Source organism: Malus sylvestris, chromosome 1 (genome assembly GCF_916048215.2).
Source record: "Malus sylvestris chromosome 1, drMalSylv7.2, whole genome shotgun sequence".
Lineage (NCBI taxonomy): Eukaryota > Viridiplantae > Streptophyta > Magnoliopsida > Rosales > Rosaceae > Malus > Malus sylvestris.
Genome location: NC_062260.1, coordinates 27,010,560 through 27,150,088, shown reverse-complemented (window position 1 = coordinate 27,150,088; position 139,529 = coordinate 27,010,560). Strand labels below are relative to the sequence as shown.

General features: G+C 37.7%; 16 protein-coding genes and 1 non-coding gene across 33 annotated transcripts; 6 read left to right on the top strand and 11 right to left on the bottom strand.

Annotated features, from left to right (window-relative positions):
• Positions 1-1,291: 1,291 nt before the first annotated feature.
• LOC126615706 (leucine-rich repeat receptor protein kinase EMS1-like) lies at positions 1,292-5,477 on the bottom strand. Its single transcript, XM_050283588.1, has one exon. The coding sequence runs from the start codon at positions 5,295-5,297 to the stop codon at positions 1,395-1,397; it is 3,903 nt and encodes a 1,300-aa protein (XP_050139545.1). The 5' UTR covers positions 5,298-5,477; the 3' UTR covers positions 1,292-1,394.
• A 10,494-nt stretch (positions 5,478-15,971) lies between these two features.
• Positions 15,972-17,560, top strand: LOC126629897 (CEN-like protein 1). The gene is made up of 4 exons (XM_050300047.1): positions 15,972-16,254; positions 16,380-16,441; positions 16,553-16,593; positions 16,734-17,560. The coding sequence occupies exons 1-4, from the start codon at positions 16,054-16,056 to the stop codon at positions 16,949-16,951; spliced, it is 522 nt and encodes a 173-aa protein (XP_050156004.1). The 5' UTR covers positions 15,972-16,053; the 3' UTR covers positions 16,952-17,560.
• A 100-nt stretch (positions 17,561-17,660) lies between these two features.
• LOC126629881 (E3 ubiquitin-protein ligase XBAT33-like) lies at positions 17,661-21,314 on the bottom strand. Of its 2 annotated transcripts, none has more exons than XM_050300029.1 (10): positions 20,905-21,314; positions 20,737-20,796; positions 20,312-20,383; positions 19,965-20,149; positions 19,438-19,598; positions 19,287-19,345; positions 19,156-19,202; positions 18,939-19,082; positions 18,655-18,746; positions 17,661-18,504 (listed from the first exon to the last, which is right to left on the bottom strand). In XM_050300029.1, the coding sequence occupies exons 1-10, from the start codon at positions 21,079-21,081 to the stop codon at positions 17,963-17,965; spliced, it is 1,539 nt and encodes a 512-aa protein (XP_050155986.1). In that variant the 5' UTR covers positions 21,082-21,314; the 3' UTR covers positions 17,661-17,962. The 2 variants fall into 2 exon arrangements, with proteins under 2 accessions (XP_050155986.1, XP_050155994.1); XM_050300037.1 differs by having other exon boundaries at positions 20,312-20,379; positions 20,905-20,973.
• Positions 21,315-23,333: 2,019 nt separating this feature from the next.
• Positions 23,334-25,533, bottom strand: LOC126623245 (protein ROOT PRIMORDIUM DEFECTIVE 1-like). Its single transcript, XM_050292105.1, has one exon. The coding sequence runs from the start codon at positions 25,301-25,303 to the stop codon at positions 23,957-23,959; it is 1,347 nt and encodes a 448-aa protein (XP_050148062.1). The 5' UTR covers positions 25,304-25,533; the 3' UTR covers positions 23,334-23,956.
• A 1,097-nt stretch (positions 25,534-26,630) lies between these two features.
• LOC126623307 (homeobox-leucine zipper protein ANTHOCYANINLESS 2-like) lies at positions 26,631-32,814 on the bottom strand. 8 transcript variants are annotated; one of them, XM_050292199.1, is made up of 9 exons: positions 32,698-32,814; positions 31,418-31,635; positions 31,176-31,293; positions 30,395-31,057; positions 30,062-30,163; positions 29,764-29,976; positions 27,952-28,126; positions 27,498-27,865; positions 26,631-27,418 (listed from the first exon to the last, which is right to left on the bottom strand). In XM_050292199.1, the coding sequence occupies exons 2-9, from the start codon at positions 31,627-31,629 to the stop codon at positions 27,047-27,049; spliced, it is 2,223 nt and encodes a 740-aa protein (XP_050148156.1). In that variant the 5' UTR covers positions 31,630-31,635; positions 32,698-32,814; the 3' UTR covers positions 26,631-27,046. The 8 variants fall into 8 exon arrangements, with proteins under 8 accessions (XP_050148156.1, XP_050148114.1, XP_050148120.1 ...); XM_050292157.1 differs by lacking the exon at positions 32,698-32,814 and adding an exon at positions 31,812-32,691; XM_050292163.1 differs by lacking the exon at positions 32,698-32,814 and adding an exon at positions 31,812-32,691 and having other exon boundaries at positions 31,418-31,632.
• Positions 32,815-39,732: 6,918 nt separating this feature from the next.
• Positions 39,733-42,203, top strand: LOC126631352 (RHOMBOID-like protein 2). Its single transcript, XM_050301509.1, has 4 exons — positions 39,733-40,170; positions 41,165-41,328; positions 41,447-41,610; positions 41,683-42,203. Exons 1-4 carry the CDS (start codon positions 39,884-39,886, stop codon positions 42,049-42,051), a joined length of 984 nt encoding a protein of 327 aa, XP_050157466.1. The 5' UTR covers positions 39,733-39,883; the 3' UTR covers positions 42,052-42,203.
• Positions 42,204-45,997: 3,794 nt separating this feature from the next.
• On the bottom strand, positions 45,998-46,071 carry TRNAV-AAC (transfer RNA valine (anticodon AAC)). Its single transcript has one exon. It is a non-coding gene; the product is annotated as a tRNA-Val (tRNA).
• Positions 46,072-46,268: 197 nt separating this feature from the next.
• Positions 46,269-47,349, top strand: LOC126633535 (putative non-specific lipid-transfer protein 14). Its single transcript, XM_050304171.1, has 2 exons — positions 46,269-46,642; positions 46,857-47,349. The coding sequence occupies exons 1-2, from the start codon at positions 46,278-46,280 to the stop codon at positions 46,864-46,866; spliced, it is 375 nt and encodes a 124-aa protein (XP_050160128.1). The 5' UTR covers positions 46,269-46,277; the 3' UTR covers positions 46,867-47,349.
• Positions 47,350-48,969: 1,620 nt separating this feature from the next.
• On the bottom strand, positions 48,970-53,270 carry LOC126621397 (protein IQ-DOMAIN 24-like). 2 transcript variants are annotated; one of them, XM_050289915.1, is made up of 4 exons: positions 52,653-53,270; positions 50,391-50,579; positions 50,094-50,168; positions 48,970-49,862 (listed from the first exon to the last, which is right to left on the bottom strand). In XM_050289915.1, exons 1-4 carry the CDS (start codon positions 53,037-53,039, stop codon positions 49,107-49,109), a joined length of 1,407 nt encoding a protein of 468 aa, XP_050145872.1. In that variant the 5' UTR covers positions 53,040-53,270; the 3' UTR covers positions 48,970-49,106. The 2 variants fall into 2 exon arrangements, with proteins under 2 accessions (XP_050145872.1, XP_050145864.1); XM_050289907.1 differs by having other exon boundaries at positions 50,094-50,171; positions 52,653-53,265.
• Positions 53,271-53,948: 678 nt separating this feature from the next.
• On the bottom strand, positions 53,949-58,185 carry LOC126621380 (protein FAR1-RELATED SEQUENCE 7-like). 4 transcript variants are annotated; one of them, XM_050289894.1, is made up of 6 exons: positions 57,746-58,185; positions 57,200-57,285; positions 54,955-57,028; positions 54,659-54,796; positions 54,519-54,578; positions 53,949-54,404 (listed from the first exon to the last, which is right to left on the bottom strand). In XM_050289894.1, exons 2-6 carry the CDS (start codon positions 57,271-57,273, stop codon positions 54,348-54,350), a joined length of 2,403 nt encoding a protein of 800 aa, XP_050145851.1. In that variant the 5' UTR covers positions 57,274-57,285; positions 57,746-58,185; the 3' UTR covers positions 53,949-54,347. The 4 variants fall into 4 exon arrangements, with proteins under 4 accessions (XP_050145851.1, XP_050145830.1, XP_050145840.1 ...); XM_050289873.1 differs by having other exon boundaries at positions 54,955-57,285; XM_050289883.1 differs by having other exon boundaries at positions 54,955-57,277.
• A 10,403-nt stretch (positions 58,186-68,588) lies between these two features.
• Positions 68,589-69,242, bottom strand: LOC126630925 (protein MEN-8-like). 2 transcript variants are annotated; one of them, XM_050301080.1, is made up of 2 exons: positions 68,900-69,242; positions 68,589-68,779 (listed from the first exon to the last, which is right to left on the bottom strand). In XM_050301080.1, the coding sequence occupies exon 1, from the start codon at positions 69,219-69,221 to the stop codon at positions 68,910-68,912; it is 312 nt and encodes a 103-aa protein (XP_050157037.1). In that variant the 5' UTR covers positions 69,222-69,242; the 3' UTR covers positions 68,589-68,779; positions 68,900-68,909. The 2 variants fall into 2 exon arrangements, with proteins under 2 accessions (XP_050157037.1, XP_050157027.1); XM_050301070.1 differs by having other exon boundaries at positions 68,915-69,242.
• Positions 69,243-70,135: 893 nt separating this feature from the next.
• LOC126627638 (probable methyltransferase PMT16) lies at positions 70,136-74,725 on the bottom strand. Its single transcript, XM_050297177.1, has 6 exons — positions 73,799-74,725; positions 71,841-72,051; positions 71,334-71,631; positions 70,770-71,162; positions 70,601-70,678; positions 70,136-70,507 (listed from the first exon to the last, which is right to left on the bottom strand). Exons 1-6 carry the CDS (start codon positions 74,522-74,524, stop codon positions 70,270-70,272), a joined length of 1,944 nt encoding a protein of 647 aa, XP_050153134.1. The 5' UTR covers positions 74,525-74,725; the 3' UTR covers positions 70,136-70,269.
• A 5,157-nt stretch (positions 74,726-79,882) lies between these two features.
• Positions 79,883-81,516, top strand: LOC126615172 (E3 ubiquitin ligase BIG BROTHER-related-like). The gene is made up of 6 exons (XM_050282939.1): positions 79,883-80,011; positions 80,123-80,341; positions 80,464-80,508; positions 80,847-80,980; positions 81,271-81,379; positions 81,481-81,516. Exons 1-6 carry the CDS (start codon positions 79,883-79,885, stop codon positions 81,514-81,516), a joined length of 672 nt encoding a protein of 223 aa, XP_050138896.1.
• Positions 81,517-83,227: 1,711 nt separating this feature from the next.
• Positions 83,228-89,431, top strand: LOC126620685 (probable transcriptional regulator SLK2). Of its 3 annotated transcripts, none has more exons than XM_050288914.1 (10): positions 83,228-83,381; positions 84,025-85,287; positions 85,536-85,667; positions 85,839-85,887; positions 86,251-86,465; positions 86,553-86,621; positions 87,146-87,246; positions 87,354-87,447; positions 87,557-87,626; positions 88,227-89,431. In XM_050288914.1, the coding sequence occupies exons 2-10, from the start codon at positions 84,331-84,333 to the stop codon at positions 89,138-89,140; spliced, it is 2,601 nt and encodes an 866-aa protein (XP_050144871.1). In that variant the 5' UTR covers positions 83,228-83,381; positions 84,025-84,330; the 3' UTR covers positions 89,141-89,431. The 3 variants fall into 3 exon arrangements, with proteins under 3 accessions (XP_050144871.1, XP_050144885.1, XP_050144880.1); XM_050288928.1 differs by having other exon boundaries at positions 83,230-83,381; positions 84,524-85,287; XM_050288923.1 differs by having other exon boundaries at positions 83,233-83,381; positions 84,278-85,287.
• Positions 89,432-89,955: 524 nt separating this feature from the next.
• On the bottom strand, positions 89,956-91,912 carry LOC126592502 (F-box protein PP2-A13-like). Its single transcript, XM_050258226.1, has 3 exons — positions 91,389-91,912; positions 91,143-91,261; positions 89,956-90,552 (listed from the first exon to the last, which is right to left on the bottom strand). Exons 1-3 carry the CDS (start codon positions 91,698-91,700, stop codon positions 90,126-90,128), a joined length of 858 nt encoding a protein of 285 aa, XP_050114183.1. The 5' UTR covers positions 91,701-91,912; the 3' UTR covers positions 89,956-90,125.
• Positions 91,913-104,157: 12,245 nt separating this feature from the next.
• Positions 104,158-106,251, bottom strand: LOC126615165 (dihydrodipicolinate reductase-like protein CRR1, chloroplastic). The gene is made up of 7 exons (XM_050282927.1): positions 106,135-106,251; positions 105,791-105,913; positions 105,210-105,305; positions 104,962-105,168; positions 104,671-104,763; positions 104,422-104,580; positions 104,158-104,317 (listed from the first exon to the last, which is right to left on the bottom strand). The coding sequence occupies exons 1-7, from the start codon at positions 106,249-106,251 to the stop codon at positions 104,285-104,287; spliced, it is 828 nt and encodes a 275-aa protein (XP_050138884.1). The 3' UTR covers positions 104,158-104,284.
• An 11,886-nt stretch (positions 106,252-118,137) lies between these two features.
• On the top strand, positions 118,138-120,204 carry LOC126623824 (BAG family molecular chaperone regulator 1-like). 2 transcript variants are annotated; one of them, XM_050292811.1, is made up of 5 exons: positions 118,138-118,482; positions 118,646-118,927; positions 119,045-119,301; positions 119,392-119,538; positions 119,621-120,204. In XM_050292811.1, the coding sequence occupies exons 2-5, from the start codon at positions 118,690-118,692 to the stop codon at positions 119,993-119,995; spliced, it is 1,017 nt and encodes a 338-aa protein (XP_050148768.1). In that variant the 5' UTR covers positions 118,138-118,482; positions 118,646-118,689; the 3' UTR covers positions 119,996-120,204. The 2 variants fall into 2 exon arrangements, with proteins under 2 accessions (XP_050148768.1, XP_050148760.1); XM_050292803.1 differs by having other exon boundaries at positions 118,138-118,927.
• The last annotated feature ends 19,325 nt before the right edge of the window (positions 120,205-139,529 follow it).

Sequence of the window (139,529 nt, the reverse complement as noted above, 5' to 3'; positions counted from 1 at the left end):
AAAAAACAAATGGGTGTAAAGAGTAAGTTGGATGTAGAAATATGTTAGATGAGTTTAAATAAAATTTCCCTTAAAATATTATTCATTTTCAAATTTTTATCAACATCCTTAGATTTTAATATATGTCATTAAAATTTTCAATAATAAAATATTTTTTTATTTCTAAATATGTTCATTTATTGTTAGAAATGTTACACATGGTATATTTATATTTATGGCTAAATTGTTTATCATATACTTTCATTTTTAGTTTGTACCCATTTTCGATTTGCAACCTTTTTTTAATTTGTGCCAATTTTCTTTTCACTTTTAATTTGTACCCATATATTAATTTCTTTTTAGTGCCCATATTTTTAAAAATTGTATTTGTATTTGTACCCATATTTTTTAATTTATTTGCTAATTGTATGTATTTATTTTATGTTTTAAAATATATCAGTAGTTATTTTTTAAAATATATTAATAATTATATGGGTACATTATTTTTTTGCTATAATTTTGCGAAGAACAATATTACTCCATTATTCATTTTTTTAGTATTTTAAAAATATTATTTGAATTTGTTTAAATTTCATAATTTGTGGGACATTAAATGCATAAATACATGAGTTAAATCTCTTAAATGATGTTAAGGACATCAATCAAAATATTTAAACAAACAAGGTTTCAATCTAACAATTAGTCTGATTAGGGACCGGAATCAAAATAACCAAAAAAAAAAACAATTAACCATCACCCCATAATGGGAATTCTTTTCACCCTTCTACTATTTCATCATCAGTCACCCATGAGTGTTTAGCCTTGCTAGGTGGAATGAAAAATGTTATTCATAATATGTAGAACGCCTGATTACTTCAAACTCGTTAGATACATAAAAGGATCATGATTTGATTGAAAATGCGTAAGTAAAAGGGGCAATCTTGATTGCGAGACCTACTGGTTGAACATAGACGAAAGTTGGCGATTCGCAAAATTTTCGCCTATCCAAAATTTTATTTCTTTGTCGCCTTATTTTTCAACTTCACCATTGAATTCGTGTCTAAAATATTCAACTTTTGGTGCGTACCATAAATCAACTATAACTGGATATCGAACTTTGTACTTACAAATTTCAAAGTAACGCCACTAAACTGTAATGCTAGTTGATCGAGGCCTACAAAGTTTCGAGTTCGGGATGAAACTCGTATTTGAGTTGGAGTTGATTCGCATTGAAATATAAAATTTAGGTTTTTTAATGGAAGAGATGACTTTGTTTCAATGGTTTCTTCAAACAAACGAAAACTAAACGATGTTTATTAAGAAACCCCAGCTTTTGATTAGATTAGCAGACTAATTGTACCTTAATTAGTTTACATGATCATTGTCATCACATCCTTGACATAAAACTCTACATTTTACTCATCACTAATCTCTTTGAGAAACTTCAACACTTGAAGCATCGTAGGCCTCTGAGCTGGGTTATCAGAGAGGCACACACAGGCAATCTTCAACACTTGAACCATCCTGCGCTTCGAATCCGCGTCGAGTACTACCGGATCAAGAACATCAGCTGCCTTCGCCTTCTTCATCATCTGAAAAACCCACCCGACTAGATTCCCGCCTTCCAAGTCTTTGAAATCGGGTCCGGTTGGCTCTTTCCCTGTCACCAGTTCGAGCAGTATCACGCCAAAACTATAGACGTCTCCTTTTGTGGTAGACCGCCCGCTCTGTCCATACTCCGGTGGAATGTAGCCAAATGTTCCGGCTATATCAGTACTAATGTGAGTCTCACAGGCACTGATCAACCTTGCGAGTCCAAAGTCTGCAACTTTGGGCTCGAAGTCTTCGTTGAGCAAGATGTTGCTGGCTTTGATGTCCCTGTGGATGATGTGGGGGCTGAATCCATGGTGAAGAAAAGCAAGGCCGCGGGCTGCACCCATTGCGATTTTGAAACGTCTGTCCCAATCTAGGACTTCAAGATCCCCAGTCCGATTTCTCAGCCAAATGTCCAGGCTCCCATTTACCATATACTCGTAAACAAGGAGCTTCTCCTCGCCAAGAGAGCAGTACCCGAGTAATGGAACGAGATTCTGGTGGTTTACCTTACCCAGGGTTTCCATTTCAGCGATGAATTCTCGATGGCCCTGAGTTTTATACTCGCTTAGCTTCTTAACCGCGACTGTTTTCCCATCCGACAATGTGGCCTTGTACACAGTTCCAAAGCCTCCGTCTCCTATTATGTTTGTCTTGCAGAAGTTGTTGGTGGCTTCAAGAATGTCAACTAAAGTAAGCTTGAGCAGCGGCTGCTGAAACATGGCGACGTTGATGCTCAGAGGCTCCTTTGATCTGCTGCTGCTACTGAGAAAATAGAGATTATGTTCCATGAAACTGCTCAACCTGCTTTCTTCAGCTTCTTCGGGATCATGCCGGCTGCTTCGGGCGATCCATCTTACTACAGCATAAGCTGCAACAATAAAGACTAGAGCACTTCCAACTACAACAGCAGCAACTCCCCAGGCATTCAACAATGCTGATTTATCAAAACTCTTGGCATGGCAATCCAAATTTTTACTTCTCCCACATAATTTCTTGTTACCGGCAAGCGATTTTTCTGACAGGTTCCGGCAGATACCACTCTTAGGAATCGGCCCTTCCAACCTATTTTCTGCCAAGTTCACCTTAAACAGATTGATGAGGCTGCAAATTTTATCTGGAATCCTTCCAGAGAGCTTGTTATTTGAAACATCAAAAAACTCGAGTTGCATCAGATTCCCCAGGTCTGGAGGAATCTCTCCTCGAAACGAATTTGAATGAAGATCCAAATCCGTCAAGTATGACAGATTACCAAGAGAATGGGGCAGCTCCCCATCAAAAAGATTATTGCTCAAGTTCATCTTTTCGATCCTCCAAGCCATGGTATTCGAGAACAGCTTATCCACACCACCATTAAGCCGGTTGTCCTGAACATACAGCCCCACAAGATTCTGCATGCCTGACAGCGATGAAGGAAGCTCGCCATCAAGCTCGTTCGAGCTTAAATCCAAGTGAGTAAGCTCTTTCAAATCCCCAAAGCTCACAGGTATGGCACCAGACAACTTATTACCGGTCAAATTAAGCTTCACCAAGCTTCCCAAACGACCTAAGCTTCCCGGTATGGTGCTCGTAAGCTGGTTATTTGCCAGATTCAAGCCTTGAAGCTTCGGCGAACCGCCAAACTCTGGAGGAATTGAACCACTGAGCATGTTCCCAGACAAATCCAAAGTTGTAAGATTTCTTAAACGAGCAAGGGACCTTGGAATTTCACCGGAGATCAGGTTGTTGCTGATCAAAACATCCACCAAAACAACACAGTCGCCCAAATCTTCCGGTATTGCACCGGACAATCTATTGTAGGACAGATCAAACACTCCAACATGTTGCACAAAGCTCAAATCCGGGATGTTTACTTGTCGAAAGTACAACGATTTTTTCGAAGGAATTGAACCTGATAGATTGTTGTGAGAAAGTACCAGACATTGCAATTGGCTCAGCTGCGCAAGCTCCGCCGGGATCGACCCGCTGAGCAGGTTGTTTCCGAGCTCCAATGTAGTAAGACCGGTGCACCGGCCAAGCTCAGGCGGAATGTTCCCTTCCAGAAGATTCGAACTCAATATTAGAACAGAAAGGCTGCTGACATTTCTAATCTCTGTAGGAAGAGTGCCTGTCAGCTGATTGTTACTAAGAACAAGCCTTTCCAAGACGGCTGCCCGACCAATCTCATTCGATATCGGACCTCGCAGCTGATTGTTCGAAGCTGTGAACTCCATCAAATTTTCCGAATTCCAAAGACTTTTCGGTATCGTGCCCGTGAAGTTGTTGGAATCAAGGTCGATCACCATGAGTGGAAGCTCCGAAAGGTAGTCAGGGATTGCGCCGGCAATCTGATTATTCACCAGGTTGAGTTGCGTCAAGTTCTTGCACTTGACAAACGTGTTGTCAATTGTTCCCGAGAGAAAATTGCTATCGAGATCAATCTCCGAAAGCGAACCCGCATTGCAAAGCTCTTCCGGAATCGGCCCCGTCAACATGTTATTGCTCAAGCTAAGTAACCTCAGCATAGAGCAGTTGCCAATCTCCGGTGGAATCTTCCCGGAAAATAGATTGCTGGAAAGCAGAATCGATTCGACTTGCTTCAACTTTCCGAGCCAGGAAGGCAATAGGCCGGAGAGCTGGTTCTTTTCGGCAGAAAACGTCATCACCGGAAGCTCAGAGAGCTCCTCAGGCAACGTCCCCGAAAGCGAATTGAACGAAAGCATCAAAGTCCTCAAACTTTTACAGTTCCCCAGCTCAGCAGGAATAGAGCCATTGAGCTCAGTGAAGACCAAATCCAAAATACTCAGCTTCTGCAACTTCCCAATGCCTTTTGGCAACGAACACCTCAACGGGTTGTACGAGAGGTCAATATTGGTCAACGATTCCAGCTTAGAAATCTCTTCCGGCAACGGCCCTGTTATGGAACAGGAAGCAGCGTACAGAATTTCGAGCCGCGAAAGCTCACCGATTTCGCGGGGTAACGGGCCGGAGAAATGGTTGATGCCAACGTAGAGCTCGGTGAGATCCTTCAGGCTACCAATCTCAGGTGGAATTGCGCCGGAAAATGAATTGTTTGAAACGTCCATGGAAGCTAAAGATTGAAGTTTTGGAAACAGGGCAGAGGGAAGAGAACCCGAGAGGACATTGTTGCCCAGGTCCAGGAACTGCAGCCGGGTCAAGTTTCCAATCTGGGTAGGAATATCTCCATGGAACCCATTGTTGGAGAGCTCCAAGGTTTGAAGCAGTGCTAAATTTCCAAGTTCTGGCGGGATTTTTCCGGCGAAAAAGTTGGTTCCGAGCTTCAGAGTCTCTAGCTGAGTTAACTCGGCGAGTTGGGTGGGTATTTCGCCGGAGAGCTGGTTATCGGTGAGGCAGAGGTGGCTTAGGCGTTTGAGGTTGAGAACTTGACGTGGGATTTTGCCGCTTAGTAGGTTGGAGGAGAGGTCTAGCACGACAAGGTTTGCAAGGGAGAAGAGGGAGGAAGGGAGAGGGCCTTTGAGGGAGAGGGACGGAAGGGCGAGGGCGGTGACTCGGCCAAATTGGCAGGAAACGCCGACCCAGTCGCAGTGCGAGGCGGAGGGCCGCCACGAGGAGAGAACTGTGGGGTTTCCGAGGGCGGTTTTGAAGGAAAGAAGGGCTTCCATTTCTGGGTTTTGGTCATTTTGGTGGGAAACTCCATTGGCGAGTAGAAAGAGAAACTCAAAAGCTAAGAAAATTACTATAAACAGAGGCTTTTTCGACGCCATGAGAGGGCAACTTGAGAAGAAGCAAGAGGGGTCGGAAGCTGTGTTTTTCAGAGAAAAATGGCGGTGGAGAGAGGGCTAATGTGTCATTTCACCAGCGTTGAGAAGAAGCTTGAACGCCATAGCTTTTCTCTGCGAGTTGAGTGTATGCCAAGGAGGCCATAAAAGATAGAAGAGAGTGTTATTAATACGGTCAGAGAAGAAAGGCACGCCGCTCACGTGACTTGTACTCTCCCAACAGCGATTCTGTTGAATTTGCAAATGAGCCCCTTTTGTGCCCCACATATTTCTTGAATTTCTGTTTCGACCGCACAATGTTTACCATACTTAGCATATAGATCCAGCAGTGCCCTACTTTGGCAGCTTCAGAGAATCCGGCTTTTTGTCTCGTTTTAGGCATTTCTTTAGTATTTTCAAATGTGCTGGTGCTTCGGAAAATAGGGGTTCTGTTTTTTGTGCTTGTCATGTCCCCATCTCTTTTCCTTATTCTATTTTGGCACCATGTATGGATGTAATTGCAATGGTCGATTAGAATAATGTATTTTGTATAACTTTTTGTTGTTGTTGGCTAATTATTTTCTAGGGAACTTTCACGAAAAGCTCCAGGTAATGTTTATTTTAACGAAAAATCATATTTTTACACTAAAAGATCAATCCCGATACTATTCACTTTACCCTTTATTTTGTCCTTATTGTTAAAACTCAAAGTTTTCAAAACCTTTTTCATTAGTTTCCTTATTTTCTAGTGGTATTATTAGGTTAATTAATCTACTTTTAAGTCAAGTTACAGTTTAATAAGTCCTCAAATTCAAGAATCGAATGCGATCTGTATGGACTAAATTTTCTAATTTAAAATGGGTTTATGGGTGTTTAACTAGTTCTTTCTTTTTATGCTACTCTACTTTGTCCGATTCATTTCTCGTTTTTCTTTTTTGAGATATAAACGATATTGTATGAAAGATAATTCGAATTAAGTAATTTGAGTGCAAACAAGATTGTTTTTAATTAACTAAGCTACTAGCCTATTGTCTTATAATCCTGAAGTATCTTAAATTTGTTAATAGAGTTAGTGATGCCTAATGAACTTAGGATGCGTTTGTTGCATCGGACTGTCTCGGACTGGACTAACTGTAAGGACTAAGCTGGACTGGTTTAGACTAGACTAAGCTGGACTAGCTTAGTGAAACATTTGGTGCAGTGTCGAACTAAAGTGACAGATTAAATATTTTGCTATTTTTTATTCACTTCTATAATTTTTTATTTTAGTTTTATAATTTTTTTATCTCATTGCATTCACAAAAGCTATTCTCTGCTCTTATTCTTCACTAATATTAACCTTTTATTTTCTCTACTTCCAAAAATCCCAACCACCGTCTCCAATCTCTTCAATGGAATCCAATCATGTAGTGCGATTCAGTTGCAAAAGCCCCAATCTCTTCAAGATGTGTTAGTAATTTGTTTGTAGATGTTATGCAGGATAACTATGGTCAATTTCGAGACAAGATTTAGACTAGGAATAGTTGTTGATAAAGCACAGCTAAACATCATTTTGAAGTGATCAATTCAATTCCATACGCCCCAATCTCTTCAAGTTGAACATCTTCTTGACGTGTTGGGCTGCGATTTCTGTTTGTTCATATTTCAGATTTCAATTTGGGGATCTAGGGTTTCTGGGTTTTTTCTCAACATATTGGAAATCAATGGGCAAGAAAAATTCCAGCATGAGGCGTTGGCAAGGTGTTGGAGTTGGCGACGAGGTTGATTTGGGCAACGGGGCGCGCAATAGCTGATGATGCAGAAGACAGGATTATAGGGGGTCTTAGCAATCCCATGGTGGAGCACGGGATTTGTAGTGATGCGTTAGCGAGGGCCGTAGTTTAAGCGAGTCCCAGCTAGTCTCATTTACTTTAATCCCAATCTGCGCCAAACATGGGACTGTAGTCCCAGTTAAGCCAGTCGCCCTTAATAACATCAAACAAACGCACCCTTAGTACTTTATTTTGGTTATCCTCTAAGAATTTATATATATATTTTGGGTTTTTGGGGCTCTAAGAATTTATATTTTGATATTGGACATTCTAATCTTTTAAAACATATCAAATTTTCCTTACGTTCATCTATGGCATTCTGTTCATTAATAGCTTTATTCTGGTTAAATAGAGTTGGAAAAAAATAACAATGCTTGACTTGGCAAATAAATTGAGTTTGTCGTGTTCGTGTCATACTCATTATCTTAACGTATCATTTTGCGTCAAACTTGTTATCTTAACGTATTCTTAACAGGTGACCCAATAACGACCCGACCTATTAACGAGCCATGTCGTTTCATGTCAGATTATCGGTCTTGTAAGAAATTGTTAGGCCTAATGTCTAGACTTGACAAACTGGTCGTTTATGTGTCATGTCCAAATTGTTAACGGATTCTTAATAGGTCACCCGATAATAATTCGACTCGTTAACATGTTACCGCGAAACCTGTTATTTTCACGTCATTTCGTTTGTAACGAGTCATGTAAGAAACTATCAAGTCTAATAAATACGATAAATTTGACAATTATGGGCAAATCAACACGTTCATAAGATAAGGGAGCTCAAATTAAAAGTCGAGGGACAAATAGAAACAACATCACAAGTTGAGAAGACAATTGATAAATTTTACCATTTATTTATGGGAATTTTAACGAAAAGCACCCGGTACTGTTCACTTTAACGAAAAACCACATTTTTATACTAAAAAGTCAATCATGGTACTATTCACTTTACCCTTTATTTTGTCCTTATCATTAAAACTCAAAGTTTTCAAATTCTTTTCATTAGTTTTCTTTTTATTTATTGTTGGTGGGGGCAAAATTCATAAATATTTGTACCATTTTACCATGTATTTACTGTTGATGGGGCAAAATTCATAAATACTTGTACGATCTTACCATGTATTTATTGTTGATGGGGCAAAATTTATAAATATTGGTACCTTTGAGACGCTAGCATGTAATGTGGGGTCCACACGATTTGGGTGAGAAATAAAAATAAAAGAAGTAAGAGGAGTGAGGTTGGAAACGCGAGTTGTGTGAGTGTCCTTGCTCGGAGACGAGAAGGAGGTTTCCTTGCCGCTCAACGCCAAAAGGTGAAGGAGAAAGTTCCAAGTTTACAGTGGATAAAATGTGACCCAACTTCTACTTTTCCTAGAGCTACAGATAAATTCAAATTTAATTTTTATTATTATTATTTTTTGTTTGTTCAAAAATTGGTTCTTATCAATAAACATGTCAATTTCTTAAATGATTCGTTAATTTGACACAAAAATATAAAACACAAACGACACAAACACGAAAAAAAATACTTGTATGCCAAACTTAGGTACCAGTAGTAAATGTAATTTTCTAAAAGTATCAAGTATTTTTTGAATCCAGAAAAGAGCAATAATTTCTTAAATTTCCAACATTGGTAAGTCCAGAGTCCCTTTACTATGTGGAACAAGAAATGGCTAAATTTACTATGTTAGAGAAACAGTGGTAAATTGCATTGGAATCACCAAGTGGTACAGGTTGAACATTTATCTATCGTCACTCTCAACTAGTAACTCAGTGATTAGAGACGAATTTCATGTCTGTATGTTATGAGTTTAATTATTGGCGTTGGTGAATCAATAACATGTACATTATGAGTTAGATCGAATAACACCAAATTAAATTATATGAGGCCAAAATATAAAGGATGAGGATCCCATCCGGATCCAAATGGTAGGGATTCTAAGGATCCTCATATCCTAACCGTTCATAATATATCGTACGATAAAAAATAGTTTGAATTTTATTATTTAAAATTAAACACAAATAGTATCCGATGAAAGCTGACTGTACGATATACAATAAACGGCTAAGATGTGAGGTACCAAAGAATCCCTACCATTTGGATCCGGATGGGATCCTCACCCTAAAAAGAAAAGGGGTTGAAATTTTGTGTGAGTACAGTTGACATGAAGTGAAGGGCAACCCTACCCCCAAAATTTGCTCCCAGACGCTACGGGTAGGTGTGGAACCTATGGAATGAACTGACCGAAAGGACCTGGAGTGGATAGTCACTGAGGCAGGCGTGACATTGACATGGAGCATGGTTATTTTGGTCATTGTATTATGTGGGTGTTAATTTGCACTTTGGGTTGGGATAGTGATATTTGATTAGACATGAAAGTTTGTAGGGGGAGGGGAGGGGGACTGGCCTGAGGCTGATCTGTCCCTTCACAGGAAGCAAACCAAGAACCCGAATTTTCTCTTTTTTGATGCCACACCCTGCACCTCACCCATTTTATCCATAATCTCACCTTGCGGCTCAATTTGTCACGCTCCGATTTCGATATATATTCAAGATCAATGCGCAATGTTCGATTGTACTGGGTACAGAGAAACACATGCAAGAAATACTAAACTTAAATTCATAATATTTTCAAGGCAACGGGGTCTCTGTCACAAATATACAACTGTACAACAAATATAACATTGGTAGGTTGCCAAAAGATATATAAGGGTGTGAATGATAATAATGTGGCGTATGTGATAATCATAAAACAAGTCCGTCGACCACAGTTTATAAATAGTATTCATAAAATCAACTTTATAAATCATAACAATTTAGTATAAATCCAGAAGAAGCCACACATACATCCAGTTGCCTTTCTAAAACAAACCACAAATATTCTCAAGTATATCGTTCATATTTGAAAATTAGGACTAGAGTGACTCAATTCGAACAAAGTCTATATCTTTTAACCTTTCACACAATTTTTCTTTGATCCATACATACATTGAGCATCGACGTTTTTCAAGTCGTTCGATCATACTCAACAATAACCAGTCTTCAATATTGAGCCCGGTAGATCAAGCCAACATTCAATTGTGCTACGGCACTCACTGAAAACTACAAAGTATAGGGGTGTGGAAAACTGAAAAAAAAAATAAAAAAATAGGAATAATCCAGTAACCAAATGAAAAGGAAAAGGAAGGTCGGAGGAGGGATCAGTTTGTTTTGGAGGTGGATTGTCTACCCTTTCATTTCCATACTCTTTTCATCATTTTCTGTTTATGTGATCATGGTTAAGCTAAGTTAATATTTTATATATATTTTTATAAAAATAATAAAACAAAAAGTAATATGAATATAAAATGTTAACGTGTCTTAATCGTGATCACACAAAACAGAAAGAGATGAAAATAGTATGAAAATGGAAAGGTAGACAATCCACCTCCGTTTGTTTTTTGTCTGCTGAAGAAGGCTGGCAGAATGCTTTTACATCTGTCTTGTCCTATTGAAGCATTTAGTTCTTGATGAAAATAATTGCAGTGTATGGCACAGTTGGTGGTGGCAGTGCCAGTGCCCGTGCCCCAACAGACAACAGATTTCAGGCAAAAAATTCAGAGATCATGTTCTTTGCTTATATCACTTGTGCAGAATCTTCTGCCACCAAAAGTATCAAACATTTGATTCCCTTTTTCTTTTGGACCAAAAATTTCAAAGCAAATTTTCCCACTCATTATTTGTCCATAGAATTTTCTTTTTTTGCAGTTTGATGCAGAAACTTTTTGGTGCCTAGATAACATTTACATGTGATATTATTATTTCACGTGTTATATTAAATTAATAAATTTTTACAAGACCATATTTTGGATACACAAACAATTGTATTTCATAATTTAAACTTTGTAAGTGATTTCTACACACCTGACACCTTTTAACATTTGACAATTGTATGTGTGTTTTTTCTTAAATTGACTAAATCAAGTGAAAATTTTACTACTTCTATAGATTTTTCTGTTATGGTTCTTATATTCCATGTTCCTAAACTCATTTTACTCTCTCAAATCCTATCCTCATGTCCTAACTTCTTTGATCTCACTCGTCCAATAAAATCAATGTACTTTTTTTGCATCCCTTAGGAAAAGTTGATATTAGCATATGCTTCCAAATAAATTTAAGTAGAGTTATTAAAAAAAAAAAGTTTCTACAACACCCTTACTCGTTTAACACTGCATTTGAGCGCTGCTCGACATTAATGAATCTTGCTCATTTATCACTGTGCCCCGGTCACACAAAGTGTCATTTTCGGATGACGACCTAACTTCAGCGCAATTTCGTTTAAGATTCACATCATAAAGATTCAATATGAAAAATAAAATGCCGGTTGTCGACTACCTAATGCACTCCCTCTCCTCTTTTACTCGAGTTTAAAATCAATAGCATAAAATAAACTTACACAAACAGAGTTAAATCAAGTGAAAATTAAGCAACAAAAATAAGCATGAATGCATCGGATAACCTAATTGTGTGAAATAATCACTAGTCTTTATACTTTTTGTGAAGTGGTGTGGTTAATGATCAGCCACGGCAGAACGCAGAAGATGAGAGGCAGATTACATCACCTATATATTGCATGAAAATTGAAACCCTAGCAAGGCGAGGTTTCTTAAGAAAGTACGCAAGCCATTAATGGCAGCAAGCAGTGACGGAAAGTTTCGGGATGGCCACATGTCTAGTCTGCACTGTGCACTGTGCACTGCACCGCACCAGTCCATCGAACAAGAACAGTAATAACAAGAGCTGAAACGTGCACGTTTTGAGAGAGCTGATTAGTGCGCTGATTAGAAGAGGAAACAAGAAGGATTTATTGCTAGTTTTTGGGAAAATTTTAAGGGTTGGGATTGATGGAAAAATGAAAAACTTTCTTTTTGGTGTGCGTGAAGGAATTCCAAAAATGGAAGATTGAGAAAGATTTCTGAAGTGACTTTGCGTGAGAAAAGCAGATGAGAAAAATCAATATGGCTATGCAATTTGGCATCACTTTAAGGTTAAAAGCAGAGCGACTGGCAGTGCTTCTGCCAAAAGCTTTTTTCCCCTAACTGTTGAGGTGAGTTCTTACGTATCTGTGACTGTGAGACAACAGCGGATTTTATTGATAGAATTCTCATTCATTCTCCTTTCTTTCTTACATATTATTTTTTGTTTTACTGTTTTTATAAAAAAATTAATATAAGATATTAACGTAAATAAACTGTAACGGTTCAAATATGAAAGAAAGGAAGGAGAGAAAGATTAGGAGGTCCTTTATTGATTCCCTGCTAGAGTGGTTCTGGTTCTGGACGATGGATTGATAATAGGTTTTGATTTCTCACTGTGTGTTTTCGTTGACGTGTTATTAGATTGTAGGTGGATGTTTAATTTTGTATTATTGATGAGAGAATATTACACTATTTCTATTTGGGTTTGGCTGGCTACGGTTCATAGGATTAATCCTTTTTTTTTATTTTCTTTTTTCGAAGTGAACTGTTATTAACATTCTAAAATTTTATTTTACGCTCATAAGTTTATTTTTCTTTTTAATTATAAAAAATTTAGAATGCAAAATAAATTTTTTGAAATTCTAATAATAATTCTTTTTTTGAAATATTTTATTTTTGAAAATGATAATTTGTGATCAATGAACTCAAGTCCAAACAAATTACAAAACCATACATAAACAAAGAAAGACATAAAATATAAGACATACCCAAACAAAGGAGAGCTACAACCCAAGACATAAAAGGAGACCCACACAACCTGAGGCCCGTAGGCAATAATAAAAAAGAAAAACTAATGAAAAGAGCTTGAAAACTTTGAGTTTTAATGATAAGGACAAAATAAAGGATAAAGTGAATAGTATCAGGATTGACTTTTTAGTGTAAAAATTTGATTTTTCGTTAAAGTGAACAGCATCAGGTGCTTTTCGTTAAAGTTCCCTAATAAAAAAGCAACAACAAAAACTTTAAACTCTAGCTGCCAAACATCAGTCACCGCCGCCACTTCCTCCGCGAAGGAAGACATCGCCCCAAATTGAAAAGAGCACCCGAACCAAAAAAATTAGATATGAGAGTGTTGCGCATAATCAATCCACAAACTACAAAGAACCAAAACCTTCACAACCACACATGCGAGGAAGATCACAAAACGTAATAGGAGGAGGGAAAGGGAGGGCAAAGGAGGGGGTGTAATGTTCCGAAGTGAATCGCTCCACACTTCACCCAATTTTTCTGGCAAGCCGTATTATTAGTGGCTATGAGGGTTGAGTCTTGTGTCAAAATAGAGACCAACACTTAGAGATCTAAATTTTTGGGTTGGAAAAGATAGAGGAAGCAAGGGAGAGGTAAGAAAGAAGCATGCGATGGGGAGGGAAAATGGGGTTGCCATTGATCCTAAAGTCAAAGGCTAGGGGCGGCGGCTATAGTTGGCTTTTCCTTTGGAAGCTTTTAGAGAGGTCTCACTAGAATATATAATGTGTTTAAGTTTTACTATCTAAGCTTAATTCATTTTTTTTTTCTCTTGTAATTTAGACCAATTTATTTTCTTTCTGTTAGTTATAATAGAAACGAATAATTGAATTTTTCGATTCCATTATTCTTCTGGGTTTACTGATAATAAAATCATTTTAATTCCTGACTTTTTATGTGTTTATGAACATGTAAGAAACGAAACAAAGAAATATGTGTCCATGAAATTCAATGTCCGAAATATCAAGAACCAAAATAAAACTCCACGAGCCCTCACTTTCGGTCTTATGCCCTTCAACAAGTGTTTGTTAGAGTTATGTAGGCCAACCAACCAACCCAACCCAAGAGCTAGCCTGGGCCGAAGATCATGAACAGTATGTCAAGCCCCTCAACCTCCTGTGAACCTCGCCAATATTCAATTGTCGACGGACCAATTTCGGGTCAACTTGTTTACATTGGACTTTTCTAGGACTTCTGATCGTATTTGGGACGTTGTTTTTCATTTCGATAGAAAATTCAATCCTCCAACACAACTCGAGATAAAACAACGTTAAAAACGTCGGTACCCTCGAAGACATATATATTCATGAAATGAGGGCACTTGCATTGCTGGTAGTGATATGGAGACTAAATTTTTAAACAAAATTTTGTAAACTAAATAACATAGTATTACCCTTGCGTTGCATGTACTTCATTTTCGAAATAAATTTGAAGTGGAGCAAGAAGAATTGGTGCAACTAATTATTAATTCAAGTGACAAATTGAGCATTTATTCCATTTGTAACAGTTAAAAAAGGGAAAATGTGGTGTTTAATTAACTTTTTATTCGTAGAGATTAAAGGCTAATGAGATTCTATTCTTTCAATTTAGGGTTTATATCTTCTGCATTTGGTTTCTATGTGGCTTCTCTATAACTTTTATCATTGATTGACATGTATTGATAAACTTAATCCTCCTTAAGTTGGTTGTCATAAATTTAGCAAGAGCTATAGAGAAGTAACACACAAAACAGGTGCAGAAGATTTGATCTTTTCGTTTTCTATAGAAGCTAATCCTACTATTCCAACACATGGAATCAACGTCAAAGAAGAAGACACGTGGACATAATTCACTAGAAAATTGAAGTTCGCCAAAAGATGTGAAACATGTCAAATGTGGGGATTGAAACACTCAGATTTGCCCCTAATTTGCTCTGATTATTGGAGAAGTTGCGAGTGAGCATGACAATTGCAAGAATAAAAAGCGTGAAAATGAAAGCGTTTTGAGGCTTTCTAATCGAAAGAGGTGTCAAGTTTGGAGTGGTTAATTCCCATTCATGCATCTAGACCATCGGACAAGTGGTTGCCATCGTCCAAATTCCTTCGGTTTTTGTCTTTTGAGACCTTTGGCATTACACTATATAAAGTTATGTACACTATATAAAGTTATGCTGAAAGAAGGGACTGGCATTTTTCAGAGTACAATCACATTGTCAAATGATATTACAAATTCATTTAAGTAGTAACATGCGTATCAATTGAACTTGAGAACAATGACGGATAATAATATATCATGCACCAATACTATAATATATATGTGAAGTTATAACACCATATGAATGTGCGATCTGCACGAGAGGTTCTCTCATATAAGAGGTTTTAGTTTCAATAACGTTATTGTCCAACAACACAGAATGCACCACATGTCCAATGAACGATGTGACATGCGTGGTATTGTGAGAGGAAAGAATTTCTTAATCAGCAGCCATAGCTAGAGTATTTGGAAAGGGAGAGATGAGAGTGCAGCTGCATCGTTGAACATCCCATACCGTTGGTTGCCAGAGATTCTAAATTGTAACACTTTTTCCAGGCTTGTTGATAAGAGAAAAATACATATATTTCCTTAATTTCTAAAGTTAGAAAGAAAGGATGTGCATACAGAGAATTATTAAGCACCTCTAAAAGATGAATTCCCATTTTCCCAAGATAATGTTTTTTAAGTAGAAAAAGGTTATATTCTTCGTTTTCATTAACCCAGTAAGGCAATGACATTAGATTCTACAGGGAGAGACAGCAATATATGTAACTTTATGCTTTCAGAGGGATCTCTTTGCTCATACTCAACAAAGTACTCATCCTTCTAATGGCTTCTTACCACATCTATCAAAGGATAGCTCGAATTTGAAAGCTTATATGACTTGCCCTTTCCCCGAACAGAAATTTTAAGACCACATCGGGAATCAAACTCGGAACATCAGATGCCTGAATAAATGCTTTTAATCAATTAATCTATAAACTTCTTGCTCCGGAACAGTAATTAATTAAGGAATATTAACCAATATTAGTTAATTTATGCTTCCTGCTGGACTGTTCTTGTGCCTATAAAAGCCAACGTAGTCTCGCTTCCAATGCATTGCTTCAACTTTCTAGCAGAAATTAAGATAACACATCTTCTGCAGTCTTTTCACTCCGTTTCTTTTCGTATACATGTCGAGGACGACGGAGCCATTGACGGTAGGAAGAGTGATAGGAGAGGTTGTTGACATCTTCACCCCAAGTGTGAAGCTGAATGTAGTTTACAATCCAAACAAGCAAGTTGCTAATGGACATGAGCTCATGCCTTCTGTCATTGCTGAAAAACCTCGCGTCGACATCGGCGGTGACGATATGAGGATTGCTTATACCTTAGTAAGTTAATTTCACCAATAATTTGTGATTGCTTATTTGCTGCGGCAAGATAATATGATACATTGATAGTACTAGTGTGATATAACTAACCTTTTCTTTTTTTCGGATGATAACTTCTGATGAAGATAATGACAGACCCAGATTATCCAGGCCCCAGCGATCCATACCTGAAAGAACATCTCCACTGGTTTGTATATTTTACTTGTCATACAAGCTCACATACTATAGTTTTAGATATATATATATATATATATATAGTACCTTAATTATTTAACTTTCACAAAACTATATATTTCAGGATGGTCACAGACATTCCTGGGACCACTGATGTCTCATTTGGTAAGTAACTAAGTCATTGCCGACATGAATAATACATTGATACACACACACACACACACACTCATATATATAGGGTTTAGGGCTAAATGAAGATTTGTTCTTAGCTAAATATAATATTTTGGGTTTTATATAATTAACAGGAAAAGAAACTGTGGAGTATGAAACTCCAAAGCCGGTCGTAGGCATTCACAGGTACGTGTTCTTGCTATTCAAGCAGAGAGGAAGACAAACAGTGAGGGCTCCAGCTTCCAGGGACAATTTCAACACCAGAAAATTCTCGCAGGAGAACGGTCTTGGGCTGCCTGTGGCTGCCGTCTATTTCAATGCACAACGAGAAACTGCTGCTAGAAGAAGATGATGAGTAATCACTACTGCATATAAATAAGATTAAAAATGTCATAAGAAGATTGGAGACTTGTATCTCCTGCTGTGCTGGTCTTCCCTATAGCGTGCAGAGAGGGCATGCATATGATCGTACGTATTAGGGTTTGTTATTTTGTACGCACATAGGCAACAACTTACTAGGTTGTACCAGGTTTCCGGGACAGTAGTAGGTCCCATATGTCGCTTTGTGGTTATCTGTTGATTGTTGATTGGTGATACGGCTCATGTAGCTAGGCATCATAGCTACGTGTCACCGTGCTATTGGGACGTGGCATGCATATAGGTAATTGATCGTTTCTAAGTTCTAATGTAATGGGGTCCTGACTACTAATAGTTGAAGAATTTACGGTGACAAAACGATTTAGAGATGAAAAATGCATAAGACCAGATCCGAGACAAGCTCAAAGCAAGTTGAAAACTTAAAGAGCACTAGGACACAAAAAGCTCAGGGCAATGGCATCCATGAACCATAGGGCCATAATGCGAAAGAGCAAGAGCACTAATTTCGCTTGCATTGTCGTTGTTTGGTGCACAATCTCTCTCAAAGAATGGAATTGGTTCAAAATTTGGAGGAGTTTTACGATTTAGGTGCACAATCTATTTAGGTTTAAATTTGAAATCAAGGTTTCGAAAAACATCCTAATGAGTCGGTCCAAAACCAAGTTAAATAAAAAGGAAAGATGTAGCGAAATGATCTTTTTTCTTCTTTTCTTTGTTCACGTTCAATTACAATCAAGGTTATTCCAAACATACAAATTTTACAGCCGCCGTAAATACCACATGAGAACATTACACTGTGCTGCCAACACCCAAATCCACCATGTAGCTCGCCGAACAAAAACCGGAGGCAAGCACGGGTTTGCATAATTTCATACACTTCACGGCCAGAAGGGATCAAACAAACAGCGTTCGACAATGCTGATGTGAAATCAAAATTCCTTTTGACTGAGGCACATGAGAAGGCACACCATCGTCATCAAACTCGTCAAGCATTTATTTCAGCATTGCACTGATGCTCCCTACTGCAGCTCCTTCTGCTCCAAAACATGTTTGAGCATGTTGTTTTTCCAAGTCTCGGCCCTTCCATCTTGTCCTGGTCTGTTGATGTTGCTTGGGGCCGTCTGGGCAATTCATCTTGAGTTTCTGCCTCCCGGGATTCAAATGAGGGGCATGGTCCATCATTGCACGTGCACAAAGGAATGGTGACAGAAGGAAATGGACTGCATGTGACTGGACAGAGCATATCCGAAGAAACTGAAGCCACACGGTTCTTTCGGATCTCTGGTGCACAAGCTGGAGAAAGACGCTCTGGGTCACGAGGGTGAAGTATACAAGGGGTACAAAGGCCAAGTGACATCTGTAATCTATTTTCCTTTGCTGGGGAGCCAGGCAATTTGACAAAAGAGATGATTCCGTGCCTACAAAGCGGGCATGGAATGGACCCAGGTGGGCACACCGTTTCCGAAGGTATGTTGCTCGTTGAGCAAAGATAGAGTGCGCATCTTACACAAAGCTCATGCTTACAGCCTGAAGGTACAAGTAAACAAAGGATGAGTATATCTTGTACATAAAAAAACTGAATTTCTATGACACTCATTCAGCTATACTATGGGAAAAGGTAGTTTGTAAAGTATCAGGAAAACATAAGACATGAAAAATAACCACTACGGGACAAACCTTCTGCAGCTACCGAACATGGTCTTTCCAGACAGACAGCACAAGTATCTGTGTCGTCGGTTGATGTTGTCACGGACTTAAATCCACATTCCCTGCAGTAAATTCCAAAGAACTTGAGTCTATGTGGTGGCACTAATACACATGGTAAAACTTTCTTAACTAAGTATTCGAATTTGTCTACGAGTTTGTGGCATCCTTTGGGTGAAACTCTCAACACCAAGCACAAGATATCCAGAAATTTGACATGTGTTAGCATCTATAGATGTACTTAGTTGAAGAGTTACCTCGCTATGTTCAATATGCTCATGAGAGGCAAGGATAGGTAATTAGATAGGGGGAACGCTGGTATTGTTGAGTCAGAATTGGGTGCTAGAAGTGGTTCAAGCCAGTGGCGCCCCCACATTCGGGCAACATCAACTGGAAGCCACCTGAAAGAATATGCTTCACATTAATCATTTCAATAGTAGCTGAACATTATTGTGAAAACCAAAAGACCCATACCCAGTGCAGTTTAAAGTCGTCTTGCTGGCACCTCTTGCAAGGAGGATCTGAAAAAATACGGACACCATCAGTTTAAATCCCAAGAGAGAGAAACTAATTTACACACACCATCAAAACTAAAAAGTTCTTGCCTGACAGCACTTTAAGTTACCCCCACAAGCAGCATAATGCAGTGGAGAACTTCCAGCTCCTACAAAGAATAAACTTCCACTTCAGTTTGAAGCAGGATGGGAAAGCAATATTCCTTCGGTTAACGTACTGGTTACTAAACAAAAAGCAAACCTATCAAATCCATAGAAGTCCCGTAATGAAACGTCACAGCAGACACATTTGCTTGAAGATCAAGTAGGAGCTGTACGCAATCAAAATATCCATTCAATGCAGCCATATGGAGAGCAGTGATACCACAATCTGCTACCTTATTTACAAGTTTGGATAGAGCACTGCACTGGAATAGAATGGATAAATAGCAAGAAATATATGTGTAGATCAAATGATTCTGTACAATCTAAGTCACCCGGTTAGCATAACCTATCCGATAACGGCTCGTTTGAAACCTAAACAAATATAAATATCTAGGCGATATAACTCCAGCAAGAATTTGGATGGGCTAAACAGAGTTTGCATCTATTAACATAGTGCACAGAAAACTTCATGCAGAAAAAGAATTTAGTGACTTAGCTGCTTTGAATCCGTAGAAATGGAAAGCAATCCCATATCATTACTGTTTTCCATTATTGCTCCAATCATGAAAGAATTTACATTCATAATAAATCTTCTTGACAAAGAAAACAGAAGCAACCACATACCTTTGCTCATTTTTGTTCACTGCATTTGCACTATCACCTCTGTCACTATCTGTCTGAGTGGTCAGAGATTCATAAGGAGCACTTGGAACAAAGTCAGCCACGACTAGTCTTATACATCTTACATGCCCATTTACAGCAGCAAAATGAAGAGCAGTCCTGCCAGTAAGATAGTCTGCTCTTGCAACCTAGTATAAAGAAAAATACTATGATTAAATATTGGATCGCGAATCAAATTTTTTTTCCGAAGCATAACTGATATATCTAGCTTCACTATGAAAGATTAATTACTCAAATATTAGAATCCAGTTAAATAGCAACCAAAAAAAAAAGAGACAATCAAAACTTACATTGCATCTGAAGAGCAAGAGGGTCTGTACAACTTCCCAGTGTCCATATCGGCACGCTTGCATCAATGCTGTCTTTAAACACAGAAATCAAATAACTTAATCAACATTTGTATCAAACTCGGAACGACAATTCCGTTGCACATAAAGGAAAATATCCCAGCTGCGTTCTCCCTATCTACTTTCGTTAGAATGAAATCTGTTGCCTTAACAACCTTAAGCATGAAATTAGTTCAATCCCCCATGAGCTTCAATTTTTTCGATAAGATGGTTCGATTTATGCGAAAAAGCAAACCAATCACTAACCTTTCTAACCAGATCAATACCCAAATGCCAAATTTACTCTAATGGGGATCCAAAAACACAAATTTAATTACTGTATGACAAACAATAAAAAATTGAATGAGAAAAAACACCAACTTTCGTACCTGCCCGCAGTAATTCCTGGAATTGGCATCAGCTCCATTCTCCAGCAGCAAAGAAACAATCTGAATCAACCCCAGAAAAGAAAACCCAAATCAGAAATCGCATAACCAATAAAAATAAAAATAAAACAACCCAGGAAAGGAAAGAGGAAGAGAAGACGGAAAAAGCACCTCGTTGTGGCCTTTAGCGGCGGCGAAATGGAGAGGGGAGTTGAGGCCGCCGAAGGTGGAGTATTTGGCAAGGCAAGGATTGCAATCCAAGAGCATCTTGGCCTCGACTACATCGCCGTCTCTCGCCGCCGAAACCAGCCGTTCGCCGGAGGCAGAGCATCCGAATGAATTGCCCATTTCTTTCCTCTCAACCTCCGCCTCTATCTCTCTCTACCTATAAATACGAAAGCGTGTGGAATTTGGAAAATAAATTGAAAAAGAAAAGGATAATTTAGGTCAACCGTCGTGGAAGAACGACAAATGGGACGGAAAGATGGAGGATTTTGGAGTTGGGGGTTTGACTTTGTTGGGGAGTAGTGTGCTGGTTTTGACAGACAATCAATGGAGATGAGGAGGAATGACGAAGGTGTGGTGGGCCTTAGGCCTACTCAAAAATATATGAAATGTGATTTTATCTGATAATTTTCTTTTTAATCTGTTTATCATAGACAACTGTTGTTCACGAGATGTAGATCGATAATTTCTTCATATAGAGTGGAGATTTAGATTGATTTTTGTCAGCATCAATGATACGTTTACTCACTTATCGATTATTGTCAGCATCGATGACACGTTTACTCACTTGGATTCACTCATAAATTGAGGAGGTCGTGAAATGATTTGGTCAATCGATTTTTTCAGTTTTAAGGTAAATTATGAGTTGGAAGAAAGAAAAAAAAAAGAATGTATCAAATAAATTTTAAGGAACATGTTTATAGAGAAGTTAGTTTTTAAGCATATGCTATTTTTTTGTAGATGTTATTTCTTCTATTGGTTACAATGTCGACAATATTTGTATGTGGGGTAGGATGCACGAGGGCACGCCAAGCATTTGTTTTTTACTATTTTTTTCTTTGTTTTTGTAAGTTTATTTCGTACCAAATGTTTTCGTGTAAAAGTTATAAATTAGAATAATAAAAAAAACAATATATGACTCGTCTACTTATTAATAATGAGTGTAAAAAAGAAAGCAAATGGTCCCCTACAAATTTCTCAATTAAATTTTTGGAAATTCGCTGTGAAGAATGAAGATTGATTCAAACTCACCGGTGATAAATTTTACGTTTAATTTAACAAAATTTATCGTTTGATAAAAAAAAAAAAAAAAAATAAGTGGCAAAAGTGATCAGGTGGTCCGCAGGTCACGATTATCATGCGTGCAGAACCCGACCAAAAAGAGAAAGTGAATGCACATCATGCCAACTAGATGATTTTTTCAGAAAACGGACACGTGGGACACACTCACTACAACGACTGCCGGTTAGTAAAAATCGATCAGGTGAGATCGGACGGTTGAGGGACGAGGGCATTCATAACCAAGGGAGTGGGGATCGCTTTCACGTGAGAAAGGTGTGAGTGTAAGACTTAAGATTTTTCCCATCAATTAACGTTGATGCGTACGTAAGGAATTAGGTGAAAGTTTGGTCTGGATGTGGGCTCGTTGCGCTTGTGGGCCTCTCTCTTCTCGAGAGAACTTTCAAAACAAGAGTACACTGTTAATGTAACGTCTTGTAGTATGTCATAATGCTAAAATTTATTGTTTTTCAGTACGTCGTTATATTCTTGGCATTGAATATCATGATGACAGTAAACCCGTCTCATAGAAGTTTCTCTCATGGGCCTTAGATTGAAGATGATTGCTTTTACAAACACAACTTTCTTTGCATAGTGTCTTTAAAATATTAGTGCTTGAAAAACTAGGTTATATTTCACTTTCAACAAAATGTTGAGTATTGTTTACATTAGGGATCCCATGATCGTATCCGCTCATCGTACATCGTGTGGTCAGAAATTATTTTAAAATTTAAAATTTAAAAATAAATATGAATAGTACCTAACGAAAACTGATCGCACGATATACGATGAACGTGTGAAATCACGGGATCCCTAGGATCCTTAAGAAAAAGATCTGGCGAGGATCCCTTTCCTAAGTTGAACACATAAAAATTTTGATTACCAAACTCGACGACGAAAACGACACCAACGCTTAGCGTAACACGAATTTTGAAAAACAATTATGTTTTCTTGCCCTACGTAACACAATACAAAAATGTGTAAAATTGATCAATGTCGTCGTCTTTGTATTAATTTATGTACCTGTTTATTGTAGTTGAATATTTTACCTACAACTACAAGTGGGCAATATAAATTGGGTTGGTCCAAATTCAAGACAAATAAATTCCAACCAAATGGGCTGTTCTGGTGGATCCAATTGGACCAATTGGCCATGAGACCATCAATGGGTTCTTGTTTGACATTTAAACTACAACAATCTATGACGTGGCATTCGAACTAGGATGCAAGGGGACATGCTTATTGATAGCACCTTGGCCAATTGGCTTAACTCATGTATGGAGACAATCGATGTTTCTGTTCACCTAACACACACATTCACCCAAAATATCGGATTTTAGGATCCATTTGAATGCAGAAGAATCCGTCCCGATGCAGTCTATTATTATCAGTCAAAATCTTACAAAATAACACATTGCAGTGGTGATGGTGTTGGTTGATTTCAGAAACCTGCAAGGACATTCTCCCAAACCAAAACTTTTCCACTTATTCGTGCTTAAGTTCAATGTCTTCAAATGGTTCAAAAATGGTTTCTTTCGAATTCACAAGGTAAAGAGGCAATGGAAGTGAAAAGATAGCCACAACCAAAGTTAACTCACCTCAAAAGCTTCAATTTCGGGATCCCGTCAAGTTGTGCAGAAGCCTAAAAGGCTACTGGCATCAGAACTTTGCCCTCCAATATCCAAGGAGTCAGTTCCATATGAGGTGCTGTCCACGAATAAGCAATTCTTCATACCATAAATGCTACCAGCCTACCCTCCATCATCAGGCAATCGCAATGTTTCAAAGACACTTGGGTTGGATGATGCAGTTGTGGATTGCCCTCCTTCGCGCTGAAACTTCCATATGATTCAAGTAGCAAAATATGAGTTCTATCTCAGTCAATCAGCTTCATGGAAATCCTTTTTGTCCATAGTTTCACCACAATGGATCATCGTCATCAATCAGAGTCATAATTACTACCACTATCTGATTTCGTACCACCCTCCACATCCCTCTCTCGCCTAACATCATCCCCGCCTCCTAAATCCTCAAAACCATTCACAATGCGTTCTCTTCCAATGTGCCCCATCTCATCATCTTCCCAATCTCTGTGGTAACTAACCAATTCGCTGTCCATTCTCGCCTTCCTAGGGCTAATCAAAACCAACTCAGCCAATTTCCTTCTCGCCAAATACAAATCATTTGGTTCTATCAACTCACCCTTCTTATAAGCCTCCCTTAGAAACACCGTATGAAGCTTCCCGTGATTCCCTCTAGTTGAAATATAGAAAATCCCCTGATGCTGAAGCAGAAACTCTTTCAACTTATTCGGCAAATTCATCACCATTCTAAAATGAGCAATCCTCTCCAATGTGATCTTCTTCTCCACCGTCAACGACAGCAGTTCATGAATCACAGCGACCGCTCTCTTCTCCATCCGCTTCTGCGCCTCAATCGACCTCAAGTCATAACCAGAAACATCCTCGTACGGAGACCAATACGGAAGTCTCTGCCATTTCCAGACGGCAATCCTATAGTACTTCCCAATCTTAAACCCGGGTGGAAAATTCACAATAAACGAAAACCTTATATCCTCGGCATCAATCCCTCTCTCCCTATACTCAATCTCCCTAAGTTTCTCAATTGCACAAGAAGATAAGCTACAATCTTTCTCAACAACCTCAATGTACTTGTTCCTAGTTTCCTCAGCATCAAACAATCTAAAGTATTCAGGGTGTTTGAGAATTACCGAGTACTCGAAATCATCCGGCAGCCCAAACTCCGCCCTCGCAATCCGAACATGCTCGAGGCGGAGCCGCCCGGTGTTGGACATCATCAGGAGCTTTCTCAGGCGGGTGACGGCGTCAGGAGTTTGTGCCACCAGCGCCTGCTTCTCCTGCTCAATCTGGAGGTGGGCTTTTCGGGTCAACCGGCAGTAGAGGATCCGCTGAACCGGGTGCTCGTAAATCTCGAAAACGTGGGGGAATTTGAGCACGAAAACGCCGGCCTCGTGCTGCTTGAAGCCGAAGCGGCGGGCGAGGAGGTCGAGGCGGGAGACTTGGATGATTTGGTTGGGCTGCGACAGGATGAGGTCCTGAAATTTGAGGACTTTTCGGGTTTTCTTTTCGATTTCCATGTAGTTGTCGTAGCCGTGGTCGCGGATTCTGGCTTGTTTTCTGGGGATGGAGGTCGACTGCGATTTGGGTCGGGTCGGGGTGAGATTGCAGAGGAGGAAAGTGATGGGGTTTAGGGTTTTTGACTTGGGGTTCAAGAAATTGGATGAGTAGGTTAAGAATATGCGCATTTTGGGTGGCTGGGGGTTTAGGGTTTTGCGCAGGGTTTTTGGGGATGACGATGCTGCGAAGGTAGGAGACGACCGGCGAGGGAAAATGGGAAATTAGTGGGCCTATTGGGGGTTAAATGGAAGAGAGCTTGAAATGTTGTGGGGAAATGATGAATTACTGGAAGTTGTAAGGCGCGAATGCGAAACTATGTTAGCATTGGATTTGAAGGGCTGCTTTTGAAAATTGGGCTAGAAAATAGTATTTAGGAAATTTGGGCCACGGTTTTATTTTGGGCCTTCAATTGTTTGAAACTCCGCCTAGTTCTTATTTTAGACGATGAGACTGTGACGTTCCAAACAAATAATAAAATATTACGTGTTTTTAACTTGTTCACATAACATTGTGCAACAGACCGCTCAGAGGCATATCAAAGAGTACATACCGTTTGGTAATGAGTTGTTTGTTTATCCTCGTTTGAAACTTGGTCAGCCTTTGAATGAGTCATGCATAAATCATGATTTATTGTCCGTCTAAGTAATTTTATTAAAATTCTACAATTGGTGATTAAGGTAAAAGAGAGACAAAAGGAGATTTTTTTTCTTAAGAGGGGGACCAGCTAGTGGCTTCGCCACGACATTCCACCATTTCGATGACCGAGAAGACTTACGTAGGCATTTTAGCCTCTTCCTGACCATCATTGTGTAATTCAACAACACCAGAAATCAAACACAGGATATGTCTGTGGAATACGAACCTGAAATTCGTCACTAACAACTGCGTTACTTCGTGGTGGTTTATGTTGGAATTTATCGTTAGTCACATGCATAGATTACAACCTAATATAGGGGATGAAAGAGCACACAAATCTGATGAAGCCATTACTGAATGATCGAGAATCTAATGAAGCCATTACTAAATGATCGAGGAAGAGTCTTCTACTCAATGGGGACCTTATGTTCTCACTAGAATAAGGCTAGTTGCTAAAAGAACGTATTCCTCTTGAGCATGGACTAAACCATTTTATAGACGTATAACCACAACCGTTTCCAACTATCACAGAAACTGCTTGGCAAAACTGTACGCCCATTCACACTCCAACGTGGGATATCCACTCACCAACATGTTTAACCTTATTGTCCTACTTTAAAGGAAAGAAGACTTAATCAACTATTAACTCTAACTGATTCCAGTTTCAACTAAACTCAAAACCCTAATGAGATAAGTTTAGAGTCCAATAGGGTTCCAACAGTTTAGACAAAAGGAGATTAGCATTCAACATTTAAATTAACAAGAGAACCAGAGTATAAAAAAAAAAAAAAAACTAGAGGAAAAGCAAACCAAGCAAAATTTGTCTTCCAAAATCCAAAATATAACCATTAGCAGAAACGAAAGGTTCCTTCCAACAATTTCAGTGTTTCTTTAAAACTCAGACCGAGCTGAGGCTGCCTTCAAAGTTCGAACCCTCGGGTCCACAGAGTCAATACCCGAACCAACGAACTATTGTTCTTCCAAGTTCAAAACCACACCAAAAACCCAACTAAGCAATTTACCACACAGAAATTCTTTAAAAGCGGTTCGTTCTTGACTCGAAACCCCTGTTCGCAAAACCTTTCAATCTCGACCTCTTTCACTATATATCACATCCATTTCTAATCCTCTTACGTTCTCCCATGTATCATATATTTCTGTTTCCAAAACGCAAAACGCAAAAACAAAAGCTAAGCAGGTAGGCATGCATGCATGCATGCATGGTCTTCCAAACACTATGCTGCTTGAAGAGACGATTTTATCTTCTGAATGGTGCAAGATATGAGAGTGCTGACTGTCTCAACCGACTCCATGTTGATTTTGGCCGTCGGAAGGCTGCTAACCAGAATTTGGAATGCAACAGTCAGCAAACATCCGTTGCTGCCATCACTGCCATTGCCTTCAGATTTGACCACTTCATAGCCAGGTGGGCCACCGGGAAGGATTGCAAACCCTGATGGCAGAAGAGCTACATAAGCAGAATCTCCACCGCGCATCACGACATTTATTGATTCAGTGTCAACTGGTGCATACACTACAAGTGAGCCCGAAGGGTCAGTCCACGTCTCTTGCAATATCAGCATGTTACTGTCGTTGGCATTTGTCTCCTGAAATCAGGAAAATAACACACAAAATAAGAGAACTGGTTTATATGGGAAGAGAGTAGAAAAGTAATAGAAGACTCACGTTAGCACGAAGAAGAGAAACACTATTGGCACCTCCTTGGCCCTTCGCAATTTGGACAATGCGTTGCATTGGAACATTGCTGGACAGAATGTCCCATTCCTTCCTAAACTGTTCGTCTCGCAAAAACTCAAACACCCTATGCCTTGATACCGGAACCCAAACAGTTGTTGCAACACTCAACACAATCCCTGGTGGCTCGCCGGGGTCATTCATACTCTTCCGGGCCATAACCCTCGTATCTTCACTAACATTTTCAAAGCAAAGTTTGTCCCACTTGCGCACAGACGAGGCAGAAATCCCAGCACAGAAGTTATCCACCATACGCTGTGCAAGCTTTAGCATGCTTTTCTTACCGTTGACACCTATCCCTGTTGAACATACGTATTTGTCAGAATACAGAATATGAGACATCGCGTATTTGTTAGAGAAATGTAATCGAAGGCAGTGGGGTGACCTGAGTGATCTTCACTGGAGTTGGCAGACGAAATGAGGAATGCCAGGCTTTCAAATTGCCTTTGCAGAGTGGCAAGCCACCTGTGTGCACCAAAGCCCATACCCGAACGCAGTGATTCCCGGAAGAGGTGGTGGACGACATTCTCATCATATTCAGTGTGTTCTATCCAAGTCACCTACAAAAATAAAATGAAAAAAAACTGAGTTTTTAACTGCTCCTTGTTTTATGATCAATCAGGCCATGCAGCCACCTCATGAATTTACCAAAGTGACCCTTTTCAGCTTTCACACTTAGCAAAGAAGAAATTGTCGCATACTGCCAAGTTCGAATTCAAACATTTTTTCAACAACCAAAAACATTGCCATGTGCATGAAAGTGTGTCTGTGAGTAAGAGAGAGGGAGAGAGGGAGAGAGAGAGTGAGAGAGAAGGACCGATCAGAGAAAGACAATGAGGGTCGAGATAATATCACCTAGAGATTTGTTGACATGAAACAAAAAACGGATTATAAACTAAATGTGCAGCAAACAAGTTTGAGGAAAACAAAAAGCGTAAAAGTCAAAACTGCGGCTTGTGGAGAAGCGAACAATATGATAAAATAGTGTACAGAAAATCACATTGCATGGAATTCAATATATAAAAAAATGAAACTGGATCCAGGTCATTCTGTCTCGTGGAGGATAAAGAAAACACTGAAGACAGAAAGAGAGATAGGAATGGAAGCATCAAATACTTAGTTTATGTTACAAAGATTGAAACTTCCAAGGGTTTTACTTCCACCTGCACATAAGGATTTATGGAGATCTTAGGGCTTGTTTACTATTTAAATTTTTTTATAATTTCTCAAAACATTTCTTAAGAATTTTTCTTGAAAACAATTTTCTTTAAGACTCAAAAACTTGTTTGGTTTGCGATTTAAAAATTCTAACTCTTACAACTTAAACTGGACAAAGAGATCCAAAAAGAGGGGGTCTGAGAGAGAAAGAGGATAGAGGAGGAAAGAAAGTAAGAGATAATTGGAGGAAAGAGAAAGAAGTGAGAGGATCGGAGGAGATAGAGAGGAAGAGGAGTGAGAAAAAGAATCGAGAGAATGAAGAGAGCGGATTCGAGGACAGACGAAAAAAGGTAAAAAAAAGAAAGAGAAGGGTGAGAGAGAATTATAGAGAGAGATTTGGAGTGAGAGGGGAGGAGGGAGAGAAAAGAAAGGAGTGAGTTTAAGTTTAAAAACTCCAAAAACTTACTTTTTCTGTTTTTAGATAATAGACTATATTTTTGAGTTAGTCTTGAGTTCAGTTTTTGAAAATAATCCTACCAAACAAGTTTTTGAGGCCTAAAACTTGAAATTTGTTTTGAGTTTAAAAAGTTGGATTCAAATAAAGTGCTCTTATATTTTTGACACGGAAATAGATACGACGATTCTCTACTATTAAACTGGGAGCATTCTAGATTTTCTCATCTCTTAGAGCAGCAGTAAGCTAATTAAATACAGACAATGAGCAACCCTGGCTTCGAAATTCGAAGACTATACATTAAGAAAAAGGAAGAAGCATCTTCTTCAGTAAAATACTAATGGAGTACCGGTTTCTAGGTGAAGTCCTACGTGCATTACAATAGGAGCAATCTCATCAAACTGCCCATAATAATTTCACCTTCTTGTGTTCTCAACAAACTCGAATTATGTAACTCAACAACCATATTTAACTCGCACAAGGAAAATACGGACAGCCAAAGGCCAACTCAATAATCATAAATAGCCATAAGATTGGATGGAAAGTTAAATGTAACAAGTAAAGAAGGGCATCGGCTATAATTACCTTGGAGCAATTACTAGGCATATCTTGCACAATGCATCCGGAAGGAAGCCTCCGGCAGTTCCAAAACGGGTTTGTGTTGGAACCTTCTTGATTGATGTCAAGAGAAACATCAACTACGGCCCAAACACCCTCGGCATGTTGCTTGCAGAAACGGAGGAACTTCAGTGGACGAACAGGGACCAACGGGGATAGCATTTGAAGCTCAGCGTGCATCTACAGAACAAGATCATAATGAGTTCCAAATTTTCATCAGGAGAAAGAGAAGGTGGATAAGAGAGAAGAGCAATGAGATACATACCACTTGAAGAGCACCATTTCTAGTCCCACCCATGCCGTTGGATATCATATCAATGGTGGAGGCTCGAGCAACCAAACACTGAAACATTTCCGCCCATCGATTCTACTCAAAGAAAAAAAAATGGTTTCAAACACTTCAGCTTCAAATATTATTCTATTTTTTTGGAAGATAGTCAAAATTAATCAAGAGACTAAACATATCATCTGAATCAATGAACTCCAACGTTCAAATCTTAACGACTTCAATATTTATCAATCCTCATGCTAACAGTCTAACATATAAGCCAGGATAAATAATCAAAAGCTTCATGAAACAAAGAGTATGATAGCATACCGCATCCATCAATGTCTCAACGAGAGCCAAGCTGTTTAGTAATATGACACAAGTGTCCCTAGTGGCTTCAGTTACAAAGCTGCTAGGTTTCATACCAATGCAAGAAAATGCCCGATACTCTTCAAGGTTCAATATATCTGTCCCATCTGAACTTTTGATCCACAAGGGGCTATCTACCTGAGCCATCTTCACCAATTCATCCATAGCTGCCAATGCAAGATCTATGTACATAGATCTCTCAAATGGTACTGCATTCCCCATCATGCCTGAACAGGTCTTAACGAGAGGCATCATAGGGGAAGAGCTTGAAATCCCATCTCCTAAATCAAGCCCCAGCGGCAACTCAGCGCCTACAGCATTCATACCACCCATCCCAGTTCTTCCAACACCAAGTTCCAAACCGGAGGATGCATTGCCCAAGGAGGAGATGGGCCTGCCCAAGAACTTGTTCGTGAGAGTACATATGCGGTTCAGTTCATCCTTGAGTCGAGCATTCTCAATCCTAAGTTGGTGTTCCTCAAACGATATTTGCCCAGGAATGGCCGGACCACCACAATTGTTGCAAACCGGGTTTGACATAGCATCCTTTATCACACCATTCTCAGCTCTCAGCTTGTCATTCTCTTGCCTGAGAATAATATTCTCGTGGCGTTCAAGTTGTGTCTGATTCAAAATTACAAATTAACATTTCCATCATTCACAAAATCAAACACCAAATCTAACAAAATACTAAATTAAATTACCAACAAACCACAAAGTAGCCAAGTAACGTGACAATAACCTTCATCTGAGTTCTTCTGTTTTGAAACCAGAACTTGACTTGCTTCGTCTCTAAGCCGAGACGACGGCTGAGCTCCGACCTTTGCTTCTCATCCGGATGAGGACACTCTTTGAAAAAGCTACACAACAACAACAGACAAGCAAACCTATTACAAATCAAGTCCACAATCTCAAACAAAACACCCAAAAAAACAAAAAACTTTTTGACAAAATTAAGGATTTGAGAGAAGAAAAAAAACATACTTTTCAAGTTCTTGGATTTGGTTAGGAGTGTGCCTATGGTACTTTTTCTTCCTCGGCGGTTGGTCGCCGCCGCCGCCGCCGTCCTGATCATCCCCAGATGCGCCCTCAAAGTTATCACTCCCCGACCTGCTCTCGTACTCATCATCCCTCAGCCTTCCGATGATCCCGGGGTCGAAATTCTCAGCGAAACCAAGTTCACCGTGACCGTCCATCTTCTGCTGCACAAGCCAAACACCAACAGGAACATCATCAACACCATCAAAAGACCACAGACACAAACAGAAACATCATCAACAACAACATCTAAAAACCAGAAAACAAAACAAACAATGGGGTTTTGAAGCATGAATCAGGGGAAAAGGTGATTGATTTCTAGAGAGAGAAAGCAGCATACAATGGAGAGAGAGAGGGCAGAGGAGGAAATCTGCATTGAATTGGGGATTGGGGAAGAAGGGTGGAAGCGTGGGTGTGCAATGGTGCCACTGGGCATCAAGGAGGGGGCATGTGGAGCAATTTCAGCCACAACTCTTGCCCTCCCACCTCCACTATTTCCACCCCCACTGCTACTGATCAAACCTCCCAAACTCATCAAAATTTGTGAAAAAAACTGATTGAAAATATTGAAACTTTGAAACCCTTTTAAGACTCTATAGCTTTTCTCTGAATTTATTGACTGTTAGTTAGACTCTCTCTCTCTCTCTCTCTCAGCTGGCTGTGCAGGGTTTCATAGCCATGAAACGAAATCACTATCACTTTCACAAAGGGTACATACTTTTGATTTTTTTTATTCTAAATCATTGACCTTTTAGCCAAGAAATTGCCAGATTAAACCAAAGACTGAAAAAAGTGGGAATTGCATTCCAAGTAGAAACAGAAGAAAAATCTGCTTCCTTTGTCAACCCCCATGCATCACATACACACACATACGCTCTCTCTCTCTCTCTAGAATCTGTTTACCGATAAAGGATAGAAAAAGAGCAACAGGACAGAAAAGTTAGAAAACCCCTTTATTTTCTGATTTCCAGTTCACACACAACCACAATTCCCTTTCCTCTCCCATCTCTTTCCTTCCTCCAAATACCATGAGAACAAACCCTAATTGTTTGGCAGGATTGGAAAATACCCAACAAAGGAAATGGTTAACTCCAAAAGGGTCTCTAAAATGGCAGAAGGATAAGCCGAAAAGGATAACAAACAAGCACAAAAAGTTGAAAGGGAAGAAAGAAAAAGCTTATCTTATTCACACTATTACACTTGCGACTTTTGGATTACATAATTACCAAATCCAAGCATAAAAATAGACTCGGTGGACCTCCCTGCCTCTCTCTCTCTCTCTGCCCTCCCTCTCCCTCTCCCTCTCTCTCTCTCTCTCTCTCTCTCTCTCTCTCTCTCTCTACAATCTATAAAGTTACAGATATATAGTTGGATGGCATGCAAACCAACCCAGTACGGCCAAAAGGTTAAACCTTTTAACTTTGACAGCGAGCAAAATACTCAAACCCTCGCTCGTCACACAGCCAACCAAATGTTATAATGAATTTTCACAACACCCCTCACTCTCTCTCTCTCTCTCTCTCTCTCTCTTATGCCATCTGTGGAAGAGATGACAGTCAAATATTACCAAAAAAAAAGACAAACAATAAATCATATTTTTCACATTGTTAGTGAAAAAATCATGTCTTTGCTCACAAGGAAAATAGATAATCGACCACAAACAACAAAAACAGAAGAAAATATATATATATATATATATATATATATATATATTTCTCTGCAACTGTGATTCTGTGAAGTCTGAAGTCTAGAAACAAAAATATATATTAAACCAATAAAATAAAACAATTAATGGCAATAAACAAAGGAAGTTGAAGATTTGCAGCTGACTTACAAGTCTCTTTCCTTCTCTCAGACAAGAAAAAATTAAAATCCAAAAGAGTCAATGGCACCTTTTTTTGTTAAATTATTTTTGTTTGTCCGTTTTCTTCTCTCTAACTCTATGCCTTGATTGAACCAAAATTTCACACCCCAAATGCCTTCAATTTTTGCTTCCTTCCTCCTCACCTTCTCCCTCCTCCTCCCTCCTCGCTCATGCACACCAAACTCTCTCTCTCTCTCTCTCTAAAACTTTCTCTCTCTAGCTCTCAATAAACGCATATTATTATATAGAGGAGAGAGAGAGAGAGAGAGAGAGAGAGAGGCAGAAAAGGGAAGGGGCGTGGCGGGGGGCCCACAGGTTTCGTGAAATCCGCCCAAATCTGCTTTCACGCGCGTGCGGTGCTCTCGTTTTTGTGCACTTTGCCTTTCGCGGGGTTTTGATTCGGTGTGTACGCTACATCGGCTGTCGGTGCATTGACTCTGTTTTGACCAATCAGGCGGGGCGCTTTTCGAGGGTGTTATGGTCATTTGAGTAAAGAGGGTTGCGGATTCCTTAAATCTAAACGCCCACCTAGACTGCAGGGTTTGGTGTACTTTTGCTTCTGTATGACGTCACCGCTTTGTATCACCGGATATAGCTTCCTTATTTTACAATTATACCCTTCATCTTTCAATTATTACGATCTGCATACAATGTCCCAAATCCACTCAATTTCTTTTACAAAAATCAATTCGTACTATTTTTTTCCATTCGAATTACTTTATTAATTAAAAAATTATGAACTTGAAATTTTTAGTCGAATACATTGAACTTTCTCTTATTAATCGCAATAATTGACCTTCTCATTTTCTTAGATAAGAATGAACGAGGTTAAATAAGATATGAAATTTCATTAAAAGACTGTTACTTCAAGAGAATAACAATTATTTTATATTTAATTGGTTTCTATTTTACGATAACATATCCACGTGTGTATGTAATACTTCATTTTCTTTTTTTTGTACCTTAATTCTTATCTTACTGCAATTTTTTTCTTCTTTCACTCGAAATTTATTGAAATGCCACTATAGTTCCATTTCTAATTTTCATAATTACTTTTTGCTATTTATTATAAAAATTTAATCTTAACCCTATTATCACTTTACAAGTGAACTTATGGTGCATCATATTCATGACGCTGGTGAATCATACAATGGTGGACAGATAGAGGCTGAAATGCCTTTATGAGTCTTTCACTCTCCTTTAAAATAAAATAAAAACTTATGGTGAAGCAAGAATTTTGTATCCAAATATTATGAGCGTTGTCCATACCAACTCTAACTCAATGGCGCCATTATTGATGGTGTAAACCTAAGTTCAACACTCAATGTAAACCTAACAAATAAAAACTATAAGTAATTTTTTTTAATTATTTAGTACGAAAATTCCCATATCTGTACCAATTTGCTTTTTATTTAAGATTAAGCTACACAAATACAGATTACCATAATCTAGTAAGATTTGCTAATTAAACTGATAATTTATTTTCCTCTCTGAATTCTGTTGGGTTCACATTTACACAATTCGAGTTCACAAAAAAAAAAAAAAAAAAAAAAAGAACCTTCTGAAGCCCAGCCTACTGTTTCAAAGTTGGCACCGCCTGCCAGTGTTTCTGCTTTGACGGAAGAAAATTCGAGGGCCCATAAAATTCTTAGCTTTTCAAAATAATTACGTGGGCCTCTTCTCTCCAGGTATGACTGAGCTTACTGGTCAAACTCCAAGGCTCAAAACTTAGACTACTCAAATAATATTAGAAGTTTTAACAAAAAAACTCACGGTACTGTTTACTTTAACGAAAAATCACATTTTTACGCTAAAAAATCAAACCTATTACTATTCACTTTACCCTTTATTTTATCTTTATCGTTAAAACTCAAAGTTTTCAAGTCTTTTTCATTAGTTTTCCTAATAATAATTAAGAGTTCCAACTAAAAATTACTCTTTGTCGATTCATAGAACTTCTTATTTATGATCAGAAACATTTGTATTATAATTTATTCTATAAATATCGTCTATACAAAAAATCAATTAAAACTAAAGTTGCTTAGTTATCGAACTGTATAAAGACAGATGAATGAAATTGGTAAAATCATTATGAATCATCTATGTATTTACTATAATAGATTTGCTAAGCGACCTTAGTTTTAATTCATTTTTTTATGGAGATGATATTTACAGAATGATTTATATCATGAACGGTTATGATCATAAACACAAGGTTCTGTGATTTGAACATGAAAAATTTGAGTAGGAGTATTGATTTTACTCTTTATCATTTTTGAGTAGCCAAGCATTGTACCCTTACCTGAATCGAAAATTTCATAATATATTTGCTCATACTATTTTCGGGAATTAATTTATATTTCTCTCACATTCTCAAGTGTCACTGTTATTATTATTAATTTTCATTTCTTTTACATTTATATACGTATATATATTTATATATGTTCGTGTACGTATATGTCCATGCAAGCAGAATGAACTGAGATATCTGCATTTGGTTTTATGGTTATATGATGAATGCGTAAGCAGCTGATGAAGATCATGTGTTGGTTATTGGTTTATGTTAATTCATGATGGTGGGTAAGAATTAGATGAAGCTGTACGTTTGCATGTGCAGTTTGTTGATCGATTTGGTTGGTTGTTGAGAAAACTATGATGGACAAATAATAACAATATTAACAAAAAGGGTGAAGTATAAGCTTTGATAGGTTTGGGTGCATTGTAATTTCCTTTTTCCACAAACATGTATTGTATTAATTAGGGTTTAATGTGTTGGTTGTTTCAGTGAATTTGTATTTTCCATTAAAAATTTACGTTAATTAATGTAATTATTGTTGCAATGATTTTAGGACTGAACTATGTCGTTTTAGTGTTTCTAAGATATGCCCTAACAAGGGCATAATATATGTTCGATCTGATTCCCAGGTAAGCACTTCGGTAAGTATATGTTTTAGATGTTAAATTATGTCATCATTAATCAATCTTATAAACAAATATAGGCTTGATAATTAAGGAGCAATGATTAGTAGTTTATAATTATGTATAGCATTTGATCATGTATGAATTCTGCAGTGAGATTAAGGAGAGGATTAAGAAAACCAAGGAGGAAAAGACGGCACAGATGGCAGAAGTAATGGCCAAGTCACAAAAGTCTCAAGGCAAAGGGAACTTGCCAAAGGGTGCAGGACCCTAGGGCCCCAAGGCTGGTGGCAGTCGGGCCAAGGGCTGAACTTGATAATCTCTGATGACTGATAATTGATTGTACTGGATCTAGTCTGCTTTGTTCTTTCATGGAACTTCATTGTTACAGCTGAGTAAGTAAATAAAGGAGTGACAAATTGTCTGCATTTTTAGCAGTAAGTTAAAAAAACAGATACGCTTCGAGTGTCTTGCATGAAAGTCCTTCTCTTAGTTTTAAGATTTGTTGATCTGCAAGTATCCCGATTACATGAAAGTGTTGGATTTTTGGATCGTCGGGCCCGCCCTAACTCTAACGACACCAATATTGTCCTCAACTTTATCACCTGCCCAATCCGTCATGTGTGAGATATTATCACAAAAGGTCTTGGTATTAGTTAGAGTGGGGTAATCATATTTAAACCCCTTTGGTTTTCTTGCACCCATCGATGTGGGTAACACTCCCCTCACATGTAACCTCATTTAGTGGTACACACGTGAAGATCCACATCGGTAATTGAAACTCAGAGGTCGGCTCACGTTGGGCCTACTTGTTTTCAATGGAATTCAGTGGTCATCTCTATATTAAGAGTTCATACTTGTTTCCTTATGGGTGACAAGCTCGTTGGCTTGCACAGCCCCAGACCGTAGCTTTGATACCATGTTTGATTTTTTGATCGCCGAGCCCGCCTCATTTTAACGACACTGATACTGTCTCCATCTTTACCACCTGCCCAATCCGTCAAGTGTGGGGTTTTACCATAAAAAGCATCGGTATTAGTTAGAGTAGGATAATCATATTTAAACCCATTGAGTTTCTTTGAACCCACCGATGTAGAACTTTAACAGAAAGTCCGTACGATTGAGAGTGTTCAATTGCATGAAAGTCCTTCTCTTGATTTTAAGATTTGTTGATCTTGCAAGTATCACGATTACATAAAAGTAGTTCTTCTACTTGAAAAGGTTAAAGTAAAACTTGGTTTACAATGATTGGCATGCTTGAAAAGTAAAATCAATTGGATTAATCAGTCTTAGTCTTTTAAAAGTGGGGAAGTAGGGTATAAATAAGGGAACTTTAATGAAAAGCTCTTGGTACTGTTTATTTTAACGAAAAACTACATTTTTACACTAAAAAGTCAATCATGGTACTATTCACTTTACGCTTTATTTTGTCCTTATCGTTAAAACTCAAAGTTTTCAAACATTTTTTCATTAGTTTTCCTTATAAATAAAGTATATGCTTAAACTATCTCTCTCTAGATAAGCTCCAAAAGAAAACCCTTCTCAGCCGCCGGCCCTAGCCTTTGGCTTTTGGGTCGGTGGCAGTCCTCATTCTCTCTTGCTTTCTTCTACCTTTTCTTCTTCTCTATTTCTCTGTATTTTTATGAGCTCTATCTCATCTATCTGAGCTCTTGTATCAGTTTTGTACCGACTCCTCAACCAACTGCTGCTCACCGCCATCCCCCTCCTCCCTCCCCATCACACCCTTTTCTCCTACCTCCCTCTTCCTGCCCTTCATCTTTTCCAACTCATAACCAGGAATTAGATCTTGGAGTGTTAGGCTATATCTTGACACAAGGCCCAACCTTCAAAGTTCATTGTCAATCCGGCTTATCGGAAAAAATTGGACAAAGTGTGGAACGATCAAGGGTGTTTTACACAACCCCTTCGCCCTCCCCCTCCTCATGTTACTTTTGGTGACTTTTCTTGCAGGTGTGGCTATGGAGGCTTTGGCTCTTGGTGGATTGACTTTGCGTAATACTCTCAGATCTAGTTTTTGGTTCGGGTGCATTTTTCAATTTGGTGTGATGTCTTCCTCGCAGAGGTAGTAGCGGTTGTGGCGGTGGTGACTGGTTTTTGGCTCTTGGAGCTTAGGGTTTTACTGTTCTTTGTTTAATTCTTTCGTAGCCTATGGGCAAATTTGTGTGGGTCTCCATTTGTGGCTGGGGTTGTACCTCTCTTTTTTTGGGCTTATTTTCTTGGGCTTGGTTTCTATTTTATGTTTGCTTTGTTGTATAGGACTTTGTGCTTTGTTTAGGTTTAGGCATTTCTTAGCACAAATTGTATTCTCTTTCATTAACGAAGCTTAATTCTCGACCCAAAAAAAAAGGGTATAAATAAAGTAAGCAAAGCAACAAAAGAACCTCAGATCTACCCAACAAACTCCACCACCGCATAATTCTGATCGACCAACATAAATTTATAAAAAAAAAAAAGAAAAAGAAAAAAGAAGGGCTAGCATGATTCCTGCGGATTGATTTAGCTGTTTCACCCTCCATCGTTCTCAAATTGCAAATAACACTGTTAGTTGCAGTAGCAAATAGTCTCATTTTATCGAGACATCATCTTCGTATATTGTCTGTAGTTTTGATATATTATTAAGTTACTACGATAATAACACTATTAGAGAACTTCCCTAATATGTCATCATCGAATGAAAAGAAGAAGAATCATGCGGCACTAGCTAGCTATCTATTTCATGTTTAAAGGTGGGGAATAAAGTGGAAAACTTTAGAATTATAATGGTAGGAAAATCATGAAACAACAAACCAGATTACTTGCTTTCCACAGATTTAGAGGATAAACTATTTTTTTAAGACAGATACAAACAAAATAATTCAATCTTTAATTGCAGATATTTTCCTTTTCTCTATTAAGTTTCTGCTTGGAATTGGACCCCAGAAGGTAATCCCTTCCACGTTAAAACGCGTACAAGCAATCCATCACATTTAAAAGCAAAGTATTTATTCAATACTACCGTATGATTGTATTCTTTTTTGCTTGAAAGTGAGATATTTTATATTCGAATTTCGTGAATAATGAATTCAATATAAAATTAAATTGCTCATTATGTGGCTTAACCAAACTCTTCATCGTCTTAATGTAAAACTATCGATATAATCAATAAAAAAAAAGCAAAGTGTTATGCGTCCGTTTCTTTTCTTTTTATATTGAAGAAACGAAAACGAAACGGTAACTTCCGGTTATTGGTCACTCGGTCGAAAACGAGAGTCCACAGTTGCATGGTGTCCCACACCCAACACAACCAATCCGCTCAAGCCACGTCACTACCTTTCCAATTCACCAGTGGTGATCACGTGCGATGGCACGTGACTGGTGATGTGGAGAGCAACTATTGGCCGTAAAACATGTGCAGGTGTTGGGCTCAGCAGCTTATGTAACAGCCAACGATGGAGACTGGCGCAGTTTGAAACCAGAGAATGGCGAGCCCACCACGTTCTTCCACTCTCCCACTCCATTAAAACGCCTTCCCAACAACTCCATTAAATTCCCAGTTCCCAGCGAGTTCCAGAGAACCCAAAAAACAAAAACCACTCACCATTTTTTTGGTCGCAAAAAAACCAAACAAAATGCCTGCAGAAGATGTGGAAAACAGGGGAGTGAAAAACCGAGGAAGACAGCAGAGCTACTCGTCGTCCTCGTACGCGGTGGATGACGACGAGGCCCAATGGACTTCTTGGTTGGTGCCAATGATTGTCGTGGCGAATATCGGTGTGTTTCTGGTGGCCATGTACGTCAATAACTGTCCCAAGAACAATTATGCGGCGGCGGAGGGGAAGTGCACGGCGAGGTTTCTTGGGAGGTTGTCGTTTCAGCCGTTGAAGGAGAACCCTCTCTTCGGCCCTTCTTCTTCCACGTAACCTTACTTTCTCTGGTTTTCTACTTTAGTAAATTCATACCCACTTTCCAATTTTCTGTTTTTTATTTGTTGGTGTTTATGTTTTGATGGTTGAAATTCTGGTCTTTTGGATCCACTTGAAATTTTGGTGATCAAGTTTTGCATGTTGTTGCGAGAATAATTTGGCTGAATTGGGAGATCAGCTTGGGAAACCTTTTGATAATCTGGGGCATTTGTGATTTGATTTTTGGTGAAAATTGGGATTATCACTTAGAGAGTTGCTATTGACACTTGAGGAAAGTCATCTTGCACTCTTGGAAGTTTAACATGTTCTTATAGGAGTGGACTGAAGAATGATCTTTTTGAAGTGACAGTAACACTTTCTTTGCTTTACATTATATTACGTACCCATCAAATTATGACTTAGATTGATTTTTTAAGAAGCGTGAGGAGGGCGGTGTTTGTGCAAATTTCCCTATTTAGCAAGGCTGAGAAACCCCAAAGAAAATATGTGAAATGCTTCAACGGTTGTAGCAAGGTCTGGCAAACCGTACAAATTAGTAGTCATTGGATGCTCAACCTCGAGCTTGTGAAAGCTAACGGCCGGATACAAGATTTCAAGCATCCCAAAATGTCAGCTTCTTACACCATGCATATTTATATTAATGTTGTCAGAAGTTTTTGGCTCTTCCAATGGAGTTACTGACTAAGTTGCACATACTTTTAGAGCTTATTTGGTCTGTTTTGAATTTAATTTCATGCAAACAATCTTTTATGTTATGTTTTCATTTAATTAAGGGGGTGTTGTTGACTAGATATTATATAGCAGATCCTATTTAGTGGGATAAGAAGACATTATCTGTTGTTGTTTATGTAAGCCGTGATATTGACTATGATTTATACAGCCGATCCCATTTAATAGAATAAGATAGCGGCGTCTGTTGTTGTTTATGTTTCCAGTTAAGCTACCTTATTATATCTAATACATGATTTCTCCTACTTTTGAATGAAGATTAGAGAAGTTAGGAGCTTTAGAGTGGACAAAAGTTGTGCATAAACATCAGGGATGGAGGCTTGTCACTTGTATTTGGCTGCATGCTGGCATAATCCACCTGGTTGCTAACATGCTCAGCCTCGTCTTCATCGGAATCCGCCTCGAGCAACAATTCGGGTTTGGTATGTCTCACATTTTCCTACTTCTAAATGCACGGCATAGCTGAGGGCTCGTTTGAGAATGATTATGTAGAAATGATAGTATTAGTTACTCATATGTCATATAATCGTAATTTGGCAGTGAGAGTTGGAATTGTATACCTATTGTCTGGATTTGGAGGTAGCGTACTTTCTTCGCTTTTTATTCGAAAAAACATCTCGGTTGGTGCCTCCGGCGCTCTCTTCGGGCTTCTTGGAGCAATGCTTTCGGAACTAATTACCAATTGGACAATGTATACCAACAAGGTTAATCACCTCAACATGGAATTATTACGGGAATTGTTATTAGCACTCGCTAATTTGCTTTTGCTTCCACAGGTTGCAGCCCTTCTCACACTTCTGGTCATCGTTGCCATCAACCTCGCCATTGGAATTTTACCACACGTTGATAATTTTGCTCACATTGGCGGTTTTCTGACGGGTTTCCTCACCGGCTTTATCTTGATGCCCCGCCCTCGCCTTGGGTGGTTGGAGAACCCGAATGTTCCTGCCAGAATCAGTGTCGTCAAGTCCAAGTACAAGGCATACCAGTATGTGCTATGGATACTTTCTCTCGTTCTGCTCATCGTCGGATTCACAGTTGCATTGTCGATGCTCTACCGCGGAGAGAACGGAAATGACCGTTGCCGTTGGTGTCACTACCTCAGCTGTGTTCCCACATCTAGATGGCGTTGTGAAGAAAATTAACACTCTTACGTAAACTTTTAGTTGTTTTCGAAGGTTAGAAACTGGTGTTTTTCCTTGCAATGTATTTGTCGTGGATTTGGATATTCAAATTTTTTTCATATGGTCCTGTTCGTAATTGCAGTTATTCTCCATTAAATTGTTTTGAATTAAAAGATCTCTTGCTTGTTAATATTTCAAATTCTAAATATGGAGGGGAAAAAATTAGGGTAAATTACACTTTACCACCTCAGGTGTGAGCTATATTGCAACCTCATACAATATCTTCAAAATATTTCACTTTCATACATCAAATACTATTTTATTTCAATATAATACATCCGTTACATTTTCTATCCATTGATCCGTTAAGAGCTGACGTTGTTGCCATATTTGTGCTGACGTGGTTGCCAAATTTGTGCCACGTGGCAATTTTTTTTAATTTTTTTATGCATTTAAAATAAGGAAAGCTAATGAAAATGGCTTGAAAAGTTTTAGTTTTAATCAAAAACCATGTTATAAGTTTTGTTTAATGATTAGTACTGTACAAGGCCTATATTAAAGTAGTTTTACTAAAAATTGCCTGACTATAATAAATTATGATTTGTCGATTTTAAATGCAGTTCATCGTTGTTTTGCAGACCTTCTTCTTTTTCGTCCTTAATGGAGTTCATCATTGTTTTGCAGACCTTATTCTTTTTCTTTGAAACAAAAATATAGATCCTCATGCTATTTAATTCATATTTTGTATTATTTCGTTGAAACGTGATCGTCGTTATTATTCATAAAGTATTCGTAGTACTGTTTTTCAATTTTTCTTCATTAATGGAGTACATCGTTTGTTTATCTAGAAAATAAATTTGAAATCTGCATGTTATTCAATAATAACGACAAGTCACTGTTTCTGGACTGTAAAAATAAACTGTTTCTGGAATCTAAGTTACTGTTTCTGGAATCTAAGTCACTGTTTCTGGATCTAAATGGAATAGATACATTGTTTCTTAAATGTAAGCTAGAAAAGGAATAGTGAAATTCATTGTATTTGGATTCAAAGCAAAATAAGCATTTTGTTTCTTAAATATAATCAACTAATGCATGAAAGAAAAGAAACAATCAAAGGTTAAAACATAGACTGTTTCTGGAATTTAAGTCACTGTTTCTGGATTTTAGTTCTTTTCTTTCCAGATACAGTGTTTGTTTGTGCACAGAAAAAACAAACACTGTATCTGATTTTTTTTTTCATAAATAGTGTTATGTTTTATGTTCTCCATAAACAATTTTATGTTTTTGTTTTTTTTTTCCTATTTACAAACGCCTGACATGTACGTATATCACCAAGACCGTTGGTCTTTATTGGATCTGATTGGAATAAAATACTAACATTATAAATTGTTCGTGGTGCAGATAAGATGATGAGGATGATGACGAGGAAGAGAAGGATAAGGGCACGAAAAAGGTAGACAATAGTTTTGAATGATTTTTTATTAAACTTTGAGCCATTTTGGTTAAATAACATTTTAGGATGGTTTTTGGTTAAATATTTGTTGGTCCAAACCCTTTACATTAAAGCATTATAATATTTTACCCTATTAAAAAAATAAAAAAACTAAAACCCAGAAACTCATTCCCCCCCCCCCCACTGACCCACCTCTTTCTCCTCCACTTTCTTCACCTCCCCTCCCATCCAAAAACCCACCCCACCCCACCCCTACTTCCCCAGAGACCTAACCTTAGACTGCTCGCTCCTTGAATCCCTCGAATTCGACCACGTCGGCGACCTCACGTCCCTCAACCCCTTCCCTCTTCCTTTCTCCTCAAACTTTTTCCCAAACCTCCGTCACGACAACGCTCCGCTCCAGTTGCCTTCGCACCTGGACCTATCCCGCTCCCATCCAAAAACCCCAGAAAAAATTGTATCAACCACACTTTTATTCCCAAACTATCTCTGATCCCTCTCCAAATTTTCCATTTTTGCCACCCTCTATGGAGTGCTCTCGAACACAAACTGTCACTACCAGAAGGGGCTTGAATTAGAAGCTCGAAGAAGACTTCAGAGATGAAAAGCTCAAGGGCGAACTGGACCGGAAAGTCCTAGTCGTCGTCGTACCGCAAGAAGATTGCTCAAATCTCGTCGGCCAGGGGAAGGGCGTGGGGTGTTTGGGTTGCATGGAAGGGGAAGGGCTCGGGGAGGAAGATGGTTTTTTTTCCTTCTCTTTTTAATAGGGTAAATTATTATAATATTTTAAATGCATAAATTTTTTTTTTGGTTATGTGGCACAAATTTGGCAGCCACGTGTCACAAATATTGTAATACCCTGAAAATTTTAAATATATGAAAATGTGGAGAAAATCGAAAATAAATCGATGTATGATTATGAAGAATTAAATCAAGAATATTATTGAGCTTTTATATGATTTTTCAAGAATTTATAATAATTCGTGTAAGTTAGTTTTAAATTAAACTAGTTACGAGGTTTAAAGTTTGGACCTTGATTATTTAAAATACATAGACCTTTCGAGGTCAAAAATTATATTTTTGAATAGAGCTCGACCTCACGAACGCGTAGGTGTAAACCGTTCGTGAAACGGAGTTAGAACGAAGAAGTTATTAACGTTTAAAGTTGGGGGCATTTTAGTAAAATAGTTGAGTTCAAGATAACTCCAGATTTTTGAAGAAAAATCTGGAAGGCCACATGTGTGGCCGAGATTTAAAGACAGAAAAGATGGGCGGTGGAGATGGATTATAAAGGAGAGAAAGGAGGGAGGAGAAAAGGAGGGGAGGAAAGGATGACCAATGGGGAGAGAGAACTGGGAGAGGAAATGAGAGAATGGGGGAGCGGGGGATCCCTTGACCCGTGTGACCGGACCCGACCTGGTCGGGTTTCTTTCCCCTTGCCCGACGAAATTAGCCATTTTTCCGGCGAAATTACATCAAATTAACCATTGTAAAACCCTACATAACCTTCCTTCTCCCTAATACACCTCGAAATTTATGTGTTTGGCTTTGGATTTGGGAAAACTGCACCGGTGGGTACGGTGAACTCGTGACCTTGTTTCCCCAATTCTCAAATGATTCCATCAAATTAATACCACAATTAGACTCCCCTTAAGAGTTGGAACAAAGCCCATTCATTGGTTGGGACGTCGGAGTTACTATGGAGTCGAATTGAGGACACCCAAATTCTAGGGTTCCGACTGGTTTTGACGAAATTGGAGCATTTCCAGGCCAAATTGGCCTTGGTTGCAGGTATGAAATTTTCTCTCCTCATTGAGATCTTCATTTCTGTAATTTTTGAGAATTTTTAAAAATAATTGATTTTTTCGATAAACCGGGGTTGTCGACCGCCACCCGCGGCGGCGGGTGCGGTGGCGCACGGCCAAGGAGCCGACAAGTGTTTTATGCGAGTTTCGTTATTCTAATTATGTTTTTATAAATTTAATTGTTGTGGTTTGAATATTACTACGATTTTGGTATATGCGGAATTAAAGGAATATTTTCGGGTTTGGTTTAAAATTTGAAGTTTTGAACTACGAAAGGCTTGATCCCTGTTGAGGGTACGTAGGTAGTCTAACGAGACGTTAGATGCAGCCGCGAAATAAATGTGTTTAAATATTCAAGAATTAGTATATAGATGGAAATTGATCCAAGAGAATAACATAAATTAGCTATGTTTTTAGGTTGGGCCTACCATAAATATTTTTCCGAAATATACAAATATTTCGGGGCAAGGGTGTTACAAATATGGCAGCCATGTCAGCTTTTAACAGATCAATGGATGAAAAATGTAATGGATGTATTATTTTGAAATAAAATAGTACTTGAGGTATGAAAGTGAAATGTTTTGAAGATGTTATATAAAATTGCAATAGACCTCAAACCTAATGTGGTAAAATATAATTTACCCACAAAATTATTTGTGCAAAAAAACTGTTCTGAAAACAAAAAAAAGGAAAAAAAAAATTAATGATTTGGCTTCGCCCGGGTTCGAACCGGAGACCTTCAGTGTGTTAGACTGACGTGATAACCAACTACACCACGAAACCAAGTTGTCAGTTTTGCTCCAACACACCAATTTAAGGCGTCAATTTAATTGTTTGACTTTTTTTTCGGTCAACAATTGTATGGCTCATTCAGCATTCATGAAGATCCACACGTTCTTTGTTTTACACCAACCCAACGATCACATCAATATAAAAACGCATTTGGTGCTTTTGGCTACATCAAACCTAGTACAGTGAGGTGTAGGTTGATGGAATTGTGCAAAATGGGAAGCCGAACATTGATGATGATCGGAACGACGCTAACGTTGTTGTTTTCATCGGTGACATTGGTGTCTAGCACCGAAGAATGTGCTTCCGTGACGTCGCTTGTCACCACGTGCTACACGTTCATCACGTACGGGACACCGGACCCGTTTCCGGGGTCTCCGTGCTGCAATGCTATGGCCAGTCTCAAGGTTATTGCCGACACCATTGAAAACCGGAGATTTGCATGTAGATGCTTGATGGGCCTCATTGCAACGTACAACCCAAATGCCTATGCCATTGCCACTTTGCCCGACTTTTGTCAAGTCTCTTTGGGCTTCAACATCGATCCTAATACCGATTGCAACTTGCAAGTCTCACATTGCCACTAGTCGAGAAGAAAGTTTCTGCAACCGATATGTTATTGTGATCGTATCTCAAGTTAGTCAAATATTTTTATGTCTAACTAGTGATTTGGTGAGATACCGTCACAATAACATCCCGTGTATGCAAATTTCTCTCTAATTTTTGTTGATGGTTTTGGTTTGGGATGGATGTCTAATGATGTTTACATGATGGTGCAGCATACTGTGAGTCACAAATTTGACCAAAATAAAGAGTCGGCATTCAGCTGCAGATGAGGGAGCTAGGTTCGGTTTTTAGGTTGATGAAAGTATGAATAAGTGATAGTTTTAGTATTAGTGAAGGTTTTAGTGTTCTATACATAGATCCTACTGATTGTACAAATTATGGAAATAATATGTTAAACAAAACTTTAATTTTTAATAAAAAAGAGATTAATTGGTGACTTTATTACGAAAGTCCACCATTTCGGAGGTTGGGAAGACTCATAGAGACATTTAAGCATTTCTCTGGTCACTATCGCGTGATCCACCAGTGCCAGGAATCGAATCCATGACTTGCCTTGTGAAAAAGGGACCTGAAAGTCGTCCCCAACCCAGCCACCCTATGGTGGTTATGTTAAACAAAACTTAGCTAGCTAAACTAAGGTTAAATGGTCAATTATTCAAATGTAGTATGGTCTTTTGTTATACATTGTTAGCTCATTCCTTATCAGTTTAAACTTTTCGAATAATTATTAGTTAACGGTGCTCTGATAAGACAAGACTATCTTACCTTTTGCAAAGTAGCAAAACAAAAATTGGGAACATAATGAGCCAAACGGGAAGCTTTTGGTTCACGGGGTCCAAAATTATTCCACGACCAATTATAATAAAGAATGTTGCTAATTATGATTTGATTAGATTTGGTTGGCAATATGTATCAATCAAGATCTATTCACATTTGGTGCATTTTGTCACAGACTCACAAACCCACAGAGGACAGAAAGGGTTAGTGATTCGTAATGCCAGCCATAAAGTGAAAGGATTTTCTCCGTGAACGTACAGTGCGATTCGATTCATGCATGAAAATTGGAAAGAAAGTTTGTGTTGAAAATGACTTGGTAGATTATCATATGAATTTGGATTTTCTCTACCTTTCTATTGAAGTCTAAAAATTAGAAAACTTGGATCTTTTAGTTTGAGTGAAAGAGCGTTCGAAGCTTATGGTTTGTGTGAGATGAACTAGCGGAATGAGTAAATGAAGACCGTCAGATTCAAATTGAGTAGTTTAGATTGTCTAGTCCTTGAACTCAGAATAGTGAGATTCGAAGAGAATCTTTGTCCATATCATATATCATATATATATCCCATCACGTGATATCAAATGTCAAGGAACACTTCTCTCTTGCACATGGATATATCCTCACTCCTTACCCACATGATGAGTGAGATGGGGAGACCAGGAAAAATCTCTGGTGTAATCAAGTTATTCTTTGGTGCAAGACAACCAACTGGTATAAAAAAAAGGTGATCCCGAGTCAATAAGGCTCACCGTTGTACGAGGATCGGAAAAAACGTATATCATAGTCAGCTCTACCTCTGCTTTGCAAAGACAGCCAATTGGTATAACAAAAAGGAAATTATTCTAAAGACTCGAGTGGGTTTATAAGCAATACCAGATTAAAAGTTCAACACATGAGTCATACTCATACTCATATTCTAACACCTGAGTCAATAAAGCTTCCCGTTGTGCGAGGATCGGAGAAAATGTATATCGTACTCAGCTCTACCTCTGCTTTGCAAAGATAGCCAATTGGTATAACAAAAAGGAAATTATTCTAAAGACTCGATTGGGTTTACAAGCAATACCAGATTAAAAGTTCAACACCTGAGTCATACTCATGCTCATATTCTAAAACCTGAGTCAATAAAGCTTCCCGTTGTGCGAGGATCGGAGAAAATGTATATCGTACTCAGCTCTACCTCTGCTTTGCAAAGACAGCCAATTGGTATAACAAAAAGGAAATTATTCTAAAGACTCGATTGGGTTTACAAGCACTACCAGATTAAAAGTTCAACACCTGGGTCATACTCATGCTCATATTCTAACACCTGAGTCAATAAAGCTTCCCGTTGTGTGAGGATCGGAGAAAATGTATATCGTACTCAGCTTTACCTCTGCTTTGCAAAGACAGCCAATTGGTATAACAAAAAGGAAATTATTCTAAAGACTCGAGTGGGTTTACAAGCAATACCAGATTAAACGTTCAATATGTATACAAGCACACAATCAAAATTACGTTGCAAAGGAGTTTGAATCCGTAAAGGTAGAGTCACAGTTTCGGAGACGATGTTCATCTTTGGACATCCATAGTCCCAAACTTTGATTTAGTAAGAACAGTGTTTGTACATCTAAGGTCAAGTAATTCAACTCACAAACATCGCTGCCATACGCAGAAATACATAGATAAAAGCAGAAGACACGCAACATCACCGCACATTGGAGCTTCCAACTCTATTCAGGCGGCTGGAGCTGGAAAAGGCTTTATTTCGGAGGTCACCATCTTCAGCGAAGCTCGTATCTGAATGAGTTCCTGCATTCCAAAACTCCGGAACAGACTTCTTGGTCAAACCATATTTCTCAAACTCAAGTCTTTGCCTAGGGGCACTTTGTGACCTGACCTTAGCTCGGGATGATTCCGTGTTAGCCATGTAGTTAGGGTGACTGGCATACCCATTAAAGAAGCCCCACGAGCACTCACTCCTTGCTGGCGTGAAGTGATGACCTCTTCTACCACTGCTTCCAGGTCTACAGGAGGCAGAAAATGCTTGTGGGCTGTTCGGGGCGGTCCTAAAAGCTGCTTCATCCGTTGCCAAGGGATATTTCAGATATCGCATTGAAACAGCGTTGATAGAAGCTTGACTTGGATTGAGGTTTGATCCTTTTGTCGAGCGTTTTGATGGAGAGTCATATGTCATAAAGTTTGGGTTGTAATGATCTGAAGACACAACGCGATGTGCTGTTTGAAAGGCTGGGGGTCTACGTTGGGAACCCAAGTGAGGCTTCCAAGTATCTACTTCAAGAATTTTGTCAACCTTCACATCATCTGAGTGCTCATATCTCAGCGAACCATCTCGGCGGTTGTCCCATGTACCTTCTTCCATCCACTGGTCTAACCAACCTGATGCCAGCCGTCTTCTGTCTAGATTTATGGCGTCCCTTACGTTTGAATTTGAACGGCATCTCTAAAAATAACGGTGTGCAGTAATTTGATTAAAATCCAAGTTTCATTTAAATTTTACAAATGAAATCGAGATAAGTATCGAAGAAAGGAAGTTCAACAATGTCTCAAGATAAGATTGAACATCATTCAGAGGGGTTGAATATGATTGAAAGGAATCCCATAATTACATCTAAAACATCATAAAAGACAGGAAGGCCTGAATGAAATCCTACACAGCGATCAAAGTAAATACCTGTAGTATTGAGGGCCCGTCAAATTTGCCGCTATAAACGCGGTGCTGGTATCCAGTTTTGTCAGGGCTTTCTGGCTGCTGCAAGTAAACATCAAAGAAAATGAATACCACCAATTACGTCGCAGCAAGCAAAGTTGTACTCAACATGGTGAATAGTAGTCAAATTTGTCCTTAGGATGAATCAATAAAACACTAATGGCGGATTCATGATACGAGTATAAAATCTGAATCAAATTAAACTAGATAAAAAGAATCAATAAATGGAATGTGGTAAGAGGAGAAGAAAATTCTGCTCACCGGGTGATACGATGGGGAGGATTTACTGCTAGAATGCATGAGTGATTGACTAGCACGGGCTCGGGCTTGGACTCGGACCAGCGTCTGCATACGCCTGAGCATGTCTGCCGATTGCTTTCTCACAATGCGGCCTCTCACCAAAGCTTGAAGCTTCACCAGTGATTTGAGTGCTCTCAGGGCCCTTCTTGCCTTTTCACAGTTTCACAAAGTTTCGGACAATCGGACCATCAATATTGCAGCATACTACGAATCAACAAAATACGGTACAAAATACAAATCGAATGTATGAAACGTCCGCATTACAATTACAATTACAATTTTTTTAACTTCTTAACCGCGACATTATTTCCCGTGAATTTGAAAATTAGGTAGGACACAGTAGCAACTCAACTCGAGTTCTTGCATACAACTTTTAGAAAGGTAGAGGCTTGTGGAAGAAATCATGATATCACTCACAAAAGCATCCTTACCAAACAATCAAATAAAAGAAAGAACAAGAATATAAAACAAAAAACTCATCATCTACGTTAAATAAAGTCACATCTTAATCTTACACGCATGTTTGATTCTAAAAGTCTAAAATCGCTTCTCGTTATTGGCTCGTTTGGAAGTGTTCTAGTCACCTAGCAAGAAAAGCGCTTCCAACAAAAGAGCTTATAAGCAAAAGTGATTCCTACAGAAACAGTCTGAACCGGGGCCATAAATAACAGCATCCCAATTGCCGTTTCATCCAGCTAATCTATGCTACTTACTCAATTAATTAATCAAAGATTAATTTGAATAAATTCCAACTTGATCAAAATCCCACTAAGTTTGAATTCGAACTCAAGTGGATAAGAAAAAGCAAAGGTCGGAAAGTATGGGAGCAGTTTTCTCCAAGTGAAAGCCATCATGTCACCAGAAAGGATGGAATGGGCCCACCAACCAATACCTAGGTCAATTTTGTACAAAATGACAGTTTTGTCCTTCCCCGTATAATCCGGCATTGGTAACAGCCTAACAGCAGAATATCCCAGCCCATACCTAGGTCAAATTTCTACATAATGACAGTTTTGTCCTTCCCTGTGTAATCTGGCATTGGTAACAGGCTAACAGCAGAATAGCATAGATTGTCGAGGGCGAGAGAATTTTTAGTGTCACCGGAACACAAAATAATATATTACGTGTCAACATATAAATGATAAGATATGTGTATTAAAAAGTTAATAACTTTAAGAATAAAATTTCTCATTACTTATATAAATACAAGTGGTGTGCCATTCATATTCCGATCACAATGAAAAATTTCCCGTCGACGATGGAATTTTTTTCATTGTGATGAGAACATGAATGGTACACCACGTGTTTTTATATAAATGGTAAAAAAAATTATTTTTTAAGTTATTAACTTTTTCACACGCATATCTTACCATTTGCATACTAACATATAGTGTACCACTTCTTGTACTTGTCGCATTGAAAAATCTTTACTCGATGACGAAGGATGGTTCTTAATTCTCTAATCAGCTGCGCCCACGTCATCTTGGACATTCCAAATACAAGCGCAAAAGACGATAATAACCCTCACGGAAGAAATAAAGAATAAATCCCCCAGAACAATTTAAGTACGGAGTACACGTACGAATCTACAGTTGGTCGATCTACAGTAAAAAATTCTACGGATGTCACAGAGAATCACTGCTCGAACGCTCCGACAGCAACCCAGCGAGTTGACGCATCAACAGAAACCGTGTCGGCGGATATCTAAATTTTAATTTGGAGAAATGCTAATACACTCTCCAGTCCACAGCGCAACTCTCGTGAATTCTCTAATAATAACATTGTTTAGAATTTATCGATAATTTTCGTACTAATTATAAAATATTTTGTCAAAATCAAGAGACGTAAGAGAGTCAAACTTTGGGTGAGTTCTTTTAGCAATTCTCTTAATGGAGGAAGATATGTCAAACATGAAAGACTTTTCAATGTAATCGATACACAAAATGATATACTATTTCTGTAAAAACACGTGATGTCGTGTTCCTGTCATGAACAAAAATTTCTCGTGAAACAGAGTTCCGAGAAAATCTATGTTTACGAAGCTTTAAACTTCAAAGACAGGTCAAGCTTGTTTCCCGAGAAAACCTTTTGAAATTGGGTTACGAAAGAGGAAAGGAATGGAAGACCATTGGAAAAATGAAAAATTGCCATTTCCAAAGGTAATTTCAGCTACAACTCAGGGGCAGAAACGGAAAAGAATTTCAAAAATGGGAAGTCACTAACCAGGTATCGCCGGAAAGCCGACTGTATCTTCACGGCTGCGAGATGTCGTCGGACGATTGAAGGCGCCGCCCCGGGCAGGCTAACTTGCGAGGAGGTCCCCGGTGGAGCACCATTAGTGAGGCGAACGACCTCAGCCGCCGCATGAGCCGCCGCGAGAGCAGCCTCAGCGACGGCTGCCGTAGCGGCGGCTACAGCTATCGCGTGCTTGTTGGCGTCCAGGTCCGCCCATCCTTGAGCAGCATCTGCTGACGCGGAGGCACCGAGCTTGTGCTTGTTAGACCCAGAAGTAGTAGTCTTTTGACTCTTTTCCTTGTTGGTGTGCTTGGTGGTCGGATAAGGGTTGTTTTTGAAGCGTTTGCAGCCGAAGAGTCGCCCGAAAAAGCCCATTTCTCATTGCAGTAGGAAGAAGAAGTACATGAGACGACGAAGTTGGGGAATTTGTGAGGGGGTCGTGAGTGAGAAGCCAAAAGCCAAAAGCCAAAAGCAGAAGCAAGCAGTGTTGGAGTGACAAGTGAGTGAGCGATAGAGAAGAAAGCAGAGATTTATGGACACGTGTTTTAGAGTTTGGAGAAATCACTGGGGAAGATGCACAAAGGTTGAGTTTTGTACCGCAGATGGGTGGGACCGGTGCATTTAAAATGTGAGAGGTTTTTCAATGTGCGAAAAGACCGGTACAAGTCCGATACAACAAGTGTAATAATACATTTAGTTGAAAAATTAAAAATGAAACTTTTGACTTATTACTACGATAATTAGTGTACCAGACAATCTTGTCTATACACTTGAAAAATTCTCAAATTCAATCCAAAGAACTTTTGGAGTGTTTTTCAATTTTATGTCGGCCTTTAATCCAAAAGAGCGGTTCCAATTGAAAACAGAGAGGAGGAAACAGAAAAAGAAAAACGAAAGGGACTGCCACCGGCCACGGCCGAAGCTAAGGCCGATGGCTGAACTGGAGACTAAGAAAGGAAACACTCACTCACATACAGTGAGAAAAACTCTCGCTCATAGAGAAAGCTCTCATGCAGGAGAGAAGCACATCTTTTTATGTCGGCCCTTAATCCTGTGTTTTACATCTCTAGTTGGGCTACAATATGCACATTGATCCATTTGTTAAATGTTGGGCCAAACTCAACTCTCAGATGCAAAATTTGTTCTGAACATCGAGATTTTCTATGATGCTCTAGAATATCGAGTATTTCAAATTTCTTAACTGTTTGATGATCTTTGATAGAAAGCACAAAAATAAGATCTAACAGTTAAAACTACATTCTGAGATTTGAGACTCTACAGACATTTGAGACTCTTCAAAATCTATTATATTTAGAAATAAAAAAACAGGCATTTCAGCCATTTGAAACTCTACAGAGTAATAAGAGTACATATACAACATACATATTTTAACAGAGGATCGTCTGAAGCTCTCTATCTGCCAACAAAAACCATAAACGACGATGGAGTTTGGACATCGAGATAGGCATTTCAGACATTTGAGACTCTACAGAGTACACTATACAACATAGAACATACATATTTTAACAGAGGAGCGTCTGAAGCTCTCTATCTGCCAACAAAAACCATAAACGATGATGGAGTTTGGACATCGAGATAGGCATTTCAGACATTTGAGATTCTACAGAGTACACTATACAACATAGAACATACATATTTTAACAGAGGAGTGTCCGAAGCTCTCTACCTGCCATCAAAAACCAGGAACGACGATGGAGTTTGGACATCGAGATCCATTGCCTGCAGGAAACCATCAACCAAAACTAATTAACATTCATGTACTTTGTCATTTTTTTATACGAAACAAACTATGAACCGGTTTATTTCAGTCTTCGACCTTTACTCTTTACTTACCTGCCTCACTTCAGGGGTGCTTGATACGGGCTCTTGGTACACACCATTGATCAGAGGTTCCTGCATGCCAATGAGTATACAACTCTCATACAATGATACCTCCAAAAAACCATGAACAGTTAAGTGTCTACAAGATCTACCTCCAGTAGTTGAGAATGACCAGGTGAATCATGTTCATTAGAAAAGAACATGTTAGGATCAGTTTGCTGGTTTATCACCAGGTTATCTTGTTCGTGCATGCACTGAACCACCTGGTTCGTTTCAAAATTGTACAAACCCTGTGTAATGAACATGGAAAGATCAAACCCAGCTAAGAAGACATGAACACAAAATATCAAAGCTTTACATATAGAATATCAGAGCACGAAACCTAAACATGACCACCGCATACTTTTATCATTTCATATAATTGCAATAAATGCAAGCCCGGACTTGCCTGGATAATAGCATTTTCCGTTGCAGCTTGAGGTGAGGCGTACAATAGCAGACTTGAAATGCAGGAACCAGTATTTTGTATGGATGCATTGTATTCGCCATTAACATTTGTTAATGGACCTCTGTCTAGAACGGCTCCATCCTTTTCCTCGGCTCCTTTTACTCTATTGTCATCCTGATTATCGATTCCAAACTCATCTAGAAAAATCTTTGCATGTTCAGTATCAGAAACATTTGCAGCCGTGCGACTTGAAGTGAAAGCTTGAGCATCCTCAGGACTTAATGTTAAGATTTTCTCCACACCTTCCATCACTTGATCAAGTTGTCTAACAGCAAACTGAAAAGCCTCCTCAGATTCAGAAGCCCTGGCTGGTAACATAAGAATCCGGTGGCACAGAATTTTGTAACGGCTTCCCACAATAAGCTTAGGGTTATCACTGATGGCATCACTCACTCTTGCACTCCCTAACCTTGCATCTTTGGTCCATCTCTTCAAGATATATTTGGAGGGGAGAACCTTTATATTGCGGTGATCAAGCACTTTAAGAGCATGGCTACACAGAAACCCAACAGACTCAAATTTCTTACAACTGCAAATGACTATGTCATCAGAAGAGTTGAATGTAACTGTGTGCTCCGTACTTTTACCAAATATGTTGGTTTTGTACTCAAACAATGAGTCATTCTCACTGCATTGATTAACAACAATATCTAAAGACTTCTCGTATCCTCGCTGAAATACTTGAAATGCTCTTGGAGTGTAAACATTACTTGCATGCCTTAACAAAATCACATTTCCCATCAGTCTTGGAATACAACGGTTCATTTCAACACTAGCTTCTATTTCTTTGCAACGTTGCTCATCTACCACCCTTTCAAAATGCTTAAAGAAATGAAGCACATCTGGGTCAGAGTTTAGGTATTTTCTCAAATCATTGAATAAACTCTCAACCAGATGTGACCCTTTCATGTCAACAAAAAAAGTATTCCTGTCATATACCACAGCCCATTTTTCTCGTTCTCTAAACATCCACTTTAACCAGTCATTCTTCCGAAGGCCATAATTATCCAGCATATCTCCCCACGCACGAACAAAATCATCCTCATCTTTGTGGTCATATATACAGCTCGTGAAATCATTGGCAAAAGCCTCAGTATCTTCTACTACATGGTGAAGGTGCTTGAGAGAACTATGGCACATTTGCCATGTGCATATGCGATGGTCTGTTTCTGGTAAGACTGAATTTATTGCCTCAACAAGTGCTGGATCTTGATCAGTATGAATGACCTTTGGTTTCTTCCCTGACATTGTCTCCAAGAAAGTTTGAAATAGCCACTCAAAGGATTGAACAGTGCCATCATACAAAAGTGCAGCAGAAAAAATAACTACCTGTTTGTGATGATTTACACCTATAAACTGTACAAATGGCAGACACTTGGTGTCTGTTCTGCAAACTGAGTCCAGACAAACCACATCCCCAAAATGTTCATAATCTGATACCATATTATCATCAGCCCAAAATATGTTACTCACTTTATCATCAGTATCAACCTGTATTGCATAAAAAAATGACGGGTTTTCAAAGTGCTGCCTTTGAAAGTAATGCAGCAAACGTCCCACCTCTCCCTCCTTCGTATCTCGAGTCCTTTCAGATTGAAGATGATTGTCAAAATCAAAGGCAAAACTATCAGCAGATTCCCTTATTCTAGGTCGTCTACTCATCAAGTCAAATGCCAATTTCGACAGTGGCCCGAAATCTTCTACCGAGTCAGCTGCTTGAGGAACACTGGATTCTCTTTGTGGTGGTAACATTTGAGCAATACTTGGATTTATATTGTCATGATTGTGTTGTTCTTCAAATTGCGTAACCCGGTATTTACTATCAGGTTGACGAGTAATAATAACATGCGCCAAGCAACCAGTTCTTGTTTCCTTGCGACGTTTCTTTACATTAGCATCTCTTTTGTCATTCTGTCGATAACCTTCTCTAGAGCAAGTGAACTTCCTCGATACCACCTGGCCATGTACCTTACTCCTATTGACCCAGTCTTTTCGAACATTAAAACCCACCAACCTGGCATAGTTCTTGTAAGATTTGTAAGCATGTTCATCAGATTCGAATTCTGAACCAAGTTTTAAAACTGAATCTATACTGTTTGCACCTATGGAAGAAATATTAGGCTGAGTAGCATTGATAGATACAAATTTTGGGCTGCAAAAAACTTGCTCTACATTCAAGTCCAACCTATTTGCCGTTTGAAGTCCGACATCCATGACACCCTCATGAAGACTACCAAAATCTTCATCCTCCCTTTCCATGGACCTGCATTACTACATAGATAATATTAAACACTAAAAAGAATGGCAAATAAAGGCGATTAACCGCTTTCTTTTCCAGTAACTAAAATCGGATTGGTTCATCCCTAATCATATATTCCTACTGGTATGGCTATAGACTTTACTGCATAATATTGTTGGCAGGACAAGATACTCAACAACAACAACAACAACAACAACAACAACAAAGCATTTTCCGACTAAGTGGGGTCGGCTATATAAATCCTAGAATGCCATTACGCTCGGTTCTGTGTCATGTCTTCCGTTAGATCCTAGTACTCTAAGGAAAAATCGAGTTGCACACTTGCACCAGAGGTATTCATATGCTTTGGTTTAAGATTACATTTAAGAATTATTCATATGCTTGGCTTGCATCTAAGAAAAAAGTAATAAAATTTACTAAAAACAGGGGAAGTAGTGAAAGTAAACTGCATGTGGGTAAACGAAATTTTACCATGTATAAATCTACACACAGTGATTGCTGCTGAATTGAGCTCACCCAACTGCATTTCCGTTCGTCATAGAAATCGCCATTGCAATAGAAGGAGCAACAAGCTCGGATTTTGACAGTGACCCATCAAATTTCCAACGCCGAATCCAATGTGGGTAGTATCAGAATCTGAAAGAGATTAGAAAACTTGAATTTGAATTTCCAAATTGCCAGACATTTAGCTGAGGGTCGCTACAAAATCTGCTTGCCCGAGAAAGAGTCCTCCTTCAGGCTGAAGAGAAAACCCCTAGATTTAACGGTCGGTTTCGGATTTTGGGGATCTGGAGTGAGATATTGAACAAATAGGAGAGATTTGAGCTCTAATTGCAGTGATGAAGGTGCTTATTCGTGTTCCTAAGGAACGAGAGCAGATTCTTGCCGGATCCTCTTTGTCTGGATCCGGATCCTCCAATCACATCCGTTCATCTTACATCGTGCGACTAATTTTTGTTAGATACGGTTTATATTTAATTTTAAATAAAAATTTTACAATAATTTATGATCGCACAATGTACGATAAACGGATGTGATTGAAGAATCCCAATATCCTCACAAAAAGGATTTAACGAGATCCTCTGGCTAAGGTACAAAGATGGGGAATTAGATCCCGGAAAAGGATTCTCTCCTGAGCATATGTTCAGGATCCTGCTGAGCAGGACACAAAGACCGTTGGATTGAAAATCCAACGGCTATAAAAAGGTGGATCCCTTTAAAGTTATAATAATTGTAACCGTTGGATTTTCATCCAACGATCCTCGTGTCCTGCTCAGCAGGATCCTGAGCATATGCTCAGGAGAGAATCCTTTTCCTTAGATCCCTCCGGATCTCCTCACTGGGGATTCGGGAAATCAATGAACAATAACCGTTCATCAAAAATCGTGAGAGCCTAATTGAATATTTTTTATATTTTTTTTAAAGTAAAACAGTCTCGTTTTATATAAAAATAAAATTATGATCGCACAATCTTTAATAAACTGTTACTATTCATTGATTCTAGGAATCCCCAATGAAAGGATCCGAAGAGAATCTAATTCCAAAGATAGAGGTTTGGGCTGGGTTTTTATTTCTTATTTTTATTTTTTGGGGTGGGGACGAAACGTTGGGCAGGATAATCTTATAAAAATATATATAATAATAAGGTAAGCTTATAAAGAAATATAATAATAAGGTAAGCGTTTATGCCCATCAAGATGGGCCCGCCTAATGATTGGCATTGTATATTTAAACTACTTATTGACAAAAAAAATTTGTCAATTAAAAAATAAAAATACTTTTAATCTTATACCATAAGGCTGCGTTTGTTGCATCGGACTGTCTCGAACTGGATTAGCTGCAGGAACTAAGCTGGACTAACTTAGTGAAACGTTTGGTGCAGTGTCAGACTAATAACCAAAATAATAAAAAATAATTCTTTTTTTTTTCCTTTCTCTTTTTTCTAGTCAACTGCATTCCTTCTCCCGAAAACAAATGAACTTTGTACATGTATAATTGTGCACCAAATGGATCCAAAAAAAAAAAGAAAAAGAAATTGTGCCCCAATTTCCCTATCTAGAATCTCCATCTCTCTCTCAAAAGTTGCAAAAGAAATTTGGTATGCAGAGCACCCTTGGGTTTTGGTTATTTCCTTTTGGATTTGAGGCCCCAAAATTTTCCTATCAAATCTGGGTTTTGCAAAGATTCAAACGAACTTGGTTTTGCAATTCGAATCTGGGTTTGCAATTCGAATATGGGATTTGCAATTCGTGTCTGGGTTTTGCGATTCAAATATGGGTTTTGCAATCTTAGCGAATCTGGGTTTTGTGATTCGAGCGGATTTGCGAAGATGTGCAGATGTGTGCAAAGAGAGGACGCTATGGTTGCAGAGAAGATGCAGTTGTGGTCGCAAAGAAGATGAAGTTGCGGTTGCAGAGAGGACGCCAACAGAGCAACGGGAGTAGGATGAAACAAGCCTTAGCTAGTCCTGTGGTTTTCGGGGACTCTCGCTAAGAACTGTTAGTGATGCTGTTAGTCTGGGTGAGTCCTAGCTAATCTCATTAATATTACTCCCTCATCACAATAAACGCTGGACTACACTAAAAGCTAATCCAGTATAGTCCAATGAAACTTAGTGAAGCTAAACAAACGGGCCCTAAAAGAAAATCATTGGCAGTAATGCCATTTTGTACAAATTGTTTTTTTTTCTATCCACGTATCATCATAGAATAATTCTAATTTTAATAAATAAATAAAAATTAATGAAAATGACTTGAAACCTTTGAGTTTTAACGATAAGGACAAAATAAAATGTAAAATGAATAGTACTAGGATTGACTTTTTAATGTAAAAATATGATTTTTCGTTTAAGTGAACAGTACTATAAACTTTTCGTTAAAGTTTCCAATAAAAATGTAAATATAAATTTTCTCCACTCAAACATCTTCTTTCTGTCTTTCACATTTTTTCCGACTTCTCTCTCCCATATATTTTCCAAAGTGTGGGGTTAGGCTAATTACAAAATTAAAAATGCAACATTTCACGCAACTCAAGCTTACTTACTAAGCAAACATAGGCTTGGGATGGAAAGCAACAAAGCAACGGATTAAGAGCTTGCGAAAATATTTGCAGAGTTGATTATCCTTCTTGAAAATGAAGATTTTAAGTGGTCTATAATTTACTGAGTACTTGGTATAATTCACGCATTCGTATACAAACTAGTGTAGATGAAGTAACACAAATATTTTGGATTCTTTTCTAACAAAATCAACCAAACTGATCACGACATCTTGATATTGATCGAGTTTGGGGACTTTTTCTGACTCAATCCACCCATAAACCTAAATCGCGACAACCTTCGTACCCAAAGCGTTATGGGGGAAAGAGGAGCACGTATGAATGCACTACACGAGTCACTAGCGGCTGAGAGAAAGATTTTATAGTATTTTTTTATGATGACCTGGTCGACATAGTAGTACTATAGTACTATACATTGGTGTAAAGTTTTTGTGGGATATGTGAGGTTGGTTTTGTATAGTGAGGCCTGAAAAGAGTCTTCTCTATGGAAGGGCAATGGCTTGAACCAAGGAGAAAAATGTGACTCTTAATCCAGTGACTGCTCTACAAGCTTGACTTCTTTTTTGGTTGGCAGGGTCAGTTTCTGCAAGGACAGAGATACGCATTCATAATAAGAGTTACTTTCACGAACATGCGGCGGGACAAAAGTTTTCTCATAATTATTGGAGTATAAATGTATTTGTTGTGATAGTTTCATGATAAGCAATGTGTAGGATTTAATGTGAACCTTTGGATCATATTCCAATTGGTATTTAGATTAGATTGTAATGAGTCATAACTTATGACAAGTGTAAGCATTTTATATGATGGCTTATGAATGAATGGTTGTGATGATTTTGTAATGTTGTAAGAGAGTGAATTTGTTTCTTGCTCATTAAGTAAGCTGAAATACATTGAACATTAAGGAAAAGCTCTCTTCTAAGTATGTGTGTTCTTTTGTGCTTATTGTTTCATTGAATCAACCCAGAAATCAAACGATAATATGGCCTCAGAGCCAGGTTGGATCTCAATCTGGGCGTGAATCTGTGACAAGGTTCGCAGCTGAGGAACTCGACAGAGAATCGAGTTTGCTGCGATTGAAGAATGATCTGAAAAATCTCTGGGTAACTCGATAACAAGTCTAATATGGCTGGATCGAGTGATGCTGATCTTCGAGCACCAATTTTCAATGGAGAAAATTTTGATTTCTAGCAGATAAAGATGAAGACCATCTTCAGATCTCACGATCTGTGGGATATGGTTGAAAGGGGGTATAATCTTTCGGCAAAGAAAGAAGAAGAAGAACTCACTGCAGCTGAGCTAAAACATCTGAAGGAGAACATGATCAAGGATGTTAAGGCTCTCGGAATTATTCAAAGAGCTGTGTCAGATGAAATTTTCCCAAGGATTGCCATTCTGGAGACAGCAAAAGAGGCCTGGGATATACCGAAGCAGAAGTTTATTGGAGATAAACAGGTGAGATCTGTGAAACTTCAAAGCTTAAGGCATGATTTTGAATATACTCGAATGGGTGAACATGAATCATTTTCTGTGTATCTTGTGCGTTTGTTGGATCTCATTACACAAATGAAAAGTTATGGTGATAGTATTGGAAATCAAAGAATAGTGCAGAAATTATTGATTAGTCTTCCTAGATCCTATGATAGTATTGTATCTGTGATTGAGAATACTCGGGATTTGGAGACAGTTGATGTGCAGGATGTAGTTGCTACTCTAAAAGGGTATGAACAAAGGATTGAAAGACACTCTGAAAATAACACTGAAAAGGCATTTGCTAGTTTAAGTATAGCTCTCAGGAAGAACAATTACAATGGCAATCAAAACTTCAAACCCACAAAGAACTGGAAGACAAAGGGTAAGAAATGGGATAACAAATATGTGCACCAGCAAGGAAAATTTACTGGGTATTCTGATAGTGTCTAGAATGCTTGCAAGTACTGTGATAAACTTCATTTTGGAGAGTGTTGGTTCAAAGGGAAACCAAGGTGCCACAACTATGATAAGCCAGGGCATTTTGCCAAGGATTGTAGATCTAAAAAGGTTACTCAATAGGTAAATTATGCTAATCAAGTGGAGAGCAATCCAACTATGTTCTATGTGTGTATGTCTGCTGTAGTGAAAAAGGGAGACGACATTTGGTATGTTGATAGTGGCTGCAGTAATCACATGACAGGAAAAGAAAATTTACTGGAGAACATTGATAGAAGTGTTACTGCCAAATTTGAGATGGGCACATGGGATTTGGTTAATGTGGTTGGAAAATGAGAGTTAATGGTTGCAACTAAGCAAGGAAAAAGGTACATCAAGGAGATCATGTTAGTACCTGGTTTAAATAAGAATTTATTGAGCGTGGGACAGATGATGGAACATGTATATTACCTTGTGTTTGGGGGATTGAAGTAAGAATTTATGAAGATTTTACATGCTCTAATCTGGTTGTTAAAATTCCTATGAAGGGAAATCGAAGCTTTCCTTTGAAGTTGCAACCAGGAATCCAAATTGCTATGAAGGCAAGTGTTAGACAAGCAGCTGAGATATGGCATAGAAGACTCGGGCATCTAAATATGAACGCTCTAATGCAACTCCAAGAGCATGACATGGTGACTGGTTTACCCGAGCTCATAATGAACTCCACAGTATGTGAGGGATGTGCCATTGGAAAGCATTCTAGAGATGTTTTTCCTAAAGAAACAAACTGGAGAGCTGCACTACCATTTGAGTTAATATACACTGATATATGTGGACCAATGCAAACACCTACCAAAGCTGGAAACAAGTATTTCATCACTTTCACAGATGATTGTACCAAAATGGGATGGGTCTATTTTCTGAGGAACAAGTCTGAAGCATTTGGTATATTTAAAAGGTTTAAGGCAACTGTTGAATTACAAAGTGGATTCAAAGTGAAGAAATTAAGAAGTGACAGGGGATGGGAGTACACTTATCTGGAATTTTCTCAGTACTGTGAAGATCTTGGTCTAGAAAGACAACTCACAGTGGCATATTCTCTTCAACAGAATGGTGTTGCTGAGAGAAGAAATAGGACCATTGTAGAAATGGCTAAATGCATGATGTTGGAGAAAGGCATTCCATTTGAGTTTTGGGTAGAAACAGTTAATACTGTAGTCTATATTCTCAATAGATGTCCTACTAAGGCCTTGCATAAGAAGACTCAATTTGAAGCCTACAGTGGAAGAAAGCCTGGAGTAAAACACTTAAGAGTGTTTGGATCCCTATGTTATGCACAGGTTCCATCACAGATGAGGCAGAAACTAGATGCAACAAGTGTAATGTGCATATTCCTTGGCTATGGAACTTGTGAGAAGGGTTACAGGTTGTTCAATCTTAAAACTAACAAAATGGTTATTTCTAGAGATGTAATATTTGATGAGAACTCTTGTTGGGATTGGAAATCTAGTAACAAGAAGACTTTGTCCATCTCAATTCCAAGTGAAGCTTATAGAAATGAAGAGAATGAGGTTGAAGCTGCTGAAAATGATATAGTATTTGAATGCACAGAATTACTACAGGAGCAACATGAGCAAGTTATTGCTTATTCTTCAAGACAAGAAGAGAAAATGGATCACACTGGTTCACAAGTGTATGATTATAACTCTAAGGTTCAAAAGCTTGAATGATATCTATGAAAAATGCAATTTCTATGTGATGGAACCTGAATGTTTTGAAGAAGCATCAGGAGATGAGGCTTGGAGAAAAGCTATGTCCACAGAGATTGAGATGATTGAAAAGAATGACACATGGGAGTTGGTCAAAAGGCCATTTTATAAACCTGTAATTAGTGTAAAATGGGTCTACAAAACAAAGCTTAATCTGGATGGTTCAGTGCAGAAGAATAAGGCACGGCTAGTGGCTAAGGGCTATTCTCAAAAGCTTGGAGTGGACTTCAACGAGACCTTTGCACCTGTGGCAAGGCTTGATACCATTAGGACTCTAATTGCATTGGCAGCTCAAAAAGAATGGAAGTTGTTTCAATTAGATGTTAAGTTTGCATTTCTAAATGGTACACTGCATGAGGAAGTATATGTGGATCAACAACAGGGATTTGAAGTTCAAGGACAAGAAGATAAGGTTTACAAGTTGAAAAAAGGCCTTATACGGTCTGAAACAAGCTCCTAGAGTTTGGTACGATGAGATAGACAATTATTTCAATCGATCTAGTTTTAAGAAAAGCCAAAGTGAAGCTATACAAAGTTCAGTGATGCAGGTGTGCTTATTGTATCTTTGTATGTATATGACATTGTCTATACAGGGAATTCTGATGAAATGATTCAAGAATTTAAGAAGGATATGATGAAGCAATATGAGATGTCAGATCTGGGACTGTTACATCACTTTGTTGGTCTGGGCATAATTCAAACCGATAAGAGTATATTTATTCATCAGAAGAAATATGCCAAGTCACTACTTGAGAAATTTGGATTGAAAGATTGTAAAGCTGTGAAAACCCCACTTACAATTGATGACAAGTTATCTAAGGAAGATGGGAGTGAGGATGCTGATGAAAGTTTGTACAGGAAAATGGTTGGTAGTCTGTTATTCCTGACAGCTACTAGACCCAATCTAATGTATGCATCATGTTTGCGGCAAGGTTCATGAATAAACCTACCAGAAAACACATGGGGACAGCTAAAAGAGTCTTGAGATATGTACAAGGCACATTGGATTTTAGGATTGAATATGTGAAAGGAAAATCTGCTTTGTTGATAAGCTACTGTGATAGTGATTGGGCAGGAAGCTTGGATGACATGAAGAGTACCTCGGGCTATGCATTTAGTTTAGGTTCAGGAATGTTTTCTTGGGCTTATGTTAAACAATGCAGTGTGGCTTTATCTACTGCAAAAGTCGAGTATGTAAGTGCTGCAGAAGCTACAACACAAGCAATGTGGTTGAGGTTTATTTTATCTGATTTTGGAGAAGAACAGGTGGAGGCTACACATTTGCTATGTGACAATACTTCTGCCATAGCCATGTTTAAGAATCCAGTGTTTCATCATAAAACAAGGCATATTAATCAGAGATATCATTTCATAAGAGATGCCATTCAAGATGGGACAATTGAACTACACTATTGCAGCACAGAGGAGCAATTAGCAGACATCTTTACCAAGGCTCTTCCTAAGGATCGATTCGAATACTTGAGAACTGCTCTTGGTGTGAAATCAGCAAAACATTTAGAATGGAGTATTGGAGTATAAATGTATTTGCTGTGATAGTTTCATGATAAGCAATGTGTAGGATTTAATGTGAACCTTTGGATCGTATTCCAATTGGTATTTAGATTAGATTGTAATGAGTCATAGCTCATGACAACTGTAAGCATCTTACATGATGGCTTAGGAATGAATGGTTGTAATGATTTTGTAATTTTGTAATAGAGTGAATTTGTTTCTTGCTCATTGAGTAAGTTGAAATACATTGAACATTAAGGAAAAGCTCTCTTCTAAGTATGTGTGTTCTTTTGTGCTTACTGTTTCATTGAATCAACTCAGAAATCAAATGCTAATAATAATCGATACCAAGAGTGAGTTTGAATTTTCCTCAATGGTGATATTTCTGTTAATAAAATGTTTGAGTCCTTCTCTATCTGATAAGGTAACGAACGATGCCTTCCGCAAGACTGACAATTCCTCAAACATGACTTGCTTTCACCGAGGTACCTTTGCTGCCTCACTATAATTTTTCAATTTCAAAGAGCTTTTTTGTTAGGAATGTCGGTACTACAAGATAGAGAATGCACAAGGTAAAATAGAAAATGGACACCAAGAATTTATGTGGTTTGGCAATTTATGCCTACGTTCACGAAACAAGGATTAATCTTCACTATATGAAAAAGATGAGTACAACAAGAGTAGTCTTACCAAGCCAAGGACAAGGCTTGATGGATACAAGAAAGTATGACACACACATTCTATCACTCTAAACTTCACTCACACAATGTGTAGTGGAACACTCTCACTCTCACTCTTGGAGTGGAACTTTAGCTTTGGACTTGATCCTTTGCTACTCACTACTCTCTTGATTGGTTGGTTGATACAAATGGTGTGGATGCCTTCTCCTTTTATAGGCATGGATGGAACCTTGAAGAAGCAGGGAAACATCATGCTAGAGATATCTATATAATTCCACTACCTTCCTAAGCTAGAATTATTTACACTAATCTTGTATGTTGGTGGAATCCTCACCATTCTTCTAGACTCTTCCACCAACTTGAACTTTGCTAGAATTCTCTAGCATGTGCATGGATCTTTCCATTTGCAACCAAGGAAGCTAGTACTCTCTAGCTTCTTCCATCAACTTGATAACATGTTAGAATTGTCTGGCATGCTCTGGCCACCTCATTTGCTTACTAGAATAATCTAGAACATTCATCATGGGCTGGACCATATACCAACAATCTCCCCCTCCAGTCCATAAGGGAGGAATACCAAAAAATAGGATTGGTCATCTTGACCAAACTCCCATTGATCGAACTATTCATTAACCAAAACCCTCTTGATTAGACTTCTCTTAACCAGGCTCCCCTTGATCAGAACTACCATCGTCATTGGCAAAGGCAATTATAGACTTCTATGCCAGAAAAACATTGCTTGTCTGCATTAAAGAAGCTCTTCACCGTAAGTCACAACACATGCAGTATTGTTTCCATCCCTTTGTTCATTTTTCCATTTACGACAATGCTTCTTCATGTGACCTTCTTTGCCACAATGATGGCATGCACCCCTGAACCTCGACTTGGATCGGCTAGGACTCCTGCCATGACTTCTAGGTCCTCTACTCTTGCTTCTTCCGCGGTTCTCTGTGACAAATACTTGGCTGCTATATGTGCCAGAAGTCTTTCTCCTTGTTTCTTCATTGAGCATGCTATTTTTAACATTATCAAGAGTAAGAACACCATTAGAAGTAGAGTTACTTATACTCACCACAAAGGTTTCCCAACTGTCTGGCAAGGATCCAAGTAACAAGAGCGCTTGTAGCTCGTCCTCAATCGTCATTTTCATAGTAGCCAATTGGTTGATGATATTTTGGAAATTGTTCAAGTGTTCTGCTACACTTAAACCATCATTGTACTTCACATTGATGAGCTTTTTGATCAAGAAGACTTTCTTGGCTGAGGTCTTCTTCTCGAACAAGGACTCAAGCTTCGTCAAAAACTCCCGAGCATTGGTTTCATTAGACACATGGTGAAAAACACTATCGTCCACCCATTGTCTAATTGTGCCAATTGCCTTGCGATTCATCTTCTTCCACTCGGCATCGGACATGCTCTCTGGCTTAGCGACATCTCCTTCAATTGGCTCATGCAAATCCTTGCAATAGAGAATGTCCTTCATCCTTGGCTTCCATGTTACCCAATTGGAGTTGGTGAGTTTGATCATAGTGCCACTTCCTTCCATCTCGTAGTGCGAGCCAACCGGGCTCTGATACCACTTGTTAGGAATGTCGGTACAACAAGATAGAGAATGCACAAGGTAAAGTAGAAAATGGACACCAAGAATTTATGTGGTTCGGCAATTTATGCCTACATCCACCAAACAAGGATCAATCTTCACTATATGAAAAAGATGAGTACAACAAGAGTAGTCTTACCAAGCCAAAGACAAGGCTTGATGGATACAAGAAAGTATAACACACACTTTCTATCACTCTAAACTTCACTCACACAATGTGTAGTGGAACACTCTCACTCTCACTCTTGGAGTGGAACTTTAGCTTTGGACTTGATCCTTTGCTACTCACTACTCTCTTGATTGGTTGGTTGATACAAATGGTGTGGATGCCTTCTCCTTTTATAGGCATGGATGAAACCTTGAAGAAGCATGGAAACATCATGCTAGAGATATCTAGATAATTCCACTACCTTCCTAAGCTAGAATTATCTACACTAATCTTATATGTTGGTGGAATCCTCACCATTGTTCTAGACTCTTCCACCAACTTGAACTTTGCTAGAATTCTCTAGCATGTGCATGAATCTTTCCATTTGCAACCAAGGAAGCTAGTACTCTCTAGCTTCTTCCATCAACTTGATAACATGTTAGAATTGTCTAGCATGCTCTGGCCACCTCACTTGCTTACTAGAATAATCTAAAACATTCATCATGGGCTGGACCATATACCAACAATTTTTTATGTTATGTGAAATTAATGATCGATTGTGCCGCATATACGGTTATATGTAGATCTATAATCAGATGTTCTCGATCATATACTGGTGCCATTTATTAAGAACATATCGTTCCACAAAGTTGAAACATCTTTCCCATTTTATTCAACAACATTAAGTTCTCTCTCTGATCCCCAGATCATCATCGCAGATCAGAGCATACATTCGAGGGAAGAAAAAAAAGGAAAAAAACAACATAAGCAAAATGGTGAAACTTCAACATTATTCCCTTGACGGCATTGTCGTAGCACATCAGTTGGTGTCTGCAAAAGAAAAAAACATGATAAACGTATAAGTCTTATACGATGATCAGTTAAACATAAGATGATATTAATTAATCCTACAAATTGCAATTAGTGTACGATGATCAGTTAAACATATACTTTGAGTTGACTAACCACAAGTGATGGGGGAGAGATTGCACTGGGCGGGGAGGCGAGCGGCGACCCTGGCAGCGTTGCAAAGGCATTCAGGATGGACGGCTTGGAGCGCGCCACAGCAGTCAGAGTTCGGATTGGTGTTGGTGGAGCCAGGCACCACAAAAGGTGCGCACACATTTAGGCTGCTCAGCTCGGCCGAGCAACTGCTGCTCTGAGCATCAGCCTTCTGAGTGTGCACTGAGAGGCTCAGGGCAATCAACAACACAAGGGTTGTAGCAGCTTGGAAGCAGCTGAAGGAGTTGATAGGAGACTTGAAGGATGCCATGATTAGGGTTTAGGAATAAGCTTTATGATAAACTACGGAATATCTTGTAAGATAATCAAGTCCATTTATAGTTGGTAATTGGGTTAGGAAGAGGTGGCTTCATGTATGAATCACCTAATTACTAATAGGTTATATGAACAATTTTCGTGTGGGGGAAAATCACGTATGTCTCATGATCCACTTAAATGGTATACAGCCCAAAATATACATCGACAAAATCTCTTAAATTTTGCTACTTTTTTAGGATACCAACGCGTATTAAGTATAAAATTCATAAATAATATATCAGGTGATGTGTTGGACCAATTAGATGGTGTAGTAAACACTTGAAATAGTGATACACCGCTCAATGTGCAAATGCGCCGCTTAATGATCCACGATGATAATTTTTTATGTCTTCATATTGAATATGTGTTGTATTAAGCATGTGTTCGCACCATATCCAAACTGTTAAGTTATGTTATATAAAATAGTAAAATTTTGAATCTAGCATTTGACATAGAATCCTCTCCAGATACCTTTTATTCGGATCCTCTTGATCCTTCAATTGTGTCTGTTTAACCGAACATCAAACGAGCATGAATTAATAACTTTTTTTTTCTTTTCTTTTTCACGTTCATCTTGTTCCCCTTGCTCACTCTCTCTCTCTCTCTCTCTTCCCGACTCTCTTCTCTCTATCTAGGAGGACTTGGTTCCAGTTTTGAGCAATCGGAGGCAAGAAGACGACATGTGGGCGTGGTGGGTCGGCAATTGGAGCCAGAACCCATCAGAGAACGTAGAGAATTGAAGGATCCGGATGAAAGACATCTAAAGAGAATCCTGACACCAGCATCATAATTGTTTAACTTGGTGCTAGGAAATTGACCTTTGGATAACATATCACGTACCTTGGGTAGCAAAGAGTGTATCCAGTGTGAGAAAATTGAGATTTGGATAGAAACCTTTCATTAAATGAAAATCCAGCTGCTATCAGCTGGAGGAGCAAATGCTTCACAAAAAGAATCATGAATGTTTTAAGTACAAAACAGAGATAAACAAAACGCCATTGCTAGGAGGAAGGTTTATCTTCAGCTGCAGCAGGAGCTGTCCAATACTTTTTCACGGCGAACAGCAGTTTTTCCCTCTCGAGAGGACCGTCTTCGTGGTCTACAATCTGGCTGTCCCATTCCATTCCGTCGACGATGCTCTTGATCTTCACCAGCACATCAACATCGTCTCGGATGACCACGCTCCCCTCCGGCCTCAGAATTCTGTCCATCTCCAGCAAAATGTCTTCCGCTTCGCATCTGCAAATCGAATAATGTGACACACATTGGTACATGTTGGTATTTAGTCACAAAAATAATATGCAAATGACTTGGAAAATGTTTAGGTTTTACCTATCTTTGTAGAGGCTAAACACTGAATCAGCATGAAGGAAGTCATAAGTTCTTGGATATGTAGACATTGCTTCACACCTGCGAATTTAAAACAACTCCAAGCGTGTTAGCCTTTAAAATTTAGATGTATGTCACATAGAAGATGTATGATAAAATGTTACGAATTTACCAGTTCTGATATGTTCCGATCAATCCCCGTTCATAGATGACTCCAAGGGTGTTAGACTTAACCTCCACCGGAACCACATTCATGACCCAGACAGGGAGATCAACTAGGGCAGCAGCAAATCCACCCAACTGTGCATTCATGTCCAAAATATTTCTATACCTTCCAGGGTTTCCCAGCTGATTATTCACCGATTTATAGTACGAAACTCTCTTCTTCCACAGCTCCGAATCTTGCTTAAAAACGTCAGCCGTCACACCTTTCACAGTTCCCTTGCTAATCCTTGGTGGGATTGCATTGAGCCTATGTGGCCAGTTTGCCAACTTCCCTCCTGCAACTTCTTCATTGTCTGAAACTTCTGGCAATGGGGTTAAACAAGTCTCCAACTTTGTGTACCTTCAACATTTTTGTACAAAAGAAATGGATGAGTTTAACGAAAAATAGTTCAGTTATGTTTTTCTTTCTAATTAAATTAACGAAATTCATTCAAAACGTGCATATGACACTAATCTCAATAAGATCGTAACATCTGTAACTTTAAAAGATAAAACTAAAACGAGCACATACCAGGCGGTATCAGGATCATTGGCGGGACAGAAATTGCGAGCCTTGCCGAACTTGCGGTTGTTTTGGCAACTCAAATGGTTGGTGGGTTTTTGCCAAATGGCAATGTCGTCCTTCTCCGCCAACTTTTTCCAGCAGAGGCTCTTGGCTACATTCTCAATGGAAGTCTGCTCTTCATTCAAATCCTCTTTGGTTCTTTCCCAACCCTTCCAATATTTTGCCCAACGGATCGGCGGCCCCGATAGAATCCAGTACCCGCCCGGTCTCAGAACTCTGTCCACCTCCGTTAAGTAAACCCCATCTGTACCAGTTCAAAATGCACGAAATTGCATAAGTACGTAATTACCAATTCACGTGTTGTAATATAAACTGATGACATGATTGATATGTTATGATATTAATAACTAGATTTACGTATTCTCTAAATTAATAATATTATATGATCGTGTAAAGGTGACATAAAAGATTCGACCAAAATTTGAAGGTTAAAAGTGACTATAGAAGTTTTACCGTGTTGCCCCCAGGGAATGAGGCAGCGAGAGCAATGGGCCATGTCAAAGGCTCGAGAAGGGTAAGGAAGTCTTTTCGACGCAATGACTCCGATGAGGGCGGGCACTCCGCGCTCGAGAGCAAACTGGACCTGCGACACGTGCGTGTCCCTCGGCGCGAACGACATGGCGAGGATGTCGCGGGACAACAGGTACGCTCCCCAACTCGCAACCTGCGTTGCATGCACGCACGTTGAGAAAATAAGAAATTAACATCACGTGGCTGCCACGTGGAATCCCCTCGAGTCAACGAGGATGACCTTGCTAAGAAAATAAAATTATTTTCGATAAATGCAGAAGGAGAAAATAAGCGTGATAAATTGTTTCTCGAAAAATATTATAGCATAAGATTAAGACCAACTTCGAAACAAGGTAAAAAAATTATTTCTTGAAAAATATTGTAGCACAAGATGACTTCATCCCGATTTTAGGGTAAGGATTACGTAGAATATATATTACACCGTGGCATTTCAGTAATGAGTAAAATTTTCTTGCTTAAAAATTGAATTTTCATAAATGAAAGATCATCAGCTCGGTGATATCAGATTTGGTGAAGTTATTTTCCAAATCGAAATGTTTTCTTTCGGATTGAGGAACCAATAATTTAGCCTCATGGCTGACCAAATTATACATAGTATGTATATTATTTGCACTTGATGATAGGATTGAGTATATTCAATTGAGATTTTGAAGGATTTTAAGGAATTTATAAATTCATGGATTTTGATGGATTTTAATTGATTTTAGAGATTCTATGTAGATTTTTGAGTGAATTTCCTCAAATTTTCAGGGGAAGAGGTGATATTCAATAATGCTTAAAATACACTACAAAATCTTTCAAATTCCTTTGAATTCCCCAACTTTTAAAAACCGTTCAAAATTAATCTCTAATTGAATACTGAAATGGTATACACTTCTTCAAAATCCTGATTACACCTAAACTTTCAGATAATCACTTAAATCCTAATTGATACACCTGGATTTATAAAAAGAATTAAGATCTTTCAAAATCTCAATCGAATACATCCCAAATCGTGCGAGATTCCTTTATCAAGTTGGGAGTAAATCTTTAAATTTGAATAGCTAAAATTAGGAGGGAGGCAATGTCCTAGTTTGGGAAATTAAACTGCCCATCCCCTCCCCTCCCCTCCCTATCTTGTTTCCTTCTTATTTTATCACTAGGATATTAAAGTTGTTTAGTTGTCACCATCAATTACCAACTAATCCACAGCTAAATTCATATTTTATCCAAATTTGTCCTAATTCGCATACCATCACCAGTTTTCTTCTAAAAAAGAACCATTCAATAATTCGAATTAAAAACAATTATTTATCCAAATGTGTTTTTTATTTTAGTACATCAATATTTTTAAACTAAGAAGAGGGGGAGTTCGGCTAAGCCACACAATAGGCATCTTAATTTGGTATCGAATTTGTCATCCACGAGATTCAAACCTAAGACCCCTCACTTCCAAGTGAAGAGGAATACCACCAAATCGTAGTACTAAATGACTATCAAAGTGTGTTAGACTAAACAAGTAATCACTTGGCGGACAATGGGGACGAGAAATTTTTCAATGTAATCGGAATACAGGGTGGTACATCATGTGTCATTATACAAATGGTGAGATATGTGTGTCAAAAAGTTAATAACTTAAAAAATAAAATTTCCCACCACTTATATAATAAAAACACATGGTGTACCACCCGTGTTCGGGTCACAATAAAAAAAATTTCGATAGGGACAACTAGGAGTATTAACATACGTTAGTGAAAGACAAAATTTTATCATAATAATTTAATTAGTAAATCTAATCGTAATTAAGTAGTAAAGAAACAAATGAGGAAAATAATTTAATTAGTAAATCTAATCATATTAATTTGTAAATAAACAAATAAGGATAATGCAAGCTTGCTTACCCCACAGCCTGTATCAATGGCGGTCCGAATCGAGCCATCTTTGAGATTGATGAATTTGCCAATATCATCAATGTACGCGTCCGCACCGTTAGGGAACATGGTGCCTCCCCCAGGGAACCTAAACCTATCTCCTTCGTATATGATCCAATTCTGCACGGCCTTCTCCACCGTCAACTCCTTGTGCGGCGCATTGGCGTACCAAGCCAGATCCCGGCTTCTCGGCCACGGGAACACGTTTTTGTAGCCGTGCGGTGCTGGGATGCGGCACTTAAGGAGCTCGCTCTTCTCGGGGCAGTGCCTCTCTCTGTATATGAGCCTGTCACGGTCAAACTTCAGCGACCTCTTGTCGTCCTCGCATGGCGTGTACTCGCTGTATTTCGCATCGCAGCGCGGGAACACGTTGGTGGTGGTGGCGTGGGAGGACGTGGCGGTGCTGAAGTTGGGGCTGTGGTGGGAGGTGAAATCTAAGGCTGACGCGGTGGTTGTTGTGGTTGTGGTGTGGATTTCGTTGGGGGATTTGCATGGGAGTTTGAAGGTTGGCGTGGAGGCGGTTTTAGTGACCGCGGTGGGGCCGCCGTGTTGCCAGAGGCCGAAAAAGTAGGAGCAGATGCAGAGGAAGAGGACGACGGGTAAGGTGTAGACGTTGGGTTTTTTCCAAATGAATGGAGAGGGTTTGGAGGGCTTGGAGGTTGGGTGGTACGGAAGGCGGTCGTCCTTGGCAGCCATGGATGTATGGTGGTGGTGGTGGAAAGTGTTTGACGATTTTCTTTCTCTTCCCTTGGAATTTAAAAGGGTTTAGATTTGAGGGAGGTGGAGGCAGTGAAGGGCTTAGATAAATAAGGTTATGATGCACGTTGCGGCATGTGGGGTAGTGGTGTTTGTCTAATTTACCAACACATTGGGGTTTGGATTTTGAAATAGACCTGCCAAGTATAGGCAGGTTAATCTGGTTCTTCTTGCTTGCTAGCTTGCTTGCTCGAGAGGGCACGGTGCGGAATTTTTTATTGATTGAATAATTTATTTTGCCACTTAGTAAGAGGTCTTAGGTTTCATTATTGTCAAAGGCGAATTCAAACAACATTATTGTTAGCCCATGATGAGGTTAGGCCCACACTCTTAATGTAGATAATATCGTTTGTTAAAAAAAAAAATGAAAAAAATGCCTTAACTCATGGGGTTTGAATTAGAGTTGTCAAAAATGAAACTGAGATTTAGCATGTAATCTAGAGGTAAATAGATGTGTAACAAGTAAAGTGAGGCCAAAAGAGTTGAAAATGTTAGTTTCAAGGGGCAAGATGAGACAAAGCCAACTTCAAAGGGTAAATTCAGACTAAATAACAATTTCAGAGAGCATTTCAATAATAAGCCTTGTTTTTAATGTCCTCATCCCATTAGTCTACCTAGTTGGATTATATCCATCATTGTGTAGAAACACTAACATATTACACTAAGGTGTGTAGATCCGGTTAAATCGCACCATAAGCGAGTTGTTATAAATTGTAATCGAATGAGAGATAAAATTAAAATATTTCATTAACAAATTGAAAAATACAACTAATCCAGAACACTAGCTGTGTATTCGTTTCTATATGGCCTCAATACCATGTTACAAGAAAAACGAAGTCAAATATTATCATTAAGAAAATATATATCAAATATCAACTGGTGTATGTATGTAGCTACATGCTCCAAATGAACCTCAGCTAGTATTGCACTACATAAAACCTGGTACCAAGTTGCAAGAAAAAAATATTAAATATTGTCATTAAAATATATCTCACGTATCAACTGGTGTATGTAGCCAATGAACCTCAACTAGTATTGCACTTGCATAGATCACAGATCCCACTGAATCTTTGACACCAATGTTTCGTAATCTCGCGACCAGTTCATCTTTTAAAAATACCATAAAATCTTTCCGAATTGAGAAGAAGATAAGTAATATGGAAAGAAGATAAGCAAATCAAGTGATTCTCCTAACCCCTCTCTTCTTACTGGAAGGAAGGAGTTCTAATAGGGAAATTCAATTCGCAAGGACGCAGATGGCCCTAAGCTCATAAGATCGAGATCGGGCTATTGAGGCTAAACGGTACCAAGTTGCATGATAAAAAAATCAAATATCGTCATAAAATATAAACTTCGTTGCATTTAAACATTGTCTTTTTTTTTTTCCATTGATAGGTCAATGTAGGATATTTCAACACGCCCCCTCACGTGAGACCCACTAATTGGATCCCACGTGGGAGATTCACACATTGACAACATGTGGAGCCAAGAGAACTTACCCTACACGCGAGGCCAAGGGACCCACCATCATCGCGCAAGGTCAATGGGACCTACCCATCACGTGGCAGGATAGTACGAGCCCGCTCCTTAGCTCTGATATCATATAGAATTATTAGAGAGACGGTCCGAGGGCTCACTTCCAACATCACCAATATTTTCCCAACTTGGTAATTACCACATGCACTATCCATGTGGAGTTTTATCACAAAATGTCTCGGTGTTAGTTGGAGTGGGGTTATGATATTTAAACTCTTTTTTTCTCATTGATACGGTCGATGTCGGACATTTCAACAGGCTAAAACCAAGTTGAAGGTTGCTTAAGTCAATTTTTTGTTTGTTTACAGAAGCGATAGGGTGTCAGAAGAGTACATTTTTCAGCGGTCAATTTCTTGATCTGGAAGATCGCTCAAAACACAAATTAATGAATTTGACACCCCTATGCGACTACCATACATACCACTAAAAAGATACGTTGCACATTTGTCACAAGGAAGGATGATAGACGTGACAAACCTAGCACTAGAACCCTGACATAAAGCCATTACAAATAATGAGGCCACACAAACAACATCTACTACCAACCATGGCGGGCACCCAACCAAGCCATAGCAGGGAACGCCCATAACTAACACCCTTTAGTTTAGGAGCAACAAAATCGGCTCATATTTATTAAGAAACAAAGATGGTTAGACTCAACCAATCTACAGAGAAGTGTTGGAGACATAGTAGAGAAGACGGGGAAGCGGAGGGAAGAGGAGGTAGAGGGAGGGGCGAGACAGAAGTAAAGAAACATGAAGAAACAAAGGGGATGATGGGGTGGGAGGAGGATGGAGGGGAGGAGGAGGAGAGGCTAGGAGGGAAGGGGAAGGCTTGCCACCAGCTCCAAGCCGAAGCAAGGGGCCGTCATGTCAAAAGGCAAAAGTTTGCTCTATTTATCAATGGCGTAAACTTTATCTTCAACTGCCACTCAGTACTATGGTCTGGTGGTATTCCTCTTCACTTGGAAGTGAGAGGTCTTAGGTTCAAATCTTGTGGATGGTGAATTCGATACCAAATTAGGCTGCACATTATGTAGCTTTGCCAAACTCCCTTCTCCCCTTATTGTAAAAATATCGATGTACTCAAAAAAAAAAAAAAAAAAAAAAAAAAAAAAAAAAAAACTTCATCTTCAACTCGAACAACATCGTAACTCAAAGGAAAGCTTCCATAATAATCCTCTTGTTTATGAACATAAGTCCATGTTGCGTCTTTACCAAGTCAAATAAAACCCAATTCACTACAACACTCATACATAACCATAAAAATGCAGTCGTTCGGGTCTTCTGAAATCATAACCATCTATTGAACTAGATCCACAGAAACCAAGAGCAGTGGAGTTGTCAACTTAACACATTTACTTCTTCTGTCATACAACGTCGTGGCATGCAAACGACCATGAATCGTCAACAATCTGTCGAAAATCATATACAAAAGCTCTATGGGCAAATTCGGCCAACCTAAGAAGACAAAAAGGGAAACAATTAGATAGATGATTTGATATCATAGAGTTTTGTGAAACGGTGCAAACTACAAAATAACAAAATGCATCCTTTGTAAATTTGGATAAAAAAAAAGAAGTATTATTGGCACTCCAAAAATCTCATTCTACACTCCTCATAAGTGTATTTTTCTTTTCAAATATAGAAAATTTGGAGTGTAGAATGAGATTTTTGAAGCGCCAATAATAATGTCCTAAAAAAAATTTGGATTAAAAATGGTCAGGTCCACAAGCTCGTGGCACTCACAACGATTATTGACTTTATACTAACTCTGCGAGTCTGTGGTATAATTTGATCAAAACAAAGAACTTTTACTCTCCAGCTGTGGAATTATTGATTGCAGCGAGGGAAGGACTTCCGTTTGCGTCTAAGTTGGGTTTCAATCATGTTATTTCTCCTCCGTGGCTGACGCCATTTTTGGAGGCGGAATCGGAGTTGCAGAGTCAATGCTTATTTGTGATGGCAAGTTTCTTTTTGGTGGATTGTGCCTCCACATTGGGGGTTTCAAACCAAACGATTTTTTTAGAAGTCCATGCTTATCATCTTTTCCTTCTCTCCTTGATTTGTATTACATGTGTATGTTACTTTTTTTTTGTTGTAAATGAAATTCATCTTTAACGATAAAAAAAAACACCTTCACCCTATCTCTGTTTAACTTGTGGCTAGTGCACCCAAAACTTCAATTCGATAATTATGAAAAAACATTAACATATATGATATGCAACCATAATATAAAGAACCCAGAATTTCAAAATATATGTATATGCAATTTGATTCATGCAGACTTAGGATATCATGATAATTGGACGCGAATAAATCTACAAATAAAATACGAGTAATACTAAGGCAGGAGTAGTATCATTGAGCAATTGAAATTTGTGTTTCAATTTGACCACCTGAAAATGCTTGTTCAAAGATGTTGAATGTAGCCGCTTAATATTACAGTTTAGTAATATTTTTTCCATTTAAAAGTGAGAGATTTTAAGTTTGACTTCAATAGATTACGAGTTTAATACGAAATTATTATGATAGACCTATTGTCTGGTTTCACCCAAATTCTCAACCCTTATTATAAGTAATGTAGTCGTGTAAATTAAAAAAATCATGAATGTCATTCCACAAACTTAAGAATAGAAGCTTGGGGAATAAGAAAACAAAGTAAACCAATATAGCCAAGGACACTAACATGTAAATCCTAAGATCATCTCCAACACTTGGCCTAAAACCAAAAATTTTTAGCCCATAAAATTTAGGTTTTAACCCAGAAACAGTTTTTCTGCTTCAACCCTTATGGCCTAAAATTTTTGCCCAGATTATTAAAGAATAAATTTAGACTATTTTTTTTTCTTAAAGTAACTTTTTAAAAATAAAATATTATGTAGACTATTCTAATTTAATTTTATGAACATTTTAACCTTAAAATATTTAGATTCTGACAAATACTGAAAAACCACTAACCGACACCATGAAACTCGTTAAACACTATGAAAAAAATATGAAACAAATGAAAGATTTTTTTAATTACTTTAGCCATTAGATTTAAATTTGGACTGTTAATTTTTTTTTACCGTTGAATTTCATCAAATTAGATCTTAACATTTGGATTCAATGAATTTGTAAATATAAAACTAAATAAAATATACACATATGATGGGCCAGCCCCACTAATCCTGGGCTAAATTTGACTTCCATTTGAGTTTTAGGTTTTAGGCCACATTTTAGCCTTGGGTTGGGTTGAGTTTGGGGGGGGGGGAATAGAAGTGGAAATTTGAGTTTTAGCCTAGAGTTGGAGAAGGCTTAGGCCACCTACTAATTTTGATCGAGTTGTTATTTAATATTACAGTTTTGTGATATTTCTTTTCACTTATAAGTAAGAGTCTTATATTCGAATCTCTCGTAATTGACGAGTTCACAACCAATTTACTCCCGCACTTTCTTAGTGTAAATAAATTTTGATCAAGTTTGTCGGATAACCCAAAAAAAAAGTACTTAGTCCTAGTGTGCATGTATATATTGTTTGTGCACCAAATCTTTATCATGTCTCTTAATACCACGCATGATCTAATTAATAACATTTCACGACATATCCCTTTGCATTATGGCTAAAGATTAACCCATGCTGATGATTAAGAGACCCAAATGCTAAATATATATGCCAAGTTCATCCATGGAGATTAATTGACTGGAATATCCCGACATATGATTTTTGAGAAATCTCGTACTTTTTTGGGGTTATTTTCTAATAATTTACACTGTCGGGATGGGAAATCGAATTCCAACTCGCCGTTCAGATGAACACGAATACCCACCCGAAGCCGTAGAATTTTCCAGGTACATTTTTGGTGATCACTGCAACACTCCCCCAGCCACAGGTCCTCCTCCATATCAGGTACTTAAGTCAAGATTAAGCGTGATGCAGCTTAATTAATTTGTTCTGGCTGGCCCGCGGAAAGTAATTATCTACTAATCTTTGTTCGATTATAAAAAACATGTTATGTAGACGGTACCGGTAGTGATTTTAGCTCCACCAAATAGAAGCAGCGGCGCAAACAGGTTTCAACCCTTTGGTGTTGCACAAAGCAGTCACTTGGGGTCCTCCTCATGTCCCAGCAGAAGTTTTAATCGACAGTTGCTTGAAGATGAAGCTTTAGCTCACGCGTTGCAGATGCAGGAATTGGAGGACGACTATCAGCATTTTTCCATGCAAGAACACTATAGGGTATATAGAGTTCTATGTTTTTTATATTACAAACGATATTCCTTCTCTCAATACTCCATCGACCCGACAAATCCACCTTTGATTAATTGGCTAACATTTTTTTCAATTTGCTAAAAATGCAGGATGAAATCCAAGATAATGTCGATGTAGATAACATGAATTATGAGGTAAATTCAATAATATATGAACATTATATTTTTATGAGTTATGATGTTATTCTATTTAGAGGATATTTTGAGTTTTTCCGTAAAATATATTCAACCTGAAAAATTAATTAAAGCAATATATTCCATTTTGCATTAAAAAAATTGCATGTATTTAGTACGATATCATATCATTGAGACGAAGTTTTAATTGAGGTAACGCATTGACATATTTTTTCTTTTCGTGTGACAAATTGTATATGACCTATGGTTCTAGTGGCATAGTTGAATTCTCTCTTTTACTGAAGATTTTAATTACTTAAATAAGAACCCAATTAGTGTTAATCAGTACTGTGTACTAGGAATTGCAAGCATTAGAAGAAACCAACGGCAGTGTTGACCAAGGGCTCTCTGAAGAGATTCTTTCCATGTTGCCATCTCACAAATACAAGCCACCAAAGAAAAAAGTCGGTTCGACAGATGATAGTAACAAAGAGTAAGACAGACCAGTTATCTTTGATCTTAATTTTGGTGTTTTATGCAAAACTGTAAGGGTGAGCCTTTGCGCAACGGATATATTATTCATTTGTGATCGAAATGTCATATGTTCGAGGCTGTAAACAACCTCTTTACAAAGCAGAAATAAGGTTGCGTACAATAGATGTTTCTTCGATCCCAATAAAATGGAAAGCCTTGTCAATATGGGTTCACCCCTTGTGCTAAACTGTGATAAAAAAAGAGATTACTTTGGCTTATTTGGATGAATAATATTATATCATTTTGTAGGTGCTCTATATGCATGATGGAGTATAAAAGGGGCGATGCGATGACCACTTTGCCATGTTCTCACCAGTATCATGAAAAGTGCATTAAAAAATGGTTGGAGAATGATAAGGTATTTAAAACGTTCAAGATTATTTTATTTTATTTTGAAAGATGATTAAACAATTGAAAAATACTTTTAATTTCGTTAATAATCATTTCTCCCTCTTTCAGAAATGCTGCATCTGCAAAAAGGAGGTAATGCCTTGAGCAATGGAAGAGAAAATTACAGTCGCTAGCAGCTAGCTCCATAAATATTTGTATGAATTTTCGTGATTTAAAATTGAAATTAAATTCATTTTATAGTGATAAAAAAATATTTTTGGACCACAGACAAGAAAAATCATTGGTAAATTGTTATGCTTTCCTCATTTATTTGTGCAAGGTATACCATTTACAAATTTGAAGTTGTAATTTAGTCATTATATTGGTAAATTATATATTTACCAAAAAATAATTAGGAAATTGCAAAAATAATTGGTTCAAAACAAAATTGAAGTCATGGGTGCCAACATGCTCCATTTATTTATAAGAGACTCTTGAATCAGGTGAGATTTATTAGCGTACTCAAAAGATGAGCCGATACATGTCATAATAAAGATACACAAAAATATATCATCTCATATCTCTGCTTATACTATGATAAGTGATGTATCGATTTATGTTTCTGACATTTTCTTCTTAAATCGGATTGGACCTATTATAGTATTGATGATAAAAAAAAAAAATGAAAAAGTGAAGTTTGTTGGGCCTCTTACAATTGGGTGTGAATCTTGACTTTGTTGGGCCTTGAAGAAAACGACATCGCGCCTACATTTGTAGGACTTTGTTGGGTAACAGAAACATCATCTTGAAACATCCTAAGATCACCTTTGTCTGTGTTTCTGCCCCCGGGGTTAAACTAGTCAATTGGCAATCTTTAACGAAATTAAACAGAACAGAAGCCGCACGTGGGAAAATCAGACGGTAGTCTGTCTCTATCCGCTAACCCTATATGGTAAAGGTTGTTATCTCATCGCACTCATTTTTACAGTAAATATTTTCGTTAATTTATGTCATTTGATTTTTTGTAATTTATTTAATTTGATGATAAAAAATTGAGATGATGTGTACGAGAGAAAATAAAGTGAGTGGATAGCAGCGGAAATGGATCATTTCCTAATCTCTTTCTCTTAATTCACCAAATTAGGGAATCCGTGATATTGAAATTTGATCCAACGATTACAAATAGGAGCCAACTTTAAAAATTATAATAACTTCAATCGTTAAATTAATTTTCAATAACACGAATTCTATGATTTTGTGGATTAGGAGGAAGGGATCTAGACAAGATCTCTATAGCAACACCTTATGCTAAAGGGAGTAGGATTCTCTCCTCTTATATTCTCATCTCTTTCCCTCCTCTCCTCTCACACTTTGCTTTTTGTCTTATTATTTTTATAAAAAAATCAATATAAAATGTTAACGTAACTTAATCGTAACCATTCAAATAGGAGGAGGGAAGGATGAGGAAAGAGATTAGACGGAAACAGAAAAAACATCCAATAGGATAACCACACGTGTCCATTTTTCTTCAATTACCATGCGAATTGTCATATTTGTCCTCGTTTCCGTTACCGAGAAGGGCAAAGACTGTAGACCTACTGAGTTACAGCCGGATGCACTCGATCGCAGCTCGTATAGGCTAATCCAGGTACGACCCGCATAGCCCATAATAAGTAACCTAGAGATCAACTAATCACATTCCGCCACGTGGTCTAGTCTTCGTGTCGCCATCGCGCGATCTACCACCGACTATTATCATCAACCGATGAGAGGACACGTGTCCCTACTTTCACCGATTGAAGCCGGTGATATAGGGTAGGGCACCGATGCAGCCGGTCAGTCCTCGTCTGCGATTCGCGCTAGTATATAACCAGCGCCCCTCCAACTTCTTTCCACTCTCCGTTTCTCTTTCTCTTTCTCTCTCTAAAAATTCTCTCTCTCTCTCTCCAGAACTTCTCTGCAAATCTCGGCTTTATTTTTTTTTCAAATTAAGGCAACGTTTCGGCTTCTTAGAGCTCCCGATTCCTGAGGTCAGTAGCTGCCGTACATTTATCTCGATTAATTTTTCAGTTTTTTGCTTCGATTTTTGCTGCTATTTCAAGTTATTTAATTTGGTTAATTAAATTGTGCTCTGTTCGATCTCTGGACCGCAAAAGGCTTACTGATTTTTTGTTCTACTTAGTATTCGAAATTTCGTTTCCGCTGCTCGATCTTCTTGTTAATCTGCTTGATTACGAGTTTTACTAGTTTAATTTTGTTCAAAATTTGAGCTGGAGCTGCTTTAAGTTCGTCTTTAGTCTGTAATTATCAGTTTAATTGATAAAGATTGAGCTAAACAATTGATTATTCCAATTGTATTTTGTTAATTTTTGATTCGGTTGAACTGGGTTGGGTTTAGATCCTCTAGAATTTACGGGGTTCAGGGCTGGTAAGCTAATATCATTGTTTCAAGGGTAGCTTGGTTGGAAATTAGGGTTTTTGTGGGGCTCAGTAGAAAATCAACATTTGGAACCCTAGGGGGGGCTTTGGGTTTGAGTCGGATTTCGTGTTTCTTGCCTCGTTACAATTTACTTATCTGGCCGGTATTGGTTTGGAATATAGTTTAGTTTCTATTTTTAGTTTTTTTTTCCTGGTCCTACTGCTGATAGTGTTGTTTCCTCTTGTTTATCTTAGATCCCCATGAGAAATTGTTGAAAGCTCATACAGAAAATATAAATTGTGCACCATCTTGGGTAGCATATTTATCGAATAACTGGTGAAATTAGTGACAGTGAGGTGGGGTGTCTGAAATTGTTTGTATTTATACTGGTGAGAGTGCCCAGATTGTATTTGTGAGCCTTTTTCTTAGAGGGGTTGCTTATTTCTTTTGTTTTCATATCGATTGAGTGGGCTGAGCATATTAATTATTGTAAAAATACTAAGTCAGGCCTGGCTCTGGAGAGCTACTTAGACTCTGGCCACCAAAGGGCGGTGCCTCCTATGGTGCCTTCTCGGGTGGCTGGAGGAATAGCTCAGTCTTCACCAAGTTCTGGAATTTTCTTCCAAGGGGATGGGCAGTCTCAGCTTGTAGTTAACTCACACTTGAGCTCATCTTTCGGGAACTCTTCTAATTCCATTCCCGGAACTGGGCGTTCAAATCTCGGTCCGGTTTCTGGGGACATGAATAATGCAGTTTTGAGCGGTGTGGCGAACTCAGGTCTAAGTGTTGGGGCAAGTTCTTTGGTCACAGATGCAAACTCTGTACTTTCTGGAGGTCCCCATTTGCAAAGAAGTGCAAGCATCAATAACGAGTCATACATGCGCTTACCAGCATCACCCATGTCCTTCTCTTCCAACAATATTAGCATGTCAGGGTCATCGATTGTGGATGGGTCTTCCGTAGTGCAACAAAATTCTCATCATGACCAGAATTCTCAACAAATTCAGCAGAATCAGCAACACCAGAACCAACGGCAGCAAGGGCCTTCTAGTGCTACTTCCTTACCAACATCCCAAACTGGTCAGGTTTCCCTTCCCATGGGAGCGCGAGTACCTGGAACCTTTATTCAGGATCCAAACAATTTGGCCCATGTCGAGAAAAAACCCCGTCTGGATATCAAGCAGGAAGATATTCTACCGCAACAGGTGATACAACAGTTACTGCAAAGACAGGATCCAATGCAACTCCAAGGTCGAAATCCCCAGTTACAAACCATGCTTCAGCAACAGAGATTACGGCAACAGCAACAGCAACAGATTTTGCAGTCAATGCCTCAACTCCAGAGGGCCCAGTTGCAGCAGCAGCAGCAGCAGCAGCAACAACAACAACAGTTGAGACAACAGCAATTTCAACAACAAGCAATGCAGCCAGTATCTTCCATTAAGCGCCCCTATGATGGTGGCGTATGTGCTCGTAGGCTGATGCAATATTTATACCACCAGCGGCAACGACCTGCTGTGAGTTCCCGTGTTTAATGCACTCCATTGTGCAACCTTTTTTCCCTCTTCAGTTCCATTTTAGCTGGGTTTATATTATAGACATCTTCCTTTTTGTTATAAATATGTTATTTATACACTCATACTATTTCTTAGATTCGTGGACCAATTTCAATTCAGTGGGATCTTTTATTGACATTCTTTTTTACATCAAGAACGTTTTATAAAACTCTTAGGTTTATCTAATTATGTGTGGATTTTGTTGACAGGACAATAGTATTGCTTATTGGAGGAAGTTTGTTACAGAGTATTACTCTCCTCGTGCGAAGAAAAGATGGTGCCTGTCATTATATGATAATGTTGGGCATCACGCACTCGGTGTTTTCCCTCAGGCTGCTATGGTCAGTATATGCGTTAGTTAACTCGTCTGTCCAGTCATGTGATTTGTTTCTTGTATAATCATAAGTGACCGTGTCTGTATCTACAAATGATACTCTTATTCATGCAATTGCATAGTTAACGTCTAACGTCAACTGTTCTCACATGTGAATATTTTCTTTCTTTTTGGTCAGGACGCGTGGCAATGTGACATTTGTGGTTCTAAATCTGGAAGGGGTTTTGGTAAGAAAATCTGAAGTTTTATGCTAGTTTATTGGGACCTTGCCAAGGGTTTTTACAAAACTAGAACAATGATTTTGGGGAAACAATTAGTTTTTGCTTCTTATTTGTCTTGAGGTACTTCTTGGTCCACTTTTTATGCTTTTTGCATAGATGGACACTACCCTCATTGTCTTTTTAAATTTCTTCTCTGATGCCCCTTACAATTGATCATTTTCTATCACTAGTCTCCTGAAAAACATTTCTGTGCCCAAGTAACTTAGAAATGTATAGAGATCTCATATGGCATCACCTCTTTGAAATATTTAAAGTATTTATAGTATTTTAAACTGAAACTAACCAACTAGTTTCACGTCATGGTTACAGAGGCGACATTTGAAGTGCTTCCTAGACTTAATGAAATCAAATTTGGCAGTGGAGTCATCGATGAGCTTTTGTTCTTGGACTTGCCACGTGAATGTAGATTTCCTTCTGGTGTCATGATGTTGGAGTATGGGAAAGCAGTTCAAGAGAGTGTATATGAGCAACTTCGTGTTGTTCGGGAGGGTCAGCTTCGTATCATATTTACGCAAGATTTAAAGGTAAGAAAAGAATTCTTAATTTTGACTGTTGGTTTCTGTGACTTGGAAAATAACCTGCTTCAAACCTTCTACTTTATGCTTTATCAGATATTGTCTTGGGAATTCTGTGCAAGACGACATGAAGAACTTCTTCCTCGTAGGTTGGTTGCTCCGCAGGTACTGGTCTATGTTTGCCTTAATTTATGTTTTTCTCTTATTTGGATGGTTGACATGCGTTATATATACTTTATGTATGCATTAGCTAGAAGCACTTTTACATTGTAATCATTATTTTTTTATTTTTTATTGGTACTTCTCAGTTTTGAGTTTGGTGATTGTGAGAATATGATGATCGGTAGTGATATCCAGTGATTTAGCTCATGTGTTATGAGAAATGTGCAATTCTAGAACCTGTAATGACATTTTTAACTCTTAGACTGTAATGCATGTGTAAAGGTTTTTTGGGAATCTATTAAGACATGTTAAATTGGTATAGTGGTGTTATTCCTTAATCTGATTGTATTCCTATGAACCATCTTAGTTTGATTTTAGTTGGGCTGGGAATATTTTTCTAATTTTCGTATTTTCTGTTCAGTGATTCATTGTAATTAAATACATCACAATGTTAGCAGAAAAGAAAAGTAGATAAAATTGGGCAGACTCTATATCTCGCACTTATTGAAGCATGCTTTTTTCTTCAGGTGAATCAGTTGGTTCAAGTTGCTCAGAAATGTCAAAGCACAATAGCTGAAAGTGGATCCGACGGGATCTCTCAGCAGGATCTACAAACAAACAGCAATATGTGAGTTTATGAATGGATCAGTGAATTCCTTCTTTTTTTTCAGTACTTGGGTATTAGATTTTGATTCCTCTCCGAAGGGCTGCCCTGATGTTGATTGTTTTCCTCAGGGTACTGACAGCTGGACGGCAGCTTGCAAAGAGTTTGGAGTTGCAGTCGTTAAATGACTTGGGTTTTTCCAAAAGATATGTGAGGTGTTTGCAGGTATATGCTATAGCATTTATGGACATGAGTTCTGATTTAAGAAATAAACTTAAGTTATATTTTCTTATTCTGAGTTTTGTCTTAATTGCTTACTGAAAACTTTTGACAGATCTCAGAAGTTGTCAATAGCATGAAGGACTTGGTTGACTTCTGCAGGGAGAACAAAGTTGGGCCAATTGGTTAGTTTCCCTTGTCCCCATGTTGCCATGTTGTAAATCTCTGCTGCTGCTTTGCATGGATATTGATTGTTAGTACCGTCTTGGCTTTACATGCATGCACAGCACTATCTTAGCGAGCTTCTTAAACAAACCATGACATGATTACACAACTGATACTCTACTTGCTACTATTTGTAGCTTTATTGAGTCATACTGCGATAAGCATTATCTTGTGGAATCTTCAATTTTGAGCTAAATATACATCTCGAGTATTATGTCTGATTATATAAATGGAGATTTGGCCTCTAACATTCTCCGGTCACCAGACCTGTCGTCTCCAACCTATTTTCCTGTAGGAAGTAGTTTTGTCATTGTTTCTTTAGTTCAGTATTTGGCCTTAATTCAAGTCAATCTTTAATGCGGTGGAGAATTTGGTACTTGGTTGCTTAGTTTTTTGTTTTCTCCTGTGTTTCTTGTTCCCTTTCACCCCTTTTACAGTGGTCCATTGACGTAGTCTGTTGGTTGGTTGAATCAATTGCGTATTAAATTGTCTAGCAACAATTATGACCGACATTTTTTATAATGATTTATTTTCTTAGTAACTTATGTTGATAATTGCAGAGGGCTTGAAGGTTTATCCTCGGCATGCTACCGCGGCCAAGCTCCAGATGCAAAAGATGCAGGAAATGGAGCAGTTAGCAAGTGCTCAGGGTTTGCCCACCGACAGGAACACACTCAATAAGCTAATGGCATTGCATCCTGGACTGAATAACCAAATGAATAACCACCAGATGGCTGGTGGGCGTGGAGCTATGAGCGGTTCAGCACAAGCTGCTCTGGCACTAACTAATTACCAGAATCTGCTCTTGAGGCAGAACTCAATGAATTCAAATGCGAACTCTCTTCAACAGGAGGCATCTTCTTCCTTCAATAATTCCAATCATAGCCCATCTTCAACATTCCAAGGAGGTGCCGCTGCTTTAATACCAGGATCCATGCAGAGCTTACCTGGTAGTGCCTTGTCAAGTCCCCATCTACCCTCGCGACAGCCGCAGCAGCTGCAGCAGCGGTCACTTAGTTCCAATAGCTTGCTACAACAAAATCATTCAACCGGCTCCCAAGGCAACCAGGCCTTGCAGCAACAGATGATCCAGCAACTGCTACAGGAGATGTCCAATAACAGCGGGGGAGGACAACAATCTCTTCCCAGTCCAAGCGCAAATGGGAGTGTGGGAAGGAATGGATTGAGTTTTGGAGGCAACAATCCAGCTGCAGCTCCATCCACCTCCAATATGTCTGGTAGTCACGGCCCTGCTCCAAGCAGGAGTAACAGCTTCAAAGCCACTGCAAACAGTGACTCTTCCGCAGGAGGTGGTGGCGGCGGTGGTAACAATGCCTACAACCAGCGAGCCCCGGATTTACCCTCAAACCTTCACCTGCAGGAGGATCTGGTACAAGACATTGCCCGTGAATTCACAGAAAATGGTTTCTTTAACAGCGATCTTGACGATACCATGTATGGCTGGAAGGCGTGACGCTAACATAATTTGGCCTAAATTGGCTCCCATTGGGTATGTGGCCGGCATATATCTTTGTACAGGACAATTTAAAATAGCAGTTTTTCACCCCCTTTCGTTTCGATTTGGTCTCAGTATTGTTGTGACATCGTGCACTTGTACTTGGGTAGTTCAGTTGAGTAGGAATTTTTTGTGTTTTTTGAAGGTGTTTATGTGTCTCCGTGTCTTGCAAGTGTAATCTATTGGACCAAAAACAACTCTTGAGAACAGCTTTAAATTTCCCAGTTATATGATATTTTACATATTTCACTTCTGGTTTCTGCAAATTATACAATTTCAAGTGTTCTCGTTTCTTGCGTCTTCAACCATTTAAATTATGCTGAAGCGGTTTTTCCGGAGTCTATACATTAACTGTGCACGGATCATGTACAAATATTTACAAATGACTCGTCAGATTGTGTGGTAAACCAGTAATTTATGCAACGTCTCGTCGCCCAGTAGGCCAAATAATCGTGTGTCAGTCGGTCAGTGTCTCTACATTGCCATGAAACCAGAAGATTGGACAACCTATATGAAATAAGTTCACTGCTACTATAATATTTAGTTTCAATAACTCATCTTACGTTGGTCAGTCAGTCTTTACATGACATTATATAGTTTACTTTAAAATGTCTGATAATGGTGTATCTATTCTATGAAAGTTCCTTGTGATCATGAAATTATAGGGTTTATTTATTTATTTTTTTCTTCCAAAATACCAAAGAATATGAAAAAGCCATTCCCACGCGTTGGTTTGGGAAAGCCATTCACATTGAAACACAAAAGAATGAGAATATGGCAAAAGACATGCACATTACTTTGGTTCAAATTTAAACATGTTATCTGAGCCACCCCCTCACTAAATTAAGATGCCAAACAGAACAAATTGCATGCTTTCGGTTAGGGTTGCTTCTCTAAATATGCACATACATACATGTATATGTGTGTGTATATATATAGATATCTACGTACATTTTATTAACTTTTCTCTGAACTTGCTTGGGGTTATTAACACAGAGTCTAAGCAGAGACCACCTTTGGTGTGTGTACAATCAATCTGGACCATTGAAAAATTGATCTTGATTAGCATGTTAGGCTTGTTGACAACAAAGTCACCCACATGGTAATGAACCCAGCTGCCTACTTCATGCAAATAACATTCGGATACAGCGTGCTGGCCCTCGGAGGTCGATAACTGGAATCGGACCGGCTTGATGTGCCACCCGTGGACTTGATCAACGGTGCATACTCGCCGGCCAAATCTTTTCGTACAAGTTTTGCCTAGCTGAAGCCGGAAGTACAGGTTGTAGCTCCCTGGGGGAAACTCAAACTCCAGTTCACCTAGGGCTTCAACCCACCAAAATTTTTTAAGATACGCAACTGTGTGGAACCTATAATATTAAATGTCAGAAAACAAACTAAAACCCATTTAATTATTTATTTAATCAGATTTATAGGGCAGGTTTGATATATAAGAGGGTTAATCAAGACGTGTAATATAGGGTTCTTTGCGTAAGCATGCAAATTATACAAGTTTTCAAGCTATTGGAAGACAGATTGCATAAGGGTCGTACGTATCATATTTTGGCTTGTTCTCAAGGATGATGCCACCAAAATGCATGGCAAGTTATTGATTAAGAATCAATTCTTGTAAGCTTAGATATGAAGGATGAATAGAGAGAAATCTAATTCCAAGGAGCCCACCTTGAGATATAGTAGTCATTATTCTTTGGTGCTATATACCAATTTTTTTGTTTTTTAACAGACTGATATTCTCAAATATTTTGAATTTACGAAAAGGGGAATTTATATATAACTTGTGCAAGGAGATGGTCACACTGACCTAACCATTGAGATCCTATTAGTTGGAGCTATACCAATATTAATACAATTAGTGCTTATTAATCATGGTTAGTGAATAAAAAGGGGTCATTTCATTTTTGTTGTAGAAAAAAATTACTCAAATTGAAACTTTGATCACCTCGATTCCTCAGTTGAGATATGACTCCAATATCTTCGATCGTCTATTCCTGTTATCCGCAAAGCCTTTGATGAAATGGCCAAGAAAACTTGTCCACAACTCTTATCCAACCAAGCTTCCTGTGAGGAAAACAAAACAACCATTTACATATACATATAATAACTGACTAATTATTTGGTAGCAGTAGCACTAAATACATCTTAAATATTTATTTTTAATAGATCAAACAAAAGGGTTTGAGGGTACCTTGGTGCCACCATCAAAACGATTGGGCTGGCACAACTTAGCGTATAACTCTTTCTTGGGCAAACTTTCAAGATCAAGAACTTTGTCGACGAGAAACTTATAGTTTGAAGGCAGCTTTGACTCCCATACAAAATCAGCCAAAGAAGCGGCTCGAAAAGCCTTGTTAATCTGAGCCGATTTACAAATCTCCAGCGGATCCAAGGACATAAGAATGGATGAAACACAACTCTCTGGTAAGTCCCCAAGACACGGTTTTGTTGGAGGAGAAGAACTGGGAATATCCCTAGAAAAGAAGGAGAAACCAGTCCCCATAATACATATATGTGTATGTATATATATGTTATATAACCAAATTTATGTTTATGACACGGAGAGGTAGAGAAGGAGGTGATAGAGGAGATGTTGATGAGGAAGGGGAGGAGAGATTGATGACACTGGAGTCACCATATTCTTCATGTATACGGTGGAGATAAAGTCGTTGCCATGGGTTTTAAGAAATGCAAAAGGCGCTGTTGTGACAAATGAGACAGACTACACGGAATTAAAAGGAATATAAATCTTTTTGTCAGAATTATATTTGATAATGTTATTTAATATAGTATTATGTATCTTCCCACATGTTTATAGCTGTGAGAGTGTAGACAAACATAGCCTAGTTCATGGTACGTAGTGCCAGTAGAGCATCCAATCCTACAGATGAGAGACATGGATGATATATTATATTACGTACATCGAATACACACACACACACACAAATTCCTTGTGGAAAGCGAGGGCAACAAAGAGTTGAAAGTTCTCAAATCAAGTTTTAACTCCCACAAATGTATTTTTTAGGGTCACTAACTTTATTTTGACGTACCTATTGATATGAGGATCAAAAGTACTATGCCGCCTCATGTAATACTGAGGCTGCATGAAAAAGAGAACTAATCAGTCACCAAACCAATGTGGGGTGAGATATTCTCCTATATTAATACACACACACATGATCGTGTTACACCAACGAGAAACGAAAACAAATTGTGAAAATAATTTTAAAATCTAAGTCTTTGCTATGAGAAGAGAAAATTCGTTTTTTTAATTAGGGTTGGGATACAAAGATGTAGTGGGACAATCTGGATATAATGGAAAATTTTGAGCTTAGTTGATTGTCTTATATACACTGAGATTATTATAATCCAATATCAACTAATTAGATTTAGTTGGTATGAAGTTTGGAGCAAAATCTGTTTATATTTGTCAGGAAGTTCGCAAGTTGCACATGGCCAAAAATTAAAGTAAACTAAATATCAAAGTGGTGCTCTCGTACCATTAACAAAATGATTAGCATACTCATTTATTTTCTCACGCAGATGAATTAATTCATGTTTTTATTCATAAGGTGTGAATATGATCTCCTAATCAGAATTTCGCGTGGCTAATTCGCATGTTATTTGATAATATTATATTTATGGACACCTCAAGAGGATGCAAAATGTTCCCAAATGGTAAGATTTTTATGCTGTTCGACCTTGATAATTGTTTATATATGTTTCAATTATTAATTAAGGCTTGTGTTTTGTCCTTTAATTCGCGGCTACTTGCTTTTGTTCCTCTAGTGAACTATGAAGTCTTGTGACACAAGGAATTTTGGTTAATTATACGAGAAAAATGAATTTTCACTTATTTTTTTTATCTGTACTTTGGTTTATTTATATCTTTTAGATTGAAAAAAAATCAAAGAAAAAGACGTTTCCGTGAGCTAATATACAACCTAGCAGTCTTCCAATTTGAAACAAGTTTATTGATGTTGGGTTTTATGAAATCTCTCAAATTCAAATGTCAATTCTATATGATTAGTATAATATACACACTCATGGCATGCATGTAAATAACAGTTTGTCAATAAATTAGATTTAAACCAAGAAGCATAAGCATATTTTAAATAAAATCTTTAGACTCGTTGACTATATTTCCATCTCCGCAAATTTTCTTTATTCTCCCATATATATGAGTCAGCCACTAATTATTGAATGAACTTTTCATTCATTTGTAAATTTACGCTTCTAATTTTTCAATTAGAGATTTGTTTTTTTGGTACAAGACTTTAATTAACATGATTTATGGAAAATTATATTTATATATTTGGAATTAAGATGTCCAACAAGTCATCCATATCATCGTCATCTTCTATTTTTACGTGAGTGGTCTCCATCTTCTTGGTTTCCTTCCTTTATCAACCAACTCCATAGGAAGTCATCTCCTTCATCTCTGCGGGCCTATCTCTAGTGCAAAAGAGAGATGCATTGCCCATCGTTGATGAATCCTAAGAGCTGGGTAAGAATCCATACCATGCTTATAGCTTTAGTAGGAAAATAATTTTCCTGTTTTATAGGTTAAACCTATTGGTTTAGTAAACCTTCGACAAAGATTTGTTTTTCCAAACCTTTGACACATTCCAACGTTAATTACCATATGCTTTGAAGAAACTATGGTCGTAATATTGTTAGGTTAAGGAGATTCTAAAGTCAAAGGAAACCAGGGTCCCCGCTCCCATATTTTAGTTACATCGTTTATTAATAGTAGCCTTCATGCACGCGCTCACGTGGGTGCATAATGTATTTTTTGAATCACGGTGTGTTACGCGCTACTTACATGTTTTAAATGTATTTATATGCGTAAATTGACAAAAAGAAAGTCAAATATTTGAAGTAAATGAATCATTTTAGATCATGCTAGAAGTAACCTCTCTTAAACCAATTAAAAGAGCTGAATTCACATAATAAAATTGGTCTCTATAGAATTTACATTAAGAATAGAGAAAATAATATTTAATAAACAATTGATTGAATCATATTATTGCCAGCCATTGTGAGGCCAAGCTCACCCCCTTCCCCTTAGTGTAGATAATATCATTTGTTAAAAAAAATCATTTGACAATTAATTTAATTACATTATTATTTGTGTGCGAAAGACTTTTTTTATAACCAGCATTACACGCTTTTTACATGTTTTGAACATGTTTAAAAATAGAGAAAATAATATTTAATAAACAACTGATCGAATCATATTATTGTTAGACCATTGTGAGGCTAAGCACACCCCCTCCCCTTAGTGTAGATAATATAGTTTGTTACATAAAAAAAAATCATTTCACAATTTATTTAATCACATTATTATCCGCTTGTGAAATATTTTTTTTATATCACGTGAGCACCATCAACTTTGTCATTTGTTTATTATTTTCTCTATTCCCTTTCATTTTTTTATTCTTTACACATGGGACAAAATTTTTGGTGTCACCCACTTTGACAAAAATAATTGGACCAAACTGCCCCTCAGCAAAAAAAATCAAAACCTACCCAAAATCATATTTCAAATTATGCATGGGTAAATTGGTAATTTGGCCATCAAAAATCTTATCTCCACTGTGCTGCACTGTTCATCACATCTCCGGTTTTATATATAATAGATTCTAGTGATGTGCCAAACACATGATATCATATAAAAATTTGTGTTTCACGGCTAAAAATGAGTAACAAATATATATGATTAATAAGTTCTAAGAGGCTTAATACATCGAGTGAATTTGTGACATCATGTTTTTGACATAAGTTTTAAATTATATCGGACGAATCTGTGACACCTTATTTTTTATTATCTTTTTGAAATAAAAAGGTTAAAGATAATTAAATCTTAACATTAACATAATGGATTAGGAGTGGTGTCAAACGTCGTGTCATCTGCCCCATATACATATATATGATTGATAATTTTTAATTATGATCTAAAACAGCAAGACATCGTCAACTTGTTCAGAACTTCACATGAATCATGTGTATACAGTAGCACTCTCACCCAAACTAAGTGCAACTTGGCACTAATTCAAGAAACTTCAACTCCTAACACAAATACACACACACAGAGATCCGGGAATACTCACAGAGGTATTTCAGCCTCTCATTGGCCACAAGTCTAGCTTCCACACCAACATCGGATTTCGAACCCAAAATCTCTAGTTTTTAATTTGAAGGAAGTCTCGCAATTCGTCATTTACCACTGGATCACTAACTCTTGTTCCTAACACAAATATATTGGGGATTGTTTATATATTACCTAAACTTTTTATTATAGAATCTTATTTGTTAACCAAAACTCTAAAAAAGTACCATTTACTACTAGAAATTAAAATTTACCCAATCATATTTTGCTGGATGCACCATATTTCATCGGGGCCAAATGACTTTATCAGATAAAAAAACATTGGTCGGGCAAACCTAGTCAACATTTAGAATTTTGTCAAAGGCTTTGCAACAAAGATATTTCGCAGGACAAAAAATTCGTCGGGCAATGTTTTGATGCGAAGGGAAAAAATTGGCCCTTATTATTAATTACTTATAAACATAAAAATAAAAAGCCTTTAAAAATATAAATAAAAAAATGCATTACACGTGAAAAAACAAAAAACGAAAAACCCTATGCATCTTCTTCATCCCCTTCCAATTTTTTTTACCCAACAATAAGTCATTTATCCGCCACCAATTAACAAGGACAATCTCTTCCTCTCTCTCTCTATGGAAATTGGATTCCAATTTTCCATCACCATGGCTGTGAAAAATAAGCTACGACGGTAGAATATAAAATTGAACTCTACAAAATATGAGAGAGAGAGAGAGAGAGAGAGAGAGAGAGAGAGAGAGAGAGAGAGAGAGCAGGGGTGCCAAAAGGTTAAATATCAGACTAGGGTTTTGAATTGTAAATCATGTTTAAGGTTTTTGGATTGTAGCCTAAAATCAATTCATTGAATACTTGAGTGAGGTTTAAACAGCCTTGGCTTGTCAACTCAATGAATATAGAACAAGTGATCGACCAGGTTGTCACATGAGATACTTATATCCGATTACAAATAATTCAAATATACACAAGACAAAATAACTGAGAGAAGTTAACGGCTGTGGAGGAGTTGTAGATAGAGATGGACTGTGGAGTTGTAGATAGAGATGGAGTTTTCAATTTCAGACAGCCTTGGCTTATCACGCTCAGAGGGGGCGTTGAGGGGGAACGAAAAATGCAGTCAGGGCTCCAAATTTGAAGGGGCCCCTAAATTTTTGCCATCTAACATCATGTAATAATGTTCTATATTTAAAAAAAAATGTTTTTGTTAGCATTTTAAAACTACATTGTGCACTCCTTATTAGAGATTTTTTTTTTCTTTTCTTTCTAAATATAAAAACTTGGAGTACAATGAAACATTTTGAGTGTCTAATAACACCCTAAAAAATGATAGTTTCTTAAATTAGGTTCACATCATTCTTTTTACTACTTCATTGATTAAAATCCTATTCATTTTCAATTTTTTATCAAGATCCTTGGGTATTAATAACATCATTAATTATTTGAATAATAAAATATTTTTATTTTTAAATATATTCTTTTAGTGTTAAAAATGTTACAATTAGTATATTTATATTTATGGCTTAATTTTTTATCATATATTTTTATTTTTAGTTTGTACCAATTTTTTTTTTCATTTTTAATTTGTACCCATATATTAGTTTCTTTTTGTGCCAATATTTTTTGAAGTTTTATTTGTGTTTGTACTCATGTGTATACCGTCACATGACATTGTATATTTAATCAATAATAGAAAAATTACATATGGTATATTTATGTTTTATGCCTAAACTTTGTATCATATATTTATATTTTTAGTTTGTACCCACTTTTAATTTGCAACATTTTTTTAAATTTGTAGTATTTTCTTTTTAGTTTGTACCCACTTTTAATTTTCAACATTTTTTAAAATTTGTAGTATTTTCTTTTTAGTTTTATTTTGTACCCATGTATTTATTTCTTTTAGCGCCTATATTTTTCAAAAATTCATTTTTATTCGTATTTTTTTAATCTTTTATTTGTACCCTAATTTATTTATAATGTACCCATTCTTCTTTATTAATGTACCACTTTGTTCTATGTGAAATGTACCAATTTTTTAACACTATGGATACATTCTTTTGCCATTTATTATTCTTATTTTTACATAGTTTTTATCCATTTATTCAATCAAAATGTTTGAATTTTTTTATTGTAACCGTTTCTAATAGTATTATAATGAGGGATTTTAAATTTATAGGATTATAAATCTCATGAAATATCAAACAATTAATGTCAAAACTATAAAAATATAAATATTAATTGTAATATAATGAGGTGTACAAAGTCAAGGGACTTTGATCAAACTTTGAATACTATTAAGGTTTTAGTCAAAGAATTAGGAACCGCATCCAAAGTATCTCTTTATTATATAACATCGGTATATATTCAAGTAAAACTTTAAAGTTAGAGGTTTGAAGTTTTTTTTCTTCATGTTTGATTGTTAAAGATAAAACTGTTTTTGATTATTTAGTGAATATTATGTTTGTAGATCTTTTTACTTATCATTAAGGACACTTGTAAACATGCAATCAGTGAGTGCTGAAGTGTGTTTTTTTTTCTTTTCTTTTGAACAAACGATATTATATACAATAAGGGGGTGGGGGAATGGGCTAAGCCTCACAATGAGCTAACAATAATGTGATTCAAATTCGCCTTTGATGATAATTGAACCTAAGACCTCTCACTTCCAAGCGAAGAGGAATATCACTAGACCGTAGTACTAAGTGGCTTTTGTTAGCACTTTAAAACCGCATTGTGCACTCCTTATTAGAGATTTTTTTTTTCTTTTCTTTCTAAATATAAAAAACTTGGAGTATAATGAGATATTTTGAGTGTCTAATAACACCCTAAAAAATGATAGTTTCTTAATTTTATTATATAACAACGGTATATATTCAAGTAAAACTTTAAAGTTAGAGGTTTGAAGTTTTTTTTTTTCATGTTTGATTGTTTAAGATAAAATTGCTTTTGATTATTTAGTGAATGTTATGTTTGTAGATCTTTTTACTTATCATTAAAGACACTTGTAAACATGCAATCAGTGAGTGCTAAAGTTTGTTTTGTTTTTTTTTTGAACAAACGATATTATATACACTAAGAGGGTGGAGGAGTGGGTTAAGCCTCACAATGGGCTAACAATAATGTGGTTCAAATTTGCCTTTGACGATAATTGAACCTAAGACCTCTCACTTCCAAGTGAAGAGAAATACCACTAGACCATAGTACTAAGTGGCTTTGTTTTAATTTAAGTGAATGTTTTCTAGAATCAATACATTGTCATACTTATTTTAAAACTTAAAACTATATTAAGGAGGGCCTCTTTTACAATTTTGTACAAGCCCCCAAAATCCGAGAGACGACCCTAATCACGCCCCCTCAACTTGAGCAGACGTTGGCGAATGGGAAGCTTGAACAATAGGAATGCAAAACGAGGAAGACAAGCAAGTCTGCAATTTGATCAGTTGAAGCAAAATAGCCAACAACGAGTTCATGTCTGGTTACTTTCTCCCTGACGTAGTGGATTGGAGGCCACAATAATAGCATTAATATTGTCACACCACAATCGTAGAGGTGCGAGAGAATGGCGAAAGTCACGAAATAAATTTCTGAACCAAGACAAGGTAGCGGAAGTGTGACAGCCCGTCCCGTATTATCGTTTTCGTGAGTATGAAGTTAATAAAATGTCCTTGAACGTTTTAAAGATTTAGAACTTTAGGGTTTGTTTAAATTACCCTAGTTTTAAAGAGTGGATGATCATGGACGTTTTGTTTGATTGTGTTTGAATGATTGTGGCTTGTGGACCACATACACTCACGGGACAAGCATACACACTCTTTCAGAACACCTTTTCTTCCTTTTTCCCGTAATTCCCTCAAACACTCAAACTCACTCTCTCTCTCTCTCTCTTCCCTTCGAATTCACTCTTTCTCTCTCTCTACACGCGGACCATCACCAAAGTTCATCAAATCCTTACAGATCGAGGAAACAAAGACCACCATCATCTTCATCTCGTCGATACGAGTTCATCCATACCCATTTCAGGTAAGAACTTCAAAGTTTTCACATCGAACCACTCACCTTCGAGTTTGACACTATTCATCAACTTTGTAATGGTTGATTTTTAGGAGTTTTTAAGCTCATAAGAAGCTTCTTGAGGTCCTTAGGAGGCTCGGGGTAGTTTGTTGGAAGGTTTTGGACGTCGGAGTACGGAGATTGAAGCTTGTCAAAGTTTACCGAACTATTGAGCTTACTCAGGTAAATTCTAGTGGTTTTAAGCCTAGAAACTTGTATATCGTGAATCTACATGCATCATATTTTAATATGACGAAGTTATGACGATTTGAAAACTAGCCCAGAAACCGGCGACTTTTCCGTCGCCGGCGACATATCAGTGAGTGGGCAGTTATTTTTCAGTATATATATATGTATGCTTGACGTTTTTCCCAAAAAACGTATTTTAAGGAAATGTGATTTAAGTATCCTGTCATACATGCATCATATTTTAATATGTGCATTATTATAATTATGAATATTGTTGCATGGTGCTGAGGAGGCCCAGGTAAGCTACATGTGAGTATATTATGCTGGTAACGATGATGAGATACGATGTTGGTTATGATTGAGATACGATTGAGATATGATGTTGGTTATGATTGAGATACGATTGAGATACGATGTTGGTTATGATTGAGATACGATGTTGGTTATGATTGAGATTGAGATATGATGAGATACGATGTTGGTTATGATTGAGAGCTCATTTACTTGCACACGTATATTAGTGCTCCCGCCCAGAGTTAGGGGCACATTCTTTCACGTGATGTTCACCTCCCGCACCGCATGCTCGCCTTGGATCCAAGTTAGGTGCACAGTCATGTCGTATAGACCACTTTTAATGGGTTCGACTCGTAGGTAACCCGTGATTTATGGCACAGTCTTCACGTGATTGTAGCACTAGAGCATATTATGTTATATACAGTGATGAATTGCAGACCACGCGAGGTGGTATTGATTGTGTGCAGGATTTACATATATATACATGATGTGATGAGATGATTATGAGCTATATATGCAGCCGAGGGCTGAGTTGATTATGATGAAAGAGCATAAACTATATTTATGGCCGATGGTTGAATTGATTATATGTTATTCCATCATATTCACATAGAGATGATGAGTATTCAATTATGATACTTTGACATGGCGTACATTCATATTGTCTAGCATGATTTTGAGATATATTACGTATATGAGTATATACTTTATTTCTAGGAAATTATACTTGTTTTACGGCGAGGGGTTAGTATATTCAAAGAGAAAAGAAAGTTTTGAAAAGTTTGTTTTACTGACCCACTCAACTTTGTTTTGCGCCCCTCCAGGTTTTAGGTAGCGTTGTTGGTAGATCTCGAGGTTTCCCGCTAAAGTTCTGACAAACCATCACTCATGTAGGATTATCTTCGAGTGTTGTTAAATTAGTACATCTTATGTTTGATTGCACTTAGACCTTGTGCTTTGGTTGTGTATTTACACTTAAACTTATCTTAGAACCTATGGTATTTGGTTTTGAATTATTCGTACTTTCCTTATAAATATCTCTTCCGCACTGTGCACATGGCTACGTCACGCTCACGTGACGGCCAGCATGCCTTGACTTCAGTCGGGGTGTGTCAAGAAGAGTAGGCAAGTTGGCGATATTCGGTAATCATTAAGATAGCCAGCATATAGTCCTATAATGATGAGAAGGTTAAAGAGTCTCACATTAGTGAAAGGATAAACCTTGCAAGGGCTTATAAGAGGTTGGCTACTCCCCATATAGCCAATTAGTTTTATGGTGGAATGGAACCTCAACTTTTTTCATGGTATCAAAGCATGTTGGCTCATGTGTGAAGCCTAATGGCTACACATGCTCCATGTAACCCAAATTGTATTGTCCACGTGTTTGGCTTGAAAATTCGCCACATGTGAAGGGACGTGTGAGGATGTGAAGGTTAAAGAGCCCTAACATAGGTGAAAGGAGAAACAAAACCTCAATTTTCTTCAAGTCCGCATCAGCGTATGCAGTATGAGTGGGAGGACTCGATGTGTAAACAATACCTTGATCAACATCACCTTTTAAATATCTGAATATCCATTTTACAGCAGCACAATGCATGTGAAGTGGTAGGAGAATGCATGTACTGACATACAAGGTTCTAAAAAATGCTAGGCGCTAGTCGGACAACGGGCTGGCGCCTAGCGCTTAGGTAGGGTCTAAGCGGATTTAGGTAAATTTTTTGTATATCTTGTAAATAAGTGCAATATTGACACTTACAAAAAAATTATATTTGGATGAAATTCATGAATAAAATAATAAAAGAATGATAAAATACAAAAAAAAAATTATTTAACAAATCTAAAATTTAAAAACACAATAAGCATATATGCCATATAACTTAAGACATTTTGAATGATTATATCTCATTTTTAAAATATAAAAGTGGTTAGCTGGTTCATAATGAAGAGAAGGTGCATGCATCCTTCCCTATTTCATAAAGCACCACATGTGTGGTCACTGTGGTGTGACCCTTCCCCTCCATCCTTATTCCCTAGTCCCTATCCCTCATATCAGCAGAGAGAGATAGAGACTCCCGAGACCATTTTGATGCCTAGAAAACCGAAACTTTAGTCTTTTTTATTATTTCATTTTCCTCATCATCTTCGCCTTCTTTCTGTTTACTCTTCTTCTTGTTTTTCTTTCTGTTTTCCCTTTGTAAATTCTCCATTTTTTTTCTCTTCTTCTGTTTTGAGCTGTAAGAGCTTCTTCTTGGACGAATTTCAAAGAGAGGGAATCGCGACAGCTAAGAAAGTCGTGGTGCACAGAGAGAGGGAGTCGAAGCGGGAGAAAATTTTAGTGATTCTAAGTCTGTTTGGAATTTCTTCCCAGAAAATCATTTCACTTCGCCCAGACCGCCGCCTAGACAACCGCCTAGACCGTGTAACCCGCCTAGACCGCCTAGCCCACCTAGCCCGCCTAAGAGCGCCTAGGCGGGGGCCTAACAGCTCCCATATTTTTCTTAACGATTCGGACCTAATCGCACCGGCATCACCACGCCCAGCGCCTAGGCCGATTTTTAGAACACTGCTGACATACTTGATTCATTGCGAATGTATGTACTGACATACTTGGTTCACTGCGAATGCATGTACTGACATACTTGGTTCACTGCGAATGCAATGTTAAGTTTGGTAAAGAGTAGATATTGGAGAGCACCAACAACACTTTGAAATTCAAAATGCATGTACTGACATACTTGATTCACCACGAATGCAATTTTAGGTCTGGTAAGGAGTAGATACTTGAGAGCACCCACAACACTTTGAAATTCACAGCATCCGAGAGAGGGTCACCCTCATGCAAACTGCGGTGTCGACTAAATCCAAGTTCTTGGAGCATGCTTAAGGCCATAAAGAGAATGGCGTAACTTACAGACATGTGAAGGATATTGAGAATCAGAGGAAGCGTTGGGGGTGTGCAAAGGGTGCAGTGGCACATGGTCCTGAATTTTTTAGAGGCCCCAAAACTTTTTTATTCTCCTATATATTACATATGAGTATTAATTTATAATAAAAAAATTTAACTTAAAAGAAAAAATATCATCATATGATTTTACAATTGATTAAGTGGAGCTTATACTTAATATATTAATTTTCTACTTTTCTATAACAATAAAAAACTTGTGTATTACTTTCTTCTACTTTTCTTAAGCAACAAAAAACTAATTTGTGATTATTACTTTATTCCACCACAAACGTATTTTCATATCTCTCTTTCAGTTGTGCTCCATTTTTTCATAGATGAACCTAAATCATGATTTCATGGTAATTGGAGATTATTCAATTAGTAAGAGTGAGATGCTGATTTCAATTAAGTTTCAATATTGATAGTTGAACTTTGTATGACTATATTGTCTAAGAAATTATATTTTTAAATAATTAGGAGGGTCTTTTTATGAAATTCGCATAGGTCTCCAAAGTGTCAGAGATGACCCTTTTGACAATCCACAAAACCTGATGGTTGTCGTATACCTCTTCAACCAATGAACCATGTAAATGTTGGTTGGGGTATTTACTATTTCTACCGTCTTTGATAAGGCTTTCCTCAAATTAATCTTCTTTCATCTAAGAACTTGCCAAAAGAAAATGGAAAGGGCTGCAACTTGCGAAAAGAAAATGGAAAAGGCTGCTGAGGAATTTGCTTGTGAATTGTATGGCTCACTTCATCCAACTCAACTGTTTTTGGTGGCTCACAAAGATGACAAACACATTGGTTCGGGTAAGAAGATCAACTGCAACATATGCACTGGCATGTACTTTAGGCATTGGGCAGCTTTGGAGCAGCACTACAATAACAGGCAAAAGAAATCATACAAGCTATGCAACAACAAGAAATGCACGGGTCCAGTCTCCAAAAGCACGAAGTCCATGTTTGCCAAAAACAGGGTGGAAGGTTTGTAGATTGCAATTTTGGTTGGGGTAATAAGGCTTTGTTGTCTCTGTGATAATGTCGGTAGGGCTGCCATGGAAGATCCTACAATGGTGCTCATGCCTTCCTTTTGTAGGCAGCCAAGCCTTCTCAAGGAAGGTCAAGTATGTGGTCCATATATATGGAGTGGTGATGTGGCCTCTATCTACCTACTAAATAAATATCTAAATATCAACAAATATCTAGTCTTGGTCAAATAGCCAAAAGGTCTTCTAATGGAGTGCGAGTCAACGGGCCTTTCATCCAATAGTGTTTTTCTAGTCCATGGTCAAAGAATCTTCTCTTAAAATAGTGACTTAGCAAGAGTATGACCGGATCAGACAGATTTTGAGATAGACCCAATTTCTAAGAGCAATGGAGCATAACACAATAAAGTTAGTTAACAAAATCTTCATTCTTTTCTAAGTTACATGGAAGTCGAAATTATGTGGTTGGGTTTAAGATCAGTGAGACGGAATGTTCATAAAAATTTCTGCAAGTTATACACCAGGTTCTGCAATAAAGAAACAAAGACAGAAGATGTATTATCGGTTGAAGGCAGGATATGATTGAAAATTATAAAAGATGCGATGCGATACAAATGTATTAATTGGTTACCTTTATGCGCACAATATTTCTGATTGCTAAGAGAAGGCCTGGCATGAGACATTGCACATCTGTGATGTCATGTTTCAGAGAGTAAACCTCTCCGAGACGAGAAAAATGAACTGTTGTGCTAAGCACTCGAACTCCATCTCCCAGAACTTGGCCCCTTGCCTTTTGCACATACGATAAAAATATAGTAATTAGTTCCAATCCAAGGCATAAAACTTGAACCAAAAAACAACAATTTGTACTTGTGCTTACTAGAACATCGGTTGAAATATCTTCTCTGTTGTAGATTTGGCCAAGGTTAGACAGGTTGTTGGCAATTTGGGTTGCATCTGATGATGGAAAATCCTGTACCTCAAATACAACTGTAGCATATGATCTTCATGTGTAGGATAACTGGGCTTCTGATGTTACATATTCAAGGGCAAACAGCTATAGGGGACATTAAATATGTGTTACAAGTTACATAGGACATACAATTATATGGTTTCATACATATTAAAAAGTGAGAGTTTGCCATTTTTACGAATGAGTAACCGAATTTACCGTTGCAGATGCTCTTGATTCCACAATTTCTACATTGTTGTAGTGGAAGGAAGCTGAAATTGCAGCTTGTTGGAGAAGTATCGATCCAATGGACAAAGTCGGTGCAATGAGACAACCCTGAACACAGTTGCAGCTCCATATCAGTGACAAATGTATGGTTTCATTCTGTGATAAAAGAGGGAGAAAAGCAAAAAAAAGAAACAACTTCTAAAACTTATTGTATGAAGTACATCTCATCCTGTGCTCACGATGCTGGCTTTGTCACATAATGCAGATAATGCTGATACTGTATCTAATTTAATTTTCGGCACATAAACCACACTTCTCATGCCAAATGCTGTTGCCTAGTAGAGAAATAATCAATCAAATGAGAAAACGGAATCAGGGTTTTTAATGTGTCATAAATAGTACTTGTGTAATTACATTACCTGTTTAACATTGTCGTAGACTTTGGAAGGCTCAGTGAATCAACAACTACTCCTAATGCTTTAGACTGCCAATTGTCACAGAGGAATGAGAAGTATCGACAGAATAAACACATACGTGTATCTATTTATTAATATTCAACTATTGAATTGGTGACCTGTAAATGGAACGTAAGACCATTGTGAGATCATTCGTTATTGGTATTTCCAAAGGCTCTTCCATGTCACACCTAAAATTTGTTAGAAGGAAAGATCAAATTATCCCATATGTTAACATGCTACTTGAAAAAGTACAATGTATGAAATAGGGATCGCTGTTAACAACTCTCGTGATGAGTAGATGATGAGTGTTGATGACAATACTAACAGAAAAAGAAAATGTATTAAGAAATGAATGAAAATACCTTCCCAATGTCTTCTCCTACGAGATAAGAGTCCACTGAACCAGCCACCTCCATTCCTCTAGCTCTGGTCACTGCAGTTACAGCCGCCCTTCCAATTTCCTTCGCTGCTCCGTTTATAATTACCTATCTCAAGACAGAGATCACGTTTAGCAACAAATTTTAGTTTAATTTTCAATAGTTCACATTATATAAACACCTTGATGTTGTTGAGAATTAAGCTGCCTACTAGCCTTGGAGTTAATCTGCAGAAGCTAAACCTGCAGTTGAAATCGAAAGGAAGCTGAGAAGTTTTGAAGAAATGAAGAACTTGCTAAATTTAGAAGGAGCCATTAGATTCAAATTACAACAGCTAGTTTCATTTCCAGTTTTAGAAAGATTACAGCTGGTGTTCTTATCTTTTTAATTGTACTATGCTTCCTCATCTTCTTCCAGGTGGATGGATGATATCCTCCGATGACCATTAATGGTCGGAGATGAGTTCTAGGTCCCTAGAGTGTAGGATCTGTTTTTGACCAGCTGTGAGGAATATAGTCCTTGTAATCTCTTTTGTTCTAATTAATGAAAAACACAGACTCTTGCTCCCCACTCTCTCTCTCTCTTGAAAAAAACACAGATTTCTTCAAACTACTACTGAAAGTTTCAACCTTTATAAAAAATTATCAACCTAAACACCATGCTTGGTACCATTTCAAACATGGTATCAGAGCTCTAGGTCTGATTCCGAAGAAAGGGTGTGATATTGTGAGAGAGATCCATTAAAAAAAAATTTCCAGAAAACCTTAAAGGTGGTACCTTTATAACCATTTGAGCTGTGTTACCTGAGAAGATGGCTGGATCAAGCTCCTCCGGTGGTGATTTACGAACACCACAATTTAATGGCTCAAACTACGATTTTTGGGCTGTGAAAATGGAAACCATTATCATAGCCTACGATCTATGGGATGTGGTTGAAGCTGGCCTTGATGAACAACAAACTCCCAGAGAGGAAGTTTCTGAGGAAGAAGGAGAAAGTGAGTCAGAGCACATTCTAGTTGAAGGACCAGTTGTCTCAGAGGAGGAAAAGATCAAGAATGCCAAGGCTCTAAGTCTCATTCAAGGAGCAATCACTGATGAACTTTTTCCCAGAATCCGAAATGAGAAGACTGCAAAGGGTGCCTGGGAAATCCTGAGAAGAGAGTTCAGAGGAGATAAAAAGGTAAGAGTTGTGATATTACAAGCCATTAGAGCTGATTTTGAATATCTAAGGATGAATGATTTTGAATCTCTGGATGACTACATGGCTCGATTCTTTGAGATAGTAAACAACTTGAAATCTCTAGGAGAAGATGTAACAGAGAAAAGAATTGTTCAAAAGCTGTTGATGAGTCTAAGTAGGAGATATAAGTCCATAGTGTCAATCATTGAAGAAGCCAAAGATCTAGACACTATTAGAGTTGGGGAAGTCCTAGCTTTAGTGAAAGTCTATGATAAAAGAGAAGACTTGCATGATGAAAGAGATAAATACACAGGTACTGAGAGGGCTTTCAGCAGTCTTAAAGTTGGAGGAAATGGAAATAGCACTGGAAATTTCAAAGGGTCTCAGTACAAGACAAATCCAAAATGGAGTCAATATAAGAAGGGAAAGAATTGGTCTCAAAATGGAAACTGGAACAATTCCAGTGGTTCAAGCTGGAACAACAACTTTGCGGGAAACTGGAACAATAAATCCAATCCACAGAACAAGTAAGGGAGTAAGAGTCAAGGTGGTGTAAAACCTCAGTGCCAAGTCTGTGAGAAATACCATTTTGGTGTGTGCAGATATAAAGGAAAAGCCAAGTGTGGAAGGTGCAATCGATTTGGTCACTTAACTAAGGATTGTGACAATGGTAAACAAGTTGCAAACTGTGCGAAGGAAGAAGATGCAGTCACAGCAACCATGTTCTATGCTTGTCATGCAAGTTCAATTGCATCAAGCAAGTCTGTGTGGTTTGTGGACAGTGCATGCAGCAACCACATGACCTCTCATGAGTCCTTATTGATTAACCTTGATAAGTCAGTGACCTGCAAAGTAAAAATGGGCACTGGAGACCTTGTTCAAGCCACAGGAAAAGGGACACTTGTAGTTGAGACACGAAAAGGGAGAAGGTACATAAATGAAGTGTTGTTAGTTCCTGGATTAGATGAAAATCTGCTGAGCATAGGGCAAATGATGGAGCATGGGTACTACATTCTATTTGGAGGAAACTATGCATTAATATGTGATGATAGTAGTCTTGATAATGTTGTTGCTAAAGTTACAATGACTGGAAATAGATGTTTTCCATTGTCCATGGAATCTGTCAACTCAGTGGCAAGGAAAGCAGCAATACAAGAAAATCCATGGATTTGGCATAGAAGATTGGGCCATTTGAACTTTACTAGCATGAAGAAAATGCAGCAAACACAAATGATGTTGGGTTTACCTGATTTCTCAGAAAAAGAAGGAGTATGTGAAAGCTGTGTGTATGGTCAAGGTCACAGAGAACCATTTGAGAATGAGAAACCTTGGAGAGCAAACAATCTACTTGAATGGGTGCACACGGATGTATGTGGTCCAATGCAAAATGAGTCCATTGGAGGGAACAAATACTTCATCACATTAATTGATGATTACTCAAGGATGTGTTGGGTATATTTCCTCATAAACAAGTCAGATATGATAAATGTGTTCAAAAAATTCAAAGCATTTGTTGAACTTCAAAGTGGATTCAAATTAAAGAAACTAAGAAGTGACAGAGGTGGAGAATACACCTCACATGAATTCCTTGAGTATTGCAGTGATCTTGGCATGGAGAGGCAGCTGACTATTGCCTACTCTCCTCAGCAAAATGGGGTTGCTGAGAGAAGAAATAGAACCATTGGAGAAATGGCAAGATCAATGATGTCTGAGAAGAAAATTCCTGTCAAGTTTTGGGCTGAAGCAGTTGGCACTGCAGTGTATCTGCAAAATAGGTGTTATACCACTGTAGTCTCAGACAAAACACCATTTGAAGCTTTCACAGGAAGAAAACCAGGTGTAAAACATCTAAGAGTGTTTGGAAGTATCTGTTACAGTCACATTCCATCAAATCTCAGACAGAAATTTGATGACAAAGCAAGCAAGGGAATCTTTATGGGGTATGGCAGCTGTGAGAAAGGCTACAGGATCTATAATCTTCAAACTAAGAAGAGCATACTCTCAAGAAGTGTTGTATTCAATGAGAACAAGTCCTGGAATTGGGAAAGCAAGCAAGATGAAATTGTCTACATGCCTCTCACCATTGGAAATGAAAATTCTGAGATAATTGAAACTGAAGAATCCCCTCATGAAACTCACAGCATTGATTCTCTAAATCTCACTCAATTAATCTCAGATGATGAATATGTCCCTGGAAGCAACATTGCCAGTACCAGTCAAGGTTCAACACCAAGCAATACACCAGTAAAGCTGAGAAGCTTGGAGGACATCTATGCAAGATGTCATATGAACATTATTGAACTTGAAACCTATCATGATGTTATTGAAGACAAAGCATGGAAGGAAGCAATGGAAGCTGAGATTGAAACTATTGAAAAGAATGGAACTTGGGAGCTGGTGGAAAGGCCTGCAGACAAACCAGTCATAGGAGTCAAATGGGTGTTCAAAACCAAGTTGAATTTGGATGGAACAGTTCAAAAGCACAAGGCTAGGCTTGTGGCAAAAGGGTATGCCTAGAAACCTGGTATTGATTATAATGAAACATTTGCCCCAGTGGCAAGGTTAGATACAATTAGAACCTTGATTGCACTTGCAGCACAAAAGGGTTGGAAGCTGTTCCAATTAGATGTTAAGTCAGCCTTCTTGAATTGAGTACTTGAGGAGGAGGTTTACACTGAGCAACCAGAGGGTTTTGAAGTTGAAAATGCAAGTCACAAGGTCTATAAGTTAAAGAAGGCTCTCTATGGTTTGAAGCAGGCTCCTAGAGCCTGGTACAGTGAGATTGACACTTATCTCACTAGTTGCAACTTCAAAATGAGCACCAGTGAGGCTACCTTATATACTAGAACTGATGAAGAAGGAAATCTGATCATAGTCTCTATATATGTTGATGATATAGTGTACACTGGAAGCAGCAATACATTGCTCAGTGAGTTTAAAAGAGACATGATGCAGAAATATAAGATGACTGATTTAGGACTCTTACATCATTTCTTGGGAATGAGAGTTCTACAAACTGATAAAGGGGTTTTTATTCATCAAAGCAAGTATGCAAAGTCTTTACTCGTAAAGTTTGGCCTGGAGGATTGTAAGTCAGTGACAATTCCTCTACCCACTGGTGAGAAACTGAAGAAAGTTGATGGAAATGAGTTGGCTGATGAAGGTTTGTTTAGGAAAATTGTTAGCAATATGTTATATTTAACTGCAACCAGGCCTGATATAATGTATGTTGCCAGTTTGCTATCAAGATTCATGCATGGTTCCAAGAAGAAGCACATGGGAATAGCTAAAAGAGTTCTCAGATACATTCAAGGTACTCTCGGCTATGGCATTGAATTTATAAGGGACAAGGATGTTGTTTTGATTGGATTTTGTGACTCAGATTGGGCTGGCAGTGAAGATAACAGTAGGAGCACATCTGGGTATGCATTCAGCTTTGGTAGTGGGACATTTTCATGGGCCTTAGTCAAGCAAAACACAGTTGCATTGTCAACTGCAGAAGCAGAGTATGTCTCAGCAGCTGAGGCAACAACTCAAGCTATCTGGTTAAGGTTTGTGTTCGATGATTTTAGTGAAATGCAAACCGAAGCAACACCATTGTTTTGTGACAACATGTTAGCAATATCGATGGTCAAAAATCCAGTCTTTCATCAGAGAACTAGACATATAAACAGGAAATGTCACTTTATTCGAGAAGCATTGCAGCAAGGATCCATTGATGTGAACTACTGCAGAAGTGAAGAATAGTTGGCAGATATATTTACAAAAGCCTTGCCTAAAGATCGATTCAATTACTTGAGGATGAAGTTAGGAGTGAAGCCAGTAAGCAGCTTAGGAGAGGCTGTTGAGAATTAAGATGCCTACTAGCCTTGGAGTTAATCTGCAGAAGCTAAACCTGCAGTTGAAATTGAAAGGAAGCTGAGAAGTTTTGAAGAAATGAAGAACTTGCTAAATTTAGAAGGGGCCGTTAGATTCAAATTACAACGGCTAGTTTCATTTCCAGTTTTAGAAAGATTATAGCTGGTGTTCTTATCTTTTTAATTGTACTATGCTTCCTCATCTTCTTCCAGGTGGATGGATGATATCCTCCGATGACCATTAATGGCTGGAGATGAGTTCTAGGTCCCTAGAGTGTAGGATCTGTTTTTGACCAGCTGTGAGGAATATAGTCCTTGTAATCTCTTTTGTTCTAATTAATGAAAAACACATACTCTTGCTCCCCACTCTCTCTCTCTTGAAAAAGACACAGATTTCTTCAAACTACTACTGAAGTTTCAACCTTTACAAAAAATTATCAACCTAAACACCATGCCTGGTACCATTTCAAACATTGAGCAACAGATGGAAGGTTTCGCTTTGGCATGTCTATAATTTTTGCAGACCATACGGTGATGAAATTTGCAGCTCAGTGCTGCCATGGCTATTTTCTCAGTTCTGCAATTTCCACAGTAAGAGATAAGGATTTTGGCAGCCACTTTCTTTGGTCTCTCTCAAAGAGAAGGTTTTTGTTTAGTTGGATTGGTTTTTTGTTTGGAGGGAAATGTGTGACAAAAATTGCCACATTGACAGGTATGCATGTTTCAATTTGTGCCTTATTTTTGGGGTCATGCATGTTTGCGCATGTGTCTCTGGGAACCAAGCAACATATTATTTTTGTGGTTTCCACATGCTTCCGTTTTATCTGCACATTTGCTATATATTTGTCAAATTTTTTCCACCAATTATTATGTGTACTGAGTATCCCCATTGCTCCCACTACATTATGATGAAAATATTGGATGCTGAGTGCTGATCTGTAATAAACTAATAATGCAACCATAGGGTCAAGATGTCTCTATACAACCACGTCATTGTCAAACAAAATTATAAATTTTTAGGTTGAATTGATTTGATTTAATTTGAATAAAATAATTAAGCATTAAGCTTTCACTTATTAATTTACGTATTATACTATAAACAAAAAATAATGTTGATGCTTTATGAACTTAATAATTAGATATGTGTGTTATAACATTGGTAAATTAATAACACTATGACAGTATGATGGTTGTAAAAAAGCTTACCCTTGCTTTGCATGTTTGTTTCCTTAAAAATATTAACCTAGACTTCCTAATTAATTTAGTAGCGTAGGACTAAGTTCTATCTATTGCTAGAAATTCTTGTGACCAACTGTAATTGATTAAAGAAAAGATAATAGGTTTATTTGGTATTTACCTAAGATACATCTGGAATCAACAGTTCAGAACGATTAAAAAGAAGACAATAAGATTATTGACTAGTAATTCTTTCTTTATTTTCACTTTTTATATTTTAATGTTTTAACTTTTGAACAAGGAATTAACACGTTGAATTGAATTGGGTCGTGTGGATCAAAGATCCAGCATAATTAACTTAATATTCTACCCAATTAAACAAAGAATCAAATGATTAATTATCCCAAAAGAGGTCTAATAAGGGACACAAGGCCATAGCCCAATTACACTTTTCATTCTTCAATGATGATGTCCCTTCCAAAAACATGACATTATACCAACATGATTATCTCCATCTTTACGGTTTTTTTATATCAAGACACCAAAAAATGTCTCGTAAAATTACAGTTTAGTGGTATTTATTTTCACTTATAAGTTATAAGTGAGAGTTATTAAGTTCAATTTTGTGGATAGCGAGTTGATACCAAATATTATGACTAACCCATTATGTGACTTGACCCAAATCTCAAACTTCTCAATGTAAATATATCGTCAAATTAAAAAAAAAAACACAAAAAAGTTACAAAAAATAAAAATGTAATCTTGAGTTTTGAGGTGTCAGAATTTGATAGCTTACCACAAAACTTAACTTTCACAACGTCATAATCAGGCAAATATTGCAAAGAAAATCAGCCAGACTTTGCAACCCATTTTGCGTGTATAAGGTGCCACGCATGAGAAGGAGAGATTGCCTTCTGTAGCAAGCATTTTAGGGGATGCCATTGCCAGACTTTTTGCTTGCTTGCTTGCGAGTGACGTGCAAATCCAGTGCCCCATCATTTTCCAACGCAATGCCATTTTCCGCAACCAAAAACAAAGAATTTTCCTCATTGAATTGAAATTTTGAAACGACTCCGTTTCGAGCAGTCAATATAGAAACAAACCTGGCATCCAATTTTTTTATTTCTCAGTTGTTGGATTTTCGTTTTCAAATTAAACCCTAACCAACCAATAAAGATACCTTCCACCATCCTTTTATTTCCTAAAATCGTATCTCTTTATATTTAACACAATTAGGGTTCAGATGCTCTTAATTTATACAAAAACCATGTTTTATATTATAAAAATGGACCCTTTTCTGGTAGTAGGGTTTAAGAAAATGGACAAATACGTAAATCGTAAGAATTACTTCAACTTTTCGTATTAGTATGGTTTTATGAAAACCCAAATCATTCCAATTAGCAAAAATGATGAGAGTTTAGACTTTAGACATGCGCTTTCCACGTGCCTCCATCTAATTTGGAACACCACCAACCTAGGGTTTCATGCGGGACCTAAAAGCTTCCCCATGATTCTGCTAACTCCGGTAAGTACAAGTATGAACAGTCAATGATTACTTTGCCATGTCATCTAAGCCTCCCAGTTTATAAGGGTCGAAATATATATAGCTACTTTATATGATGCAAAAAGTCATCGAGATCCAAAGCTATAACTCATTGGTTGTAGATTTGACTTCGTAATTAAGTAGAATATTAAAGTAATTAATTGTATAAATAATAAATCTAGGTAACAAGTAATTTATCGTCGGTTCATGCGTCTTTTACATGCTGACCAACTATTTCCTCACCAAATGAGTCCTCCCCATTTATCGAAGAAAAATGTTAAGAGGATTCTCTATGAATATTGTGCTTGAAATATGAGGTAACAAATAGTTCGCATAAAATTAACATTAAACTATAAGTGATAGAAAATAAAACTTTAATGAAAAGCTCACGGTATTATTCACTTTAACGAAAATCCATATTTTTACACTAAAAAATCAATATTGGTACTATTCATTTTATCTTTTATTTTGTCATTATCGTTAAAACTCAAAGTTTTCAAACTCTTTTAATTAGTTTTCCTAATAGAAAATTTATAAAAATAATCTCACTTTGAGTAAGTTTCCTTATCATTTCTCTATAACAAATTATTCTAGGGTTAGCTTGTAGCTAGCAGACCAAATATCAGCCCTACTACATATGACTGTGTCTAGTACGTCATGCTCTTGTGTGGAATTGGCTGCTGGTTACGCATGTAACTGCGTGGTCTATACTTTTTAACTTTTTTTTTTACTTTATCACAATTTGGGGTATGTTTTTGTTCCTTACTAATTGTCTATTTGGTCAATTGTTAATATAACCCTTCTGACCAAAAAGTTAATTGTCAATATAACCCTCTTTATCTCAAAATAATCTACTTCATAAATTTATGAGGTAGCAAAGTATTAACAACTCCAGATATAAATGATTATGTTCATTCAGATTTTTTTTTCTTTCTAAAATTAAATATTTTATTTAAACACCATAAGATAGTATAATTAATAGCTAAAGAGTCATTCAAACTCCAACGTAAAAATGAAGAAAAAAAATTGTAATCTTAATTAAAATATTCCCCTCAATTCGAAAATCACCATCGGGCACAAAAGAAGAAAAAAAAGTAAAGAACACCTTGAAAACAAATTCTCACCTTACTTTTATTCTTAAACAACATAAAATTATTAGATAACGCTTTATTGTATTGACGAAAAATAATAATACGTATGTATTTCGGTGACATTAAATCTTCACCGATCCTCCTCTTCCTTAACATTTAAAAGTTTAACCCACTAAAGATATTGTTTGTTAAAATAAATCAATATAAAACAGTATTACATGTTATATACATTTTTCTTTTATAGCAATAGCAACAAATGAAACTTCAATTGATTTCAATAAAGAAATGCTCCAATGTGACCAGTGTGGTTACTTGGTATTAATAATTTACGTGTTTATATTTTAAGATATATTGCATCAATAATAAAACAATTGTTATAAATACGAGTTGAGTGTAAACATGTTTCTTGTATAACTAATTAAACAAACCTTTTTTTTTTCAAATCTCAAGCAATTATATTCTTCTTATGTATACTTTCTCAAATCAGTGGACACAAAATCTTTTTTCCAACGAAGCCATGCACGTTAAAAATATAATTCATCCTTGTTTTAAAACAAACACAAGCAACGAGAACAACAACAAAAACAAGAAGTGTGTGTCTGTCTGGATGTCACGTGCCTCGCAATTTGACATCAGTCCCACAGAATTATGTAAAACCACTGCGATGCAATGCAAAGGCAGTCCCCGATGACCCAAATTCTGTACACATCGAATGGTCGGTATCCTGTCCCCAATCGAAGACAAGACCTATGGATTAAAATAGAATTGTTGATAGTTAACTAAAAAATAAAATTACTCCCTATTGGAAGCTACTTCCAAAACCAAATATATATATATATATATATATATATATATATAGAAAAAGGAAATTGCAAATAACCTAACTAATTATTAATTATTTTTGACAAAAAAAAACAAATTATTAATTATTTCAAATTAGGGGCAGACATATTAGTTAATGAGAAAAAGTTTAAGAGCATCGTAATTAGGTAATGCTAAAGAAACTATTTATGGGAAGTGATGAGAGACTCTTTTAGAATGAGACTCTCCATAGAGTCTGTCATCTCATAGTTTAAGTCAATTTCTATGCCAACGTTATGAAATATTGTGCAAAACATATAAGGTGGCATAGAGTATAAGGAAGGTTTCACTTCAAAGAAAATCCCTATTGCATTTCTCTATCTATTTAAAACATATTTTGATAATCATCTAACATGGTTATTAATTATTAAATTATTACCTAAATGTTAATTAATGTGTTTAATTATTATTATTAACGTGTTTAATTATTATTGTTGATAAATCATATAATTTACAAATATAATTTAAAATATTAATCTACTTAACATTACTAATCAGAATTATTAGAGGGAGGCCGGTTTAATATGTCGTATGTTCATAGGTTGCACAGTCCCCATCGAGCTACGCAACGCATAGACTACCAACTTTAACAAATCGCACGGTTCATACTTGGCGGCGACTCTTTGTATGGCTTACAGTTCGCCACGTGTGTGGAAGCTCCCTTGTGTTGGCTGCACGTATGGGAGTGTCGGTGGTAATAGTTTATCCTGTGACGTAAACAGTTCATGTTCATATTTGTTTTTCTAGGTTTTACTAATTTTTTGTTTGTTACTTTTAAATTATATTTAATATCCAATTTCTAGAAGACAATTTTAGAAAAAGAGTTTGACTTGGTCTCGTTTATTATTTTATGGGGATTATTCTTTGTCTATTTTCTTATAAAGTTATGTGCAATTAGGTGTTTTATTGGCCACAAAATAAAAAGTGGTAAAAAGAAATGCCCAAAACTATGATGGGATTGCAAAGAACCTTTTCTTTGTTTTGGCATCTTCAACTTTGTTATCCATAAGAGTTGTATATGTGTTGTCCCTTTATGTGATTAGTCATGCATATAGTATTAATAAAAATGTATATATGGTTTTATATAATCAATAAAAAAACAAGCAAGCGCGAAAAAGCGATAATAATCATTGAAACCAGATAATAAACGAGTACAACGATTGGAAGGACCTCCAAAAGAGGTCACAACATCTCCTCCAGCAACAAATCATTAACAAATTAACAATAGTAAGAGGAAGCTTAGGCCAAGTACAAATAGGCTGCTTCATTAGCTGGGGGCAAGTGTTAGAAACAAGAGAGTTTTAACGAAAAGTTCGCGGTACTGTTTACTTTGACGAAAAACCACATTTTTACACTAAAAAATCAATCTTGGTACTATTCACTTTACCCTTTATTTTGTCATTATCGTTAAAACTCAAAGTTTTCAAACCATTTTTATTAGTTTTCCTTAGAAACAAATATCTCAGTGATCCTTCAAAGCAAAGCTTTGGAGTCCTCCACAACTAGTCTGGTGGAAAGATTCACAAATTGGTCCTGCAACGCTGCTGTGATTTGAAGTTAATGTTCTCGAAAATAAAGTCATGAAATCAAAATTAACCCAAAATGTACTTGATAACAGAAACTTCAGTGATCCTTTGGAGCAAAGCTTTCGAGTACTCCATGACCAGTCTGACGGTGGAAAAATTCACGAATTGGTCACGCAACGCTGCTATGATATGAATTTAATGGCTCTAAAAAATAAAGCTATGAAAAACGCTTATTTAACCCAAATTTACTTGATAATATGAAATAAAGTAAATAATAGCTAAAGCAGCCATTTAGTACTACTGTCAAGTGGTATTCATCTTCACTTGTAGGTGAGAGATCTTAGATTCGATTTTCGCCAAAGACGAGTTTGAACCACATTATTGTTTAGCCGATTATAAGATTAAGACTATTAATTCTCCTTAATGTAGATAATATCGTTTGTTATAAAATAATAGCTAAAACAACGAATCTTGGAAAGCATATTTTTACTATTGCACAGCCAAAAATATAGATAGTAAAAGCTGAGACACGTTTGTGACGACTTACCGCCCACCCACGGTTTAACCCCAAAGTTTAGAATCGATCCTCCACGTTAATCTCCCACGTGTTGGACTTAAAAACCCTCCCTAATTAGCAAGACAAATGATAAAGTACCCTGAATCAGGCACGTGTCAAAAGAGCAAACAAAGTACGGCTAATTTTTTTAAGCCTGCAAGTACAAGACCCCAGAGATTTTTCAATATGATCGGTACACGAGATATGTACATCACGTGTTACTATATAAATGGTGGGATATATATGTTAAAAAGTTAATAACTTAAAAAATAAAATTTTCTACAACTTATATTAAAATACGTGATGTACCAGTTATATTCTTGTTATAACTAAAAATTTCTTCCTACCCAGTTCGCTGTATGATCCCAAAAATTTTCTTTTCCGCGTTTTTTAAAGCGAACCTTGGGGGCTTTTTTCATTTTCTTTTTCTGTATTTTATTTTCTTACAATGATTTTCATAAAATAATTAAGTATATAATTATTTTCGCATAATTATAGCTATAATTTAATCATTCATTCATATATAAAAATGTGGTTCCAACAGCTCAGTTAGCTAGCTGGCTGGCCACTTGTTTCTTATACTCTTTTTATTTTTTTATTTTTCTTCCTCTCCCTCTTCCTCCTCGAGTTCTCAAGAACCAGAAGAGAAACAAAACTATCAGATTCTGATTTTGCATTGATTTTTTCGGCAGCCACTTTGGGATAATCTCGGGTTTCAGCTTACTGGGTTGGTTTTGTTTTCTCGGGAAAATTCTCTGCTCTGTTTGACTTAGGCTGCATTTTTGGCTGAAGATCTGAGTCCTTGTGGGTGTTGTGTTTCCTGGGTCGGACCCGGTTCGGTGAATCTTTCCATACTTTTCTTCAAGCACAAGGCTTGAACTTTAGAGGTGAATGAGTTGTTCGTTTATTTCTTTCTCAAGACACCATTAAAGCTGCGGCTTTTCAGCGGTTGGTGTGATGCTGCTGGGGTCAGAGCGTGAGAATTCTGAAACCAGGGTTTTCTTCTACAAGCCTTTCTCTCAATTGGGTTGTTTCTAATTTTTGAAGCAGATAAAAAATCTGAGAGATCTCTCGTGGAAAACTAGAGAGTAAAAATGATGAGGATGAAGACGAAGACTACAGGGGTGTCACTGGCCGAGTTGAATGGAAGTTCGGGCGGCGGAGGAGCTGAGTCGGGGCAGGGAGAGTGGGAGCTCAGACCGGGAGGAATGCTGGTTCAGAAGCGAAATCCGGACTCTGATCGGAACTCGGCGCCTCCACCGACAATTAGAGTTCGGGTCAAATATGGGTCCATTTACCATGAAATGAGCATCAGTGCTCAGTCTTCTTTTGGTAAATTTTATTCTCAATTTTGTAACTTTACATTTTTGAATTGGAATTGAGAAATTTATGTTTTAATGCTTGTTAATAACTTGTGGTGTGTAAAATTGTGTAACTTTTGTTGTGCAGGGGATTTGAAGAAAATGTTGGTTGGACCGACAGGTTTGCACCATGAAGATCAGAAATTGATATTCAAAGACAAGGAGAGGGACTCGAAGGCGTTTCTTGACATGTCCGGGGTGAAGGACCGGTCGAAAATGGTGTTAGTTGAGGACCCTATTAGCCAAGAAAAGCGATATCTTGAGATGCGACGCAATGCAAAGATGGAGAAGGCTTCGAAATCGATTTCTGAAATCAGCTTGGAAGTAGACAGGCTTGCTGGCCAGGTATTGTCAAAGAAGTGTATGCAAAGATTTGTTCATGATATATATAAAATTTGTGTTTTGGAAATTGAAATTTGGTTTTCCGAATTGTAGGTGTCGGCTCTTGAGTCAATAATCACGAAAGGTAAAAAAGTTGCAGAGCAAGATGTGCTTGTTTTAATTGAGCAGTTGATGAACCAGTTGCTTAAATTAGATGGAATCATGGGCGACGGAGATGTGAAACTGCAGAGGAAGATGCAGGTACATTTGATTACTGTGGTCCTGAATTTTGCTTGACATCTTCATGTACAACTTTAAGATGTGATCATAATTTGTTTTGAAGGTGAAACGCGTGCAGAAGTATGTCGAAACTCTAGATGTATTGAAAGCTAAGAACTCCTCGCCTAGCAGCAATGGAAGTCAGATTCCAAAGCAGGTTCAGCAGAGGCATTCAGATGGTCATTCCAATGGGAATGGACATAGACTGGCACCAATTCAAGAGCATCAACCGAGGAATTCGGTTGACTATCCACCTACACATAATCAGCAAGTGCAACAGCAAGAACAACCATCAAGGCATTCGGCATCAGGGCCGGTAGTTGTGACCACACAGTGGGAGACATTCGATTCTGCCCCGGCATTGATCCCAACCTCTTCAACATCCAAGGCCGCCAATCAATCTCCGTACCCTAAGTTTAACTGGGAATCGTTCGAGTAAGCCGCCATATACAATGTCATATACAATGTATTGTTTGTGTGTGTGGATGTGTTTTGATATTGTCGTCTCCGATGGGTTTGCTATATCTTCTACATTCTTTTCTGTACTTAGAAAATATTTTCAACCCCTTTCAATCTGCCATTTAGGTCATCAGAAATAAATGGGGCTTATTACGATAGGGATTTATTATCAATATGTTCTCTCTCGAATTCTGTGGTTCTGGTTTTTCTTATACCCTATAAAGTTGGCTATCTGTATATTTGTTACCAGAGGAATTTAGTGTCCAAACTTTCAGATCTACATCTCTCTCTCTTAAATCCAATGATTTAAATTTGTCCCTCAAAACTTCACTCTCCCTCCCCATCCCCCCAGTAGCAGAGAAACTAACCTACACTTCTGATGCCTCCGCGACAATATCTTAAATCTATCATGCACTGCCATGTGATTGGTTTGAGGGTTGAAGGGAAGTTATTTTCCCTGACAGGGTAAAGCAGCTCAATCATAAATTTGAGGGGGGGTTTCATTTTCTATATGAAAATGTGGTAGTTGATGATGAATCATACCCTACTTCCTGCAGGGGCTACAAACTGACAAAGAGAAAGGTTAAGGTATTGATGAAGGCTATCTATCTATATATGATGAGAACTAACCAACCAACCCATCCAATGAAAATTAAGTCTCAATAAAATCGGAAGAACTGCCACTTATTATTACGATCTAGTGGTATTCCTCTTCACTTATTATAAGCAAGAGGTCTTAAGTTCGATTCTCACTAAAAACGAATTTGAATCATATTATTGCTAGTCCATTGTGAGGTTAAGGTCACTCCTTCCTCTTAGTATAAATATTATCGTTTGTTCAAAAAAACAAAAAAAGGGAAGAGATGTCATGATTTCAGTAAATAACTATAATAATTAAGAGAAGATGTCCCCTTTGTTATGATTATTTAACACACTTCACCTTTCCCAATAGAATTCATGTTTTTTTACCCCCAAATTCAATTAAACTTGGAGGCTACGGTATCTACTACATATAGGCTGGGCAAAGTCAGATAAATAAATCAATTTCGATTTCAATTTAGGAAAGAGTTCCTCTCCAGATCTCTCTCTTCAAAGCCCAATGATCAAGTGATTCGGGCCTTTAAAAATTTGATTCGTTCAATTTAGTCTCCTTTGTAATGCAATTAAGTTATCACAATAAGGGGAAAAAATAGACCAATTGAGGTCTCCTAATAGCGAAGTGCGAATCTCCTTGCGTTATAATTTTGATTAGATTACAATATGGTTCGATATAGAAAAAAAATACATACATGTCAACCTGTGTTTTCTGTGCTTGGTTTTGGACAGCTTGCAAACCAAGCTAATGCAGAAGCTCCACTTTACACCGGAACCTCTCCTGCAACTAAAATGGAAGCCAAGAATTTGTGAATGTTGCGAGTTCGAAAAATAAATTCAATACATCGTATCAATCACTTTGCAGTGGATTCTCATTGTTTTGCTTTTGGGGTCATCCCCTGTTGATTCACTTTAGTTCGTACAAAAGTAGAAAAGGGTGCAGTATTTCATCCAATTAAAATAACATAAACGTTGCAAGAGAACTCCGATATACAATTGTCCAAGTAGAACAATAATAAACTCTACACTGTAAACAAAATGCGGTTAGATGAATTGGTTAACTTGGCTAGAGCAGTGTGCATGCCTCCTTCACCCGAGTTTGAAGGATCACTTTTTAACAACAACGAGAAGAATCACTTCGCTTTGACCACAACGAGAAGAATCACTTCGCCAAGTTGATAAAAGGGCACATGCTTCAGTCATTTCGTATAAATTCTAGAAGCAACTTGTATAAAAATTATCCAAATGAAGGAACAAAAGAACATGCATGTATTCAACGCTCAGGCTTTACCAGAATAGTTGACATCAAGCTAAGAACAATTCTGTTCTCTGTAAGATGGGAAGTAAGCTTTATCACTTTACCTGAATTTTGAAGGCACAGATGGAGTAGTGAAAAAACGGCATTGAGATTTCTCAGTTGATTTGGTTGGCCTCGTATGCAACGGAGGGGGAGGGGGAGAGCGTTTCGGATCGTATGGGAGGGAGGAGGTTGAATGAATGTAAAACGTGTAAGGCATAGGCATGGGGTTCTATCATTTTCTGCGGAGGATAGAGTAACTGACATATTTCAGAATTCAAATTCTCTCAAAATTTGGGTTCCCATAAGTGCTTGGACTCCGGTTGTGTGTGTTTGGGCTCAGTCAGGTAATGATGTTTCGTGTCAATCTGCCAACTAGAGACAGAAGTCAGAAAAGAAGTCTGTATCATTTAGGCCCAGTTTTATTAAGCATATAGTTCAGATGATCTGCAAAAGTGTCTTGGACACTTGGGCCTTAATTGTAAAATTCCGACATAGTCCAACAGAGCTCGTTTGAGATTGTTTTCATAAAAAGTACTATGTTTATAAGCATGTTTACTAGGAATATGCTGACATGTGTAATTGCTTGGATAAAAATCATCTTTTGGCAGATAAAAGCGCTTCTATCTAAGTTTGACAACAAAACTTAAAAATATTTCTGACTTATTAGAAACGTTTTCTGGAAAAGCGTCTATCAGATGCTTTTTAAGTAACATTTCCACATTCTAGCATGTCTATTTTATAAACACTTTTAGCAAAACTTTACCCAAACAGGTCCAAGTGCTTCTTGAAAAAAAACAACCCAGTTAAAAGTGATTTTTGGAGTTATTTTGGCCTACATATAATCAAAAGAGTTTTTCATTTACCAGAACTTTCAACTCCTTCAGAAGCAATTCCCAAGGTGCCAATGTGTTACTTCAATTGTTAAGGGTTTTCCATATCTATTCAGGTAAATAAGCCCAACTCTCGCATCAACATGAAGAAAGGATAAAAATAAAGGAAAACTAATGAAAAAACTTGGAAACTCTGAGTTTTAATGATAAAGACAAAATAAAATGATAAGGTGAATAGTACCAGGATTGACTTTTTAGTGTAAAAATATGATTTTTTGTTAAAGTGAACAATACCGGGAGCTTTTCGTTAAAGTTCCTTAAAAATAACCCATCCCTTGTGAAGTCCTTTCATGGCCATAACATATTTCTTCGCATATAATGCTCTCTTTTTTAGGAAAAAAAGAAATGTAACATAGTTCGGGAAAGAATATACTTCCATCGACCAATCCTCAAATGATTTTCTTTTTAACCAAACAACTCTACTTTTCGTTTAGTACTATAGTCTAGTGGTATTCATCTTTACTTGTAAATAAGAGGTCTTATACTTGAATTATGTGAGTGGCGAGTTCGCAACCAATTTATTTCCCCGCCTGCTTAATATAAATATATCGTTGTATATAAAAAAAATAAAAAATAAAAGTCTCCCCAAATACAATTAATGAACCATGGGAACTGTTGTTATTCCGGCCGGATTTAGGGTCTTTGAATAATTAATAATAATTAGAAGGCGAGCTTCATTTTACATGCAAAACGTATGCAGTGACTGCATTGCTCACAAACTTTTTTCATGAAGTTAAAAAGTCCTAGCCGGCACATAATACATGCAGGTCTAATTCTTCGTTGAAGAGTGCTATATTTTTAGTTTTAACTATTGATTGCTTTTGGGGCAGGTAAACTCCAATATTTCTGTAGTAGGTAAGCCTTAATTCTTTTGTTAATTAACGTTGGCCAAATCTTGATTAGCGTTTGACAGGACAAACATAAAACGGTGAAAATGTACTAAACCCATGGTTTGTGAGAGAGAGAGAGGATATTTTAGTTGGTGGGTGTCCATTTTTGGACTTTAAGCGCGCATGAAGCTATGGCTTTAATTCACAGTCAAATTATACTTTTTTTAAACATTTCAAAATCAACCTCGTGCACATTGCAAGCCAAGCTAATTGTAGTTTAATTTGCAAATGCTTAAATTAAATTAATCTGATCGTGGTAGAATTTGATAGATCCATACATTATCTCTCCATTCCGTTTAAGATGGTGGTTTTGTCAGTAGCCGGCAACAATGACGTTGAACCTGAAGAGAAAGTTACTCAAGTAACTCAACATAATAGTAATAACAAACAGTTAAAAGTTAGTTAGGAAAATTACCACACTTGTAACTTTCCTTTACTCTGTTAGTCTGTTGTATTTAGCTTCCATATAAATACTCTTGTAACTTATCCTTTGATGTAATGAAAATCATTTCCCAATATGGTATCACTCGCCTAAAGTCTACCGACTAAGATCCTTTGTACGCTTCCTCTCATTTTCTTAGTCACCAAACAGGTCTCATTCCTGTCATTTTCTCTCTGCAATCAACAATCTATGGCGGCCAATTCTTCGACTTCTTCTTCCCCAGTGATCGCGCACCATCCTTCTCCTCCTGTGCTTGCTGATCCTCCTTCTTCTTCTCCAAATCCTCATCCTTCTGTTCCGCTGCCCACAAACCCTAATTCTTCAATTCAGGCCTCGATCAACTCGATTACGATACACAATATCGGCAGCATGATTCAGACTAAGCTCAAGCGCCATAACTATCTTGTGTGGCGATCTCTCTTCGAGCCGATCTTTCGTCGCTACAAACTTACCGGTATTGTTGACGGATCTGAACCTCCACCGCCTCAGTTTCCATATAAATACTCTTGTAACTTATCCTTTGATGTAATGAAAATCATTTCCCAATAGAACCTACATAATATATGCATATATGCATGCGCAGTTGATCCAGTAAAATTTAACGGAAAGTGAATCAACTTATCCCACTGAATGCAAACATATATTGACAATTGTACTTGTATGTCCCCAAATCTCCATGCAAATCCAGATTCTCCCTCTCTTTTGTACAACTTCCTGACAATTAAATTGGTTCAAAGTTCAAACATACTTGCTTTCTTTAAAATAATGAAGCAAACTAAATTAGGGTTTAGTATTTAGCTTGCTCATAAGATAGTATACTACATTTCTCGTAATGATTATTTGACAGTGACATATTGATTAAGCCAGAGTATGGTTCTTGTAGTTTGGGCAAAGTTCCATTTTGGTTGTGTAGTTTTAATTGTCGTGATTTAACTCATTCTTTTATTATTTTTTTTCGCAATTTATATTTATAGCTTATTTGGAAAATGTTTTTAAATGATTGAAAGCGTTTTTGAAAAAAATGTTTTTGAAACCAATACGTAATAAAAATACAAGTTAATCATAGAAAAACATTTTAAATGCATTTAGAACCCAAAAATAATTTTTTCAAAACGCTTTTAATCATTTAAAAATATTTTCTATACAAGTCCTTAGTTGTTGTGATAAAATACAATGAAGATAAGACTGTTATCCTTAAAGTAGATTTTCTCATCTCAATATCTGTTAAATTGTAATCTACATTTTTATTTTTTATCTACAAATCCAACATTTAAAATATAGAGATCAAAACGGAACTTCTTATAATTTACTTTTAGGGTAAGTCTAACATAGGCAGAAGCCCTAGCTCCAACTCCAATGAATTTGCCTGGGATTACATGAATAGCGACCGAGCCTCAGCCTGGATCTCGGAGCCTCGGGATCGGGTTGCTTCGTGTGCTGAGCCTACGCGCTCTTTCCGTACGGTGTTCATCAGTTGTCTCCATGGAGGGTGCCACGACCTCCGTTGTTGCCAGCTTCCCCGTTACTAAGCACTAAATTAACCCTAATTAATTATATTATTCCTTGCCTTATCTTTTTGGTGTCTTCTTTTTGGGTGCTTTATTAATTTAGTCCACTCCCTGACGTCAGTGATAGCGACCATTATCTGTGATTCCTGCTCTTTTTCCCTCCTGCTCACAAATCACTCCTCCAATCTTTTTCCCCGTGATTATCATCACAGATCGATAAAGATAAAGATGCAGGATTTGGGTTGATCTCTATGTCTAATGGGAAGAAAGAATTTCGGCTCCTAAGTTGTTCTCCTTAGCGGAACCAAGTCGTGTGACAGATTCATAGATATGATGCCAATCGATTGAGAGGAAACTGATCCATCATCGTAAAAATTTGAAGAAATTAATTGTTTAATTTGTTTTGTTCAAAAAAAATATTGTTTAATTGCTTGACTACTAAACAATCGAGAAAATCTCTTCCCACGGAGCAATTCCCAATCCCCATGATTTTGGTTACCCTCATTAGTGTGTATAGTGTGCTTTGTATGCCCGTAGTTGTGGCGAATTCAAAATTCGAACTTTAAGAGATCTCAGTGTTAAATAGAAATAGTATGCAATTTTTTTTCTTCAGTTTATTCACATAGACTTTTTGTTCAACACTTGATGGGTTTGTTGTAGTCAACCTATATTGCGCACGTATCAACAGATATCGACATATATCGAATCAATCTGATGAGTGATATAGAGAGATTTTGTTGAGTGTTGTCAACGCCCAAACTGTCAAGATATACCTAGAAGACATTATATCAAACACTTAGTAGGAGAATATTCGTAAAGTCTTCGAAAAACTTCATACTTTGATCCCAAAGTCCATCCACCTCGGGTGTGATTCTATTTTGAATAGCCTCATATTTACAAACTAATTATTTTCAGTCCCTACGTATAAACCCTAGTTATTGTACGCATTGCAAAAGATATGTTAGACTTTTTATTTATATTAATAATTATTAGTTTGAAAGATTTAAAACAAGCTTATTAATATTTTTAAGTAATAATAATTGTTGATGCACAAAATCAGCAAAGACTTTGGTACAACAGAAAATGTTAAGTTTGTGACATTCGCTAGATTGCTCCGGTCACTAGTGTAGATAAGTAAGTAAATGGATAGGGACAGGGAAGCAAACACAAGATGTACGTGGTTCAACCAGATTGGCTACGTCCACGGAGTAGAGAAGTTCTCATTAATTGTGAAGGGTTTACACAAGTACATAGGTTCAAGCTCTCCTTTAGTGGGTATTAGTGAATGATTTAGTACAAATGACATTAGGAAATATTGTGAGAGAATGATCTCTATTTATGGAAGAGAGTTTCTAGTTTCATTCTGACATTGACACGTGTCGTGTTGTGATTGGCTTCTGATGTTGACACGTGTCGCGCTATAATTGGCTTCTGATGTCGACACGTATCGCGCTGTGATTGGCCTCCTGGTTGGAGGGAAACTCTTCTGGGACTTTGACGGTATAACGTTGACCGGTGCTCAGTAGTTTCGGGATTGGTCAAGTATGGTACAAACAATGCTCCCTTAAGTTCCCGAGTGAGGGAAGCTCCTTGGTTGGGGACGTGCACATCCAAGCTATTGAGTAATCACGAAACTTCTAAGTACCAAAGTGTGGTATCATTTTCAATTGCTTTATCTGTCTCATATGTAGATGTGGCATCTTTTCTTGAAGTACTTTTCCTCCATCCAGAGGTGGTATCTTTAACCGATGAAGATGCACAAGCTAATGTATCAATTTCACTTGAAGCTTACTTGTAGTTTCAGGCTTGGTCAAGTGTGATACAAACCCTATAGTAGAAGTCCCCCAAGTCGCCGAGCTAGAGATTTGTCGAAAGAGGTAATAGACAAGGTAAGCAATTAGACTTCCAAGCAAGCAACCTGGATCGGAGGTTCGACTTCGGCTTCTGGTTGATTGTTCTCTTTCTCTTTGTGTCGTAAACAACAACAAGGATAAGGAGAAGCAAATGGAGAAGAGATGATATGAGATACTTTTGCTTTTGAAGAAGTAACTTTCCATATGCTTATTCTTGAACTGGGCTGGAGGGTTTTCTGGTTTCTTCCAGAGTATAAGGCTGACTCAAGAATTTGAGGGTCAAAACAAGTCCATCAAATCTAGAGTACGTTCGACCCTGATGATATGGGATACTTTTGCTGTTGACAAAGTAGTGGATGTATCAGCACGTGTTCTGTTACGATTGTCTCCACATGCTTCCTTGTATCCTTCTCACTTGCCCTATCTGTTCCTCAGGTAAATGTAGTATGTTCTCTGGAAGCATAAGATGTTGAAGATGAGTACTCGAGAGCAATGTCAGGTAAGCAATCAGGCAAGGGGTTCCAGGCAGTCAGTTCATGACTGGAAGCTTGATTCCAAGTATTGACTGATTACTCTCTTTCTCCTTGTCTTACAGGTAAGAACAAGGGAAAAGGAAAAGACAAGGAAAAATCATGATATGGGATACTCTTGCTTTTAACCCTTATGATATGAGATACTCTTGCTCTGGTGTGGCTTGTTTGCAGAGGTATTATCAGGACGAAAAGAAGCTGAGTATTTCGAAAGACTCTACTGAGAGGGGGATGTGAAGAACAATTGAGCATTTTTTTTATTTGCAGGTCTGCCTGGCTGTGGATGATGAAAGTCGACATATATAGAAGGCTCCCTAACAACAAGTAATAGTGCTATTCTTTTACCCTTCTTGGTCATAGCAATGTAGTGAGAGCTGCAAGCTTCACGTGTTTTAACTTTGTCAGAGCACTTTGAAAAAATGGTATGTGGTATCTGGAAAGCTGATGTTACGTGTGAATATTATAGACAAGCTTTATCCGAGGAAATCTGGCTCTCGAAGTTCGAAGAGCGGTGCCTCTTCGGTTTTTGAAACAAGTAATCCTGTCGGGGATCTGGCTCTCGAGATTCAGAGAACGGTGCCTTTTCGATTTTTGAGAAAGCAATCATGTTGGGAGTCTGACTCTTGAGATTTGGAGAGCAGTGTCTCTTCGATTTTTTAGAAAGTAATCCTGTTAGGAGTCTGGCTCTCGAGATTCGGAGGATGGTGCCTCTTCGATGTTTGAGCATGTAATCCTGTTGGGAGTCTGGCTCTCGATATTCGGGAAGCGGTGCCTCTTCAATTTTTGAGAGAGCAATCCTGCTGGGAGTCTGAGTCTTGAGATTCGGAGAACAGTGTCTCTTTGATTTTTGATAAAGTAATCTTGTTAGGAGTCTGGCTCTCGAGATTCGGAGGGCGATGCCTCTTCGATTTTTGACCAAGCAATCTTGTTGGGAGTGTTTTCTCGAATATGAGTAAAGGTTGGGCATTTTTGTCAGTCTGCCTTGCCACAGAGCACGAAGGTTGACACACAGTGGGACTTTCTAGTTATCAAGTAGTGGTGCTGTTCCTTTACCCTTGTGGGTAATAGTAGGGCAGCTGGACCTTCAAAATTTATGTGTCTAAACTTTGTCAGAGATCTTTGGCAGAGTTATATGTGGTACCCGAGGAGCTGATGTTGCGTGTGGATAGTGGTGCATTTTCGAAATCGGGAGAGTGGTGCCTCTTCGATTTTTGAACCAACGGCCATGTTGCCCTTTCTTTTATATGGGCATCAATTATGTGTAAGAAGTATATTCAGAGAGTTATTGCTTGTAGGAATTTTCCCCTTACTTCAGATATTTATTGCACCTCATTTCTAAGAATGTCTGGCCCATACGACAGTCATTTTGATTTGAACTTTGGTGAAGAGGCAGCCATGCCTTCTCAAGACAACATATGACGCCCATCCTTCTTATCCTCTACTGGTCCTCTTACCGTTGGGGATTCTGTGATGAAGAATGATATGACCGCTGTGATGGTGGCCAGGAACCTTCTCACTCCCAAAGATAACAAACTAATTTCCAAACGGTTTGATGAGTTGGCTGTTAAGGATTATCTGGCTTTTAGTGTTTAGTGTGCAGGCTCTGTGTCTAATATAGCCCAACGCATATTTGCTCGAACCCGCCAAGTTGAATCATTGGCGGCTGAAGTGATCAGTCTCAAACAGGAGATCAAAGGGCTAAAGCATGAGAATAAACAGTTGCACATGCTCGCACATGACTATGCTACAAATATGAAGAGGAAGCTCGACCAACTGCAGGAATCTGATGGTCAGATTTTACTTGATCATCAAAGGTTTGTGGGTTTATTCCAAAGACATTTATTGCCTTCGTCTTTTGGGGCTGTACCGCGTAATGAAGCTCCAAATGATCAACCTTTGGTGCCTCCTCCTTCTGGGGTTCTGCCTAGTATTGAGGCTCCGAATACCCACCCTCTGGTGCCTCCTCTTTCTGGGGCTCTGCCGACTGCTGAGACTTCTTCTGAGCAACATTTGTGAAGGCTCCCTCTTGTTTGTTTATTTTGATTCATGTATATGTACATATTTGTAACTTATAGGAGATATCAATAAACAAGTTTTGCTTCATTTCAACGTATTGTATTAAATACACCAAGGTTTTCTTCACTAAGTTCTTTGAATTTTTCCTTTTATTAAAGCTTGTATGTTGAAGCTTTGTGAGTGAAGCATGTAGGTTAAGGTAGTGCTCCCTTAATTTCCCAAGTGAGGAAAACTTCTCGTTTGGAGACTTGAAAAATCCAAGTCACTGAGTGGTCGTGAGACTTCCGAGTATTAATGTGCAGTAGCATATGGTAGGAGTTCCCCAAGTTTCCGGTCGAGGGAGTTGACGAATGAGGCATTTCCTTTCTAAGTGGTAGTCCAAAACTCCTTCATATATATATTTGTTATGAAAGTTGTTTGGCCCAAAGAAGAGGATGCCTAGGCAATTTTATTTTATTTTTTCGATTTTTTTTTTTGAATTTTTGAATTTTTGAATTTTTAAATTTTTGAATTTTTGAATTTTTGAATTTCCGAAAAAAAAAATATATATATATATATTTTAAGTTTTGTAGGTGAAGCTTTGGTGTTGAAGTTTTGTAGGTGAAGCTTTGAGGTTGAAGCTTTGTTGGGTACCATGAATTGATTTTGCTTCACACTATCTTGATCAAGATAGTGTGAAGCTTTGGTAGGTGAAGCTTTTGTGTTAAAGCTTTGTAGGTGAAGCTTTTGTGGGTGAAGCTTTTATGGTGGGTGAAGCTTTTATAGGTGAAGCTTTTGTGGGTGAAGCTTTTGTGGTGGGGGAAGCTTTATGGGTGAAGCTTTTGTGGTGGGGGAAGCTTTTATGGTTGGTGGGGGAAGCTTTTGTTGGTGAAGCTTTTATGGGTGAAGCTTTTGTAGGTGAAGCTATTGTGGGTGAAGCTTTTGTAAGTGAAACTTTGGAGTTGAAGCTTTGTAAGTGAAGCTTTGGAGTTGAAGCTTTTGTTGAGTACCATGAATTGATTTTGCTTCACACTATCTTGATCAAGATAGTGTGAAGCTTTTGAGAATTTGTAGTTGTCCTCCATTGATGAAGCTTTTGTTGGTGAAGCTTTAGAGTTGAAGCTTTTGTTGGTGAAACTTTTATGGGTGAAGCTTTTGTTGGGTACCATTAATTGATTTTGCTTCACACTATCTTGATCAAGATAGTATGAAGCTTTTGAGAATTTATAGTTGTCCTCAATTGATGAAGCTTTTGTTGGTGAAGCTTTTGTGGTGAAGCTTTGTTGAGTACCACGAATTGATTTTGCTTCACACTATCTTGATCAAGATAGTGTGAAGCTTTTGAGAATTTGTAGTTGTCCTCCATTGATGAAGCTTTGTTGAATTTCCCTTTTCTTTTTTTTTGGGGAAACTAGAAATTTGAAAATGTGGGAGAGACAACATATACAAATTTTGCTTCCATACTGTTGAGCAAGAGATTGTGATGCAAGCCACACCTTATAGTAGTCGAAGGTTTGGAAGAACCATATAAATTAAATTTGCTTCGAACAGTCTTGAATTTGCTTCGAATGTTTGAGAATTGTAGTTGCCCTCCATTGATGAAGCTTTTGTTGGCACCATAAATTGGTTTTGCTTCACACTGTCTTGATCAGGAGTGTGTAAAGCTTTTGAGAATTATGGTTGAACTCCTTTGATGAAGCTTTTGTTGGCACCATAAATTGGTTTTGCTTATACTGTTTTGATCAAGAGTGTGTGAAGCTTTTGAGAATTATGGTTGCCCTCCATTGATAAAGCTCTTGTTGGCACCATAAATTGGTTTTGCTTCACACTGTCCTGATCAAAAGTGTGTGAAGCTTTTGAGAATTGTGGTTGAACTCCTTTGATGAAGCTCTTGTTGGCACCATAAATTGGTTTTGCTTCACACTGTCTTGATCAAAAGTGTGTGAAGCTTTTGAGAATTGTCGTTGCCCTCCATTGATGAAGCTCTTGTTGGCACCATAAATTGGTTTTGCTTCACATGTCTTGATCAAGAGTGTGTGAAGCTTTCTACGAGTTGTAATGTTTGCATTATTACAGAGGGGAAATGTTTGAAGCAGATGCAAGAGGGCTGAATAGCTTGATATTCGTATGCCATGCATTGAAGTTGTTGTTGGCTTGCAATAAGACTTTGTTGGTGACTATAACTCTTGTTGGGCATAAGTGTTCCCCTAGTTGAGTTGTCAAGCTTGAGGGTTTTTGATTATTTGTGAATGCTAGGAGTTCACATGTACAAGTTGTACCACTCGTCTTCTGGTAGGTGGAATGAATGGTGAGTTGTTTTCATCACTTGGTTGGTGGTACGAATGTGAGTTCCTTCATCACCTTTCATCACATTTCATCACCTGGTTGGTGGCACGAGGATGAGTTCCTTCTTCCACTGGTTGGTGGCATGAATGACAAGTTGCCAAATGATATTAGAGTACGGGTTGTACATTTCATCACCTGGTTGATGGCATGAAGAAGAGTACAGGTTGTACATTTCATCACCTGGTTGGTGGCATGAAGATGAGTTCATTTTTCACCTGGTTGGTGGCATGAGTGACAAGTTGCCAAATGATATTAGAGTAGGGGTTGTACATTTCATCACCTGGTTGGTGGCATGAAGGAGAGTACGGGTTGTACATTTCATCACCTGGTTGGTGGCATGAATATAAGTTCCTTCTTCACCTGGTTGGTGGCATGAATAGCAAGTTGCCAAATGATATTAGAGTACAGGTTATACATTTCATCACCTGGTTGGTGGCATGAAAGAGAGTACAGGTTGTACATTTCATCACCTGGTTGGTGGCACGAAGATGAGTTCCTTCTTCACCTGGTTGGTGGCATGAGTGACAAGTTGCCAAATGATATTAGAGTACGGGTTGTACATTTCATCACCTAGTTGGTGGCATGAAGGAGAGTACGGGTTGTACATTTCATCATTTGGTTGGTGGCATGAAGATGAGTTCCTTTTTCACCTGGTTGGTGGCATGAGTGGCAAGTTGCCAAATGATATTAGAGTACGGGTTGTACATTTCATCACCTGATTGGTGTCATGACAATGAGTTCTTTCTTCACATTTCATCACCTCGTTGGTGAGAATAAGCGCAAGGTGTCGAGGCACATTGTAGCAAGTGTCGAAGGCACAAAGTATGTTGAACCATTTCGAAGCATAATTGGCTTATGTAAGGATGTGTTGGAATGTATGATGTTTATGTATGAATGTGTTGGAATGTATAATGTTTATGTTGATTGATATAAGTGATGCTTATGAATGTTTTGCTATGCATGAAGGGATCCATGCTTTTGATATGTGAACCATGTTGGTTGTAATACTTAGTATCACATACTTTGTGTCAAAGTACGCATGTTGAAGCTCTGAGTTTGAGTATAAGGGTAGGTCAGCGTAGACCAAGTGTTCTAGTGCTAGGAACACAAAAGACTCAGAAAAAGTTGTCTGAATTCCCTCTTCTTTAAATATTTACCAAATGGCTTGTGTGACAAAAGATCTCAAGCGGTTGAGGGTCGAAACATTTGTAATGTGTATGCCTTCTTATAATAGCATTTCCTTCAGTACCTAGTCCTCCGCTTTGAAAGAGTGAGGTTTGGCCCCATAGTCATAATAATCAACGGTACGTTCACCCTTGGTTGTCTTGATACGAACTTTTATCCCCCTTGTTGTAATGGGCTTGCTGAGAGTAAAAATCATTCCTCTTACCAAGAGACAGATACGTTTGGTGACTTAGCTAGTAGCTAAATGAGGCAGGAGATGATGCAATGGGTGTCTGAATGGTCAATATCTCCTCACTTGATAGAACTTGACTTCCATTTCCCATTTGTTGATAGGGGTTAACCATATGGGGGTTCCCTTGGTATGTCCTTGCTTCGGCGAATGCGTGGTTGTAAGCCTGTGCCATCACTTCAGAGTAAGTCTTCCAAGTGTTGGCATTGATCATGTACTTGAAGAAACAATCACGTAGGCCTGCCGTGAAGGCCTTGAAGGCGGTCTTGTCATCTACCTCAGCGCAGCGAGAATACTCATGGCTGAAGCGATCAGCATACTCTGGTAGTGACTTGTCCGGCTTCTGGCGAATAATGTACAAGTCATTTGCAGAATGCAAGTGATCGGTCTGGAATATGTGTTGAAAGATAAACAGTTTCCTCAATTCCTCAAATGAGTCTACCGTCTCAGGTGAAAGACGGCAATACCAGTTTAGAGCTCCGCCAGAGAGGGTGGAGGGGAAGAGAAGACATCGCTCTTCGTCGGTGTGCATCCGATATGCCACAGTGGACTCAAAGAGGTTAAGGTGTTCAATTGGGTCCTCCCTTCCAGTATAGAGTTGTAAACCAAGCTTTTGTTTTGTTTTCGTTTGAAGGGGGTGTCGATGATCCTCCTTGTGAGAGGGCCAGGCTTGGGTTGGTTCCAGTCAGGTATCTCGCCCTGACGTTCGGCCTTCAACTTGTTTACCTCTTCAAGGAGCTGTAGGACAAGAGGGTCCTGAATGGAGTCATGTACAACTGAAATTTTCTTTCATAAATCTCAATTGCCTATTGGAAGTAGGAAAGTTTGAGCAAGGGCGTGTGGTTTTTCCTTGGACTCGCCGTACTGACTTCGAGAGTGAGTCTGTCGGAATACCTCAAAGTCCCATGTACCTTCATGTTCCTCTGGGACCTATCGTTCCTTCCCTAGATTGGCAGCTGGCCTGGGTCATGGGATGGGACTGGGTCTTTCAGAAACCCTTGGGTTATTGATCTTCGAGCATATATGGAGGGGATTCTCTCGACGTTGCTTTAGGAAGCCTCGACAGTCACGATAAACGGCTTTCGATCTTTCTAACCCTTCTGCAATGAGGTGTATTCCTCTACTTCTCCTGCTTTGGGTCGAAGCATCTGGGTTGAGAGAAGTCTCATGTTGATCAATGTTTTGATGATTAGCTTGCTTCTCATCAGGGATACCTATGTCGAAGGGAAGTGACCCTCCGTGTTGGGGGGCACCCGGGGGCACCCAGATGATGGTTGATGTCCACAGGGGCAACGAGCTCGCGTGTTTGAGTACGCCTAGTTTCGTGGAGCGTCTCAAAGAACTTCTCATACTGCTCATGGAGAACCTCATTCTTCATTGCCATCTTGTTGTTCTGAGCTTCTAGCTCATCTACTTTAGCTTGAAGAGCAACCCTTTTTCCTTCCTTCTTTCGTTGTTTCGCACTAGGTGCAAGAAGGGTGTCATTCTGTGTGCTGTGGCTTCCTTCGCTCCCCATGTTGGAGATGGATGCCTGGTCAAAAGAGAATGTACAAATGGTGGAAACCAGCTTGGCAAAGCTGAAAAGAGTGGGAATAAGTGTTATTCCCACAGACGGCGCCAAATGTTGATGCACAAAATCAGCGAGGACTTTGGTACAACAGAAAGTGTTAAGTTTGTGACCTTCACTAAATTGCTCCGGTCACTAGTGTGGATAAGTAAGTAAATGGATAGGAACAGGGAAGCAAACACAAGATGTACGTGGTTCACCCAGATTGGCTACGTCCACGGAGTAGAGGAGTTCTCATTAATTGTGAAGGGTTTACACAAGTACATAGGTTCAAGCTCTCATTTAGTGGGTACTAGTGAATGATTTAGTATAAATGACTTTAGGAAATATTATAAGAGAATGATCTCTATTTATGGAAGAGAGTTTCTAGTTTCATTTTGACATTGACACGTGTCGTGTTATGATTGGCTTCTGATGTTGACACGTGTCGCGCTATGATTGGCTTCTAATGTCGACACATGTCGCGTTGTTATTGGCCTCCTTGTTGGAGAGAAACTCTTCTAGATCTTTGACAGTATAACGTTGATCGGTGCTCAGTAGTTTCGGGATTGGTCAAGTATGGTACAAACAATAATAATAAAAATAAAAAAAATAAAAAAAAGTCGTGCCTATTGAGTTTAACTGAGAAAACGTGCAATGAAAAATCATGCCTTTCATATATAGAGTCATACGTATTTGTGATATTAAATATAAAGATGGATAATGTTAAGAGATCAAAATTTTAAATTAAATTTGCAAACTAAAAATGTGTAGTTAATAGTAAATAAGCAAGTTAATTGATGATAATTCAATCACCAACTACTATATTATTTGATTTAATTCGGTGTAAAAATTTAATTTTCCTAACAATACTTTTTAAAGATATAGATACAACATGACAGCTCAGCATCTAGTAGTAATACATATAGGCCCACGTATGTGTATCTCAATTAAGGACAAGGATTGTCTGCCCTCCTATTTTCCATGCCCTTCCATGCCCTCTTGTTTTGTGTGGTCACGGTTAAGCCACGTTAACATTTTGTATTTTTTTTATAAAGATAATAAGACAAAAATGAATAGTAATATAAACTTCTGACGTGACTTAACCGTGACCACACAAACAAAAAGGCATAGAAAGACATGGAAAAAGGGAGGGCAGACAATCCTTGTCCCTCAATTAAACCCATACCATCTGCATGCAAGTGGTAATAGTAAATTCCCAACGTACACATCTGTCTAATTAGAAAAGCCGATGAGTGTTGCTGTTGCCAAGTGTAAAACATGATTTTTGACGCACTAGTTATGTATTAAACAGTTAAACCCATCATCTTTTAATTACCTCAATCTATAAACGCAAATCAATTTCCAACTTTTCTTAATTATTTGATCATAAAATAAAAAGAAAGCACTGCACTTTACGGGTTTGGTTCATCAATTGTCCAGTCATGCAGCAACAGGCAAAACAACGAACGACGGCATTGACTCTATATATAGCTATATTACTATTAGCTAGGCCGGTATTAACTATATATTCAGTGTACCCAGCCACCCACCCGCCCACTCCCTTCGCTCGTGAAAAAGTAGATAATCATGGTCGGCGCTGGCTTCACGACTCTTGAAATGTTGTGGTGGGTTGGGCGTCTGCTGGGTGAGTTGAATCAGACTCCGTCAGTGACTCTGTCTTTGAGTTAGTCATAGATTATATTTTATACGTAAAATATAGGATCAGACGATATTATCTTCTCAGATTAAGATGATGTAGAAAATCTTAAACCTGAAAACGAAGGGTCCTACACTCTCTGAGAGCGTACTAGCCACCGCGCATCACCCTGTTCTTCATCAGTCGTTGATGATATGCTCTTCCACTAGCTGCTTTCTACGTTTATTAGTTATTTGTTTCAACATTTGATTTGGAGTTTCAAAGGTCCAAAGTAATTAGTAAATGAGTCCTAATTAGTATGTTAATGATATTAGTGCGTCAGCATGCATGTGCGTTTGCTTCACTGTATAATTTAAATCCTTCTGATACAAGATATATCTTTTACTTTGATTAATATATAGGATTGAGTTGCCTTTTAAGGAGGAATCATTGAGTTCTTCATCGCTACTTCATCTAGGGTCCTTTGGCTCATTGAAAAGCAGGGTCGTCTCTGAGATTTCGGGGGCCATGTATGAAATTTATAAAAGGGCCCATTTTTAAGATAGTTTTTATTTTTTTAAAAGTATGACAATATATTGGTACTAGAAAATAATAACTTAAATCAAAACAACCTTTATGACTCACTGATTGTAAGTTTACAAATATCATTAAATAAGTAAAAAGAGTTACAAATATAACCTTCACTAAATAAAAAAAAAAGTTCAATCTTAAGCAACCAAATAAAGAAAAAAAAAACTTCAAAAACTCTAACTTTAAAGTTTCACTTGAATATATAACATTATTATATAATAAAATTGAAAAGAAAATCATTTTTTAAGGTGTTGTTATTGGCACTCCTACTATCTCATTGTGCACTTCAAATTTTTATATTTAGAAAGAGGAAAATTTATTTATAAAAAGTACACTATAAGATTTTAAAGTATACACTATAAGATTTTAAAGTACTAATAAAAATATATTTTTAATATATAACAATAATACATATAAATATAAGATACCAAAATTTTTTGGGAACCCTGTGCGATTGCACCTTTCGCTCCCCCTCAACGCTACCTCTGTCAAAAAGGATATACATAGGCTTATATATCATATATTTTAGGGAACTTTAACAAAAAGCTCCCGGTACTGTTCACTTTAACGAAAAACCATATTTTTACACTAAAAAGTCAATCCTGATACTATTCACTTTACTCTTTATTTTGTCCTTATCGTTAAAACTCAAAATTTTTAAATCCTTTTCATTAGTTTTTCTTATATTTTATAAGATCAATGAAGACTTTTGACAACTATGTTTTTTATGTTACAATTTTAATAATAATATTAATATGTGATATAGGTCAAATCACAAGTTTAAAAGAAATCGATAATATTTCATACATAATTGTTTTACGTGTAAACTTATTTTGTTTTTATCGTTAAAATTCAAAATTTTTAAATCATTTTTATTAGTTTTTCTTATATTTTATGAGATCAATGAAGACTTTAGACAACTATGTTTTTTATGTTACAATTTTAATAATAATATTAATATGTGATATAGGTCAAATCACAAGTTTAAAAGTAAATCGATAATATTTCATACATAATTGTTTTACGCGTAGACGTGTTTTGATGTTGCAATTTTGATACCATTAATGTGATACATGTGAAATCACAAGTTTAAAGAAAATCAATAATATTTCATACATAGTTGTTTACACGTAGACTTGTGATAAGAGACTAATATATATATATATGTATGTATCGCACGTATTGAAAATGACATGAGTAATTTGTAATTAGGCTCCTCCATTGGTCTACATATTATATGATATATACTATATGCATTAGGCAGAAGGCAGTAGCAGTTCCCACATGAAGCATCAAAGATATACGCCTTTACTCAATTACATGCATTTTTTGTGAAGCCATCTAGCTCCTCCACCTTCTCCTCCAAAATAGAAAAAAGAGTTGGCAGAACCCACTTATTATATTTATTAGCAAATGTATACATGCTATCCATATAATTATTAAAATAAAATAAAATTTAAAAGAGAAAAAATATAAATGATTTTGGTCGTTAAAGTTTTATGGTGACGACTTTCAAGCGGTTTTAAGTCACTGAAGAAGCTGTTCATATATATCTTTAGTGATTGTTTTTAAGTAATTATTTCATCATTAAAATTTATTTTATTTGGTAGAAACATGGATAGAGAGGGTGATGAGAGAAAAAAAAGGAGACAATTGATAAGATTAAATGGCTATAAGAGAGAGAAAAAAATTTATTTTGTTTGTAATTTTATTATATTGCCTATAAGTTATAAATTTTCTCTGGTGTTGTTAATAGAGTTGGAACCCATCTTTCTACTTTTTTTTATTGTTGACAAAAAAAATAAATAAAGAATATCTGAAATTAGTCTAAAGAGGGAGAGAGAAAGATTTAAAGATGGCCTTTGCCTTTTCATGTCGTCCAAAAGTGCACCAAGTTGAAGTTGACACGGAACTGTGGCTATTCAGAGTTATCAAGCAGTGCTATGATTATACACTAATTAATTAGTATTAAGATG

Coding starts and splice junctions, on each gene's coding strand:
- LOC126615706 (XM_050283588.1), bottom strand. CDS start 5,297: ATGGCGTCGAAAAAGCCTCTGTTTATAGTAATTTTCTTAGCTTTTGAG.
- LOC126629897 (XM_050300047.1), top strand. CDS start 16,054: ATGTCGAGGACGACGGAGCCATTGACGGTAGGAAGAGTGATAGGAGAG. Junction 16,255..16,379: donor TGAGGATTGCTTATACCTTA/GTAAGTTAATTT, acceptor CTTCTGATGAAG/ATAATGACAGACCCAGATTA. Junction 16,442..16,552: donor CTGAAAGAACATCTCCACTG/GTTTGTATATTT, acceptor TATATATTTCAG/GATGGTCACAGACATTCCTG.
- LOC126629881 (XM_050300029.1), bottom strand. CDS start 21,081: ATGGGCAATTCATTCGGATGCTCTGCCTCCGGCGAACGGCTGGTTTCG. Junction 19,203..19,286: donor GTAACTTAAAGTGCTGTCAG/GCAAGAACTTTT, acceptor GTATTTTTTCAG/ATCCTCCTTGCAAGAGGTGC. Junction 19,083..19,155: donor ACGACTTTAAACTGCACTGG/GTATGGGTCTTT, acceptor ATATTCTTTCAG/GTGGCTTCCAGTTGATGTTG.
- LOC126623245 (XM_050292105.1), bottom strand. CDS start 25,303: ATGCGCATATTCTTAACCTACTCATCCAATTTCTTGAACCCCAAGTCA.
- LOC126623307 (XM_050292157.1), bottom strand. CDS start 32,006: ATGAGTTTGGGAGGTTTGATCAGTAGCAGTGGGGGTGGAAATAGTGGA. Junction 31,294..31,417: donor CAAATCCAAGAACTTGAAAA/GTATGTTTTTTT, acceptor GTTGTTGTGTAG/CTTTTTCAAAGAGTGTCCTC. Junction 27,866..27,951: donor CTCCAGTGAAGATCACTCAG/GTCACCCCACTG, acceptor TATGTTCAACAG/GGATAGGTGTCAACGGTAAG.
- LOC126631352 (XM_050301509.1), top strand. CDS start 39,884: ATGCCTGCAGAAGATGTGGAAAACAGGGGAGTGAAAAACCGAGGAAGA. Junction 40,171..41,164: donor TTCGGCCCTTCTTCTTCCAC/GTAACCTTACTT, acceptor TTTTGAATGAAG/ATTAGAGAAGTTAGGAGCTT. Junction 41,611..41,682: donor GGACAATGTATACCAACAAG/GTTAATCACCTC, acceptor TTGCTTCCACAG/GTTGCAGCCCTTCTCACACT.
- LOC126633535 (XM_050304171.1), top strand. CDS start 46,278: ATGGAATTGTGCAAAATGGGAAGCCGAACATTGATGATGATCGGAACG.
- LOC126621397 (XM_050289907.1), bottom strand. CDS start 53,039: ATGGGCTTTTTCGGGCGACTCTTCGGCTGCAAACGCTTCAAAAACAAC. Junction 50,580..52,652: donor CGGCTTTCCGGCGATACCTG/GTTAGTGACTTC, acceptor AACTGTGAAAAG/GCAAGAAGGGCCCTGAGAGC. Junction 50,172..50,390: donor CCTCCCCATCGTATCACCCG/GTGAGCAGAATT, acceptor GTTTACTTGCAG/CAGCCAGAAAGCCCTGACAA.
- LOC126621380 (XM_050289873.1), bottom strand. CDS start 57,273: ATGGAAAGGGAGGATGAAGATTTTGGTAGTCTTCATGAGGGTGTCATG. Junction 54,797..54,954: donor CGGAAAATGCTATTATCCAG/GCAAGTCCGGGC, acceptor TTCATTACACAG/GGTTTGTACAATTTTGAAAC. Junction 54,405..54,518: donor GCACCCCTGAAGTGAGGCAG/GTAAGTAAAGAG, acceptor GGTTTCCTGCAG/GCAATGGATCTCGATGTCCA.
- LOC126630925 (XM_050301070.1), bottom strand. CDS start 69,221: ATGGCATCCTTCAAGTCTCCTATCAACTCCTTCAGCTGCTTCCAAGCT.
- LOC126627638 (XM_050297177.1), bottom strand. CDS start 74,524: ATGGCTGCCAAGGACGACCGCCTTCCGTACCACCCAACCTCCAAGCCC. Junction 71,163..71,333: donor AATGATCCTGATACCGCCTG/GTATGTGCTCGT, acceptor AAAATGTTGAAG/GTACACAAAGTTGGAGACTT. Junction 70,508..70,600: donor TTTAGCCTCTACAAAGATAG/GTAAAACCTAAA, acceptor TTCGATTTGCAG/ATGCGAAGCGGAAGACATTT.
- LOC126615172 (XM_050282939.1), top strand. CDS start 79,883: ATGGGAAATCGAATTCCAACTCGCCGTTCAGATGAACACGAATACCCA. Junction 80,012..80,122: donor CAGGTCCTCCTCCATATCAG/GTACTTAAGTCA, acceptor CATGTTATGTAG/ACGGTACCGGTAGTGATTTT. Junction 80,342..80,463: donor CCATGCAAGAACACTATAGG/GTATATAGAGTT, acceptor CTAAAAATGCAG/GATGAAATCCAAGATAATGT.
- LOC126620685 (XM_050288914.1), top strand. CDS start 84,331: ATGGTGCCTTCTCGGGTGGCTGGAGGAATAGCTCAGTCTTCACCAAGT. Junction 86,622..87,145: donor GTAGGTTGGTTGCTCCGCAG/GTACTGGTCTAT, acceptor TTTTTTCTTCAG/GTGAATCAGTTGGTTCAAGT. Junction 87,627..88,226: donor GAACAAAGTTGGGCCAATTG/GTTAGTTTCCCT, acceptor TGATAATTGCAG/AGGGCTTGAAGGTTTATCCT.
- LOC126592502 (XM_050258226.1), bottom strand. CDS start 91,700: ATGGGGACTGGTTTCTCCTTCTTTTCTAGGGATATTCCCAGTTCTTCT. Junction 91,262..91,388: donor GTTTTGATGGTGGCACCAAG/GTACCCTCAAAC, acceptor TTTTCCTCACAG/GAAGCTTGGTTGGATAAGAG. Junction 90,553..91,142: donor ATCTCAACTGAGGAATCGAG/GTGATCAAAGTT, acceptor TTAATATTATAG/GTTCCACACAGTTGCGTATC.
- LOC126615165 (XM_050282927.1), bottom strand. CDS start 106,251: ATGGTCATCGGAGGATATCATCCATCCACCTGGAAGAAGATGAGGAAG. Junction 104,764..104,961: donor AATCAAGAGCATCTGCAACG/GTAAATTCGGTT, acceptor TTTGAGGTACAG/GATTTTCCATCATCAGATGC. Junction 104,318..104,421: donor GAAATATTGTGCGCATAAAG/GTAACCAATTAA, acceptor TCTTTATTGCAG/AACCTGGTGTATAACTTGCA.
- LOC126623824 (XM_050292811.1), top strand. CDS start 118,690: ATGATGAGGATGAAGACGAAGACTACAGGGGTGTCACTGGCCGAGTTG. Junction 119,302..119,391: donor TAGACAGGCTTGCTGGCCAG/GTATTGTCAAAG, acceptor TCCGAATTGTAG/GTGTCGGCTCTTGAGTCAAT. Junction 119,539..119,620: donor AACTGCAGAGGAAGATGCAG/GTACATTTGATT, acceptor TTTGTTTTGAAG/GTGAAACGCGTGCAGAAGTA.